Here is a 118,282-nt window from a genome sequence, read left to right as displayed (position 1 = left end):
AGTTTTTATGCCATACGTCTACACTATTTACACTGCGCCGTCAATCTGCAAGTAGTAATGGAGCACCTCATTTAGTGCATGATCTGCTAAAAGAAATACAAAGCTCTAACATAACCTGAAAATGTAAATGTGCCAAAATTGAGTAGAACCGTCTGCTAGAGTAATGCCATGACTTTCGTGTGTGTAGTAACTTTCTTGTGTTTGTAAATATCCTTTTGTGTGTGTGTGGGGGGGGGGTACCGCCACGACTTCATCTTAGAGGTCTGCAGGGACCGGAATTGTTAGTGAATTTATAATGTGACCCCCCACCCGAGTCCGAAATATATGTTAGCATTTAGGCCTGAGGTCGTGTGATAATCAAATAAGCCCAAATTACAGAAACTTAATAATTAACTTTGTGGTGGACAAACACCGTGTGCGTGGGTTTTCTCAGGGTTCTCCCGTTTCCTCCCACTGTCTTCATTCCACCATTTCATTCATTACTCATAATCACAATTTCCTTTAGCCTAACCGGCATAATCGTGGGACGTAAAACTGAAATATTTCATGTCATTTCATTTAATAATTAACGTAAATATGTATTTTTATTTACAGCAATTAGAGGTTTAATTATGCAGTTGTGCTTTAAAAGTTCTCCAGAAAGAACGGTCCAATAAATATCGTTGTAGAGCATATTTACAAAGTTAGGCCCGAGAACTATGGTTGTATATTCAAAAATTTACTACCCAGGACGGAAGTGATTTATGCTTTGTAAGCCCGAAACCGGCCTGCGGGCCCAGTCTGACCTCGTACAGACCTCTACTTCGTCTATCATGTTATATATTCAGAAGGAGGGGTTCTAGTTATTATTACTTTTACTTAATTATGCACCGAGTCAGACGGTGATGACAACAATGAGTGAACAGTGGAATGAAAAAGTGGGAGGAAACTGCAGAATACCGCGAAAACCCACGTATACGTTTTTGTTCGTCAACCACAAAACCCGCTTGTCGCAAGCTAAGCGAACTAGCACAGCTTTACCACTCAGCCACCGTGTCTCCTCATAAAATTAGACAGTACCACTTTAATCCTCTCCTACAATAAATATGCTATACTATTAATTTATTTTGCCATTCAGAATATAAGTACAATATGGTATAATTAAGGACATGCTACTCGAAACTATTGGCAGAATAAATTTTCTCTTTTTTATTTCCCTAATATAACTTATGCGCTTGAGGCTAAAGATGACGGATGATTAATTAAATTATTGTGAAATTAATTTTATGCACTTTAACGTCGGGAATCGAACTCGGAACCACGTGCACCAATGGCACGCGCTAGCCATTAGAACAACGGGGACGGCTTTATCCGCATGCACAAACTGTCCTATGAACGAGAACATGACAAGACGGTGTTCTCGCTGCTGGTAGCAGACAACGCTAGAAGCAGACGATGCAAGCGACTTACGACTCCTACCAGTAGAGGCGCTAGAGTCAGTTTTGTGGCATTCTGGGAGAAATTTGAATTTCCATTCGTTGTATAGGAAGTGGTGCCTCTTACAATAATCACTCTACGTTCACCTGTGCATTGCTCAACTCACACTGACAGAGCCCGCACTAAGATCTGAACCAATGGTGTGCGCGTCACGTGGCACGGTTCCATGCATACATTCACTTGTAATTGTATCCACTCATCCGGGCCACTTTTATTTGCCCCACTCTGTACAAAAAATCCAAGGATGTTACAAAATAGAGGATCTGCCCATACCTATCTTCATCATATGAACTCAATGAAGCCAAAAAACAACTGAGCATCGTCTGAGCCGGCACGTCTGATTGTCTACTCTTGTGTATGTCATAATTGTTGGCTCGAGACATTGCGATCTTAGTGGCGCGGAGTGGGCAGAGTAGGTGTGGCGGAGCTGTGACGTATTGCTTCACGATTTTCTTGTATGGGCAGATCCTCTATTTTATAACATCCTTGAAAAAATCATATTTTTCGTATGGCCCTATTAATTCGATTGATACTTCTCTTGTCCTGGTAGCCATGTTTTGAATGACGGCGAGAAATAAAGTTGAATGTCGTCAGGCGCTGCTCTTTTCATATTGGTAGTTGTATGCAAGTCCAGGAGAAAATAGAAACTGCTTCTATTTCTTCCAAGTCAGGATCCAAATAAGGACAGCAGAAAATTTCAACCTGGAGTAAGGACAAGTCACTTCTCACACGATCGTTAACAAGTTGACTGCCATGAGCATCATATGTGGTGCTCACCTTATTTTTCTGTGGGGCCATGAGCACCATAGATGATGTTCATGTTTGATATCACAAATAACTAACCTATCCAGGTTCTTGAGCATCATATATGATGATCATTGTCACAAATTACTGTGAGGCCATGAGTATCACATATGGCCTCATGGGACCAGTACCTTCGAATCACCTTGGCAAGGGTCGTGAGTTAAAGACCGTGAATCGCTCGCATCCTTACTGCAGACCCGTCTGAGACAGGCTTTACAATGACAAACAGTGTAGTTTAGTGTCATAGAGTTATAAAATAATCACTAGAGGCACAATTGTCACTGCAATCACATTGCCCTTTCAACCTCCAACTTGCATTACATTGTTTGCTACGAATGACGTTTGTTTGGAAGAAGAAAATTTCAATTTCTTGTGCGGCTTATCGCTGTATAGAGAAATTTAAAATCGAAAACGATACACCATTTCACGCTTAAGTTACACATATCCAGAAGCGGAGTTTTGGGGTGGCAAATGGGACAACCGCCCCAGGACCCGCGCTTAGAGTGATCTCGCGTTCTGAGCATGTTTCATCCAAGAAGTAGATACTAAAGCACATCGCACACACATAGGAATTAAAGTCAAGCATCTGGGGAAGTTGCTTATTGCTTTATCGGCTTTAGAAGTAGCATGTCGGCGCTCGGCGATTTTTACCAGTACTCTGGCCCCGCATGGTCATTTTTGGCACTAGGCCCCACTCTAAACTAACGCCGCCTCTGCACATATCTTTATAGATATCGAAAATTATTTTTCTGCAAAAGTATTTTAATGTGTAAAATCAAGGAAATTATCGTAACCCACCTTCTGGTTCCTCGAACTTTGCTCAATTGCCTTAAAAGCTTAAGTTCGTGTTATTATAATTATGTATGAGGGGAGGTTTACAATATTGTCTAGAAAATTTCAAAGCAATTCATAATTTATCTACTGAAAATTGGGGACAGTCAGGGACGTATGCACGAAGTGGATCCTGGGATTTTGATTCCCAAATTCCTACTTTTCTGTAAATGTAGTCTAATTTCAGGGGTAATTTGAGAAATTTTAATATAATCTAGCCTCATTTTGAGTTTGGATATCCAAAAAGCTTTGAACTTCCCGAAATAAATTCCTATGCGCATCCTTGATGACAGTGGTCACATTAAGCTAACAGGAAGTGTAAGGAAGGCCACAAGTTGAATGTACGATTAAAGAAAACAATAAATATGTTTAATACAGCGACCCTTCTTTATTATCAATTAATACATTTAGTGCATTTTTTTAAAAATATTCGCACATAACAAAGTGATAGAAACCATAGTAGGACGCATCGAGGTGCTACAGTTTAATATTTTCTGTCATTTTCTATTTTATTCCAGTTGATTTACATAAACCCAGAAGCGACACAAGGTTTTATTAAAGTGTAATGTGTAAGTAAAATATGTCTATGCATTGATCATGCTGCATAAAATAATATGCACTAAAATTATGCATCAGAGGCTTTTATATGTGCATTTTCAATTGATTGATTGGATTTTAACTCATTTTCAGCTCAGAGGCTATATGAGACGGGACCACTTGCTAAAGTGGAATCCGAACCAGCAGTCTATCATGGATCAAAGTCGTAACCAAAGGCACAGTTCCCTTCTGGCTATGTGGGCTTTGGTATCTTTGTGTCTTTGATGCGGGAAACTTGGGTTTGATTTCTGATGAGAGCTCATATCGTTCGGATCCCACGTTAAACTGTAGGTCCACTTCTCATATAGCTTGCTACTGATATGGACGCTAAACTCAAATTCAATCGTAACCAAATGCCTTCGTCACTTGACCCCAAAGTTGAATATATCCAAGTGGCATAAGTGCTTTAACGCAATATTGTATCTTGTCAAGCTTTTCAGTGTATTAACTCTTGATTATATTAAAGTAACATGTCACTGGAGTAAAAAATGTATTTATAGATTGGCTTGATGTTAGCAATTATGATCTCGACACTAACTTCTTTCAAGTGAAAATGTAACCTTGGAATCTAATGTACAGTTCGCAGCAAAAAAACCTGCAACATGAGCATGTAAGTTTATTGTGAAACGACAAATTATTTTGCCCCAAAGTAAGTGTGCAGGGCAGGACGCCAAGGTTTCTCCTGGAGTGATTCGTCCCACTTAGACGTTATGCTGATTCCTTGTTCTGTTAGGCGTAGTTTGACATTAAACTTAGATGCTCATGTTGCAAGTTTTTTTTTTCAGACTGTACAATTACGAGTATCTCATTTATTTAAACTGTCAAGGAATAATCCTAAACAATGATATTTCAGCTGGTGGCCCTGAGGGAAATTTTGCCCTCGAAGTAAAGAAGAAATCCCCGTGATATTTCTCAGCTTGGACTCAATCAGGGTCACCAATATTTTCGCAGTACTATTTTCGTCCACTGTTTATTTCAAGCTTCCCTCCAATTGAAACTTTCTGAAATCATCATCGATTCTGTGTGTTAAAGAAGGAAAGAGTAAACAAGCAAATTATATCATGATTCTCCTCTGGTAAAGAATTTGAACACAAAATTCTAATTAATGTTTTAAGAAATATGAGGAGTTCCATTTTTATATTCTAAATAACCATGCACTCAGTGGCGTAATTAACGGGCGGAGAGGCCCAGAGCAAAAGGGACCTCAATTAAGTTTCGAAGATTAACTTTATGTTAGAACATTAAAATTATGTGACATTAAAAAATGTGGGGTTGCAATTATACCTCATCTTTTGCCTGTAATGACGACAACATCTCAGCGACTATTAAGTAAATGAAAAGCCAACGAAACATACACTGACCAACCAATATATTATGATCGCCCGCTACTTTTTGAATGAATAGCACCGCGTCTTTTTTCCGAGGAAGTAGGGATCCAGCGATTAGATTCCCAGCTTTGTAATATTCTGACTCCGGCTTGGGAAACTTTAATGTGGCACAATTTTGGACATAATTACCGGATAATCTATACGAACAATAACTGTACCATGTTTTCTAACTTCCGCCTGCGAGAATAGATATGGAACAAACTTATCAACGACTTTAATGTTGGTGTTCTCAGGATACGTTCCTCCTGCATCTCCATTTCACAGTGGATAATAGTGAGGATGAATAAAACCATTGCTTGTATCAATATCAAATTCAATGATCTCATTTGGTTCATTCAGATTATTGAATGCACCGATTGGGTGGAAACGACTGCAATTTGTATTGACGGATAGCTCAATGGCTTTTATATTGACAGATACAACTCCTAGTAGCTTCACTATTATACTGGTCGCTATTTATATCATATCTCCACTACTTTTAACCATCAATATCACGCTTGTTATTACACCTCAAAATTTAACTCGCTCATGCCTTTCATTCCTCACTTTCATTTCAATTTCATGTATATGACTGTCTTGAAAGGGAAAAGTGGCTCGTAGACAATGGGTGATATGCATAAACGTAAGATCTTACACAGCAAAAAATGAGGTGTTGAAATAACACAAAATGACTACCACTTTAGCGTGTTACTTGTGTATCAATTCAACACCAAGTTTTTTTTTTGTCCGTCGTCCAGTTTAAAGGGTTTTGCCCTTTATTCGGGTAAGAGCTTCATATATAGAAAAGTTGATTGCACTTTAATGTGGTTGGTCTAAGAGGTGTACATATTTAATATTTATTCAATTATTGAGTACACATACATACAGAGAGATGATTGAAGTGTGAAAAATAACATATAATGAGGATCAAACATAATATGATGGGAGGGCAAGTGTGCGACAATAATATTGTAGAAATTAATACATTTATTAGCATGTCGTGCTGAGCTATGGCAAATGCAAAACTGAATTATTGTAGTGCAGTGGGCAGAGAAGTAGATGAAGATGGAATGCAGTGCTCTGGACGCCACATCACAGTGTTCTGTTAGTACTGACGAATACAAGTCATCTTCTGTTCCTGGGGCGATTCAGGAACTGATGAAGACCAAGGAAGCCCATGTTAATAGGTAGTTACGGTGCATATGATGGGTAGATGAATGATGAAAGCTCACGTGGTTCGTAGATGTGAAAGATTTCGGGATCCACTACAGCGTCATCTATTTGTAAGTGATCGAAGGTCATGAAGTACTGGAGAGGAGTATCGACGTAAGTTGTATGTGCATCGTGATCCCGGTCGTACCGTAGGATATCAAGTGACATGGGATGCTGCTGGTCAATTAGCTTGCAAACGTACCGAGTACGAAGCTGTTCGAGATGATGCAATAAAGGTGGAAAATCAATCAGCTCGAAAAGTAACCGTGTCGGATGCGGTAAGCTGATGCGATTTGCTAAGCGTAGAGCATGACGCTCTAGGATAGCCAATTTCTGATAGAATTTTGGTGATGCGGATGTCCAGTGGCAGTGTGTCCATATGTTAATGTACTGCGCATAAAGGCCTTGTAAGTATTAAGTACTGTTAATGTTTTTAGCTCCTAGGTTGTACCGACTAAGCGCTTGAGTAGGTTGAGCCGATTTTGTGTTTGGCGTACGATCTCGGTGAGGTATGGATTCCAGTTAAGTTTGGAGTCAAATATGACACCAAGGTAAGTCAGAGTATGTAACGCCAGGACAGGTGCATGATCTACTTGAAGGTTTAATCGACTTGGATTCCTGTATATTCGTGAACGGCGTCTACGTGCCAGGAAAACAATAGCCTGAGTTTTCGTAGAATTAATACTTAACCGCCATATATTACACAGTGAACGAATGCTCAATTGCCGTTTGCACGTTTTTACTGATTGATTGCACTGTGCGGGCCGTCGTGAAAAAGGCGGTGTCGTCAGCAAACTGAAATATGCTTATGTTGTGTGGGACAACAAGGTCAGCAACATACAATAAGTATAATAGAGGAGACAGTGACGAACCTTGAAGAACGCCAGATTGTAGGAAGATCGGATGAGAGAGTGTTCCGTTAACAGAGATATATGCTAGCCTCCCTAATAAGAAGAATGTATGAACCTGGTATATGAAGATAGTAGTAGATAGTTATGGAGTTTGTAAAGTGAACCAGGGTGCCAGGCTTTGTCGGAAGCTTCCTCTAGATCAAAGGCTACCAGACAAGTAGGAAAACCTGTGTTGTATTGATTATAAATAGCTGTGGATAGTCGTAATAGTTGATCCAGCGTACTAAAATGAGGTCAGAAACCGGCTTGGTGAATAGGAAGTAGGTTATGTGTTGCAAGGTGAGCGTGCATGCGGCGGATTAGAATTTGTTCCAAAATTTCACAGAGACAACTAGTGAGGTGAATAGGGCGATAAGACTGAACGTCAGACGGAGGTTTCTTAGGTTTCGGGAAGAGAAGAACTTTTGAGTATTTCCAGTCGATTGGAAAAAATCAGTTCGGAGGATGAAAGTATATATGGTGCTGAGAAAAAGAAGAAAAGAAGATGGAGCTTGCCTGATGACAACATACGAAACAGAATCAAATCCTGGGGCAGTGTTGGGTTTACGGAATAATGTTTGGCGAATATCGTCTGGTTGGATCGGAGTGGTAAATTAATTATTGGGTTCCAAAGAGTGGTTGATAGATGAGAGCAGAAAAACAGAAGATGGATCTGTAAGTCGGTTTATTGAGTTTTGTAGGCGTTGCGGTGTATGCCAACCTCGGAGAGGTGTAAAAATATCTTAAAAAATGAAGCAAACGTATTAGCTTTATCCATATCAGTGATGACTGCCTGATTATTTTGAACAAAGGGGTATGGTGTGCGGGAAACTGTCCCTGTGAGTTGATGGAATTTGCGCCAATATTTACTAGGGTGTGATTCACTTGCAAGTGTGTTACAAGTTTGAATCCAATGGCGTTTCTTATATGCAACAATATAATTATGCGTAATCCTAAGGTATTGGCGATGAAGTCGAAGCGCTTCAAGATTACCTGTAGCGAGATACTCGCGATGTGCGCGACGAGAAGCGGATATGAAAGGTAAATAATGAGGAGGCAATTTTGGTTTATGCAATTGTATTTCTGTTGTTGGAATAGAACGTTGTGCTGCTTCTTGAATAGATTCAGTAAAATTAGCAATTGTGTGATCAAGATCGTTTTGTGTAGTAGGAATGAGCAATTTATTAACAGCAGTGTCCAGATCGAAGCGATATTGTTCCCAATTGGCTCGTTTATAGTAGTATATTTTCTGAGGAGGTAGTTTAGATTGAGAGCGAGGAGAACAGTGAAGTGTAAGTTTGATAGGTATATGATCAATACCTATTGAATCAAGTACATCAATATGAATACTCTGCGAAAGAGATTTTGATGTGATGACAACATCAGGAGTAGTATTACTGACGGGGCGTGTAGGCGTCGGTAGGACATGGAACTCATCAACTTTTTCAATATGCAGAAAGTCGAGAAAGTTATTTTTGTCACGCTGTGACCGGCTATGAATATTTAGATCTGCCATGATAATATAGTGCCTAAAGGTAGAATCGATGTATCGAAAGAAGTCGTGGTTGAGTGCTGTACCGGGACGAAAATATATGGTGACAAAGGTGACAGTGCGGCCTCGAAAACAGTCGTGACATTATGCTCAGGTAGGTGGAGTGTGAGCGTTAATGGAACCGTGACTGCTCGATAAGGAAGGCGTTGGCTAACACCTATAGCTGTTCCTCCATAGACTCGTGGACCAGATGGAACATCATGTCGGAGTAAGTGATATTTCGGAAAGTAACAGTTGAGATGTAGTGTGAGGTACGTTTCGTTAAGTGCAAAGACTGCAATTTGTTCTTCTTGAAGAAGCTGTGTAAAGAGCACGTGATGTGTTAAGACTGATCGAATGTTAAGAGAAAGTAAGATATAAGCCATAATTATATATAGTATACAAGTGTATGTAGAAGTACCCATGTTAAACGTAGACTTCTATTGGTTGAATTTGAAAGTGAACTGTAGGTCCGGAATAGGTGGCATGAAGTTGTAAGTTAAACAGTAATTTGGCTGTATATATGATCTGGTTCAGGATGTGGTTGCGATCAGAAGGGTGAATGTTTTGTAAAGAAATAGTAAGGAAGCGTAAGAGTCTTCAACGGTTATTGGATGGCGTAACGAATTGGCTGGCGGGGTTGGAGTGTCAACCGAACGTATCGGTACAACAAGCTCTGGCTTAGCTGGGTCGGGATTAGGCTTAGTTTTACACTTATAGCTATAAGTAGGATGTCTTTCAGAACATCCGTCACAATGTGGTGGTTTCTTAAGATTTGGACAGTTTTTTATAGAATATTCAAGTGAACAGTAACCATATTTGATGATATTTGGACACTCAGATGTCGGATGAGAATTGTATTGTTGATATTTCTCGCATCTAACAGGTAGAGGTGCTGGTGTGAGAGATGGTTCAACCTTGTAACGACGCCGGTATAGATATGCATCGTTGAGAAGAAGGTCGATCAAACTGTTGTTGATCAGTAAGAACGCGGACTAAGTATGTTGGCCCCTGGTTGTTCTTAATGCGAATACAACGTTTGATAGATAGTCCTTCTTGATGCAATTCAGAGTAAATTTCTTCATCGGTGAAGTCGGGTTCTACGCCATGAATGACAACAGATAACATTGGAAGACGCCGTGGTGGAGGTGGTGTTTTCCGTCCGCTCGAACTTAAAGTTGATATTTTTGCTTTCAACCCCAAAATTTCGTAAACAGCTTTGTTCCGGACGTGTGTTGCGAAGTTTTGGATTGGTCGATTTCAGGATTATGCCCCAACGTATCTTGATGGTTTCTCGTATTTCTGGATGAGGAACGTTCTTTACTAGTTGTTGAAATACAGCACGTACTGAGTCGTATTTTAGATCATAATCGGTTAACAAGAAGTTATAAACGTTACTTGGTGTGACATTGATTGATATTCAGAAGAAGTAGATGCCCAATCCATATTAGTGCTGACACTATTAGCAGCAATAAGATCTGTGATTGGTGTAAGGCGTTGTTTCTTCGGATCTAAAGTTTGCTCACCATCGGAAAGAGATCTCAAAGGAATTCGTTGTCCGTTACTTAAACATGATGCATAACTTGTAGGAACAGTTGTGGTAGCTTGTACTAGATGTGTAGTACCGGTAACAATTCGCGTTGCGTTTTTTGCCGACCATGTGGGCCAATATTTAACGGAGATGTGTGAACAAGATTCGATTGTCCATGAGCATTGCCTGAGTCCGCCATAAGGATGAGGAGAACTAGGGCCGCAGCCCAAACGAATATGAAAGAAGATGAAAAGATAATTAGATGTAATTCAAAAAACAAGGAACCCTTCGAAAGTGATAACTTCCGTCAATCCTCTAAGTGTAGTATTTGTGTTATGTTCAAAGGTACGAGTTACAATACCTGGTCCTCGCTGACACAATAATAGACACAAGAGAGGCTAGGTTTCTTGGTAAGTATCTACTGTCAACACCAAGCACATCGCCTTAGAGCATATCAGAAATATCTCGTTCCTGACTGAGTATTTGCATTGTTTCTTATTGAGTTGATTTTGAGTTTAACGTCCCGTTCAGCAGCGACACTATATGAGACGTGGACCTACTTATTTACGTGGAATCCTAACCACATGAGCTCCCACCGGGAATCGAACCCGGGCCTCCCACGCCAAAGTCGCGTACGCCAACCGCTTAGCCACGAAGGGGCTCTTGTTTTTTATTGTTTGGTATGAGCAAAGCTTTGCGAAACATATTTCGCATTTATGGCAAGTAACTTACCATTCTATGTTTTCTGTAATCGGTCACAATAATATTGTTGTAAACCTGTGAATCATCTGACAATAGATATAAAGATAATAGTGCTTCCATCTGTTTTCTTTATCTGTTAGTCTTATGTCTTAGCATGCATGAATGGAAGATGGCAGAACTGTTACCTATGGAACTGTTGTCAGACGATTCACAGGTTTACAACATTATTGTGACCGATTACACAAAACATAGAAGATTATTCGTTACTTGGCGTAAGTGCCAAATATATTTCGCAAAGCTTTGCTCATATTAAACGATAACTACCAATATAAATTCTCTCAGGTAGTAACGAGTTATTTTTGATATGCCCGGAAAGCAATGTACTTGGTGCTGGAACACAAGTAACACTACCACTACACAAGTAAAGTGGTAGTCATTTTGTGTTGTTTCAACACCTCATTTTTTACAGTGTACTCTTTGCTCAAGATTAATCTCAAGGTTGTATGCATAAAATGCGAGACGACGTTAAATCATTTGAGTTTAATTTCAGTCACCTGAGCAAATGCTCGAAACATAAGAATCACACGCAGTGGTGACTTTAGCGGGTAGACCAGGTTTCACGGTCCTACCCAACAATTTTGAAAAATATATAAACTCTAAAAGGTACAATAAAGAGTAAATATGCTATGCTTCCATCTGTTTTCTTAATATGTTATTCTTGTGTCTTAGCATATATGAACATAAGATGGCAGAACTGTTGCCTGTGTAACTGTTGTCAGACGATTCACAGGTTTACAACAATATTATTGTGACCGATTTCAGAAAACATAGAAGATTATTCGTTACTTGGCATAACTGCCAAAGATATTTCGCAAAGCTTTGCTCATATTAAACGATAAATACCAATGCATATTCTTTCAGGTAGTAACGAGTTATTTCTGATATGCTCGGAAGGCGATGTCTTTGTGCTGACCCCCTTGGGAGCGACCATGTCCCGGCAAAACTTACCATCCCTCTGCGGCAATCCCGTTCTAATACCCAGTCTTTTCCAGTTCGTACCACTCTTCGTTTCGATAAAGCTGACTGGATTCGTTACCACTCCTACATCTCTGAAAACCTCTCTGAGGTTTTGCCTCCAACTACAGAAATAGAACTCTATACGACTCTTGACACTGTTACCAACACCATTCACTCAGCGTCGCAGAAATACATCCCACAATCTGTAATCAGACTACATCAACCGCCACTCCCACCCCACTATCTCTCGCTCATCACACGCTCCCGCCAACTATATCGAGATTTTTCCCGTACAGGAAGTCCTAAATCCATTCGCTTCCACCGCCAGTACCAACGTACAGTCCATAATTATCTCGTGGCTTACAAGCGCCGCAGCTGGATTAAAACGTGCAACACTTGCTGACACCTCTCACCCCATCAAGTTCTGGAAGCGTTCCATCAACTCACCGGCAAAATTACCCGTACCCCCTACCCACTTCTCGATGGCGATCATCCTCTTTCAGACGATATTACCAAAGCCAAAGCCTTTGCAACACACCTTCAAGGTATTTTCACCCCAACTGCGCCTGATACACCTATTTGCCACCATCCTACTGATCATCTAAACCTTTCCTCACCGAACTTAGAACCTCACCCCGATCATGAGCTTCCTCTAAACAATCCACTCACTGTCCCCATCACTGTCCCGGAAATCTGTCAAACCGTCTCTCGAAAAAAGAACACTGCCCCCGGCATAGATAAAATCACATATCGTCATATCAAGGAAGGTCCTTATATCTTACATTACCTCCTTTCCGTTATTTTTACTTTCATCCTTCGAACTGGCTTTTATCCCATACCCTGGAAAACCTCTACCATATTAATGTTTCTTAAACCCAACAAACCAGCGCACTCAATTTCCTCTTATCGCCCCATCCAACTCACAATAGTATTTAGCAAAATTCTTGAACGTATCCTTGTCACCCGTCTCCACACCCATCTCACTGCTTATAATTTACTCCCTCTCCATCAAGCTGGTTTCCGCCCTTCCTTTAGCATCTCAGATCAACTTCTTCGCCTCACTACTTTCATCACCAACCAGTTCAACACTTCCAAACTATCCTGTCTTCTGTTATTTGATCTCGAAAAAGCTTTCGACAAGGTATGTCATCTGGGCCTTCTCTATAAACTCTTTCACTTCAATCTACCCTATTGTTACATTCGTCTTATCTATCACTTTCTAACCTGTCGCCTTAGCTACGTATACATTAACAATCATCTATCTCATCCCATTTTCCTTCACTCTGGTGTTCCACAAGGCTCGGCTCTCTCACCCCTTCTCTATCTTCTTTATGTCGCAGATTTTCCTACTCTACCCGCCAATGTCACCCTTTTTGAATATGCCGATGACACTGCCTTTCTTCCGCCATTGATTCCTTTCTTTCTTGGTGCCACACGTGGCGACTTACCATCAATGCCACAAAAACTCAGGCGATCATCTTCTTACCACCTGGCCAACGGTCCCGTGTCTATCGTAACCCCGCCAACCTCCATCTTCCCATTTCACACACTCCTATTACCATCAGTAAAACAGTCACCTACTTAGGCGTTACTTTTGATCAACACCTCAAATGGACTCCCTACATCAAGTATATCTGTCAGAAGGCCTATTCTCGCCTTAATCTTCTTCGTCGCCTGACCGGTACTACGTGGGGTCTTTCTGCTACCACACTTCTGAATACCTATAAAGCTTTCCTCCGACCAGTCCTCACTTATGGCTTTACAGCTTGGGTCGATGCTACTCCCTCCTACAAATGCCTTCAAATTCTGGAACGTCATGCACTCCGGCTTGCTTTCCGAATCCGTCTTCCTAGCCCTACCCGTGATTTATATGCCCGTACACCATTACCTCATATTCTCTATCACCTTGAAACTCTCCGCTTACGATACATCTCTCAGCGCTTCCAGAAATACCATCCGCTTCTCTTCGACACTATGCACTTCGACGCCACCTTCCGTCAAACGACATTACTTCGCCATACTCCCTTATCTTTACTCTTTACTCTCTACTACTACTCCCTACCGCCAGATAGTTTTCACCTTCCTCTCGTAGCCGATTTCATCACGCATCTTGATTCATCTTTCATTTTTTCATCTACTGCACAGTAGTCCTACTGTTTCACTAGACCTCCCACTGTCTACATCACGATCCAGAGTAGCCCTGGATCAGAAGATAACATGCATGCGTCTACTCTAACCATCTCCCTGTTGTTGTGATGTCTACTGCACCTCATTCTCATGTCATCCCACCCTAATTGAATGATTATGGTCAAAGGCCATAATGTCCTTGCAGCTCAGAGACAGTCCCGCTGCTGCGAATTGATGCTTCCCTCCACATTGTTTTTTGATTTTATATGGAAATAAAGAAATAAATAAAAACTGGTTTCTAACCATCCACCATTTACCTATCTCCGTTCAGTTTTCCTTTCCTCCCTCATTCCTCAATAAAGGGTGTGACCCTTTGGGTGGGTGCTAGTCGTAAGCGGCGAGCAAAGAAAAATAAAATAAAAAAAATAAAAATCTTTGTGCTAAATTAACACACAAGTAACACACTAAACTGGTAGTCATTTTGTGTTGTTTCAACACCTCATTTTTTACATTGTAGCCTGCGTTAGTTTTATTGCATAAGTGTAATATATTTCTGTGATGTGGTGATTGCCACCTAAGCCTAAAAGTAAGATTAGTTTTGTCTCATCACATCACATTTTGTAACAAAATCGAGATAATCGTTTTATATATTCATTCATATACGTCTCAAGCCAGGAGGACTAAACATTCTGATTGGCTGAAATGCTATTATTCTCATGGCGTAAAATGTAACGGTAGCTAAACAACAGCTTATCATGTCCGCCTAGCAACATTGTTTTGTTCACTATATTGCTTTTTCTGCGAATGATTCATATAGTTTCGTTGTAAACTACCTTATTGTATTCACTTGCTCAGTATTTTGAAGCCCCTAATATTGTTGAATGTGCTTAGTATTTAGTGACGAAATTGAAGTGCTTGTTCGCAGACTTTTAGGAATGCAGCGTCGAGGCTGTAAGAATAATCCAGATATATTCTGTTATATATGTGGGACATTTGTGCCCATGAAACAACGGCGCAATATAACTTCCTTTGTGCGAAAGGATTATCTTGTGTATTTTGGTATAGCATTGGGAGATCAGGACAAGTCGTGGGCATTACATAAGGTTTGTTGAACATGCATCGAACACTGCGGCAATGGATGAAAGGTGAAAGACGAGCATTGCCGTTTGGAATCCCCCCCTGTGTGGCGCGAGCCTACTGACCACAGCACCAATTGCTACTTTTGTTCTGTGAATGTGAAAGGTTTCAACAGTAGGAACGGAGTTAAAATTGCTTACCCAACTTTACAATTCCATCCGTCAGTTTACCAGTATCCCATGGTCCTGAAATACCTGTCCCACAGCCACCAGACCAATTAAACGAAGCCTCTTCCGAATCTCTTAGTGACAACAATGATGATTCGGACTTTGATCCACAAGAATGAACAGAGCCCATACTTTTCGAACAGAGAGGTTTAAATGATTTAGTTCGTGACCTTGGTCTCACAAAGGAATCTGCCGAACTACTGGGATCTCGACTAAAGGAGAGAAACCTGTTGATGATGCCTGAGACGAAGTACTATTGGTACAGGCATCGTGAACAAGAATTTATTGTTTTCTTTTCTGCAGAAGATAATATAGTATTTTGCAACAACATTCCGGAGTTAATACTAGAATTAGGATCGCCTGACTATGATCGATCCCAATGGAAACTTTTCATCGATGCTTCCAAGCGGAGTTTGAAGTGTACTCCTACACAACGGAAACAAGCTAGCATCCATTCCAGTTGATTATTCTGTTGTCATGAGGGAAAGCTACGAAAACCTTGATTTGATGTTAAACAAGATAAAGTACCACGAACATCAATGGCAAATATGTGGGGATTTTAAGGTCATCGGTCTTCTGTTCGGTCAGCAGTCAGGCTATACCAAATTCCCATGCTTTCTGTGTGAGTGGGACAGTCGGGCAAGTGCAGTCCACTAAACTCAAAAGGAATGGCCAGATAGGCAGTGAAATGTTGGTTCGAAAAACTTAGAAAGCGCAATTCTTGTTAATGCACATGATATACTGTTACCTCCCCTTCACATTAAGCTGGGCTTAATGGAGCAATTTGTAAAGTCTCTACACTGAGAAAAAATTGTAGGTGGTGTACTTAAAAAGATAGGTTGCATGCATAATTCCTGTAGTTTTTGGACTTAACGTACAGCAGACGTATAACTGAAAACGCATGTTTTATAATACTTTCTGTATAAGTGTTTCATCTATACGTACTTGCCGTATGAAACAATATAGGCGGTCAGGATCTCACATACAAATGGACGTATATAACATACAGCTGACGAAGATAACATAAGTATATGCATGTGATATACGGAAAACTGTTAGATGTCAGACATCCTGCAACAGCATGATGTAATACCTAAGGGCAGTGCCTATGTAGCACACGAATAACGTATGCTCCGTACTGATTTCTATAGTAAGCAAGAGGATGCCGTATATTTGTACAATGTACAGCTGTCCGGAGAACGGATTTTTCTGTGTAGATACTGAAGGTGAATGCTTCAAATATCTGTCAAAAATTTCCTGGCGTCGTCAGTAATGCAAAAATTAAAGAGGGCATCTTCAATGGGCCAGATATTAGGAAACTTTTTGGTGACGCAAATTTTGAAAATGTCATGAACCAGAACGAGCGTTCAGCATGGCAGGCTTTCCGAGATGTAGCCAAAAACTTTCTTGGCAACGGAAAGGATCCAAACTATAAAGACATTGTGGAAAGAATGCTACTGTGTGTTAAAGAATTGGGTTGTAACATGAGTTTGAAAGTGCATTTGCTGTTTTCCCATTTGGACTATTTTCCAGACAATCTTGGAGTCGTGAGAATGGAACAAGAAATCTCATCAGGACCTCAAGGAACTCGAACGTCGTTATCAAGAAAGTGACATTGCAAAATGCTTGCAGACTACTGCTGGTTGCTGCAGAGAGAAGATTCTGCCACTAGTCACAAGCCGGCCACGACAGGATGCAGTTTCTCACGGAAGAGGCTTAAAACCCACTAGTGTGGATTTTTTATGCGACATGGTGCGTTATTTCCTCCTTTAAAATGGCGCAGATGAGAGAACAAATTCAAAAACACTATGGAGTTTACTTTTGCTTGCTTTAAGAGTCTTACTGTTTTATAGTAAATGCTTATCCATAAACATTGCTTCTTTTTTTCCCGTTTCCTGGACTTGTTTGTTTCTAATATCGTGATTACGAGTTAACTTACTGTTGCATACAGCACTAGAAATACAAACATAAGATGTTAATATTGTTATATTAGTAAGTGTACCAGTAGTCATAGCAGTGTTATGAATAACAATAAACCATTCGATACATTGATATTAGCAATGTTAATGAGCAATTTGCAAGAAAACCTGATGTGCAATAATTAAACCAATTTTTGTTCTGAATTCGGTACACCCGAAATGTGAAACGTGGCATACTATACTTCATGCAATGATCCAAAAGTTAAAAATTCGCAGGCTATGTCGAGATATACAATGAACGTGTAACGTTGTCCTTAATCATTAAATTCACTACCTAAATACTGCATGGCGAATATTGCATTGAGTAATATCATGTCAAATAATATCACCTGATTCAATTTCGTGTTAATATTTGTCATTAGTTCTAGGTACATGTAAGTCCGGGTGGATGCCCATTCAGGGATATGACCAGTATTATTTGCAGAGCAGTAGCGCGATTTGCGTGTAACTCAGTAGATGGAAAGCTTTTGATATGCAGTCAATTATTGTGAATCAGCGGAACTTTCTATTTAAAATATGCAAAATTTTCTGCGTTGTTCTTTCCAGAGTAGACAATTGTTATGTAACTGCGACGCTTTTGCGAGGCAGCTATTGCAAATCCGTTGTTTGAGTAAAGAGACCTTATTTTGTTTTGTACGAACTATGTAACTTTTCTTAACTTTCTCCTGCTATTTGTCACATATTTATGATAACGTGACCAGTGGCGGATCTAGGCCAGGGCCGGGGGTCGTAAGCTCCCCCAGTTTTTTTGTGACAAATATTTTAAGCTATTATTTATATATATTTAAAAGTTTATGGTAAAATCATGATATACTTATCATAGTCTGGGTTCTAGCTGGCCTCTCCAGTTTTTACTTTCCAGATCCGCCTCTGAACGTAACCTTTGCGTTTCAGAGAGATGGCCCATAATTTTCCGGGAGATTTGGCCAATGCCTTCTCAAGTGTATTTTGATAATACACTTTAATTATCTTTTGTAGTAAACTTTGTACAAGGTGCTCCACAATATACTCAGCAAAATTAAAAGAAAATAAATCCACAACGGATCTGTAGAATGTAATCATGGTGTTGTTTAATATACTTGTAGAAATTTCATTTGTAGTTGTCTTTGAAGGAGTCTTTCTTCATAAGAAATACTTTGATTTCGATAAATTAAACAACTTCTTGTAAACTGCTAGGATTAAATAGAACCTGTAATGAAAAAATAATAATTTCAAATAAAAAATCTTAGGATTTTATTATTTAGATTTCTGGACTTTCGATATCTATGGCCATTTAGCCCGTTACGTATGACGGACGACGTCCCTCGGCGAACACACTATCCCCGGAAAGGGAAGGAAGGAAGCAGCCTAAGACCTATAAGTTAGGTACAACCCCAGCATTTACCTGGTGGGAATGAGGAAAATCCAGGAAAATCTCATTCAGGATGGCTAGCCTGAAAAAACTTTTTATACTTTTTCGAGCGACTGCCCCACTGGGAATCGAACCCGGGACCGCTCGCACCGAAGGCGAGAGCGTTAGCGACTATGCTACGCGGGTCCACGGAAAAAAATCTTGTAACATCAAATTGTTAGTGAGAAGTTAAGACTATTAAGTTCCAGAAATAGTTCAAAGCTCTTTCAGTAGTGGCTTCTTCGGGAAATAGAGGGAAGGACGATGCCTCAGTGGTAGAACACTTACCTCTGGTGTGTGGTCTCTGGTTCGAACCTCGCCCAAATAAGTTTGCGGTCTACAACATCGTGTCCGCGAGTTTTCTCGGGGGTACTCCCGTTTCCTTACACATTCTCATTCCACCAATCCCTTCATCATCATTCACTCATCTCAGCAGTTCTTCTTTCTTAGTCTAAAGAGCATAACCGTGGAAAATTAAACTGAATATATATATATATATATATATATATATATATATATATATATATATATATATATATATATATATATATATATATATTTTAAAGGGAAAATTATAATAGTCGTTGTATGCTACAATGTACCAAGAATGTTTCTTTCACCAGTCTCCATCACGAAAAACAGAAAGAAAAAACAAGTATCCGAGGATAGGGTGCCTCCTGAAACAGTTGTCTATATGTCTGAGAAGTGAACATAGAGGGTATATCAATAGAACTGTATTATCTGAATGAGTGAGAACGTATATTGCTCCTCAAAAGCCAGAAGGAAAAGTAATTCTTATATTAGATGAGTATACACAGCACTACAACACAGAATATACGCTGGAATTTCCAGAGATGAATGATATCATAATGATTTGCCTGCTGAGCCACACGACACAACATCTTCAGACTTTGGACAATACAGTTTTCAAGTCATTGAAGAGTTACTTGTACAGTGCTGTAGCACTGTGGATGAAGAATCAGTCTGTTCGCAGAGTAATACCAAGGTCGTAGTTTGGAGAATTACTGAATGAGTTTTGGGACAAATCAATCATACCAGAAAATGTCATTTCTGAATTTAGATATACGGTTATATACCTCTACAACCCTAACATCATTCCAGACTATGCTTTTCTGTCTGCAAATCCAAAGTGCAGAAACTGTGTTGATAGCTTAATCGACCTAAAGACGAGCACGAGAACCCCATTTAAAATTCCAATGCTGTTGGTCCAAGAAATCCCGAACCACATCCGAGTACATCAGAATTTAACATTCAATAGACTTTTACAAAACTTATGAAGGCGATTTCACCGGTATCATCTTTAGCCTGACTTTCTGGAAGCAAAAGAAGACCAAAGTTTCATGCTATAGTTTTATGTCCAACATCGAGTAAAGGGTTGTATTTTATTATGAATTCACATATTTTACTAACGAATATGCTGAAATAGTGAACAGTATGAAAACACAAAGAAAGGAATGGGATTCCTTGTTTTGGCGGTAAATGGCTGTTTCATGAAACCTGCACTACATTCATTAATGTAGTTTGCCTTGTGGGAGAGTAATAACAAGGAAAGTTAAAGGATTGCTTTGCTGATAGGAGAATTTGTCTTTAACCCTTTAACTGGCAAGCATTGATAGCATTACCATTAAAATATTTAGTTGGTTTGTGTGGTTGAACTATGTCTTCCTGATCATAATTTCGTAATTTTACAAATATTTTTCTACTTTGGTTACAAAATACAGGATGTTTATTTCAAAGACATTGCCATAAAATAGGTCTTATGTGTTGCTACTAAGCAGCATTGCCCTATTATGGTCAAATATCATAAGATATTTTCAGTAATTAGCAGCAGCTTCGTTAAAATATTTTCCTATAGAGCAAGAAATCACAAATAAATAAATAAATAATAACTTTCACGAAACGTAGGAGTTAAAGCTTCTACAATACTAAATTTGACTGTCCCCTGTTGACAAAAATTAGAAATATCTAAACAAGCGACCCGCAAATCATGTATATGAATATTGTATGAAAGCAATAATTCCAATTAAATGATCACTGAAGTTAAAATTCGTGCGGATTAAGCAATAGAATGCGATGTTGCTTGTAAGCAACAGTGCCAAATAAAGGGTTAAACTTTATTTGCAGTGCTAGAGTTAGGAGGAGCGGGGTCAAATTGGGAACAATGTTGTGAGGCCCCAGGTTTCCAGTCAACTTGCACGATTACGTGAGGTTTGTCACTATGATTTTTACCACAACTCGATTTTAGTACTGTTTGCCACGATATTGTTATTGCAGATTTATCTTATTTCGTAATCGCGCCGGTTACAAAATCGATTTATAAGCTAAGGGTTATCAGTTGAGTATTATAACAATCAAATCCATTATATTTGTAAATGGAATACATACAAACAGCGTCAATGAAATTACTGCGCTATGACTATTAACGCCACAGTTAAGTTTCTCCAATTGAGTTCAAGAACCCGAGGTAATCATTTATGTGTTTAGAAAACCTTTAAATGCGTCTCGAAATTAATATTACGCACAGTTTCTGTGTTTGTGTGTGTAGCCAACATTGAATCTAGACATATAAGAGGACACCACAAAAGGAAAAAGGGGCAATTCCGACAAATGTCGGAAGACCAGAACTTTGTGTGGGAGGCATGATAATAATTGCTTTTTCTTTTAATTTTTTTTTTAACTTTTCTAAAGTTTCAATTAAAGAAAAGTAGATTTAAATATATTGATTTAACAATCTTTTAAAGACACTTTGGTAACAAGCAGTGGCGTATTTAGGGGGGTGGCTTCCGGGCTTAAGCCCCCCCCCCCGAAATCTTACTTAGTATAGTAAAGTAAATGAAACATCTTGCAGAATTTTCACATTTCCAGGCAAAGCCCCCCCCCCGAAAGTTAGCAAAGCCCCTCCCGAAACAAAATCGTAAATACGCCACTGGTAACAAGAATAAATTTAATCCATTGATAATACAAGAATTTAGTGACCTTTTTATTGTTACTTGGCTATTTTCAAGCCCACATATATTGTTAAACTACACAATTAGGCGACTTCTTCAGAGCATTTCTGAAACAAGATGGAGTATGCATGAATTGAAGCCGAGAAGCATATACCAGAAATAACGCTGTACAATAAATATGAGGTCATGTTCTGTTATTTAACTGAGAACAGGTGATTTTAACTAAGTTAGAGCTGCTAAATCGATATGAGAAGTCCTTTTATCCTAACGTGTACTATTTTTATTGTACAGTAGGGGTGTATTTTTATTGTACTAAATGTATGAAAAGTCCCATATATGCCGCTGATTTCTACGAAAATTCCCTTTACCCCTATTGGAGAAATTAGTCAAAAAATCCCTCAAAATGGAATTTTCCCCACCGTTTGGCATCACTGATCTCAATTCAATTTGACGAATGTTGTCACCGTAAAAAAGATGCTGCCATCTGGCGTTTAGATGCTTCTTTACAGTTACATTATATTTACGTATAATATTATGTTTTAGCTAACTTCTATCTGAAGTTTCTTTTCACTTCCATTTGTTAACGGAACGCTCCCATATAACAGATCCTGTTTTAGATTGTATGAGGACTTAAAGAAAGAAAAACATTGAAAACTGTTAGAAAATTCCAATTTTACGATGCTGAGTGCCTACACCATCTTTATTTATTTATTTATTTATTTATTTTACTCCATATAAATTATATGGAGAATAAATTTTCTCCTTTGAAATGAACTAGAATTTTGTGATGTTACTGATTTCTTATTCAAGTCTAGTTAAATCTTCTTTACATTTTCAAAACAAATTCGCATTATATACGAGAAAGAGACATAAATTTAAATTTATTTAAATTAAATGTTATTTATTTAAACAAAGAATGGATTATTGTAACAAAGTTTAATTTTCACGAAGCAGGAGACATTTAAATAGATTTGAAGGGGAAAAGAAACATTGAAATCAAGCCATTAAAATTCAATTTTATTTAAAAGAAAACAAAACTAATTCTCCATTTAAATCCATGGGTTAAAAATTTCAAATATTGCTCATGTATTTGACTGATGTATGGACCAGAAACATGACCAATATACAAAGTACATTAAAATGGAGTTGAAATGGGAATGCTAAACTTTATGTGAGGGATAACAAGAAGAGACGAAATGAGAAATGAGAAAGTAAGGGGAGCAACCAAGGTTCTAGAGATATCTAAGAAGATCCAAAGAAGACTGCAGTGGTATGCCTATCTGATGACAAGAACAAACGACTAAGTGGTCAAAACAATGATGGCAATGGAAGAAGACGAGAAGATAGGTGGAGGGAGACCAAGAAGGAAATGGATCGACGTAGATAAGAATGACTTCAGGGAGAATTCTGACAGAAAAATAATTCCGAGACAGGGTTTTATGGAGAAGACTCACCAGAAAAGTCAACCAAACATAAATTTGAAAAGACGGTGAGAAAGGAAAAAGAATTGATTATGTATTCAATACAGTTAAAATTAGAATCTAATGATATTTACCTTGAGTCATAATGTTTTTACTCAACCATTCCTTTCCATTTTAGGATTAAAATTTTATGAATATTATCTTTCTGAAATATTTCACACTATCCATATACTGTGTTGTACAACTTAACTATTTTTTATCATCTGTGAAAACAGTACGAGCAGTTCACCTGGCCGTTCACTTTTCAATTCATCTTGCATAGTTGCTCAGTAATTCTTGTGTAGTCAAGTAGACCTATAGTTTTCTCATCAGCGGTAAAAGTGTCAAAAGGAACATATATTGCTAATGAGCCGAATGACGCCACCATCACAGAGTTAGTATCTTTTGCTATTGTTACCAGAAGGTACAATGAGCGATCTGACCTTTCTTACAATTACGTTATCCTGCGCTATGATGTAAATATTGTGAACTCAATAGCTTAATTACGTACAAAATATTACGATACATTGTTTAATATATATTTTTCTTCCGCATACAACGATAGCTACATATAAGATCTAAAGTTCAGGAAAACGCGAAACATCCATTCTTCTCCACTTCCTCTAAATGGAGAAGCACCAAAGGTTAGTTCTAGATTTAGATTCACAAACATCAAATAATTACCAGCCAATAAGGTTGACCAGCAAGCAATGAGATGAGACAAGTAGTTATGCATTTGGCAACATGAATCCAATCATAATTTACGAATATTTGTGGTCTCCTGCAAGTATTTTCCAAAAGAAAATGCTGTGAATACATAAACAAAACGAAGATAACCCATAGCTCAATACATCCATATGGATTAGTACCAAACATCTTGAAATCGTAAAGAATGGCGTCGAACTCTTTATAACGTTTGACGACAATAGACATAAAAAGTAATGAACAGTGCTGTATCATTCACTGTACTTTCTTACAAGTCACTTTCCATAGGCATCATTCGTCTTTCTCTCTTGGGTTTACTGACTTTCTGAAACAACAATAGAAAAAGATTTAGTGAAAGGTTTACGGGGAAAAGTGAAAAGTCGAATGTTTAGTTTAGCACTGTAAGTGTCATACACAGAAACAGCAATGGAAGAAAGTTGTTGTAATGCGGCCAAGTTCCAGGACAGAGTAATGTACGTCTTGTGCAAAACTCTGGTCTTCAAAAGCAGCTGGACAAACTAGAGAGTTGGACAAGCTAACAAGTTTCAGTGTGCGTACATATGGAACTCTTGTCCATCCACTTTTCCTAACACAATGCATCTGGCTTTCTCACGAACTACACTTCATCTCGTGTACATTTTGGTCTGTGCAGGTATTCCTGTGATAAATATATTCTAATATGACTTGATCACATGATTAGGCTAATAAGTAAGCCAAAGTTTTTAGGTGCTTGGATACCTGAAAGTTTGTCAATGAATAAGCAAATAACAGAACTAAGAATATTTTATTTCGTAAATTCAACTAAATATTATCAAATAACTAAACTCAGACTTGTGTATAATGTTTTTTATCATTCGCTGTTAACATATAGAATTATATTTTGAGAGAATTATGCATTAGCTAGAAGTATTATTCCAAGTAGCATAGAAGTTGGTCCAACCTTGACCCAACAATTTTTCAACGCATTCACTGTTCCCTAAAGTTGGGCCAATGATCTGTACCACTTCGAAGAAAAAAGTTTCAAAGAAAATGTCTTCTATGTCTCTTATTACGCCTAGTAGATCTTTATTTCATAGCCTGAACATATTATCCCTATCATCTATGTGTATTTTGGAAAGTTTCATATAAAGAATTTTCCATACGATACCAGAAATACACTTTTACATTTGCAAAAAGTTCGTCTAACAAAGTTCAATCACGTAATTCTATTCCAGGGAATAAAACTGCACAGAAAACTTCTGAAAAATGAATACTAACACTTTTAAATACAGAGTATAGAAATTTCTGCATAAGCACCTATTTTACATTTTATAATATTCACGAATATTCAAATAAAGGTTTAAAGTAATTTCTTCAATTAAGAATTACCCTAATGTAAAATTCTGCTGTATCTTAGAATTTATGTACAAGGTACATGTATTTTATTTATGTATCTTTACTGTTTATTGTTGTACTTTAAAGTATAAAGAAACTATTGCGTATAATACGTATTAAGGTAAGTAACAAAACAACTGTTTGTACCGTTTCATTGTAAAATTTTCAATTCCGCTGCCATTAGCCACTTTAAAGTTTAAAATCCCACTATCATTAATTTGCTTTTCCCATTTTAATTATTGTTAAACTTTGGGTTTGTCAAATACTTGTTGCTTTGGAATTATTTTAAATAATGAGTTAAAACTTGATACTTAAAATGTTTCGTATTCCCTTGCCTTCTGCTAATCGTACATATTTATAATTTCTGACAAATCCATTCTGACAAGGCCTGAGATTAAAATCGTTCCACGAAAAGTTTATGCAGAGTAACTTGAAAAGAACCTTAGTTAGTTTGTGCGCCGATAATTTTTATATCATAAACTACCAAAAATCTTGCGTATTAATATCATAACCTAAAACTGTGAATGGCGTTAGCTGGCAAATTAATTCTAAAAACCACATTAAAATAATTGGAAAACGCGAGAGAAATCTCTATAAGCGACTATTGCAAAATTTCGCACGACACAAAACATTTATGCAGGTAATTCAACGTACAAAGAAAGTTGCCTTCCACTTGTGAGAAGGTTTGTTAGCTAAAAGCGTCGTTCTTCCTTTTTTTTTTTTTAAAAAAAAAGTCAACGAAGCCTGTCGGACCACATTCAGAAAATGGTATAGTGACAATGGAACCCATTTTAACCAAACCTTTCTAACCAACCAACTGGGATGCTTGAAAAATAAGTACAGTTGTTGGAAAAGATAATAAAATTTAAGTTGACTTGTCATTGTAATTTTATACATTGTGATTTCTGTTCGTAAATTAGCCTCTGAGAAGCTTCAACTTACTGTATTTGTTTTACATCTGACTTTTTAAAAAGAAAAATGAAACATCGAAATAATAATTGTTTAGGAACATTGCATATACGTAAAACAGCACCCCTTATTTGAAAATTATGAACGAGCCAATGCCTTGATAAATTTTTAAGGCGGACAAATAAAAGCGTGTAGCCTTTTGATTTAGTAAGTTCATTTGTTTTTTCGTTTTTAGCAATTTAGTAAGTGTGTACACTCAGATTCCACTTTTTTTTTTCTGGAAATATACGATTGGTTAAAAAACAAATTAAATCCAAATATTGTTTTTTAAAAAAGTGTTTATTATAAAAGCTTTCTCATTCCCCAACTTACAAAAAAGATACAGATTTATTAAAATCTATTTTTTGCTTTATCAACTTAAATAATTATAATAATCAACAAATTAAACTTCTCTACTTCTTAAAAACATACAACTAAGCTAACAGAGATGTGGTGCACAACTTGTAATGCAGTACCGACCGAACACCCTTTCTTAACCAAAACAATCTATATCTTGTTATAACGTACTATACAATCAGTCTTTCGCAGAGAAATCAACATTTACATTATTTTTAAGAAAATGAAAAAAATATTTCTAATTAAAAATCACATAGTTATTTACATAACTTTGGAAACAATGGTAGAAAACTCAGAATTCTTCCAGTGTTCCTCCGTTTTCAAGTACAGATCTACTTTTAAGTTATTGAAATAACACAGAATGCAGATGTTTCTATCACAATCAATGAAGTGAATGCATACAAATGTCGAGTACAGTTTTTGATTGCGACTACACACACATACATACCAAATAATAATATACCTTTAGGCATAATGAGATTGTTAAAGCAAATTAGAAAAATACCAATTTCATAATTGTCATGTAGATTTCAGCAAAGTTATTTTAAATCTTTAAAGTTATTACTTTACAAAGATACCGGGAAAATGTACAACGCAAGTCAGTGAGAACTAATTTCTGTGCAGATTGACAATGACTGCTAACATCAAATTCTCTGAAATCAAGACAAATTTTAAGTGTAATTTATTCTTCCAGGATTTTATCATTAGGTATATATGTTCTATAATTAGTCATTATGTGTGTTAATAAAACATTTGATTGAACTAATCATCAAATTACCAACAATATACACAAGCTTTTGTTTACATACAAAATTAACATTTGTTCTGAACAACTATATACTTTCAAAAGTATGATAATTACATAACGTTCGAGTAACAAGAACCGTATCGGCTACATATATTTGGTACTAAACTTACAACCTCAATATTTCTCAACGAAAATTGAACACGTCTTTTGATTGATATCTTCATTTCCATATTAAAATTCATACAAAGGATATCCACCACTTTACGGTACTCTTTTAAAAATTGTTTAACAGTCCATTATAATTTTCAAATTTCGTTGTGCTAAATGCATTTGCTCGTAATGGTTGTGAGATGTTGGTGAAATGGTCATTTCTCTTAACTAGATGTTAAATAAAGTTTAACAATTAAAGGTGTAACAGTCATTAAAGTTCATAACTAATGCACTTTACTGGTAATCTACATCAGCGATGAACATTCCGTTATTCATAATCTGATAAATAGATATTGTCATTTATTTCTTGTCTCCAAAGTTGCTGTTGGTAATAGCAATAATTTGCTTTACCATTCGTTCAAGATTTTCCATTCGTTGTTGCACCATGTATTTCAATGTTGCCAGTTCAGTTTTAATCTCTTCCTCCTCGGACTTCTGCTCTTTCTTTGTGAGAATACTCTTCGCTGATTGGATAATATCCTTATGCATCGTGCATTTGCCGCAACCTTTGCACGTCTTACAACACGAGGGTGAAATTCTTGCACTCTTATTTAAAAACACACTAACTTGGCCTTTGGGTAAAATATCCGGAAAGAGAAGAGTGCTTTTGCTGAATGTGATTTTTTGAATGAAAGTTTTCAGCCACCCACACCTTCCGAAACAGTCGCATAACGAGCAATTGGGGCAAGTGCGGACGGTTCTAAATGGAAGCCAGTTGCCAATAAACTCAAATGGATCGCCTAGAAGCATGGATTCAATGTACGATACGAGCTCAACTCGTGATATATAGCTTACAAGCTCAGCTTCATCTTTAATTGCTTGAGTGTCGCTTACAGCCAAACCATTAAGCAAGTTCATCAAAACGATCGTTATGAGAAACAAGAAAAGAAGGAATATGAGGTGACTGGTAATAGTGTAAGATTCAAAAGGCAAAGTTCCCAAATCAAATTCTCCAGTTAACATAACAAAGGTTTTAAGTATCGCGTTTCCTGGGTTAAGGAAGAAGTTCTCATCGCAGTCATCTCCTTCGCAGCTGTGGAATAGAATGTAGAAGCTTAGAGCAAAAGCGAAGATGAGAAGTGAATACCAAAGGAGGAAGAACATGAAATTACGTGAAACTGTTTGAAGCATGGTAATGTAAGTAGATAGTCTTGGATGACGACCAATAAGAAGTACAAGCTCTGTCCACACTAAGAGAATTACCACAGCTGCCAGGTGTTGCTTGACTTCTGATTCGACAGAACCGTACAAAATAAGGCAAGACATCGTTATTAGTCCCGCTTCAAGCAAGTTTTCCAAACTTAAAAGATATCTTTTAGGAGAAACTGCAAACTGAAATATTTCCCTGATTATCAAAAATGCCAAGAATATGGATACTATTATCCACGCAAAGTCTATCGCAGAATCTGTATAACTTGGTTTATCTGCCGGTTGTATATCTGTGCTGTTCTCAATATCACTTGCGTTAGATATAATGCTATCAGTAACGCCTTGAGGTTCATCGTTGTGCCTTTTACCATTTCCGAATTCAGCCAGTAGATAGAAAGTCAAGAAAGCTACAAATGTAATATAAAATAGCAGATTGCCGTAAAAGAACCAGCGTATTCTGTGCCACTTCAGGAACAAGAAGCTTGTAAGGATAGGATGTTTCAGCAAATGCTTGTGTTGCTTCGATTTACTTAAATACAGCAATGGTTCAGTTTCAGGAAGCAAAGGAGCATTGATTTTGTTTTCTGTTTCAAGCATTGTTTCAGTGCTTTCAGAGGCCGAAGTCTGTCTATCTACTCGTGGAGGAGTTAGGAAATCGTATTTGAAAATAATTTGGTACTTTTCCTCTCGCGTTGCTTCATTGTTCGTGTAGAGACAGTCATCCAAATATTCCTCGAGCACGGTTGGATCTATAAAGGTGATGGCAGGTTCACTGAAGACATTTTTCATACCAACGTAGGCACCATGGTGTAATAAAGTTGCAATTACATCATTATCTCCGTTCTTAGCCGCGTAGTGCAATGGCGTATTACCAAGGGCATCTTGGGCATTAATGTTTATTTTGTGTCTCACGTCGATGTTAGTTTCTTCTAAAAGAACGTGCAAACAATATCTATAGTTGCTTTTCCCTTCATTAAGGTCCGACTTTGATTCCATTTTGACAACCTTATGTAAGATAGTTTCTCTTCTCGCATCACTGTCAATAGCTCCAAAGTCAGTCTTCTCTTCCCGCAGAAAGAGTCGTAGAATTTCATGGTAGCCATGGTACGCTGCAAGAAGAATTGGTTTCCAACCATTGGCACTGCATACTCCGTTAGGGTCTACGTCCTTATCTAAAAGCTCTTGTACGAAGTCCTCCAGACCATTATCACAAGCATACTGTAGAAGAGTATATTGCCCATCATTATCATTAATATTTACATCTTTCTCAATCGCCTTCTTAAGCAGCATTGTAAACTTGTTGTAATCTCTCTTGTATAGAGACTGGAAGAGCAATGTTTTAATATCTTCTACTGGAACTTCAGGATCAACATTTTCGACTTCTGAAGGAAATTCCGTGAGTAGTTCAGGCATGTCCTCTTCTATAATTTCTCTCGCAGTTTTCCCATTTACATCAAAGTCAATTTTAGCCTTTTTCTGCAGTAATAGGCGAACAGCCTCTTTCCCTCCTCGAATAGCTGCAAGATGAATTGGAGTGGCACTTTGGCGATCCATTTCGTTCATTTTGATATCAGGACTGTTGAGGAGCGCTTCCATACTCTTGATGTACATTTCTCGGGTCTCTTTCCTTCGTTCTTCATCAACATCTTCCTTCTTCAACCAAGCCAGAGCCGAGCGCTCAGCAGCTACGTGTAGTGGTGTACGACCAAAATCATTTTTAATGTTAACATCAGCGTTGTGCTCCAGAAGACATTGTATTACTTCATAGTGACCACCTTCGGCAGCAAAGTGAAGCGGAGCCTTCTTTCGCACTGTGTTAATCTTGTTCGGGTCCGCTTTGTGCTGGAGAAGGACTGACACAAAACTAGTTAGTCCCTCAGCACATGCAAAGTCGAGACAAGTTTTGTATTCTGGGTGTTCGTAGTACTTGTTGGCGTCGATAGATGAGTCCCCTTCACCTCCATTTAAGATGTCGGAAAAGGCAGTCAGATTCTTGTTCTTCAGAGCTTCTAGTAGATCTACGTATGGATCTGTAGAACAAAGGCTGGACGTTGGACACAGCTTCAAATGAGGTGAATCGGTCATTTTGAGAAGTTGTTTCTGAAAAGAGAAAACATAAAAAATATAATTAATATATGTATATATATATATTTGGTTTCAAATTATTAATTATGTGTAATATGATGCGTTCAGTGTACAAGAGAATCAAGACCACTTTAAAAAAATTGGACACATTTCATATTTAAGATCTCTGTCTGAAGTTCCTTTCAGAACTTGAAAGATTACTCTCCAGATATTGTAAATAACTTTTATGATGTAAAAAACTATAAACTTTTCCATGTAAACGTTCCGCACAAACCCTGTCTCTCGTTCTCTCAACTTTGAAAATAAACTTGATTCCTTTGTGCTCTGAATGCGCAATATATAGAATCAATATTTTATTATTTGATACCAAATATATTTTTATTACAGATTTATTACTGTAGTTAATCTGCAAATTTCTGACAATAGTATTACTTGATTCATTCTCAGGGAGGAGAATTTATTCCATAAATATTAAGCGGAGGAAATTCTTATTATCCACCAGGATTTCGTACCGTGACTTGGATAACATTGCTGTGGAACTCTGTAGCATTTTCACATTAAATTTAATTCAACAGACGAGTTGTCAGCAAAATTGTAACCATTATCTCAAATAACTGTTAACCATGCAGTAACGTAAGGGTATCAAGTAACAACAGTATCAATTTTTACAGTAACGCCAAAATACTTGCAATAAATAAATAAATAAAAATTACAGCAACGAGGCCTTTTTTTCTTAATTTCAGTAACAACACTTTCCGGACGACCGACGGGCTATGGCCGTCGTGGAACTGAAAAAAAGTCCAGTAGGACGAAGGATAGGCGCAGCACGTGTTCTGCATTTTTATTGCGAATGAACTACAAGTTGTTTACGTGTACATACACATTTTACAATGAAACGATGAGCTAGAGAGAAAATTATGTGACAATGTTGTACTGCAATCGTATTTATGCATCTATGCAAAAGTTTCAGGCCTCGAGTTAGTATGGAAGTCCGTTCAATTTAAGTTGCAAAATTTGACTGTAACAAACAAACAAACAAAGCAACCTAATTAAAGAATTATATAAAATTAAGAGACTGTAAAATACTAGAACTCTTTCCAAAGGAACTCTGTGTCGGTAATATAAAGTAAAATGGTGAAGGTGTAACTGAGTCAGACTCGAAACTCAGGCCAAAAAAAATTTCGAGAAGTATGATATTTAGAATTTGATTTTCGTACTATGTCTACCTTTCAAGCAACATTAATGAAAATGCCTATGCTAGATGGGAAGAAAAGAAAAGGAAAAGAAAAGAAAAGAAAAGAAAAGAAAAGAAAAGAAAAGAAAAGAAAAGAAAAGAAAAGAAAAGAAAAGAAAAGAAAAGAAAAGAAAAGAAAAGAAATGAAATGAAATGAAATCCTTGAGTGTTACGTCCCACGATTATGCCGGTTAGGCTAAAAGAGACAGAGATGAAACGAATCAGGGTTTTTGACTCCGTCCTTTCCTACACTAGTACAGTGGTGTACTGTATTATCCTTCTTGCTGGTCTAGTGGCTAGCGCGTGTGACTTTAGTACATGAGATCTCGGATTCGATTCCCAGTAGGAGAGCACTGAATGCACCTGTTCTGGACAATGATTCAGATTCCACTTTAAAATGAGGCTCTTGACTTATATAGCTTCAAGGCTGACCAAGAGAGCAAATATCAATAAATAAATCAGTGGTGTGCAGTAGGTTTACACTGTGTGATCCCAGCGAAAATGGGTTGGGTTCGGTATACTTATCCTCATGAACGTAGATCCTGGGGAGCCGAGAGGACCTGAGCCCTGTAAAGTTTGCTCAGCTCCCTAGAATCTGAATATATTTGCTTGAATCTTTGAATATATGACAATTTAACATATACACTTGAACAGGAGCGGATTCAGGGAGGGGGGCGATCGGAGCGAACTTTCTTATTTTGTATATAAATAAAACCCATTCCAGAGCTTGGAGGTCTTAGAAGTAGCACTAAGTAGCAGTATTACAGCCCCCCCCCTCAGAAGTTCATCCTGGATACGTCACTGTACCTTAATGCTCCCCCTCCTCAAAGTTGCACAGAAATCGGAACCACTGTCTATTCTAAACGCATGTTGTTTTGTCAATAACTTCCAAATGAGTCATCAGTCTCTAGATCGATTTTACTTTGATTGAAGAGGGCGTAATCTTCTGTACATTACTGAAAACTGTACTGGAATGGTTTGATTTATACGGAAGTAGGTCAGAACAGGACACACAGGGTGTGCATGCATGCTTATCGTTTATTGCTAGGGTTTGGATAGAAACAGAAGTCTGAATGTTGAACAGCAACGCCATCTCATAGTGGGGAACGTGAACTACGGAAACAACTTTCTGAAACAACTTATTTCCAGATGTCTTTCCTGGACTGGAAGAAAGCAAATTACACATGTTTCGGAATCGCTGAGGCTAATTCATTCATTCCATTTGAAGCTACTTTTTCATCTGAATAAAGCTATTTAAAGTGAAAAAATCTAGATTACATCTTGAGAACGTCCTTGCTGCTTTAACATTGTGTCGTAACGTGTTTTTAATTATAATTTTATATTAGCCGGCTCTGTGATTATAACCGTACCGTAGTCCAAGGGCTCCGGTAGTTTCAGACAAGAGTCTAAGAAAGCATATATCAGGATTTTAAGACAAATTGAATTCAAATTATGCCAAATACTGTATATTCATTTAAAAATGCATATAACAATATAAATGCACATAAAAATTCACATAACAATACACACAACAATAACAAATACATATTCATAAAAATACATGAGGTAGTCCACACGAGCTTTAGGGGCCCGGGCCCCTCAAGATCGGTGCCCTTGTCGTAGTCGCCCAAGAAATAACTCTTTTTAACAATGTTGAAAGTATCTACACTAACTTTATAGTTTCGCAGTTGGTTTATGAGAGAATTTGTTTAAGTTTTCTTCTAAATTAAGTGGAATTATAGTGATGCGATTTTACTGATTTCTTCTCCAAGCCTAGTGTAATGAAACCATGAACTAAGAATTTAAAAAATCATCATTTTTATTCATAAAAATCATAATCGCAATATGGTAGGTGAAAATTGAACGAAGTTTGTTGTAATATCTTAACTTTTGGATACGTGCATAACATTCGTTTTAAAAATCACAAGGACAGTATTTGTAATCAAGAAATCGTTGGAAGCAGAAGCAAAATAGTCAAAAATCACCTGCAGTCAAAAAACAATGCTTTTCAGTAGTAATTAACTATTCGGATAAAATCACAAAAAAGATGAAAGCAAACCTCAGGGTTAATTAAAGTTCAAAAATACTTATTTTTACATCACTAGATAAAAACTGTATTTCTCAGAAAATATAATTAGCACTTTCCTAAGATTTTGTAAATTTTTATATTGGCTTTTGGCAAAGTAAAAAGGAAAAATAATTAAGGCAAACAAGGACAATAGTCCATATAAAATTATAAAGTTCGCAACTAAAAGAGCATTCTGGATTCTGTATCCTGCATCAAGCATCAAAATGGAAAATTCTTTAATAAACTACAAATATAGAAAGTGACCACTGTATGGTCAAACCTAAGCAGGATCTGCAATAAGGTAAAATATGACTACAGTACAGAGAATATTAAGTGTCTATTTGCATGTAACATGATATTAGGTCGTCTCTGAAAGTGACAGGCAAAAATTTGAATGTTTAAGTACTTTTCTGTTATAATTGGCTTATCATTGAGTGAATCTAAAAATTATCTGTTATACAGTTAAGCTAACATACTATGTCTGATTTCGAACTCAATACTCTTGGATGTTTACAGTTAAATAATTATATTGTTACAAAAACTATACACTATACTACCATTGTAAGCTAATTGGGTCATCAATAAAATATTGTCATTAGTGACAATACGAGATTGGTGGATGAAGAACAGCTTGGCATCGCGGTGTCCGTCGTGTGGACTTGAGGTGAGCTAAAGCTGCGGCGATTGGTTATTCAAGTTCTGGTATCGAACCCTGGACCTTCATGATGATGAGACAGCTGTGGCTCTTGAACATTTTGGCAACAACTGGAGTCGGGAGCTGTCATGCAGCACAGGTTGCTCTTAAGTGTAAAACAAGTGAACTTTAAAAGTTTATAGCTTCACTACTATGGAACCTATATCAGTCGGGTCAAGACATCACTGAGGAACTGGTATGTGAACTATCCATATTATCTTTGAGAACCTCCGGTACTTGCACAATCATTTTTAGAGAGACTGTTTGGGAGTACTTCATCATTCTCCACCTATCTCTCTAAAAATTGGTATGCAAGTACTGCAGCATTCTTAAACATGGACATTTGGATAGTCCACATACCAGTTTTCCGTGATGTCTTGACCTGACTGCGATAGGTTCCATAGTAATGGAGCTATGAACTGTTAAAGTTCACTTGTTTCACGTTTTCGGTAACCTATAAATCCAAAACTATCCACTTTTGAGCACAGGTCTATATGAACTATTTTTCTTATTTTAATGTGAGGAAGCTGTTCCCAAATTATTGTGACACTTTTTGTAACACCCTGTACATTATATATATATATATATATATATATATATATATATATATATATATATATATATATATATATATATATATATATATATATATTGTTGTTCGCCTTCTTCAAACAGTGATACCCTCTACTACTTTTATTTATAACGTAAGTTTTCATTTGCGTAGTGCTAATCTTTGCAGTCGTTCACTGCGTGGAAGTCTTACGCGAGGTGGAAGGAAGGAAGCATATAATGTGTTAACAATCCCAGTCGCGTGTCAGCTATTAGTTCCATCACTCGAAGTTGAGTAAGGGTCAGACAGGATTTCCGCTTCGCTGAATAAATGTTAAGATTATAATTCTGTCGTTACTTTCGGGGTCCTTAACACAACAATTGGTGATCTCGAAACCAGCTTGTATGTTCAAAGCCAAGCACAGTATATTGGTCTGTAGGTTAATGTAGATGGATGAACAGTGGCGGATAGTGACGAAGGTAATAACCTCTTTGATACACATTGGACCTTATGCAGAGTCGTTTTGAAGTCTGATTAACGCCATACTACGAGGTTGACTAACGGATGGTTATCAAAATTGTATTCAGAGTCTCTGATTAGGACGTAGTATTTGACGAAGTTAATCAAATGTGACTAATTAATCTAGAGCAGAGGCTAATCTTTTACCCACGGTTTAGCGTGCGACAACATTTTGTATTTCGTATTTCATATATTTTCATTTTTACAGATTACGCATGCGCTCATCTACTTTTCCGCAGTTGCCACATTTATTTTTCTCACCCGATGCATTGGGGTTATATAAGTTAATCATACCCAAATCATCATTTTAGTTGTACTCAACGTAGACTCTGAATACCATAACGTGCACCTTCCTTAGTAAAGATTTAGTGTGCTTACTAACTAGTCTGAGACTAAACCTCGATTAACGAATTCTCTCTGAATACCGCCCATTATGTTTTGTTTAGCCACGATGAAGCTGAAGTTATTGATGATGCATCATGGATTAAGATCTTATTGTATCTGTCACATAATTGTTTTATCTACACAACCTAACACACCCAATATATAATTAAATTTTTTTGAAACAGAGTTCTCCAATTAGAGACTGAAAAAATTAGGATGCAATTAGATGCATATTTCTACATGAGGAAAGTGTTTTATGGTAGTTTATGAAATGTTCAACACCCTTAACTACAAAATTCTGGATAAACACTGAACAGTACACCAATTACTAAATGCTCATTTGTGGCCGAATGGCTAATAGTGTTGCTTACAAGATGAGAAATGAGATTTTATCGTCTCATCTCGTAACTTTGATAGAAGTCTCGTCAGTGACGGATCTCGCCCGGAGCCAGAAGGCCTAGCCCCCGGTTTTTTTGAGTCAAAAAAATAATTTAAGCTATTATTTTTACTGCCATCTCTTGCTAGTGCCACAATGAAAAGCTCAATTGGGTATGTCTTAGTACAAGTTTCATCTCAATATGTTGAGTGGGTATCACACAGGATCAATTATTAAATTTACAAAAAAAAAAATCTCGAAAACTACTCATGAAGATTCACAATCACACATATCATATTGTTCAGCACAATGAAATTTATCGATTTTTTTTTGACACCGTCTTATCTTTATTTTTTTTATTTTTTTTTATTTTTTGTTAAATGCTAGTGATATTGCAGCTAAATCATTTATTTTGATTGTTATTTCATTTGTGTCCCTATATTGGAAAAAAATAATATTGAAAAAATACATCGCTCAAGCATTAGAACAGCGTTTCTCAACCGGTGTCGCGACGCATTGGTGTGTCGCGAATACATGTCAGGTATATCGCAAGATTCTTAATGTTTTCTAAGATCTTCCGCAAAGGAATTACCTTTAGAGAAAAAAAAATATATCGCCAATCGACTTGATTTCACACTTGTCTTCCAAGTTTAAAGCTGGAAAGTTTTCTTTTAACGCTGTTTTTTTTTTTTTTTTTTTTTTTTTTTTTTTTTTTTTTTTTGAAAGCAACACTGAACGTGAGAGTGTGTCTGTCAAGAGTTTGTCCACGCATAGATATAGTTTTTGCAAAAATCGCCATGACAAATAGTCTTCTTACATTTCTGAAGGTGATATTTCTTTCTCATATTCCTGCTTAAGAGTCATAAGTTTCTTTTGTGTTAATATGTTTCTATTCAAGAATCTTACGTAACTTGTTTCAGATTTGTATCTTATAGTCGTTCCATATTTTTTTTAAATGTATTGTATCTATTTGCTTTTTTGCGACTAGGAAAAGAAATCACATATAGGGGTGTCGCGAGGTTTGAAATGTACTTGGGTGTGCCCCAAATAAAGAAAAAAAGGTTGAGAAACGCTGCATTAGAATACACAATTATAAGTATATTAACTCTATACTTCTAGTTTTTCTGTCAATCATTCATTTGACAAAAGCTTAATGATAGGGCCTATCTGTTGATACTATCCATTATAATAAATATATAAAATGTTTTCAGCAAACTTAAATGCTGTTATTGAATTTATGATCTAAAGCGCTTTTTCTTTCTTGTTTAAAATCAAATATCCGAGAGAAAGGTAATGGGAAAAAGTACTGCGGTTTCATCTAAAAGCGATCTTACGAAATAGTACAAACGTTGATTCAAAAAAATTTAATTAACCCGCTTTATGAATGAATTTAATATCGTCGTGTACGATCGGCGCCAGTTTCATTGTGTTCCTGGTCTGGCCTATATATATATGTATATGTATGTCTGCAAAATGCATTCCAGAAGAATGGTCTTTGTTTTCCAGTAATAATGAATGAGGACGCTTCATTAGCTTTTGTACTCATTCAAGAATGCTGCGTGTAACTATAGGATGCATGTGAGACAAGATTCTTGTTCTGGATCAACAAAAAAGTTTAAAAAATAAAGGGGAAAAAATGGATAAATATTTCAACTATCAAGGTCATCTCTTTGCCTTCTGGAAGTTAGTAAACTGGTTCGATAGAGTGGGGTCATAGAACTCTTAGCAACTAACAGGTGTTCCTTAACACAGCAAACGAAAACGTAAATTATTAGATATGTTTCAACTTGTGTTTTTATATAGTTAATGGTTTTTGTGCTGATTTTAAAATCTGTTTTTCGGAGCATTACTACGACATGTTTCGGAGATTAACTAGCAGCTCTAAAATCCCGCAAGTCTTGATTTGAATTAAAATGGCTGCCCTTTATCAAAAGGAATATGCAATTATCATTAAACATCCGGTTGCCTTCCAATATACTCTTCTTCCAGGCATGCCAACGGCGTAAATTATATGTGGCTGAGGCAGAGTATAGAGCACGTACGACGGATGGTCGTGAGGTGACTCCATATGGGTTGGGCTTCAGATTGAAAGAAAATACTATATACTTTACTGGGAGCCAAGAAAATTAATGGTTTTTAAACCAACAGCGAGGAGGGATGACTGCTTGCCTGTAACTTCTTGATATTCATCTGCCCACTTGTCAACGTCAGTGAATAAGCAACTGTTTATAAGACTTGTAGCTCCCTCTTTTTAATTTGAAAGGGAAAAAATGTAAAATACTTCTTTTTTTTTTAATATGGGAGGTTAAAATGTGCATTTCCATTACTTAGAAAAATACGAAGAAATTAGTCAGAGCTATTATAAGCAGCGATTAACACTAAACTTGAATTTTCGCAAAAGATTTGGCAAGAGTAGGAAAATATGAAACATGTACAGAAAGATAAAGACAATCAATGGAAATAGGGGTAGGAAGAACAATATGGAGTAATAACTGTAAGAATGGAAAGACTATAATATAAGGGACACAGTTCTAAGTTTATGTATTTCTAAGGGACACATTGAAGACTTGAGGAAAGTAATAATGGATTGAAAAGTCTATGTGCTGAAGAGAAACAAGGAAAGTGAACAAGAACTTCCAATAGTCACTAATAAGTAGAGACCGGATGTTTAGGCACTAAAAACCTAAAAAATAGGCAGGCAAATAGGCACTTAAAATGTAAAAAATAGGCAGTAAAATAGGCACTAAAATGTTTTCGATATAATGGAGATAAATAGTCAATACGATTAAAAAAATAGATTCAAGTCACAGATAATGTTCAATCAATATAGAAACATACCTGTTTGTTAATGTCTTCTTTTACTTTACGGTGTATACAGTATACTGTATTGTACCCTGTGTTTGTGTGTTTGTGTTTACAAATACCTAATATATATATATATATATATATATATATATATATATATATATATATATATATATATATATATATATATATGTGTGTGTGTGTGTGTGTGTGTGTGTGTTATTGATATTATATAAGTTATATATCTTCCTAATGAAGGCTTATTTTGAAGAAAATGCATAGAATAGGCAATATTAGGCACTAAAACAATTATTTAGGCAGTAACGGAGGAAATAGGCATAATAGGCAAAATAAAATGGGCTTAAATCGTAACTATAACCCCCCATATAAACTTTAAAACGTTATTTTTGATTATATCTTTAATATTCAAGAATAGGCATTTTGCCTAACATCCGGTCTCTACTAATAAGCTTTCAGAAAGCTCTATGTATGATGAAGAATGGAAAGACAGTTGGGACAGATAATATACAAATTAAGTTTATTAAAATCATAAGGAAATAAAGGAAGAAAGAAATAGTTTATTATTAAAATCATGAGGAAATAAAGGGAAGAAAGATATGTTCCTGATTTGCAATCAAATATATGAAATAGAAATGTGGGTAAAAGGTCCATTGTCTAAAACATTAGCCTGAAAATCACAAGACTTATTTGTTGTGACGTTACATCGGGACCATATAAACAAGAGGCTATGTACAATTGCAGACTAAAAAATATATTATGGGTGCACAAAATAAATTACAATGATGCCACACTGTGTCAAAAAGTTTTCGGCACAAAAGCAACATCCACCCCTCTTTAAGACAAAATATTGTATTATCCCATATGTACTGTCTCTCGTAAACTGTAAATTGAATAATTAATGCACGTCATTTTTATTAAGGAAAGCGGATGCAATTTAACTAAGATTAACATATTCGACAAAGGGTGTTCCACGCATGGTACTAGCTGAACACAGGCTTCGTGAATTTCGTACAAGAAGAGAAGACATAACTCGGGGGTAAGTTAGCATATTTCGTTTCACGCCTTTGCTTTCATATTATTGCCGAATACTTTTAAAAATGTTAACAACTGTGCTCCATTAATGCACACGGTAATCATTTCCAAATTGAACAGCAATGATAATTGTGAATAAATAAAACTCAAGACTCGTAGAAATTTGCTACACAAACTAACCTAAATATTTTCCATTGGCACATCTTATATTCTTTGCAGAACATATATTGAAGTGTAGCCAGTGATGCTTTGTTTCTTTTTGTCTTTTTTTTTTTTTGTAGGTCCATACCCCTTTTGGGATTTTCACTTTTTTAGATAAATTTTAGACTTTCACTCAAACAGCTACTGTTTCTTTACTATTTATGGTAGGGTCATGATTCATACTATATATATATATATATATATACTTAGAATAGAGCATTCTTTCCAACGGTATCACTCTCTTGTCCGTTGTCCGTATTATATACCAGAAACGGGGAAAACTGGGAGTTTTAAAAAAAATCAAAATTTTTGCACCTCTTTGGGCCGGGCCCGTTCACGTAGGAATCTGAAAATCTCTTGAAAAATATGTAGTTATGATAACAATGCGTGTGCAAAATTTCAATCTATCGTGAAAACTAAGGGCGGGATTTAAAAAAAAAATCCTTAAGAAAAAAATAATGTCACGCCCTTCCGCCCCCGCTTGGCGCCGCCAAGTAACCATCCGGTTCAAAAACACATCTGCGATGTTCTTTGATCCATGTTTGACTTGACCAATAAAAAACAAAAGGTTCAATACCTGTTATATGAGTTTAATAAACGTTGAAACACAACACTACTGTATGGTACAGATTCGTAGCATAAATCCCCAAAGGGATACTTTTCTTCCCTCCCTCCGTCTTTTTTCACTTATGTGGAATCGATGTTTCTGATGAATCTTCTTCATAAATCCCTGTCTCGAAATCCTTTCCTTGTTAGACCTTTCTCCCTGAACTCATTTTGAAACATGTATATCCACTCCTATTGCACTTATATTCACTCTTCTCACCACTTAGTCGTTTGTCCTTCTCATTCCCCTTACCCTTTCATTCCTCAGTCTGTCTCTCCTTGTTATCCCGCACATCCAGCGCAACATTCTCATTTCAGTAACATTCAATGTTTCTTTGTGTGTTTTCTTTATTGACAATGTTTCTGCTTCGTAAAACATTCTTGGCCTAATTAATGTTTTGTCAATCATCCCTTTCTGCTTTATCATGATTCTGTGGTCATACAGAACATTACATACTTTCATCCATTCTTCTTGCATTCTGTTTGTTATTTCCACGTTCAAATCATCATTCTTGGCAACAGATGAGCCTAAATATTTATAATTTTTCACTTACTTCAATTGGTCTTCTTGTATCCTTACTTCCCCATTCCCTTCTGCGTTGAACTCGAGATATTCCGCTTCCTTTTTAATACAGGGTGCGGCACGTAAAACCAGCCCGTAAAGTAAGGAAGTTATCCGGTACGGTTTTAACTTCAGTCCCCTTAAAACACGTCTGCAACTTCTCTCACTCGCATGAACCTGTTGACTCAATCTCCTGGTTGACTTTCGAGGAATTCTTGTCATTATCTCCTCCACCTGCATCTTTAATTCAGGTGTGCAGACAGATTCAGTCGTCTGTTCCTGGGAGCATTTTGAACCGATCCTGTACGCCGCCATTTTTCAATCAATTCCTGAATGGTGCTTTTTGCTGGCACAGAACGTCCTGGAAATTTCTCCCGAAACAAATTCTTTGTTTTCACAAAAGATCCAGTGAGAATGAAACCTTCAACAATGGCAACACGCTCGGGTATCGAATACGGCATTATCACACACTGACACTCACCCGGCTTAACACAACGAGGCCTTTTTCTCAACTGGTTTCGACAAGTTTCACTGGCTGCGGCTGCACGTGACTGCTGCAGGTCACGTAAGTCGACCCGACCTCGACATGCCATCTCTTGGTAGGAAGGTAGATTATTTAAGTGTTGCCAAAAACACAATATACCAGAATATTACGACGGGCCGGTTTTACGTACCGCACCCTGTAATTTTGTGGCTTCTATCCTCCAAAGTCTTCCTACTTTCCTTTCAACTTCTCTATTTGTATTTCATAATACAATATCTTTGGGCAAGTATCATACACCAAGAGGCTTCATCCCTAACATAATGAGTTACGATATACATGAAAGTGTTGAAAAGGTACAGGGTGAGCCTTGGTGTAATCTAACCCTAACAGAAATTTGCTGTGCTAACCCCACACTACTCCTTACTTGGACCATAGCTCCTGTATACATATCTTGGATTTATCTTTACGTATTTCTCTAGCACTACTTTCTTTCACACCCATCTTCAAACTTCCTGAATCTCAAATGAAGACAGACCGGGGATATAAAATTAATATGTAATAAAATCAGTGTTCGAAGTGGGGAAAAAAGCAGAGGCGGTATGTTTTATTACGATTTTGACTCAACATACCGGCTATCTAAGGTTGAAATTAAGTAGGGTACGTTGCCTAAAAGATTGTATTTCTATTTCCATAAAGACTGAAAACCATTGGTGAGCTTCTCTTTAGTTAGGGGGAGGGGAAGGGGGCATGGATTCACTTTGATCCCCGCCAACAACTTTCTGAAAAAATCCCCGTATGTTGTATTATAGTGAATTATACACGAAAATGTTCTAAAACGGAGTTTTTTATTAATAGTTTTCTGCGGGAAAAGTCCCGGATTCCACTCGACTGAGGGGTATTCCAAACCCCCGGAGGTCAGTCCACCACAGCAGAAAACCCCTAAATCCGTCCATGCTTAAAACACGACATACATGTGCATTAAGACAAGAATACACGCACACATAAAGAAATAATTCAATATGGCACATCAAAATATAAACTAGATGAACTTCTTTGAAGATATTTTAAAAACAAAAGGTAGGAAAAAGATAAAAAATGTCGGTGTTGTCAACTTAGAAATTATTTCTACATAAGAAATAAAACCTTTTTACGTGCAAAGCTATTCGTTAATTACAGTGCATAACAATGGATTTATTAAAGGTATTTAGCATCTAGTCTCCAGTGACGGTATGTCTCGATCACTAAAAAACCAGAGGCGGTATGGCATACCACTGCATACCGTCTCACTTCGACCACTGAATAAAATTAAATCTGTTTCATTTTTTTAAAAATATATATTTGTCATTTTATGCAGCAAAAAAGTATTTTCTATATTTGTGAAAATTCCAAAATGTGGGCAACGCACCACTGGCTGTTGTGTGCTCGTGACAGGAACGCACCCACGAGAGAGCCACTGAGTCTGGAACTCCCAAACTTCCTAACCCATCAATCAACATACATTATTGTACAGTTTCTTAATAAAACTATACTTGTTAAATAGGGAAATGATTGAAGTAGCATGAAAATTTGATGTGTACTCTTTCTCCCACAAAAACAATGTAGTTCTATCATTTTTTCTGAAAATATAGATGAAAGCATTTTACAATTATCTGCGTTTTTTCGGATGCAGAATAATACCCATTCAATACTACATAGATAATGGCTTGTAGTACTGGACCCCCCAAGCTGGGACCCCTCCCAACGAAAATTCTGGGTGAGGCCTGGCTCGTGACATATCTTATATATCATCAGCATCTAGTTTCACCTCTTTGTGTGCTAGTGGATTGCACTCGTTTGTCACGGATTGAATCCTGTTCATGGCAGCAATAACTAACTAACTAACTAACTCTATGGCCTATGGAACAGGAGGTTCAATGTCGCGTTCACAAAAGCTCTCCACTGACTTCTATCCTTAGCTAACTGGATCCAGTTTCTACTTTGTATTCCTATCACTGCGAGATCCATCTTAATATTGTCCTCACATTTGCGCCTAGATCTTCCTAATAGTCGTTTTCCGATTGGTCTTCCAGTCAAGACTTTGAAAACGTTTCTACTTTCTTCCATTCTGGCTACATGACCCGCCCACTTAAGCCTCCTAGACTTGATGACCCTAACAATGTTGGGTAAACCGTATAAATTATGTAGTTCCTCGTGATGAAGTTTCCGCCTTCCCCATTCCTGTTTCTCTTGGATCCGAATATTCGTCTCAGGATCTTGTTCTCAAATATTTCCAGTCTATGTTCTTCCCTCAGAGTAAGCGAACATGTTTCGCAACCATACAGAACAACAGGCATGATTGTCGTTTTATATATTTTAAGCTTCAAATTCCTCGACAGAATTCGCGACGACAAGAGATTTTGAACCAAATAGTAACACGAATTCCCTGCTTTTAGTCGACATTTAATTTCTTCGCGAATATGACTTTCGTTGTTAACATTGATCCTATATATTTGAAAGTATCCACTTACCAAAAGTATTATTTAATATTTTAACGCATTCATAATTTGCCGTATTACCGTCCCGACGCACTTCCATGTGTTTAGTTTTCTCTGCATGTAAACCCATGTCCCTGCAAGCGTTTAATAAGATCTCTGCATTTCTTTCTATTGTTCTCCTGTCATCCCCTATTAAATTTACATCATCAGCATATGCTATAACCTGGTGAATACCGTTCAACTCTAGGCCCTGGTTGTTATCTTTGATTTTCCTTGTAGCGTATTCCAGAACAAAGTTGAATAGCAGTGGCAACAACGCATCTCCTTGTTTGAGGCCATTTTTGACGTGAAAGCTGGTGGACAAAAATTTTCCTACCCGGACTTTACTTTGAGATTCATTTAACATATCTTAATTCATGGCATCAATGTTATATATTATTCTTTCAGGAGTCATTTCATTATTATTATTTATTTTGCATAGTCTCCTTTAGTCTCCATAAAAGATAGAAATGAAATACGTAAAATTTAAAAATGAAATTAACGATGAGAGACATATTAACCGATAGATCCCAATGGGCTCAACAAAATGACACGCATGAATGTACATTTTCATGCATAGTTTTTGAAAAAAGAAATCCAGACAAAAATGAAATGAAATCTTTCAATTAAACATTCTATGATTATGCCCTTTAGGCTAAGAGAGACGATGATTTAAGTAAGTGAACGATGATTGAAGAAATTGGTGGAATGAGAAAGTGGGAGGAAACGGGAAACACGCGGACACGATGTTGTCCACCGCAAACTTATTTGGCCAGAGATCGAATCAGGGACCCCGATAAAATCGAGAAATAGAACTGTTTTGAGAACCTAAAAACTGTTGCAGTATTAGTCAAGCAATAAGTGTATTCCATGTTTTTACCAAACATGGCCAATTTTGTAGCAAAAATAGTTGCTGATTCAATAGAAAACTATTGCTTGTTTATTTAAAAATACTGCCATAATTTGAAGCATTTAGCATTCATTGTGATACTTCCTTTTCTTAGAAACCCACTTTGTATTGTACTTTTCATTTGAAAGGGTAAAGTGAATTGTTCACCTTCTCATGACACCTCAGTATTTACAAGGAAAGAATGATGACGGTCACTTTTTTTTCTTCGCTTTTTTTAAAGTAAGGAATGGTACTTGGCTTTGAAATGGTAATTCTAAACATTATTAAGAGAGTTGGCCACACCTCTTCTTGTTAGCGTTCTATTTAACTACCTTATTAGGGTAACAATAATGATTTTGAATAGGAATACATTGGAAACAGATCTTTTAAAAGATGGTTATATTCTAAAAGAAAAACTTTTTATCTCAGTGCCATCAACAACGCCATCTATACTAAATGGTTCACTTCTCTAGCAGTATCAACAATAGACCCAACGGAGGGAAACGGTGGGCCAATCAACTGCCAACGTTGGCCCTACGTTGTAATTGACCGCTTTGCCGATAATTTGTCAACCAGTTCAATTGCCGATGTAATCCCTACTAAAGAAGTAAAACTGTGATTAGGAGGGGGAGGAAGAAACTGTTGCATAAATGACACACATTTTTTGGTTGGCCAACACACACTTAATGTTAGGCCAATGTAGTTTTCAACTCTATTTTAATAATTCACAATTGCCAATCATGTTGACCATTAGCCTAAGGAAAGCCTCCCAAGCGTACTGCTAGAGATATTGCTAGTAAATATTATGCAATTAGAAATCCATTGTATTTAGGGAAAAACGTGGTCAGATTAAATTTGGACACCAATAACACATTAATCTACATGAAATCAAGAAACTATATCTATAGTCGGTACGTTTCCGTAGACTGAAAGGATCTCAGTAATGTAAGAAAATTAAGGTATAGCCCCCTAGCTGATCGATTTGCCTTGCCTAATTAATATTTAATTTGCCTTTGTGAGTCTTGGTACAATGTACGGTCCTGAAGTCCAATAGCAACCAGTGAAAATATGACAAATATCTGTCTTTACGTAGATGCACAAGAGTAGAATTTTTTGTTGGAGGTGCTCGAAGTTTGGGGAAGGAGTCCAATACTACAGGACACTGTCTATGTAGTATTAAATCGGCGTTGTTTTACGCTGGAATAAAACTAGATGTGTTTCTTATGTACTTCCACCTACACAGTATTCTCAATGACTGAAGAAATGCCGTCTATCTATTCAAGAAATCATAAACTAGATTGTTTTCATAAGGAAAAATAAAAAGGAATAGAAATGAAGTATGAAGTGTAAGATCAAATATTTATGCTACATCAATCATTCCTCTGCTAATCAAGTATAGTTTTATTAAGAAACTGTACAAATGTACAGGTATGTCGAGATACGAAGTATTGTGCAGACCAGACTCTGTGAACCATCGTTTAGGTGCGACCCTGCCTTTGCCTGTCTTCATTGATTTAGAAATTAATTAACTAATTGAACGTGCAATCGGATGAATTTAACGTTCCTTTATAGCATCAAGGCATGTTTTTACAATATTCCTTATCCCTATGTAACAACACTTCTACTGAACAAAAAAAAAAAAAAAAAGAAAAAAAAAGAAAAGAAAAGAAAAGAAAGAAAGAAAGAAAGAAAAGAAGAAAACAGGAATTATATCTCTCGACCAATTTAGTACTGATGATATCGACTCTATACAATACAACTCTATACTTTCTTATATTTACTAACAACAGTAGTGACACCACGCGGTGCAGTGGCAAAGTCTTTTGATTCCAGCGAAGTCGACAGTGACATTCTCGTTATTGAGCCGATTGGTGTAAAAATTTGAAAATAAAAATTATAATGTTTAATTTGAGCTTGAGATTTAGTGTTTTACGTCCTAAATGTAACACCAAGGTTATGATGGGCAGAAGCTCCGATTCACGTGGGTTCTAAATCACGAATGATGTTGAAATTCGAGTGCAATTTGCGGAAGAACAAATCATTATGGAAGATCGACCTCACAATATATATGGACGTTTCCCACCACACTATTTTGCCTCCAAAAGACCCACTGGTTCTGAAATTTAAAACTTAAAATACAGAAAAGCATTCTCTTTACTTTAGGTGCCTTGCAGTCGGATAAATAGAGACTATTCTGTGGTTATGTTGAATTGTAAGAAATTCGGTTAAGCTGAATCTAATCAAGCAATTGTATTCATAGCTGATACTCTCGCGCCATGTGGCCTGCCCTCTGTTGGCTGAAATGTTACGCAGTTTAGTTTATATCCATTTCTGTGGAAGTTTCCGAAGCAGTATGATGTGTAAAACGATCTTTTAGTTTTTTTTTTTTCAAACGATTTATTTATTTTGCAAACTTCCATATGGACGCATATGTGGCTCAAGCAGATTTTCAGTTTGCGAAAAGTCCGTTCTGTTGTTACACTCATACGAAATTTATCATATGAGGATTTTTTTTTTAAATACAGTAATCCACGCTCACAACGGAAAGAGACCGAAAAACTTAAACGCAAAATAATCATGTTCGCATTATTATTGAGTCAATTCTGTTTGAGAACAGTTCTAAACGCAAGTGTGCTTATTTAAATAAGCAAATAAATTCTTCGTTTTATCCAGACTAACGTGTCATTGGAATTAAACCTGTACTTCGATGATGGACTGTAAAAAAAAAAAAAAAAAAAAAAAAAAAAAAAGTATTATTTCCATATGTAATCTCATCTCGGCTTTCCATGCGTAACTGCCGAGAAAAACGAATTTTTATCGAAAGGTATGTCATTCGATGCCAATATCACTGAAATTTGTTGAAATTCTTTCCCATCATGAATTGAATTTGAGAATCCGCGCATCAAAGACACACGCGCTAGTTGGTATACGGAGCAGGGAGAAAGAGCTCTTTCGCGGCTATGTAGATAACGTACGCGCCTTTGGGTCGGGAGATCTGAGTTCGATTTTCAGCGGGAGCTTATGTGACTCGTATCCCACGTTAAGATGTAGATTCACATCTCATGTAGCTTCACTGCGGAAAGGGGCACTAAATTAAACTCAAACCAACAAACAAAACAGAGCAGAGAGATAATTAAGATGTATAACTTACTGTGTACATTCATATATTGCTGTATTGTTTCTTTTGAATTTAACATAACTGTTCAATATCTAGATTATATGAAATCTGTACCACTAGTCAATGAATTCCAGAGATCGAACCCCGAGCCTCTCGCACCTAAGGCAAGAATACTGACTGGGTTAGTTATGTAACTACAAGGAAGCTCTTTCTAATAGCTCCCCACCATCACCGAGTGACAGGTAGCAACTAGTAGCTTATTGCTTTGTTGAACGAGTTGGTTCTCAACTCATCAAAAGAATGTTTTCTGAAAATAACGCACAAATAGGGTATTAAATAGTACTAAATTGTAATGCACAATACGAATCAGATAACTATCTTGATCTTCATCATGTCAAGAGTTTATTTACACGCTTTTCTTTGAGTCACGAAAATGATAATAAATTGATATCAGAGATATCTAGCAGACACAGCAAGAGAATACCAAATAATATAATAAATGAGATCTTCAAAAGAGGAAGAAGAAAAAGTCTTTTAGGAAATGCAGACCTTGTCAAATGTTTTATTGTACGTTTAGAAGACATAGGTCAAATTGCAAGACAAATAAATGACTGTGGGAACAATGACTCCGGTGCTTATCCAAGCCAAACCATACAATGTAGCTTTTTTTGATAATAGCTACGTGGCGATAGCTTGGAGGATTGTTGTCACGTTTTGTTTGGGGGCGAGGCTTGCCTTTTTTGTCTTGAGTGAAGTTCTGTTGTCGCCCACTTCTCAGCTTGGTTTATTCTGTTGTGGCCTTGCCTTACAGCAGATTCTTTGGTTAAGTTCGCGTTGGTGTCATGGCAGAAGTGTACAATGAAACAGGAAGGTTACGTTGTTGAACGCTCATCTGCCAAAATCGTGTACAACAGTTCCAAACCCTATTTGACAATGAAATTTTTCATTTTTTTTTTCTTGAACCAAGCACTATACACACAAAATTAATGGATTTTATCCTACATTAAAGTGAGAAGTTCTTGAGATGAATTTTGTACATTTCATCTTAAAATCAAAATGGAGTTGAGTTGACTTGATTTTGAGTTTAACGTCCCTTTTCAGCAACGAGGCTATATGAGACGTGGACCTACTGATTAACGTGGAATCCGAACCACATGAGCTCCCGCCGGGAATCGAACCCGGGTCTCCCAGGCCAAAGGCGCGTACGCTCACCGCTTAGCCACGGACGAGCTCTTTCACAAAATGGAAAAATCTGTCCATTTTGGATACGAGAAATATCCTTAGGTAAGTATAAAAAAATGAAATGAAATCTTTAAGTTTTACGTCCCACGGCTATGCTGGTTAGGCTAAAGGAGACGGTGATGATGAGAAATGAATGAAATGGTGGAATGAAGAAAGTGGGAGGAAACGGGACAACCCTGATAAAACCCACGAGCACGGTGTTTGTCCACCACAAAGTCCACACGGCGCAAATTAGGTAAGTATAAGCTTACGTCAAGAGGAAAGGTTGGCAAGCGATCTCCCAGTAGTGGCAGAATGCTACGATGATGATGACAAGTACGGGAGAACACATTTAGAGGAGCTAGCTTTTTTTTCTAATTTTTATTTAAGGTAATGGAGTATCAGCTCCCCTCATAGGCTCGCTTTTACGAACGGGTACCTCGGCACGCACTCAAGAGTCTTGAGGCTCAATTTCAGTGCAAATGGAAAACTAGAAAATCTATATTCCAGCTGTCACTATGTGTATTATTATTATTATTATTATTATTATTATTATTATTATTATACAAAGAAGGGTGAGTGTGAGGAAACAAAACGATGGAAATGGCGGAAGGATCTTAGAAATAATAATAATAATAATAATAATAATAATAATAATAATAATAATAATAATAATAATAATAATAATAATAATAATAATAATAATAATAAAACACATACACATCTTGTAGGTCACTGAATTTCGAAAGGGACTCAAACAGATTTTCCTGTGAGACAAGGGTTGAGACTGTTTCGTCTTGAAAATTTGTTATGTAAATTATAATTTCATTTTATGTTTAGCGTATCAGCAGCATAGCTATATGATATGTGGATCTACAACTTAACGTAGGATCCGAACCAAACGAGCTCCCACAAGGATTCGAACCCAGGTCTCTCACTCCAAGGGCGCGTACGCTAACCGTTTAGCTACGAAGGAGCTCGTTATGTAAGTTATGTCTCAACTCGGAAAATAGATGTTTCGTTGGAAGAGTTCTGTCTCGCCTCGTACCTCGTCACGAAAATTCCATACTGTATCTTTGGCAACCGTAGACTCAACAAAGTGCTTAAATTTTATAATAAAGTAGAAGAAAATGACTGGAAGACCATGGAGCCTGGAATTTCTTTAATTCTCCCCTGTTGTTCTGAATCCTCTTATAGCCTTTCGCATGGGAGACCCGGGTTCGATTCCCGGCGGGAACTCATGTGGTTCGGATTCCACGTTAATCAGTAGGTTCGGTCTCATATAGCCTCGCTACTGAAAGGGACGCTAAACTCAAAATCAACTGCACTCAACTTAATCCTGTTAGTATTAGATAAATTTAAGAGATTTTAAATTCCGGTTTTAAAAATTTTCCAGCATCGGTTACACTTTATTATTTGTTTATGTCGATTTCCATTAATATATTTGTTTGCGAATTGGCTGAATAAAATTTTCCAGGAATTTCCTGATAAAATAAACAATTGGTATAACTTTCTCCTTTTTTCCAGCTAGCTAATCTATCTTCCATGTCAACAGCAAACAGAGCATGTAAAATAAAGATGCATATCGGTAGCGTATATGCATACATATAGTTGTCCATGTATGTATGAGCAAATAATGTATCGATATTTGATTTTCAAGACAGTTTCCCAGTTAAAATTGATTCTAAAGAATTGAAGAGTTTAATTCATTCCTACTGATAGATAGGCCTATATCAGTAATTTGCACAACAATATTATTTCAGTTTGATCTTACGAGGAGGCAAAACAGCAATTTGTCGGCATGTTAGATTAGTTACAATGGCGAGATGTGGCATTTTGGCCTAGTCATTACAAAGATGATCAAATGACAGGGTCTGTCTTTCAATAATATCGCTTAATCAAATTCGTTTCCATTTCTTAGCTTCTGTTTTTGTAGAAAACTTTTTTTTTTTAAATTTTTATTAGGTGTTTTGGGCGCAATTACTCTCCATCAAGCTAGCAGCACCTACAGTAGGCCCAACAGTGCGAAATAGTAGGCAGGCAAACCAACTGCCAATGTTGGGTCGATGTTACAACTGGCAACTTTGCAGAGCATTTGCCAACGTAACCCTTACGAAAGAAGAAAAATTGAGAGTACGATATTGAAACTATTGGATAAGTAACGGCAAATAAATGGTTGGCCAACATAGCCAACGCATTTTTAAGGAGTGTGTTTTACCCAAACCCCTTTATATATTTACTCTGTCCGTGTGTCCGTCTGGAAGACAAAATAATCTCTAGAACTAGTTGATGGTTCAGGATGAATTTTAACCAGGATGTTGAGGATTAAAACTTAGGAATCGAGTTCGCTTATGGAGATGGTATCTAAACCGGAAGTAGCATACATACCTTTCAGTTAACGTTCCTGGATTATGCCCTTTAGGCTAAGGGAGACGGATGATTAAGGCAAGTAAAGGATATGAAAGAATTGGTGGAGTGAGAGGATGAGCCACTCTAGCTCTTGAGTGTCGAGCACGTGGGCTTTTATTTATTTATTTATTTATTTATTTTTGACCATTGATTTATACTGATTTATACTGGGAATAATTTTTCTATTCCCTTTGAAATGAATTGAAATTATAACGATTTCATTTCACTGTTTTCTTCTTCAGTTCTATTTAAATGCCTCTTACGTCCTTTACAAAATTAAATTGTATACATAATTTTAACATGTAATAATCAAATTTGATGCATGTAATATCAAATTTTTATATAACGCATTTTTTTTAAAAAAAAGGCATTTAATTAGATTTCAAAAAGAAATAAGTAATATCACATCACGAAAATTTCAACTTAATTTAAAGAAAATTGAAAAAAAAATCTCAGTATGGATCAATGGGTTAAAAAAGAAGAAGATGTATGTACTCACATGAAGTTTCAATCCTTCAAATATGCACAAGACAGGCATTTCCACATTTTTTTTTCAAGGAAGGGGGAGGAGGGAAGGACCGACACATAATCGCAGTAGCCAATATACGTAGGTATATACACCTTGATGCACGCATGTACAGTACATAAACCAAAGAGAATATATTATATTTACATATATAACATAATTTTATTACCTAGACCCTATAGTAAATACTATAGTGATGAGTAAGCAAATCTAATATATTTCGACATGTATTTTAAACAACAGAAGCCTTTGGTGTGTGAGGTAGGGGATCGATTCCCGTCAAGAACTCATGTGTTTCGGATCCCACGTTAAGCTGTAGGTCCGTCTCATAACCTGAAGGGGACGCTAAACCCAACACCAAATCAAATCAAATCGAAGAACAGAAATTCTTTCGAAAATTCAGAGAAGGGGGTAACTGCTCCCCGCTGCGGGCGACCATAACAAAAGATGTTTTGAAAAATCATCAAATTACATGAGTTTTAAAAAATATATTGTTCAACTTTTTAAAAATTAATCAATCAAATTCGCTATTTATATAATCGAAATACGAGTATATAAATGGTAAAACAATGTTTTGGTAGAGTTAGTAGTTATTAAAACAAAAATCCTTGCTGTTTATGTATTACAACAGTCTGCTAACATTGAAGCATATCAAAATTTTCACGGAAAAAGTACTTTGTGCATCCACTGTTACATTATGATTATCTGATACAATGAGCAAGGATGACGAGGAAGTGTTGGTAAAAAAAATTATGAAGAAGCCACTTTCTCCGCATTCTTTGCACTTTTCTTTCCTTGAAAAAACTTAAAATATTATTGCTCAATGCACAAAAATTATACTATAGTACTTTAGATTCGTTTTACTTCTTTGACTTAGAACAACTGAATGTTGAAGGAGTCATTCACAAGATGAACTGTTTTTAAACACGATGATTCATTGACCTTTTAGAGTTAAGTATTGCATGAATGGAGATCTCTTAATTGCTATAGCCGTTTTTTTTTTTTTCTTGCAACATAGTAATCATGTGTATAATAATGACGCATGCACAGTAATGTACGCGTTGATTTAGTTGTTCGTAGCAGTGGCTGTACCACAACGAACTCTTCTTACTTGTCTTCGTATCTTAATCTCAGTACTTTAGGTGAATACGTGAATTGCGCAATGTTGCCTCAAGGATATGGACGAAAAAGGTTCTGTAGAAAAACACGGCCCTTCAGGGGATTTAATGATATTCTTCGCCTCTGAGCTTCGTACAAAAAACAGTAGCTTGGACGACCTATATAGCCCCTTATTAATTTTGTTATGCGTCTTCCTTCCGTCCGAGGCACGAAGTTTTGTTGTGCTTATTGTTGTATTAGACTGTACGTGATTTCAGAGTTATTCTTCACTTTCTTCTATTGGTCAGCCACAGATGATCTGTTCCTTCAACAAAAATTTTGATAGACACATGTTAACGGTCTTACACCTAACAAATTGTATTTTTCTTTTTTTAACATTATTTTTGCAACAAAACTGGATTTGGTTGTTTGGTTGGTGTCCTTTTTTCAGCACCAAGACTATGTGAGAAGTGAACCTACACTTTAAGATGTAGGCCTAATTCGAACCACAGCAATGCATTCAGATTTCAAGGCTTTCCCAGCAGGAATCCGGACCCCGTGTAATAAGGCTCGCACGCGAGCCACTAGGCTAGTGAAAAACTGGAAAATAAAGAGTTAAATTCAAGGCTTAAATTTGTTAACGTCTGTTTACCTAGTTTATGCTTAGAAAAGCAATGAAAGAATTACCGTTGGGTCGGAGAATTAATTGATTTGGAGTTTTTCCCTCTCACTGTCAGCATCGAATGAGACGTGGAACTACAGTATCGAATGAGACGTGGGACTAAAAGCACAAAAGAATCAAACTCAGGTCTATTGCTTAATATTTACCAGTCTACTTTCAGTGGCACGGCTAAATTTCTCAATAGGCTTATGCTATTAATTTCCTCAGATCTCAATTAACCAGAGAGCAAGGCAATTTACTATGTTGTCTTGGAAATTTATATATATACCAAATTATTTGTTTCTTCAACAAAAATTCTGATTCTGTTAACAACCTTACATTCAATGAACTAGATGTTATTTTTTAAAAAATATTATTATAATAAAAATGGAAAATAGAGCTATAAATTCTATAAAGTTTGAAAAGAAACATGAAGAAATTACTCTTCGTTCACGGAATTGATTTATTAGGATCATGCAAGTGGAAGTTAGTTATAAGACTATATAGTGTTAGTACGTTAGTTACTTCTAGCGATAACTCTTTCACGAAAGTGAATTGCCAAATTCTGTTTCCTATAATAAGAAGCTAAATCAAATTATCTGGGTCTAGTTCGTTACTAGGCCAATCAATTAATGTATTCACAGCTAACGATGGCTATCCATAACCCATTCATTCATGATTAACGTGTCATGTGATCCTCTTTATTGTCTTCAGCTGAGCTTGCTTAGAGTTTTACTTCCTTTTGCGATACTAAAATTATAAGAGACGTCGATCTACAGTTTAACGTGAGTTCCGAACTACAAAAAGCGTCTATAGCTTGATGTTCCACTCAGTGGCACAGTTCCTAACCAGGTTTATGTCACCAAATTTTCAGATCTCAATTGATCAGATAGCATAAACTGCCAATTATATATATATATATATATATATATATATATATATATATATATATATATATATATATATAAAAGAGAACGCACAAATCCTTTGTGAACTCATCACGCTAATACGGCTGAACCAATTTCTTTCATTTTTGGGGGGTTATTAGGATTTGGACCCTAGATGGTTTTTATCATATCACTTTAATTTTTAATTACCAGTGTCTTTAGATAATTGACCATTCAAGTGTCCATACGTACAAATCCTTTGTTATTAGTTCATCATAGGTAAAAATAAACGTATTTATATGCAACCTTATGACCATGTGACTCGGCGGGTTAACATAAATGACAGGCGCTATAATTTTAACATTTACTGCAATTTGAAAGCGAAAAAGTAAAAATTATCTAAGTAACAAAGTTTATTGCGTTCCGGGGTGACCGCAGCGAAGCGGGGTGAACGCTGCTAGTATATATATATATATATATATATATATATATATATATATATATATATATATATATATATATATATATATATATATATACATGGGGGTTCAACTTGTAAAGTTAGCAATAATATTTTCCAATATTGCTAGCAATTGCTCATTGGTTTTTCTTTCTACCAGTTAATTTTCTTCTTTCTTATTTTCAGCTTTGGTTACATGGTTATTAGTATATGTGTCTTTAGAGTGGGAGGCCAGAACTTGATCTAGATGGTTAATACTCCACGTTTCAATTAGATGTGGTGATGAAACTAATGGATCATTCTTCTCAATACTAACGTTTCGGAAAGTTTTGAACGTTTTTCCATCGTTCTTTTACAATCTTCACATTTGTATCTTGTACATTAAATAAATAGCGGCTATACAGGGAGACACAACGGTAAAAATTGCAACGTTATCACTACAAGTTAATGGAGGAAAATTACCTAATATTAAAAAGAATTGCATGAATTATCAAGAAAATGCATCAAAAGATTGCGATCTTGGATAATAATAATTAGTTTTTGGATCAGAGGCCGCGAAATTTTTGAATGGTCCCTAAATCGAGTTTTCGTTTTTTCTTTTTTTTTAACGGAATAAGCACGTCATATTGAATTAAGTGATAGTTTGGGTTTGGCTACACTATATGTAGTTCTCCAGATATAAAGAGTACAAGAATTTTTTTTTTTTTTTTTTTGAATGAAATATATTGGATCTCTTGATGCACTTTTGGATCAGGGGCCACGAAATTTTTGAACGACCCTTAAATCGAGTTTTCGTATTTTTTACGGAATAAGCACATCATACTGGGTTAAGTGATAGTTTAGGTCTAGCTATATTTTATGTAGTTCTTCAGATATAAGGCCTGCAAGAAAAATTTTGACTGAAATATATTGATCTTTTGATCCAAAAAGAAATAGACCCCCTATCTATATTCCAGCTAAAATTTTGAAACAAAGAAAAAATAATTGTATTTTACAGAAAATCTTATTTTTCATCGTGTATGAAACCCAAAAGCAGTTTAGAAATTTGCTAAGCTTCTTAAACTATTTTTTTCTTTTCTCGAAAAGATCTTTGCGAATAATAATTATCCTGGAATTTAGCTCAGCGTTCTTTGCAATGTTAGTCTTTTGTATCCTGATGCACAGAAATATGTAACCATTGATCAACATTCTAAAAGCAGACGAAAGTCATAATTACGCGGTTAAGAAACGTGCGTCTGACATGCTTGCCTCTAGGACTGCATACATTATCTTTTTCGTTGCCTCTTTGTTTATTCCGTTTGTACCCTGCCGGTTGAAATGATCAAATATATTCACAGCTGTTTTTGTACGTACGTGTTTAGTGATGACAATGTATTGTGGTTTAAAGTGTTGGCTGTCACTTAAAAGTGGTAGTTGATGTTGCTATTGTGTTACATTCTTTCCAGGATATTTAGTAGATGGTTCATAGTTCAGAAGATCATAAAGATGTAACAAAAGTGTACATGAATTGAGGGATTTTTTTTTAAAAAAAAGAAGAAACTAAATTATTTTCAACAAATTGAGAAAAAAATGTTAACATCAAGGATGGTATAAATAGAGAATCTGCCCATATGTATCTTCATCCTATTAAATCGGTGAAGCCAAAAAGTAACCGAGGATCGGCACGTCTGATTGGCTACTCTCGTTTCTGCCATCGTCTGATTGGCTACTTTCGTTTCCATTTCCACCATGATTGTTGGCTCAAAATATTGCGATCCGATTGGGCGTAGTGGGCAGAGTAAGGGTGGCGAAACTGTGACGTATGGCTTCAAGACTTTGTTGTAAGGGCAGATCCTCTATTTTATAAGATCCTTGGTTAAAACAATATCTTTAAATATAACAATGTTTATATATATTCATTTATTTCCCTAATACAAGTGAGCATTATATCTTAGAAAGGGTGTATAGCTAGATAGTTAGATATAGATATAGACACAGATATAAAATGTAATAAAATGAAATCTTTCAGTTTAACGTCCCACGTTTATGCCCTTTCGGCTAAGGGAGACGGATGATTAAAGCAAATAAATGGTGATGAAAGCATTGATGGAACATGAGTGCCCCGAGAAAACCCACGGACACGATATTGTCCACCACAAATTTACTTGGGCGGGGATCGAACCAGAGACCCACGTACCAGAAGTAAACGCTCTACTACTGAGCCACCGAGGAGTATGCGTGAAAATGTACAGTACATAAATAACCAACAATTTCTACCATCAAAATTATTGCAAGGAATCATATACTTTTTAGCACCACAAAAGTGTTTTTTTTTTTTCTCGTAAACTACACATGGGAATTTACCATCAAGCAAATTGTTTTGTTAAGCTCGATTGACTGATGTATGTCTTGTCTTATATTCGGATAATATTTCAGTCCAACAGAAATTAAAATTTACAACATAATGATATATTTTTAGCCTCTTGTATGACATTAACTTAATGTATACATACTGTCGCCTTGTTTGTGTCATAATAAAAAGTTTAATATGAAGGTATATTTCAAAATCAGTTTCACTTCGGTAAGCGACAAGAGTTCTGGTATAGCAACAAATTTTTAGGGTAACACATTTTAATTGTGTTTTCTCAATTTTCTCGAAAACAAGGCACTTACCCATTTCATTTCGCTCAGCTCTATAAGATCTATCATTTTTTATATATGTCTCATCTCCGGACAATTTTCTCGTTAGATGCTTATAATATAGTCCAATTTTTAACAAAATATTTGTCTCATACTTTAAAAAGTTACCAAACTTTATGCATTTGGAACAAGTCTATCTTGTTTATTTTTCCAGCTACGAAACGAGTAATTAATGTTATTATCACTGCTATTGTTGTTATTACTAATTTTTATACATATACAGAAAACATAAGGAGAACAGGACGAAAATCTGAGTCACCGATTAAATACATTTTGTTGGATAAATCATGGCTTCAACATTAAAACGAATAAATACCATAATAACCAAAAATAATGCATGCAATATATCAATAACAAGCGACATATTATTGCATTAATCAACAAAAATGGAACACATCTGAAACAAAATCAATAAAGCGCGTCGTTTAACATTTCCGATTTTGGACGTGTTATTTCGGTGCACTTCTAGCTGCTAAGACTGTACGTAGGTCATAATGGAAACGTGAAAAACTGTTCAGTCATATCTTGTGGTTTGTTTTGACCTTCAACGTATATAATTCTTCTGGATACACATTAACCAGCGTCAGAAAGTACTTTTCTCTGCACAATAAGTTAAACAATGAAACTTATTTGCAGCCCACAAGCAAAATATTCGGATGTAGTTTCACAAAGATAATATATTCTAGAGAAATAGTTCATTTCTCTCGTTATTAATTAAAAAAAATGGATGGGTGATCAATAGATGCCTTATATTGGTGATTCATATCTGTAATTTAATATTTATATGTGATACAGCACAATGCAAAAACGATTGAAAACGAAGCGTCCGAAATGAGGATATTGCGAACAGTGGAGAAAATTTGCTAGCTGGAACGAAAAAGCATGGATATACTAGGAATAAAGGGGAAGCGAGATGAATATGTACGTAACTAAAGTAGAAAAGATACATTGGTTATACACTTGTCTGATTGAATACACGCTGTATTTTAAGGAAGATGATTTATAAAATGAAAAAATGAAAAGAGAAAGAAGCATAGGAACAAAATATTTTACGTGAACGATTTTAAAGACATGAATTCTTACTTAAGAAGGGAAAGGTTAGCGGAAATCTTCGAGCAAAGGAATTTCTCAATTCGAGGAGCAAGTGACACTTAGTAATCATAACATGTATATAAAGATGATGATGATCATAGATGTGGACAGTATATTTACAAATCCATTAATCTTAAACTCAGGTCCTTTTGCATCAAAAGATCCAATATATTTCAATCAAAAATTTTCTTGTAGGCCTTATATCTGAAGAACTACATCTAATGTAGCCAAACCCAAACTATTACCTAACTCAGTATGATGTGCTTATTACGTACAAAATACGAAAACTCGATTTAGGGGCCGTTCAAAAATTTTGTGGCCCCTGGTCCAAGATCCAATATATTTCAATCAAAAATTTTCGTGTAGACCTTATATCTGAAGAACTACATACCTAGGTATAGTGTAGCCAAACCCAAACTATCACTTAACTCAGTATGATGTGCTTATTCCATAGAAAATACTAAAACTCGATTTAGGGTTCGTTCCAAAATTTTGTGGCCCCCTAATCCAAAAATTAATATTGGTCAATATCGCAAACTTTTGATGTATTTTTTTGATCATTCCTAAAATTTTTGGCCACGATCGCAGTCTTTCATTCCTAAAATTCTTGTTTTTATTTATTTATTTATTTGTTATCTCAATCGAAGAATAGACGAAGAATCACATTTATGCTTGGAAATGGCCGATTCATTGTGTAAGCAATAAAGAAAGAATTTAATTTAAAGACGAATGAAGTCGGGTTGTGAATGAATAAAGAAAAGACGAAATTGATGTTCAATAACTTATCAACAAGGAAGTTAACTACTGAAGTTGAAAATACGGAATTAAAAGGAAATAATTACGTCGACCTTGAGACAGAAAATATTCATCGATTGCAACACTAAAGAAGAAATTACTACACTTGTTAAGCTAGGCTTAAGTGCATTTAAAAAAATTCATAGAAAGTAAAATGCCAATGTGTTTAAAGCGTAAAATTTTTCTGCCTGTTTTAATATATGAATCGGCTAAGTAAGGAAGGATGTACGTTACGTATAATTCGCAAAGATAGGAAAGCAAATCACATTGGTCAGAAAGATGAGAGGAGTGATATGAAAATAAAGACATTGAAGTGGTGGTGGCCTGAACATATTGCAAGAAGAAATGATGATAGATAGACAAAAGCCATTCTTCACTGGATACCAAGAGATAAGGAGTGACTTAGAAAACGTCCTCATAGAAGGTTGGTGTCACAAATTCCAGAAGCGCTGTGAAATTACGTGGAATAGAGTTGTTCAAGATAAGTGGCTGTGAAGAAGAATTAGGGAGACAATCATCCGATAGTGGATTGACAATGTTTCACTTGTGTAAGAACTTGGTTTGGACATTGTCTACACTGTCTGGAGATAATTGGATAACATACGTAAATTGAATTTTTTTAAGTTTTACGTCCCACGATTATGCCGGCTAGGCTACAAGAGACGGTGATGATGAGAAATGAATGTAATGATGGAATGAATAAAGTGGGAGGAAACGGAAGAACCCCGAGAAAACCCACGAACACGGTGTTTGTCCACCACAAAGTCCACTTGGCGCGAGCTGGGATCGAACCAGGGACTTCATGCGCCATAGGTGAACTCTCTAATAGTGATGGATAACATATGTAATTGGTGGACAATGTCATCAGATATTGTGAATGTAGCATGTTCATATGTCCAAACCAAGTGCAAGTTAATGGGTAATTGAAACCAATACTCTTAATTTAGAACAGAACAAAAACTGAATTCCATTGATGATAATAAACAGTATTTCCCTTTACAGGAAGCAGGGTAGCTAAGTATGTGTAAGTATTGTATACATTTAACCAGCGTCATCACTCTGTCTCTTGATAACAGGCATTAGAAGCTCTCGCCTCATGTTTCCTGATGAGTCAACAGTAAAACAATCCAGACTCGTTCTTGGACAGCGTTGTGTATTCAGCAGCAACGGTTCCAAGAGGGGAAAAAATAATGTAACAGAAGCTGAAACTGATGACATTCAGACTCCAGTGAACATCTTCAAATATTCTGTCGTAAACATAACCAACCTTGTAGCACAAGGAACAAGCAACACAAAGTTGTAGTTAAGCAAAAAAAACAATCATTTCACTTACTGCACGTACAAGTGAGAAACATTACGTACAAGCATGTTGCAACACACTTCAAGTTATTTCTGATTTTCTTTTTTTCCTTCAAAACAGTGGAAATTCTACAAAAAAAACTTAAAACAAAGAAAAGGAAAACAGTAAGGACACTAAAATTAGTGGTCAGAGAATGCGAGGTCCTTTAATAATACAAACTTCAAAACAACATTACGAAGTCCTTTATATACTATAATAATACACAACATGCAAACCAGGACTTTCGGTTAGTGTGTGGAATGCGTAACTAATACTTTATTGCCGGTTATCTGAAACACTCACAAATCAGACAGTTGGCGGCAAAAGAGGAGACATATTTTGCGTTAGCAGACCACGATGACTTAAGGTTGACATCTCATCTCTGGATTGTTTCCGAACCTTTATTGCATAAGTAAGTTCAAAATTATTATGTCTCACTATTATTCCAGCTAAGCTAAAGGAGACAGTGATGATGAGAAATGAATAAAAGGGTGGAATGAGGGAGTGGGAGGAAACAGGAGAACCACGAGAAAACCCACGCACACGGTGTTTGTCCACCACAAAGCTTACTTTGCGATAAGTAGGTTTAATTCCATCTTTTCAAGAAAGACTTGAGTTCTACTCCCAATGCAAGTTCACGTTCGAATCCCACTTTGAATTGTACTTCCACATTTCCCAATTGAGAAAATGAACTTGCATTGGGAGTAGAACTCAAGTCTTTCTTGAAAAGATGGAATTAAACCTACTTATCGCAAAGTAAGTAATCTCTAGTTTTGTGTCCCATGATTATGCCCTTTAGGCTAAAGGAGACGACCGATTAACACTTCAAGCGCCAATCCCCAAAATCATATGTTTTATTCTGAGACCAGTAGGGTGCACTGGCTTCCTGAAGAATACAAAAGTGTGCATAACATATATGCACGAAGTTCCTAAAGCCTGTGACAAACATCTTGGCATTTCAGCTAAACGAATAAAACGCAAGCTCTGGCGCGATGTTGCCAAGTGGTAAAGGGGTGTGGCTATAGCTAAGTGGACAAACTACAGCACGATCAGGTGGCAGGGATAGACGTGGATGTGTACAATATAAACGTGGCAATACCACTGGCCTCTCATTTGCTAGCAGCATTTAAAGGGAACTTGGAGCGCCGCCTTCAAATGCCAAGATGTTTGTCACGCCGTTTAGTAATGAACCCACGTGTATATATACACACTATGTGCACATGGTACTTACTAATTAGTGTTATTGGAAGTAAATTATTATGAAATACTGGACAGAATGACAATGTAGGAGGAAACGAAAGAATGGCGAGAGACACAGATACAACGTTGTTTACTACAATCTCACATGCCTGAGATCAAACCAGAAATCCCTCACAACAGGGTACTCTACCACTGAGCCACCATGCAGCATGTACCCTACTCCCATCGAGTTTACATGTCCAAGGATAAAACCAACTATACTTCGTATCAAACTAAACTCTAGACCAGAGGTATGCCTTCTATTATTGAACCGGAAACTACGCATAAATCAGTACTTTGATTATGAAACCAGAACTTGTAACAATGAACACAATTAAAATGTATGTATCAGACAAAGTACTCCAATATCTTCCATATAAAGAAAATCTCTATTACTGATAAGCCTAATTTGTCATTCTGTTATGGTAATTGCGATAAACTGAGATGGAGACACGGTTCTTTAATCTATCCCTCCCCCACGCACGTGCTTCTACAAGATACATCCGGTGAAAATCTTGTCAGATTTCCTTTGCAAGTCGCTTGCTGACCTTTGTTTCAGGCACCGTGACTGCGTTCATTTCTACTCTACCACACAAATCTTTTGGTGTCCGCCTGAACCCTGCACTTTTATACTGTATAACTAAAATCATGATTCCTGGATAGAGTGATTGCGTTCACTTGAGTAGCAGGAGTGATTCGTAAAAAGAACAGCCTGGAGGAACAAAAATGACAAGCAGAACGATTTCTACATTGTGTGTGTGATCACTATCTTTGACAATTGAAGAGCGAAACAAAAGAGTAACTGCCCACAACGATCAATGATCACAGTTTAACACTTGATGCATATTAGCTGGAAAACGCTGATATTTCATGTAAATATATGCTTCCTTAGCTGTTCGTTTGAAGTGTTAGAGAATCGGCATGAAAATTGAGAAGAAAGAATGCTTGAACGTTGAATTCTCCATTATTTGATCTGCAGTAATTGATCTGTACGGTCGAACAACTTGTTCTGAATCCTTGGATCTATAAAGGAGATCTCTTCGATATATGTAATAAACAGATATCAGAAAGTTCAAGATGATTCAAGTTGTACTAGCATATAAGGTCCAGAAAATCTGTTCAGCAAGAACGTTTGTTTTCTACGAGATTCCTTTTTATCACCCACAGAAGGAATGTTCTAATACTTTAACGCAATAAAGATCTCAATGACCTGGCTTAAAATGAAAAGAAGTGTTATATACTATTTTACTTTCTTCCATTAGACAGAGTTGTTCAAGTATTCGTAATCACGTTTTTAGTCATTTTATTAGACCTTCCTCCCTAGTTAAGCAGACGTAAGCAGATGATTTACCCCCTCCCCTGGTAAGCATTTTTTTTTTTTAATTTCTCAGGATCTGTTATATTTCCTGGCTTTCAGAATCTGTTTTATAGTTATTATATACCTAATCCTGTGAAAAAAGCAAACTATAATATTCCCTTCCTTTCTAATTCGCTAAAATCCGGGACATTTAAGCGTCCCGAGAAATATTTTCGGGACACAGCGCAGATCTCGATTCCGTGATGGTTCCTGATTTTCCCGGACGAATGGCAACGATGTCCTCAACTAATATTGTTGGTAAAAATAGTTGTCGCGTGTTTAAAATAAATGAACTTACATGAATACACAAGGTAAAAAGTTATTATTATTATTTACAATAAAGACATTTTAAATTAACAATGGCAAATCCTTTCTTTAAAAATCTAACAATCAAACAGCTGCTAAGAAATAGTTATTTTTATTTGTGCGGTGCGGTCAAAAACAGTGTGGTCGGGCGTTTCGGTAAGTACTCGTATTTTTATTTCCCCATTTTTTTTTTCTAGTTGCGTTGAGGCTAAAAACGTAACTAGGAATAGGAGTATAACACATATATAAGAGCCAGCATGAATTTTCGTAATATGCTAGTTTGTAACTTGGCTGTTAAGATTACTTAGAGGCAACAGAGGGAAGGGGAACAGCGCCCTGGAAGAAAACCCTCTATGAAAAGGAAGCTTTGGCGGTTGTTTACCTTAATGGTATCTTCCTCAGGTTCCTTTCCTCTTTGTAATTTGCAGGCCATGGGCGCTGAGGGCTTATATACAATCAATTGGCATCTTCTCAGGCCCGGCAAATTCCCGAAAGATGCCTAGATTATATTAGTAATAATAATAATAATAATAATAATAATAATAATAATAATAATAATAATAATAATAATAATAATAATAATGTTTTAGGGTGAGCCAGGTATATTATAATACTAACATTATATCACCTACAGCTAAGAACAACGGTATTATGAGGGACGTTTTAGTGGGTATGGTGGCAGGAAAGAGAGGGAAGGGGTGAAGGAGACTACAGTTAGTAGACGATGTCAAAACCGAGAAATCGTACGTAAAGACGAAGAGGTTAACGGAAGACCGTGGAGCATGGAAGCTTCTCAGTTGCAGCAAATGACCTGCCAATAATGGCATTAGGAGCGGATCAAGGGCAGGGCTATAGGGGCTATAGCTTCCCCCCCCCCCTTGACGCTCAAGTATACACTGGATAAAATGGGCTTCAATCCTACTTTCTTTACACTGTGTAAAGCGGCAAACTATGGTTTAGCCCCTCCCTTATCATTTCCTGGATCCGCGGCTGCCTATGACGATGATGATAACACAACATCAATTTGTTTCTAGATCTGTATAATAGTTACAAAATTATTAAGAACGAAAAAATGATTACTTTAACAATAACGAAGAATCAATACAAAAATTTTATTTGATTTTGAAGTACGTACATCTCTAAAGATGCAATTGTATTTGCAGGCAATGCTGCATATGTATACAGTATCAAAAATGAGATTTCTTAGCTTCAATAATATACATTTGTTGGTACATTGACATTGGCTTGGAATGAAACAAGAATTTTATTGATACTTATTTTAAAATTAAAAAAAAAAAAATAGTTACGGAGAAAGTTTTATGAAAGAAAGAACCCAATATGCTTACTACAATGAATTGGTAACTTTCACATTTACATTACACAAAAATTGATAAATATCTACGAATTTGTGCAAAATAAGAAAAGAAATTCCTTTTCTCGGTAAGTTTGTTTTATGGCTTCAAGATACAAAAATAAGATTCATCAGTGTATAATGAACTATTTTTAAGACCATCTAGTTAAGAAAAGAAGAGAACTAAACGTATCAGCAAACATATCTTTTTAATATGCAATTTCTCTTGATATTTTTATGTAATAATATCTGTAAGATTATCACGTACTGTATTATTATATCATCATGATTTAATGATGGTTCGTTACATTTTGTAGATCGTTAGGTTTATATAGAGAAATTATACTGTACTGTTATGTGTTCAATGCTATACCGAGCTGCGGATCTAGGATATGATCAAGGGAGAGGCTAAACCATAGCTTAAAGTGTAAAGAAAGTAGGATTGAATCCCATTTTATCCAGTGTATACTTGAGCGTCATGGGGGAGCTTTACCTATATATATATATATATATATATATATATATATATATATATATATATATATATATATATATATATATATATATATATATATATATATATATATATATATATATATATATATATATATGTTTCATTTTCTTAAGTTAGTTACAGAATTAGATAAAATGATTTGAGCACCAAAATGTGTTTTCTATATCTAAACTGAACAAATAGAAAATTAAATTTCGTCTATATTAATGTTGCCCAGGACGTATCAGCATACATATCTAACTAAGACGAGAAATTTCTTCTAGATGAAATTAAAAAAAAAAAAAAAATCAGAGCATACATTTTGAATATATATATATATCTGCCCTATGAAACCCGAGGGTTCCAGCCCACAACTCTCCAATGGCTTCTATCCTTAGGCAACTGGATTCAGTTTCTACTTTGTATTCTTATTTCAAATCCATCCATCTTAATATTGTCTTCCCATCTGCGCCTAGGTCTTCCTAATGGTCGTTTTCTGATTGGTCTACTAGTTAAAACTTTGAAAGCATTCCTACTTTCTTTCATTCTGGCAACATAATCTTCCACCTGAGCCTCCTAGATTTTTTTGACCCTAACAATGCTAACGCATATTGAACATAGGTTTACGAAACGAGACAAGAGACTAGAGAATATTTTTTTTTCGAAACTCGAGACGAGACAACCTTGTTTCTCGTCCCTTGGGCAACACTAGTCTTTATAAAAAAAAAAAAAAAAAAAAAAAAAAAAAACTTGTGAAAAGAAGATATCAAATATAATGCGTTCAAAGGCACTGAATAATTATGGTTTAAGCTTCGCTTAATTACTCGTATTATTTTGTAACTAAATGCAAAGCAATATTTTGTTTTCCTATCTCTTATTTAGATTTTCACTTATTTGTACTTAACATTGCAAATAGTGTCCATCATTTTGAACAAAAATGGGGTAATAATTGTCAGAAAAAATCAAAATGCTTAGTTCAGTTTCCTGACCTTTGCAAAAAATGTTATATTGTTAAGTTTTCCTGGCTGTAACATACATCCTATAACACAACAAATGTGTCCTACTTGGTGATACTTGAAGTTTAAAAACTCACAAAAAGAGTTTGAGAGATCTTGTTAACACATTGTTCATTGATTATAATGCGAAATAGAATCCCCTAACTTAATTAGTTCATTTAATCGTTAAGAAATTATGTGAAAATGCGGAACCTGAATCGTCTTAAAAAAAAAAAAAAAAAACTGCCACAATGATTGTCCCTGATTCGCGCATATTAATCAAATTGAACAAATTATGTTAAATGTTTAAGGAAGCTCATATATACTGTTGATGCAAACATGATGGACGTTGTTTGTTAAGTTGATGTACTGTTGCTTAGTATCCTTCTGATTGCAAAAGTTTACTAGCAGCACACTTGGTGGGTCCTTGTGTTGGCTAATTGTCGATATATTTGGACAATTGGTAATTGCAAAGATAAAGTTGTAAAATGCATTGGCCCAACATTGCAAAGATAAAGTTGTAAAATGCATTGGCCCAACATATTTTAAAGTGAATGCTGGCCAACTAACAATTTGTCATCATTTATCCAATAGTTTAGACCTCGCCACTCCCAACCGCAATTTTTCTTCTTTCGTGGATACTACGTCGGCAATTGAATTGGTTGACAAATGATTATAAGTAGTAGCCAATTATAAGATAGGACCAACGTTGGCAATTGGCAAACCTATCTTTTCCCACTGTTGGGCATATTATTTGTGCTACTAGGATTGTATTAACCAATTATCTTCCAACATTAATGTGCACGATCCATAGTCTAAATTTATTTGTTTGCTAATGCTTGTCACACAAAAATATCAAGAACACGAACGAAATTAAACAAGTATGTTTACAGGTAGCAGAAGAGTCAGTTTGCTATTCGCCAACAGAAGGCATTGCTTTGTCATCTGACAAAATGGCAGGCAAGCTGAAGTGTGATTTCTGGTTTTGCTTGGGGAAGAGGTGATGGAGATTCTTTAACGATAGAAATAGTTTTCAGTTTTACATTGGTAGATTACTAAACGATTGATTAATACATAAGGTTACTCCTTGTCTCACATAAATAACATCTCTATAGGCAGGTCTTTATATACATATCACATACGTAAGTAGACAAAATTCAAGACATTTTTTGTACTTCTGTACGCGAAAGCCGAATTGACTCTTAGCATGAATCAATGACAACGTGGTGAGCTATTGCCAAATCTCCGTGAGAAACTCTGGGAGAAGCACATTGTGATATTCAGAAAAGATTGTCTGAATTAAAAAGGCACATGCCTGCCGAAAGCAGTTCCATTATACAGCATTAGGAACATTGCTATAAGGGGATTGATCGACGTGAAATCAGGTTCCAAGGTCAAATGCCAATTCGGGTGCCGCACACGATAATGATAGATTTGTCGATGTAATGTGGCATTAGAAAACTTAAGAAAAACTGTGGAGCTTATAGCATTAAAACGAGCGTTAGAAAAACAGTAGTGATGTAAATACATATAAATCCCGAATTACATATATTAATCTGTAAAGTTGATATCGCTTAACGTAAGATATCCTCTGGTTGAAGCCTTCCAAAATAGACTAACGACAAGACCGACAAACTTACTGCGACATCACTGATCTTACCCTAAAAGAGTTATTCAAAATTTGAAATAACGTAATTTCAGTTCTTCAGTATAACAGAAAATGAAACCGTATAAAAGAATCAACTTCAAGTATTTCTTTAAGGAAACAATTAATTCATGTTCCACTTTTCAAGATTTAATCCATACGACGCTGTATAATAAATCATATTCTGGAAAGAGAATAATTATTAATAAAATTTTTGGATTCACTTTTCTTAACAGGTACTACCCGGGCTTAAGAACCATCTATTCACTGTACATAATGAAACATCAGTATATTTAACCTTTCACTTGTCCTCTCGTAGTCTGGTATTGCATTGTGTTGAAACAAATTGAAATGTACACGTTACTGTCAGTGTTGTACTGTTTAAAGAACAATTATTTTACGGTTCCACAATTCCGCCTCCTATTTTCCTTATCTCCACAGATGACATTTACTCAACATAGGTTAGAAAACGACATTGTTAATTTTAAATTTATTGTCAACATTTCTTCCTTATGGACTGTGGAGTTGTATTTGTATGAGGCAATGCAAAATTCAGAATTGTCTCTGGAATTTAATAACGAGGAAGTGCTCTGTATTCTTCGAGGAAAATTATGCTATGAACAAAGAGTAAAACTATGTACGTACACAACATCATAATGAACTTTTCCCTTGATGTAAATGCTATTTATAGCAATTTTGTCATTTGTCAAACTGAGCCAGCATAAATGAGCGATTATCGTTTCTGTTTCACAAACAAGAGGTACCAAGTTGGATCTTTCAAGCTTCCAAGTTCATAAATTTGATAGTTTACGTAATATTTATAATTGGATTTAAATTATTATTATAAGGAGATATGTCAATTTTCAGCCACGGCCGACCACCGAGACTAAATTTCTACAGTTTTCCCACAAGCAACATCAAGCAAATGGAAGGATTTTATTTGTAAATATAACCCAACCTTTTTGGGACATTTGTTTTGGTTCTAGCATAAAATTTTCCCATTGTTATGTAAGGATTGTCCATAGATAAGAGTGGAGTAAAAACAAATTCATAAAAAAATATGAATTATAGTATTATGCATATTTCTTTTATAATGTAAGCACACGACACTATTTTAACATTATTCTAATTATCCTAAACTACGTGAACTGACATAAAAATAACGGGTACTTCTGGTTGACGTTGAAGGTTGAAATTTGACATGATTGTAGCTCGTTGGGACTAACCCACAAGAAGATTGCCAAAAGTTAATATTTTTAACTTTTAGAGGCTCTAAAGAGGTAATGAAGAAATTCCCCATGTTATTTAAATGGGCCTTTTTTGACCTATAATCTCATGTTTTAGGTACTTGGAATTGAAATAAAAACTTGAAATACGGTATATTTGTGCGTTTTCCATAGGATTATTTAACAAATTTACTAAACATAAAAATTTCCAACTGCAGAGTGGTTTTATGGGCAACAAAAAATCCCCATGTTATTTACATGGGACATCTTCTGTATCCCAAAGTTATTGGATACTTCCAGAAGGGCTACAATGATTAAATTTGGCATGATTGTAGCTTTTCGGGAGTAACCCACAGGAAAATTACCAAAACTGAATATTTTTAGTTTTAGGGGATTTAAAACGGAAATGAAAAATCTCCATATTATTTAAATGAGCGTTTTCTTGGGACACAAAATCTTATCTCTTAGGTAGTTAAAATAGGAAAAGAAACTTGAAATTCGGTAGAATTTTGGGTTTAAAAGGTGCGAGGCTGTGGGCCAAGCAAACCCTTGGATCTGGGGACGGAGCCTCAGCTAGCCAAAAGTTAGCATTATACTAAAATGCTACGTTTATATGTTTGTGGTTAATTCCTTTCGACAATGAGATCTCGGAAACCACAATTTCTAGGAACGTGCTGCTTTTGCTGATCGTTTTCAAATTTTGCGTAACTTTGCCAGTCCTTATTAAAAATTTCAAGAAGTACTGTTACTTTTGTATTCAACGTTTTAGAGGTCATTTTGAGTTCATAAGACTAACTCTCTCGCTAAGGCTGATCTCCTTGTGTTAGGCAACCGGTAGAAGAGCTACGTATAGCGGGTTGACGGACATTAAGGGAGCTTTGCTTTAAATTGAATTGCAAACCCTAATGAATGTTGGTAACTTCAAAGATTTTCAGAGTTGCAATAAGGCGTATTCAGATATGGATTTATAAGAAAAAATATACTGTTAAACTAACTAACTAACTAACTATATATATAGGGTTTTTCAAAACAACACCAACAACATTTGGGAGTGATTCCTGACACCAAGATAAGACGAAAAGTATAGACCAACTTGGGTGCACAAATGCCTCCTTTCGAAGTCATATGCTGCTGAAAACATGAAGAAATAAATTTTGAAGGTATGGGATCTACCGTGGTCGGGTCAATACTTTATTTAGGAACTAATATGTGCCCTATCCAAATATCCATGTTTCAGAATCCTGCGATACTCCCGCAACGATTTTTATAGAGGCAGTTTGGTTACGCGCATAAAATTTGAAGTACTCAAACACTACCTCTATAAAAATTATTGCGTGAGTACCTTAGGATTCTGAAATATGTATTTTTGGATAGCGCACATATTAGTTCCTAAGTGAAGTCTTGACCCGACTACGGTAGGTCCCATAGTTTTGGAACTATAGACCTTTAAACTCATTGTTTTCATGTTTTCTGCAGCCTATAACTCCGAAAGGAACCATTTGTACACCCAGGTTGGTCTATACTTTTCGTCTTATCTTGGTGTCAGGAATCACCTCCCAAACATTGTCGCTGTTGTTTTGAAACACCTTATATATATATATATTTCTCCATAACAATTCACTTCCTACGTGAGTCCTCCCATCCTTCCTTCGGTTGTGTCTGTCAAAGTGATTTATACTGAGAAGCTGATTCATACTCATAGTAGAATGGTGTGCTATATATAGACAGCGCAGGCTCAGCTAGTAATTAATTAACAATGCAATATCAGATAGGATGCAAACATATTTATATCATCACCATCATATTTCTCGTATTTCATTTTTGGTGTTGAGGACTTCAACAGTATTCACACTGCAGAACACACGTGATTTGTGTATTAGTTTTATTTTTCAGTATCTTATAGAAGGGCTGTTTAAAATTTAAACCCGTCAATCCTCTATTTGCGTACCAGTGGCGGCGTAAGGGCGGGGCGAGCGGTGCCCTCGCCCCGGGCCCCACTTTCTGGGGGCCCCCGACGGTAGGTAAAAAATAATTAATAAGGAATTTTGTTAGCATGAGCCGTACAACGGCTGTCAAGGTTTATAATCCACACCTTCCCTAAATGTAAACGCAATTAATTGTCAAATAATATTACACCAAATGGATGAAACAACAGAAATATCTGTCTAATAAAGCTAATCAGTACCGGGTTTCCGTATAAGCTATACAAGCTATAATCTTAGGGCCTCACTCTCTTGGAGACCCGAAAAAAATTAAAGAAAAAAACTCAATGTACTTGTAGATTAAAAATAAATAAAATAAAAGTTTCATTATCTTGGAGGCTCCCAAAGAAATTTAAAGGAAAAAACTCTGAATATAGGTGAAAAATAAAGTAAACATTTCACTTTCTTGGGACCCCCAAGAAAATCAAAGAAAAAAGTTGAATGTAGGTGAAAAATAAATAAAATAAAAGTTTTACTCTCTTGGGGCTCCAAAGAAATTTAAGGGAAAAAATGTATGTGGATTAAAATATGAATAAAATAAAAGTTTCACTTTGTTCAATAACCTCAGAGAAATTTAAAGGAAAAAGCTGTGTAGATTAAAATATAATAAAAGAAAGTTATAGTATATTGTGTTGTTTACATTCTAAGGTCTTATGATGCAAGTAATGGGGCCCCATCTGCTAGCCTGCTTCCTAAAACATCACTGTTTATTTATTTATTCACATATCAGTTCAAGAGAAAGATAGATAGAAGGGATGAACGTAATGCTTTATTAGGGTACTAGCATTCTGTTGCTAACTAAAAGCTCTTAGGTGCAGACGCTATAGTCGCAGATTCACTTGTTTTTCTTCTGTCTTTTCTTTTGTCCTTTACAAGTCGAATTTTCAGCGAGCGAAACCCTTTTGCTTAGCTGGTTTCCCCATTTCTGCTCTTGTTTTTTGGTATATGAATTTACATTTCAGCCCACAAATTTAGAATGAAGAAAATGTTCAATAAGAAAACAAGTGTTCAAATATTCAAAATACTTCAGCATTATATTTAATTCAATTCCTGATTGTTCTCATGTGGAACAGTTGTCACAAATCTTTCTATTTGTTGACATACAACGTGATTCTGTTCAAGTTCGGGAAGCATTTATTGATTTTATCTCTGTCAAAGGAAAAACTGCTGATAGTATTTCTGTTGAAATACTGAAGTAACTACAACGCTTGATATTAAGATTGCAGAGGCCAATCTTGTGATAAAATCAGTCTACAATGACCGGGCAATATTCTGGAGTTCAAACTTTGATACGGAATATAAGTCTTTTGGCCATTTACGTTCCTTGTGACAATAATTCATTGAATATTGTGGCTTACATGCTGCGCACGTTAACGTTCTGGGAACACTTTGGAGCAATGGAACGTTTCTGGTATTCTTCTCTAGATCTACTCACCGATGGAATGTGCTGCAAAATCACGTAAAGATTGGTCTGAAACGTAAAACTGACACTAGATGGAGTTCAAAAACAGAAGCTTTGAAGGCACTTTCTAGTCAATTGGATGAAGTAATTGACCTGTTGGAAGATCTGCGTGACACTTCGACTGAAACACTTGATACTAGAGGAGATGCTGGTTTTCTTCTTGCAAGCATCCAGTCATTTAACTTCATCGCTTTACTATATGGTCTGCAGATCTCATATATATTGATCGGATCCAAAAATTCCTTCAATCTCAGGATGTGAGTTTCAACCAAACATTATTCAGTTACAGAGCCTGGTTGACACCATTGATACCTGGAGACTTGAGCTGGGCAAGGAAATCATATCTGCAGCTGAAGGAAGTTGCAGGGCATGGAACATAACTGTGGATACACACAGGAGAAAGAGATGCATGCCTGGAGAAGCAAAGAATGAACCACTGACTGCACAGGCCGAAGTGAAGCGCTCTATCAATGAAATTCTAGATGAGATGAGACAACAAGTGTATAATCATTTTACTCAGATGCATGACCTGAACGACAGATTTGGATTCCTGTGTTCTATGGTCAACTTTGTGCAGCAGCTAGATGATGAGAGCAAGGAAAGGCAAAAAGCATGTTGCTCTGATTTGGCTTTGTTCTACCCGAATGACCTGGATAGCTTAGAATTATTTCAGGATTGTAACAATATAACCCGTTCACTAAGGTGTACTCAGAAAGCTAAAGAACAGCTTTACTTTCCCCCACAAGGCATCCTGAAATATGTATCTTCAATGGAGCTTGAAATTTACTAAAGTTTGCCAACCCCTCTCCAGATTTTGATAACACTGCACGTATCTGTCGCATCGTGTGAAAGGTCTTTCAGCAAAATGAAATTGATAAAACCATACTTGCGTTCCACAATGAGTCAAGAAAGATTCACGAATCTGGACATTCTTTCTATCGAAAATGAACTAGCATCCACTTTGGATTTTGATAATATAGTTGAGACTTTCGCTGCTACCAAAGCAAGGAAGGTATCATTCTGAATGTTGGTGGAAGACAGGCTAATATGGTAGTGGAACTACTGTCGAAAGTAGTTTCATGTTTCAAGTAAAGGCAATAAAAACACAAAAGTACCAAAAGAGTAATATAAAAAAAAGCCGTTAAGATCTGTCAATTGACTGGTGATAGCTGGTAATGAAAAGTAGGATGGTTTAACCCGTAGTAGAATTCTATGCTTACATATTTAATCTATAATATATCCCTAATTATTCAATACATTCAGGATTTTTTTGTTATAATATATTCTAATACTATGTTAGTAAAAGGTAATGGAAATAGTCATAAGTGACAGAATATAAACATGACTGAATTATTAAATACAAAAGAATATGCTATTAAAACAAGTGTGAAATCTGGAAACAATAGTAAAATAGACAAGGAGGAGAAAAATATTCTAGAGCTTAACTATTCATTGATACTTCGGCAAAAGTAGTGGGACTAAATAGATCGTACATTATCACTGGAGATAAACCTGGTGAAAGATAAATGAAGATGACACGCAGGAGAGAAATCTATTCTAGCCATTATTTACTGATAGTTCGGTAAAAAAAAAAAAAAAAATGTTTAAGTATTGTGCATGATAACTGAAGAGGAACCTAATGTTAAAGTTAATGGGGCTAATTGTAGAAGAAAAATCTAATCAAATAAAACACATGTAGCGCAAAATCAGACAGGGAGAAACTATGAATAAACTGACTCATGAGAAATTTCACAGGAGAAACACCAAAGACGAGAACGGAACAAAGAATTCTAGAAAACATAGAGCTTACATTTAGAAATCGCATCGGTTATATTATTATTTACAATGTTTGCAATATCAGCTGATTGTTACATTTTGTAGGTAAATTTGTCTCTAAATGTATTAGGAGCATTACTTCCACTATTCCATCTAATTACAGTACGCGTTGATACTAGAATAGTATAGGTGTAGGATAAATTCTAAATTCTTAATTGTTAAGTTTTGTTTGTTCTTAAGATTATGTTATTTCTTTCGTGGGTTGTAGTTTCCGTTACACTTGTACCCCTAATCCTTTTTCTACCGTGTCCTTTGTTTAGGAATGAATAAAAAAAAAGAAAACAATATTCAATGATAGTCCTGGTCCAGTTTTATTTTTAGATACCAGTCTGAAGGTGGTTCTAAATATTAAACAAAATAGACAGGAATGCTGAATGTTACCCCATTTGTTATATATCAGATTAAAATGATCTAAACACACACACGAACGGGAAAGGGGAAGGAGTAAACAGAAAAAAATGATTATGTAAATGAATGTCAAAAATAGAAGTGTATAAATCACGATTGTTCGAAAAGGGGCCCCGATCTACTTCACTGGCCCCGGGCCCCAGTTTGCCTTACGCCGCCACTGTTGCGTACGCTACTAGTTGCTATACAAAATTAGGTCTCTGTTAATGAAATATGTTCTATAGTATGATTGGGATACTAAAGTAGGAGATTCTTATATGATTCATGAATTTATTTTGTTGAAGACCGTCCCATCGATGTGAGGGTCTTAGGCCAAAAAGTAAATTGCATTGCGAGTGAGAACTATAGATTCAACATGAATAAATTATTTTGTGCCAATTTTGAGTTTCTACATTAATAAACAGTTACGATTTTAGAACTTTTTCCGGGAAGAAATTTTAATACACTGGAGGATGAAAAGTAGTATTCAAAAAGTACTGAGAATCTGCAATGAGCACGATAAGATATATGGCCCCACCCCCTGACATCATCACTGTCAATAACAGCAATAACCCTCTATAAGAGTACTTCAAGGCATTAATAGTAAACAGTCATAAAAAAATATCTTAGAAAAAGAATAGTTCCAGTACCTCTAAAATATTCTTAATCTGAAAATTGAATAAGAATTAGAAAATTTGTTAATTTTCGTAAACAGCCCAATTCTTTCCTGTTGTGGCGCACAATTGTCCTAACTACCCTACCAATGGCATAGTCCTGCTCTCAAAATATGATTTATCACTTGTATATTAGAAGTACATTCAATCCCTAATTTCGAATTCTACCATTTAACGGCATAAGGTTGAATATTATGATATACAAATTACTCTTAAACATTTTGTGGGAAGTTTGGATCGAATTCCATAAAATCCGTGCAGATTATAAGTTGTTAAATAAAGTTGGCGACATCCAAAATATTTTGACTGTTTGTTTCATTATCTCGGTAAATTTGTCTTAATCACTAAGTCACGCTAAGTAACGTATCTTGTTGTTCACTTCTTGAAATGTTGAAAGAATTTTTCCTGTCATGAATACATGTACATTTCCTCCATAATTCGTATTATGTTTATCCTGTGTACTTTATATTACATAATAATAATAAAATATATTTTTTTGTGTGTTAACGTAAATATAGTACATCTTTTAGCAAAAGAGAAAACTGAGGAAAATAGGTATCATCTTGAGAGCGAAAGTGAGGCAAGCATTTAATACGTAACAAGACGTTTGAGATACATCCACTGACACGCCGCACCGCACCGCTTTTGTCTTAATGACGTCACCTCTTGTTTGACCTTCACTCTTCCCACTGCACCGTCATCCGCTATTGCCCATGTGCTGAAATTGTTCTTTATGAAGTACGGAACGGAGGGTGTTTCAGTTTCTCTTAACAACATATGTTGGCCTATTTAAACCCAAGCTTTAAGAAGATAACCTCATGTCTGGTATAAATCAGGTGCAAGAGCTGTATACAGCGTATTTTAATAACTGTTGAATGATGCAAAACAATGATGACATCTATCAATGTAGATTAATGTTACCAATAAGAATAACAAGAAAAAAAGCTGTCATACAACTATGTGTCAGAATATTAATCTAAGATATTTTTATACTCTTACGCACTGTCCATTAATTTGTTGGCTGCTGCACAAAAAAAAAAAAAAAAAAAGTTAATACAGGTAGCCTATATTGAATGGTGAATACTTCATTAACAATTCTGTCAAATTAACATTTAATCCGTAAAGTAGAGACCTGCACGGGCCAAATTTTTCGGCCCGAGTCCAATCCAGCCCGAATGTACCTAGACCCGGCCCAGCCCGGCCCGATAAATTTTAAAAGTTTCATTTTATAACATTTTTAACGGACATACTTCTTCAACGTTTGCCTTTATTCTAAGTATCGTTTAATGAAAGTCAATAATTATTAAATAATTGCAATTAATCGGTACTAGCCCGGCCCGATTTGAAGAGAAATCAGTCTCGGCCCGCCCAAGCCCAGCCCGGCCCAAAGAAATAACAGAGTCGGCCCGCCGAAGCCCAGCCCGTGCAGGTCTCTACCGTAAAGTCCAATGTTTCCCGTAATTCCTGCTTGTGTAACTGTTAAAATTATTCAAATGTTGGAACAGTCAGAGCTGGCCCTAAGCAATTTGCCGCCCCGTTCTCGAAAAAGAACAAATCTTAAATGCCACGATTTTAAGTATGCTCCCCGATCATAAATAACGAAGGGGAGTGAAAGTGCACTCGCTCTCAGAAAGACCTTAACACTATAAAAACAATCTCATTTTTTTTTCTTTAAATAATAATCTATTATGTTATTGAAAGATCAAGTAAACACACCTGCAGAGGAAAGATGGTAATCTTTTTTTTATTTTTTTTTTTTTTTAATATAATTCAATATCCAGCTTCAATCTCAATATATTAGTTTGCAATTCCAGTGCAACTAGTTCTTTTATCTTTATTTCTTGATTTTCCTTCTACATATGTTAACAAATTAAAAAAATAATACTTGTTTCCACCTTCAATGATAAGGTACTTGTTTGTGACAAAGGCAAGACTAATTTTCATATCAAAAATGTAATAACTAACTGAATGGAATAGGTGTTCGCTACTGTTCGAGAATTGAGTTCTTATATTTGACCACAATCAAGGAATTCATGCTGGGATTTGTTTGATCATTTGCTTTAGCACTGTTCATGTTACCTTTTAAACTAATGCGACCTGATTTATGAATGTAGTACTCAAATAGAAGGTCAGCTCAGTAAATTTAACTACCATCATCACGAAGTATGTTTTCAACAAGAAATATTTATTTTAAATAATATATTTCGCAGATTTGGCCACCCCTCGGAACTTGTCACCCCGTGCAAATGCACGTGTTGCACATACGGTAGAGTCGGTCATGGTTGTACAGTTTTTTCTCATTACTCGGATTTAAAACTCTTCAATATTGCGGACATTTAACGAAAAATGAAAGTTCAAACATGAGACAGATCTAATCGATAAACCTGATTAAGCTGAACAAAACGATATGGGTAAGTGTAAAATCTCATGCGTAGTTTTCGACAAAATCAAGAGAAACAAATGTGTTTGTAAAACGCAAAAATTGATGCTATACCAAAATCACGCTTCCTATTAAGGGGAAATTGGTAAAATGAAATGAAATTTTTAAGTTTTACGTTCCACAGTTATGCCCGCTAGGCTAAAGGAGACGGCGATGATGAAAAATGAAGGAAATAGTGGAATGAAGAAAGTGAGAAGGAACGAAAGAACCGCAGAAAACCCATGCACACAGTGTTTGTCCACCACGAAGTTTAACTTGACACGAGCTGGGATCGAACCAGGAACCCTATGTACCAGAAGTGAACGCTCTACCACTGAGCCACCGCGGCCCAAAAGGTGAAATTGTTACTGAAGTATAACCTCATCTAGGTCTTTACTATGACATAAGCAAGATTACATTACATTGTATGGTTAATGAGATATAGTCCAAAAATATCATAAAGTCTTGAATTTTAATTTCGGTTTAATTGAAATAACGTTCAAAGTTGATCCATATATCAGTCTATAAATGCTGAAGAAAAGTTTATACGTTTAAAATTAAATTGTCATAATTTTCGGGAAATCGAGAAGAAATCATTTTATGGCGCCAAAAAAGTAGTGATGCTTACGGATCGAGAAATTTTTCGTCTCGTCTCGATTCTCGCCTCAAAAAACGAGACGAAAAGCACCTTTTCTAAAATTTGGGCTGAGACGAGACGAAACGAAAATTTTCTCCACTGTCGTAAGCAACAATATTTCACTAAAGTTTTAGATCTCAAACGCCATTTTAGTGATACATGATCCCTATTATAAATGACTACAAATTCATAAAGTGATTTTACTAAATAATTAGCATCTATGGAAGTTTATAGATGCGGAAGGCATTACACAATATACTCCAATAATAAATATGGTTTAAATACTGTTCTATAACTCCCTTTGACAACATCTCGTGTCGTAGAAGGATTCTGATAACTTGTAAATTAAATTAAAAGGAAAACCAGGACGTTAATTTTGTACATGAATTTACAGAACTAAACGAGACTACGAAATACTTTCCGTAAATCGAGACAAGATAACAAAGAATTATTCTAGAGTTGAGAGGAGATGAGATTTTTTTACAAAGTTTACGAGAACAAGACGAGAAAAGCTTATTTATAGTCTCATGAGCATTCCCGGAGGGGACATAGTTGAAAAAAAGTGTAAAACCTTTTGCTGGCCAGCCAATTTGAATGTAGTTTTCTTGGATTTTCCTCAATCACACGAACAAAGGCCGGGATAGTACGTAACAATGGTTCCAGACTGCTTTTTTCCTTTCCAATTTTCCGGCTAGTGTGATCTCCGAGGGACATCATCCCGAGTAATGCTAGGTCCTCAAGTTAAAATTTCCCTTAGGAATGCTCAAAAATTCCCTTATTAAGAAAAAAGGTCCCTAATTTTCGTATATATATATATATATATATATATATATATATATATATATATATATATATATATATATATATATATATATATATATATATATATATATATATATATATATATATCATTGTTTAAAGAGAGCACTATTGCAAATCTATCGATTATCATACTGTGCTCATATCTCCATAACATATATTTGTGCTTTTGATCTATTAGCACTACCCGACATGTAATTTGAAACAACTCGAAGGTCTCGGCAATTTTGAACATGCCTTGCTCGCAGCTAATGCTGCAGAATGGCAAATACATTTCATTAACAAAACCTTCTGAACTTCTTCTGGAAGCTTAGTGAAAATATAATTTTTTTGTCCTTATCATTATACTAACTCCATCACTTGTAACGTCTAATATATTATTCAGAGGAATGTTTTTGGATCTTAGGTGTTCTTTGAAGGCGTTGTATGAAACTTCTACAGAAAAATCAGCTGTGCATAAAGGGATCAATTCAATTCTAAAAGTATTGTTCTGACCTGTCCATTAAAGGGAGAAGGGATTAGGATTTTAGGATTTAGATTTCTGGTCTTTCGGCATCTAAGGCCATTTAGCCCGTCACGATTTGAGGGATGACGTCCCTCGGCGAGCACACAATCCGCGGAAAGGAAAGGCCTGGGACCTATAAGTTAGGTACCACCCCGGCATTTGCCTGGTGTGAATGAGGAAAACCCAGGAAAACCTCATTCAGGGTGGCTGGCCTGAAACAGCGTGTTACACTTTCTCGACCAAGTGACTCCACCGGGAATCGAACCCGGGACCGAAGGCGAGAGCGTTAGTGACTACGCTACGCGGGGCCCTCATTAAAGGGAGAAATGTATCTCACCAAAACACACATATTTTTCTGAACATACGTCCGTATTCTCGTCGACAAGAATAGAAAATTTAGTGTTTTTAAGAATTTGATACTGTTTCGTTTACTTCTACGTTGGCTAGAAAATTTAGTGTTTTTAAGAATTTGATACTGTTTCGTTTACCTCTACGTTGGCAATAATATTATTCAATAACGTGACACGATTCTGCCCCCAAAATAAGTTTATCACTTTGTGTGTGGGATTCTGAAAAGAATGCCACCGTCTTTGGTGATACTGCCGCTATGCTTAGTAACAAAACATTTATTGAAAAGCTAAATTTCCCTACATTTTATCTCATGTTCGTAAAATCTCCCTTTTCCCTCCTTAAAAATAATTTTTTGGTCTAAATCTCCCTACGCCCGGAAAATTTTCCTCAATCTAGCATCACTGATCATCCCTCATATACAGTATGTCATGAAGATTAGGAGGCTTGGGCAGGTCAGGTTAGCCAGAATGGAAAAAAGCAGAAACGCTTTCAAAATTTTAACTGAAAATTCAATCGGAAAACGTCAATTAGGATGACCTAGGCGCAGATGGAAGAATAATATTAAGGTGGATCTGGATCCAATCTGGATTCATCAATCTGTTGAATCTGGATTAAGAAACTGGATTCAGTTGGCTAAGGATAGAAGTCAATGGAGAGCTTTTATAAACGCGGCATTGAATTTCCAGGTTCCATAGGCCATAAAGTTAATTAGTACAGTACATAGAACACTTTATATGATTTAATATGCACTTTTTAAAGAACGTCCTTGTAATCTGGCGATTTCGGCAATTCGGCGCGATCTGGTCTCATTATCTACCGGCTTAGTGAGAGTTCCTTGATTCGCTTATCAATTGTATTTCTGGTGTTATACATGACTGTGATTTAACTGCGATACAACGACAACCTGTTTGCCATTTTAATTTAAAATCGTGTGTTGCATGTCTGTTGACTTCAAAAACTGTGCAGCACACATACTCTTAATGCGTACCAGGAACGCATTTATTATGTAGCTTTAGACATTAATTCTGTAGATACTTAGTTCATCAAAGATCATGAATGCCTTTTTTTTATTTTATGCTTATCCTACTTACAAAATAAAACTGCAACTTTTAAATTTATTTCAAAAGGTTATTTTTTCCATAACCTTTCCCCCAACCATAAACTGCATAATATATTATATCGTAAGTCATAAATTTGTAAAATATTAACGTATACTTTGCTTAAACAAGAAAATATCACCATTTTTGTTAAATATATGCTACCATTTCTATGCATTTAACACAATTTTGTATTACACTAATGATAATAATTTATTTATTTTTTTTAAAGCTAAGAATAACGTAAATATGTGTGTCACTACAATTTGTTAAAAGAAAAAGAAACGCTATTAAAAGTCCCGTGATAAAATAATCATGGTTACTGAATATTTTGAAACACTGTTATGTTTAGCGATATAAAATGACACAATAAAAAGTTAAAATTTGAATATGAACCAGTTTTATATAATGTATTTTTTTTATTAATGAATATGTAGATCAGTAATTGATTTGAATACATTAACCTTGTTAAACGCTTATGTTAGTAAGCAGTTCGTACTCTAGATGCTTTTATTATTATTTTACACAGCGTTCAAAATGTAATAATTTAATTTATAACACGTAAGATAAATCCAAACTTCATTTGTAATGGGCTTTACACAGAGTTACCAGTTGCATCATGAGGGTTCAATAATAGGGTGCTTATCTCTTATTTGATCCAGCTCATGTGGGTTTGTGATGGGCAAATCGCGTCCGTGTTTTTTTTCTCGTGGTCCTCCCGTTTCTTCCACATTCTCGTCCCACAAATCATTTCAAAATCATTAATCTCACTTAATCACCCGTCTTTTCAACGATTTTTAAAAAATGACTACTGGACTCTCTATGTCTGTGTGTGTGTGTGTCTGTTATTTGCGAATTTTTCAATTTTGAGTCTTCCATTCCACAGAACAGTGGTTCTCAAATTTTCCGATAATGCGGACTCCCTGTTCATTCGAAAAGTAATCTGCGGACCCCCTTGCAATGCTATCTGAAATTCCACATGGTATTAAAAAAATATATACTAATTAGAATTACCACTGACAAGAAAAAGTTCAAGAAAAATAATGTAATAAGTAATTTATTCTAAAATTACATAATTGTTTTCTAAGGAACGAAATTTCAATTGAAAATACAGTAACTTTCAAGACAGTGGATATATATAAAGGAATCCACTTGATAATCAATGTCCTCAAATGTGGAGTCACTAATGTGAGGAATATTTTTTGTATTTTTCCATAATTGTTTTGAAATCTAGCATAAGTTTTATCACCATCAATCTTAGGTCCGATTCCACATTAAGACGATTTCGGTTTAAGGTTTTAATACTGCAAAGAGCAGAAAAGGTCTTCTCACATAAGTAAGTGGTAGGGAAAGGCATCAAATGTTGCAATACCTTTTTAGACAACTCTTCATATTCAACGCACACACGCAACCAAAAGCTACAGAGTACATTTTCTTTGAAAACTTTTTTCCATGAAGTATCGCAGGATAGTTCAGTTCCAATAGCTGTTCTTGTTCGTGTTAGAGAGATTCATACCTTGTATGTCATGGATTTCTACATTAGTGAAAGGATTTTCAATCCAACCATTACCAGGTTGTGGGACAGGAAAATATTCTCGAAAACTTGCAGCTAATGCTCTCAAGTGTCCTACAAGTGTTTTGTGCATTTTAGCAGAGACTTTTTCACCTGAAGAACCAATGAAATCTTTGAGCACTGGAAATGATGAGTAGTTATTCTCTTGTATTCGTACTGCCCACAGCTGCAGTTTCTTAATCTTAAAAATACTTCTTGCATAACAGCTGTGAGTTCCATTTTATTACAACACATTTCAATTTTTAGGCCTCGCGTCACTCTCACCGTTCCCGAGATATTGACCAAGAAGTTCCGATTTCGGGATATTTAAGGAGCCATATCTCGGGAATCGTAAGTCATAGAGAGATCACATTGGTGTTCATCAATACCTAAGAGGATGGTGGACATTTTCGTACCAAAAAGCAACCGGTGGCCACTGGCCAATTAGCCACCGTTCCCCAGATATTGGCTCCAAAAAAGTTCGAATTTCGGGAGATTTAAGTAGTCATATCTCGGGAACCATAAGTCATAGAGAGGTGATATTTTGCGAATTTTTTAATTTTGAACCCTCCATTTCGTAAAACAACATATCGTAGAACGTTTTAACAGAACTTTTAAATAATACATGTGGAAAAAATGTAGTACTCAAGGAAATTATAAGGGAAGATATATTACAAGAATTTGCTTAATAAATATAGTAATAAAGTACATAGAACAATTGGTATAAAGCCTGTAGAAGTTAATAAGAAAAAATAATTCTTTTTAAGTTCGTTCTGGCAATGCAATTGGAGTATTCTCAACTGGTTTATTCTGCGAATACGCGACAAAACGTACTAGCGACAAAACGTACCACCGACAAAACGTACCACTTACCCTGAGGGCTGCTTGTGAAGGGTTTTCTAAAAACACTTTAAATAATGACAAGCGACAAAACGTACCACTTGCCTGGAGGGCTACTTGCGAAGAGTCTTCCAATCAGTCATCAAATGATGTCAGGCGACAAAACGTACCACTTGATAGGACGGTATATAAGTATATATATATCGGCCAAAATAAGGTTAAAAGTTGAACAGATTGGTGGTGAGAAAAGTACCGATGCAAGACCAAGACTAAGACTAAGGCTAAGACTAAGACCATGCCTGCAATATTCTCCCAACACCAAGACCATACCTGCAAGATTCTCGCCAGACCAAGACCAGCAAGAATTATGCATATGCAATATTTGAATATTTGCTTATTTCCATCACACTTCATCCAGGCTTTGGACCAGAGATGGATAGGCATTATTAGAGGGGTGCGGGCGCTTTCTCCCACAAGGGCCACCAGGATCTCAATGTCACAAATCAATTGCACAGTTTTCTTTCTACAGTAAGTCAATAGTATAAACAATTGACAATTAAAACATGATATTCTTTCATCAGTATATTATTCTGAATTGTTCAAAATATTATATGAAGTTCAAGGAGAACGTGTACTATATTACAAAATTAGCAGATGTTTTAGTGTACTAGTTTTTGATGCTACTGTATCTATCACTTTTGCATTCGAAATATTTTTTTTATTAATCTTTTTCAATAGACATCAACCAAATGTTTTCAAATGTTCCTGAGACATGGTACTCGTTAACCTATTTTTAATGTATTTCAGTTTATTTCAATTTTGGAACATTTCTTTCACATGTTACCTGAGTTACGGGCAAAGTCAATAAAAATTTGTATGCTGGAAACCTGGATAAGTATTACTGCACAAATTACAATTCTGCAAAATTAAAAAGCAGCACATTGGACAATTTTGCAACACGTTTTGCGTTCGCTTTCCTTGTAAACAAATGTATTTTATCCTAATTCTGGATCACTTGCACCATCAGCACAGTCATTTTTCCTCGGTTGTGCTTGTCATCAAGACTGACTTTCAAGGATATCCACGTCCTTCAAAAGTCCAAGAGAATACATTTATAGTGTCCTTGGAAACTTCTTAACTGAAGTTTTTCAGAAAATATGTAAGTTTATCGCAAGGCACGTCTGGAAGTTCTGTTACTTGGTTGAAGTGGCTAGGGTCCAAATAATCCATAAAGTACATTCCTTCTTGTATCTTGAAGAAATACTCAAAACTACCATGTCCAATATTGTGTCGAATGCTTCGATGCAGTACCTGGTCATTGGATAGAAGCAGCTTCACCTTCATATTCACAGGAAAAATCTGTCCCTCTCTGAAGGCGAATTGTAGACAGATCATTAGGAAAAAAGAAATCACGTTCTAAGTCTTCAAATTTTTATTGGCCCATTCTGCAAAGCTTAATGGTGCATTCTTAACGGATTCAAAATCATTTCTCTAGTCTTTCAGTTGGAACAGAGTAGTCTGCACCATCCGATAGGACTACACTAGCAGCACCCTCTATTTGGAGATAGTTTGACAGAGAGGTCGTCATTTGAAATATATTAAGGAACATTTCTGCTGTCCGAATTGTTTTGAACTTGAGATCTTTTATATATCCTTTCGATTTACACCTAGCTTTTGGTTTGATATTTTCTGTAGAAGCAATTTTCTTAATTGTTATGGTCAACTCTATATACAAAGCACTTTTTTGGTTCGAAAAATGACCAAACTCTTTCTGAAAAACGGTGTGTTTTCTACCATCTTGTTTCCGCAATAACTGTAAGAAAAATTTGTTAACATTTGATCTTCCAAATGTACATTCGCTGATAAGACTCACGCATAAATATCGCACAGTCATTCAGCAGAACAATGACAGAATCAATGCAATTTTTTGTCAGATCACATATGACATGATTGAGTATATGAGCATAACACCACACGCGTAACTGAGTTTCTTAGTAGTTAAACGGTTAGCGTATGCGCCTTTGTCGTGGGAGACTTGGGTTCGATTCCCGGCGGGAGCTCATGTGCTTCGGATTTCCCGTAAATCAGTATGTCCCGTCTCATATAGCCTCGCTGCTAAAAGGGCCATTAAACTCAAAATCAACTGAATCACACGTGTAACTGATCATAAGTGAATTGAAAAAATCCGAATATTGTCCTTGCATGTTACTTGAGCCATCGGTTGAATTTCAAATACACTTCTTAATATCAAGGTTCAACTTCTGCAGAAACCGCAAATACACTGGCCTGTGGTAGATATGCATTTTACAATGACAACAATACTTTGTTTAACAACCATTTTAACAACATACCGTAAAGCAACAGAGCACTGGCCTGAAACTACTATATCTTGAGTAGTATCTAATAGAACAGAAAATATTGAAGCTTGAGAGACTTCTTTCGAAATATCTTCTCTGATAAGTGTGCTGATAGCATTCAAAACATAATTTACCGTGTTTAGTAAAAGTTATGCGACCACTATCCTGCTTACTTCCTCGTATATGACTCTTCTCGGTGACCTTATCTAAATTACTTTTAAGCGGAAGATCAAATTTGCTTAAGAAAGGAATAATATTCAAAAAGTTTCCATGATCTATAGCTGTGTCTTTCAGTTTATAGGCTGCTACATTTCCTCTGTAAATGAGCCCTCTTCTACCAATGAGTTTCTGCATTTGAAACTCGATACATTACCTGTCTGTTCTTCTCAACCTTATACTGCCGTTGTTTTACCTGTTCATGAAGAAGTAGTTTCTTAACATGAAGTAGTACGTTTTGTCGCGGATTAAATATCCGAAATGTTTTAATTAGTCCATGACAGGTTGTAATTTATATAAGTGGTACGTTTTGTCGTGGAATAAATATCAGAAATGCTTTAATTAATCCATGATAGGTTGTCATTTATGACAGGTCGTCAAAAGTGGTACGTTTTGTCGCGAAAATTCAAGTGGTACGTTTTGTCGCTGGTACGTTTTGTCGGGACACCTATTCTGCAAGGCATATTCCATTTTCTATCCTCGGGCGTGTACACTCGTCTTACAAAGTGATTATTCTTCATGCCATTCATTAAAGTTTTTCTATCTCTGATTACTCAGAACTGAGTTAAGGTTCCTTCATTGACTCATAGCTAAAGTGTAATTTCTGATGCTCATGAAATGAAGTTTGGGGTTTTACGTTCCACGATTATGACCTGCTGTCTAAACGAGGTGGATATTTAATGAAATTGAACTATAATTGAAGTTTTGGTGGAATGAGAATGCGGAAGAAAAGGGGAGTATCTCAAGAAAACTTACGAACAAGATGTTGTTTACTACAAACTTCCGTGTCCGGGCATCGAGCCAGAGACCCCCCACTCCAGAGGTGAAGGCTCTCCAACACTCATCTACACAAATTCAAATTTTGCTGGAAGTATAGAACTTAACAAAAGTCCTAAGTGGTAGAAGTTTGGATGTGTTAAATCCTGTTCTTCAAAATATCTCGATTCAGTGATGATGACAGCTTTAATTTTTTTGGGGGAAGAGGAGAATTTTTGAAGTGGGCAGCATTTTGTATACCGAAGAGTATAATTGTATATTACTTGATCTACATTAAAATACAACATGTCTGAAGGTCAGCCAGGTGGAAGGCTTAGCCCCTTGGGGATGTTCGCCTACTTCGTCCCCTTGCCCCTCTAGCGTCATCACTGTCTAAATCCCCTTCTCTCTCTCTCTGTCACCCTTTTGCACAAGGACGGTATTGATAATTAAACAAGCATGTTTTGCAATTAGATGTAAAGTAAGTGTGAATTTAGTAATAAAACTCTATGATAAGAAAACATTGTCTTTAACTTGATACTTCGTGTTTTCTAAAGCACATTTTGTAATAAGCATGATACAGGGAATATACTTCGATTACGTATCCAATTTTCGAAATGCATTGGTTGACTGGATTCGAATTTAGTGTCCATTTGAGCATCGACATTATGTGAGACGTTGACCTACAGTTTGAGATAGAATCCATCCGAACCACTAATATGTCCAAATCTCAAGGGCACCGTGAATCGAACCCGAAACACCATGCACCAAATTGAACTAGAGGGGCAGGAAGGACTGGCAAGGTATTTTGTACAGCTTGGTGCGAATTCTTATATTTCAAGTCTTGCAATCTACTTTTTGAGCAGTTGTTTCGTAGAATCAACCCTATATTATAAGCCATTTAAACTATTTTTCATTGACACTTCACCATAACTTAGCAACGATTTCATCTTTTCCAGTATTATGAATTTACTGATTTTTTTTTCATATATATGAAGGTAGCATCAAGCTAACATGAATCTTTCGGTATTATAACATCAAAATTCTACAGAATTACTAGTTTTAAAAAGATGTCCAAAGATGAGACACATCTCAATCGATAGATTTCATCGAACTAATCAAAATGGCATGCTTGAGGGTAAATTTTGATGCGTATTTTTTGAGAAAACAAAGAAAAATTATTTTTATAAAGCCAAACATTGATTCTGCACGATAACCACGCTTCATATTAAGATTAAACTAATACTACAGTCTGTACAGTAACCAAGCTTTACATTATGAACCAGCAAAAGGGCACAATATACAGCAGAGCTAATGCGATACATTAAGATATACAGAGTGTTTCAAAACAACACCGACAACGTTTGGGAGGTGATTCCTGACGCCAAGATAAGACAAAAAGCATAGACTACCCTGGGTGCACAAATGCTTCCTTTCGGAGTTACAGGCTGCCGAAAACATGAAAAAAAAAAGAACTTTAAAGGTCCATAGCACAAAAACTATGGGACCTACCGTAGTCGGGTGAAAACTTCACTTAGGAACTATTAGCCTATGTACCTTATCCAAAAATACATGTTTCAGAACCCTGAGGTACTCATGCATGAATTTTTATAGAGTGAGTTTGGCTACGGGCATATAATTTGAAGTACTCACCAACTACCTCTATAAAAATTGGTGCGGAAGTACCGCAGGATTCCGAAACATTGATATTTGGATAGGGCATATACTAGTTCCTAAGTGAAGTCTTGTCCCAACTACCATAGATCTCATAGTATTGGAGCTATGGACCTTTAAAGTTCATTTTTTCATGTTTTCGGCAGCCTATAACTCGGAAAGGAAGCATTTGTACACCCAGGTTGATCTATACTTTTTGTCTTATCTTGGCGTCAGGAATCGTCTCCCAAACGTTGTCGGTGTTGTTTTAAAACACCCTACATATATATATGTTTTGAAACAAAAAATATGTTTAACTCTTAAATTTTAAGTTTTGTTTAATGTATAACACTGGCCAAAGCTAAAACATATATCAATCGACAAATCAAATTGAGTTGTACAGTTGTACAAAATGACATGCTTGAGGACAAATTCTTATGCGTGGTTTTCGAAAAATTGAGAAAACAATTTTTATAGCGTTAAAAAGTGCGTCGTTCGTTGTCAATGTGATGCAGTTGATACATTTTATTCTGCTGGAAAAGTTTATTTATTTATTTATTTATTTATTTATTGTAGATGAAAACATACACTGAAAAGCGGCAGATTATGATTTTCCCTAAGAGTGACATACATACTTCTATGCCGCACTTACAATAATAATAATAATAATAATAATAATAATAATAATAATAATAATAATAATAATAATAATAATAATAATAATAATAATAATAATAATAATAATAATAATAATAATAATAATAAGGTAGCGTTAAGAACCATATACAATTCCTGACTAGCAAAATAGTGACATCTTATTCATTTTAAGTAGACTAAGTTTATTATATGAGAGCTTAACTCATATACTGGTTAGAATATATATAACTAAAATAAAAACTAGGTTATCAGCCTTATAATACCATTAACGTATTTACACCCAGTGGATGTCCTGTTTATAGCTTTTGAGAACGACATTGGATATACAATGAATCCGTTATCTCTTGGAATTTTATTACCTCTGGCATCTGATTACCATTGTTTATTAAGGTCTTCAACAGAATAAACATACCATAGTGTTATTATACAAACATTAAGGAATTTATTTGTCACTACGGAAAATCAGTGTTCTATGAAGGGATTCTTAGCCAACCGGCATAGCATGGGATGACACATAAGTACTACAAGATTATAAAACTACAGGACAAATTTACAGAATAGTTCTTCTACATTCTAACATTTTCCATAGTGACATAGAAAACTTCTTAAAAATTGATATTCCTGTGCTAGACCTTTAGTATTACAAATAAGAAAGAATTGGTATTGAATATAGTTTCTTCTTATATTCTTAATATTCTCTTACTTTTTATATTCTTTATAGACTGTGAAGGTGCGGAATGTCAGCTTGAATAAAGATTTAATAAAAAATTTAAGATCATTAAAATTTGACAATACCTTTTTAAATCTCGCACTTCACAGTATTTCCTAATACACGAATGGTAAGTTTCATAAAGATTGAAGTAATATTCCATTATTAATTTCACCAGAGACGTATGCACAAATGTATTTCCGATGGGAGGGTCCAAATTCAATAGAAGGATAAATATTAAAATTTGTAAAATTACACTTATAATTAGACTGAATTTACAGAAAAGTTGGGATTTAGGAGGGAGTTCGGAACCCCGGTACCCACCTCCTATGTACGTCCCTGACATTCATGTCTTTTCATGCTTAAAAAAAATAGATAAATTCACACAACTTGTAAAAAGACCATCAGCACCATCTATAATGCACAGGTCTATATCTACGCACGGGTCTAAGAAACCAAGGTACAGAGTAGCAAATTTCCAGGGGTGACATATTAAAAACAAATATATATAGAGAGAAATTAAAGTAGGATATACGTGAAAAAAGAGCAAGTCCAGGTATTATTGAACTCATTAACTGTAGTTTAAAACATATTGAAATATTGTGTTCTATTTCTTCTATATTGTTCTATACTTGTATTTCTTCTATATTTCTTCTATACTGTAGTTTAAAACACATTGAAATATTGTGTTCATTTATCATACTATGAATTGTCATCTTCCTAGTATAATAATGCATAACGTGATGATGCACTTGCTTCAGTATCAGTTTTATCTTAATGTTTTTGTTTACATATTATTTTTTAAAAGTAACAAGGCGCAATTTCATTGCAAATGACTTTAAACTGAATGCAGTAGCAACTTACAGGATAGTAAGTATAAAATAGAAGGTTCAAGAATATTAAAAATTTTTCGAGGTTATGTGGCAGTGGTAGCTGTTTCCTTCAAAATCAGAACATTTCATCTTCCAACTCTTGCCTCTGCGTAAGACTCTATGCGTAGGCCCAGAGATGTTACATCAGAGTTGAAGAAATTTGTGAATGATAAATGTGGCCAAATCACGGAATCATGAGTTATTGTGGAGGCAGTGTAAAAAGTAGGTAAGATTGAACTTGAAACCGACAGAGCTTCGTGAGAATTCAAAGTGTGGATATCACGATCGGAAGTGAAATGAAACCGATTTATGGACTTTATTGGCAGTTTGGCCTACGCCCGTCACGACATGGAGACGCCCTGATCAACTTACATTTATTTCCATAATAATAATAAAAGCGCATAACTTAAAAAAAGTTAAATGCACAGTGACTGACTAGTAACTGAGGCTATTGACTCTTCATTCGAGAATAAGGAGACACATTGAGTTCGAATCCTACTCACACTAAAATATCGACATTCGCTAATATACTTAATTCTATTCAACCAGGAATTCTTTGACCCTTTAACCTCGAAACATATAGAGATATTGCTGTAGTTTTGTTTCCCTAGCCTGATTATGATACATTCTATCATTATGTTCCTTTATCTACCTACCTACAGACCATCATTCACAGCTTATCTATTTGCCTGATCTAATTATGACAAGATTCTATCACTGTGGCCCTTTATCTATTTATGTACAGACCATCATCCACAGCTTCTCTATTTGTCTGATCTAATTATGACAAGATTCTATCACTGTGGCCCTTTATCTATTTATGTACAGACCATCATCCACAGCTTCTCTATTTGTCTGATCTAATTATGACAAGATTCTATCACTGTGGCCTTTTACCTACTTACGAACACACCATTATCCACAGTTTGTCTATTTGCCTGATCTAATTATGACAAGATTCTATCACTGTGGCCTTTTACCTACCTACGAACACACCATTATCCACAGTTTGTCTATTTGCCTGATCTAATTATGACAAGATTCTATCACTGTGGCCTTTTACCTACCTACGAACACACCATTATCCACAGTTTGTCTATTTGCCTGATCTAATTATGACAAGATTCTATCACTGTGGCCTTTTACCTACCTACGAACACACCATTATCCACAGTTTGTCTATTTGCCTGATCTAATTATGACAAGATTCTATCACTGTGGCCCTTTATCTGCCTACGTACAGACCATCATTAACAGCTTGTCAATTTGCCGGATCTAATTATGACAAGATTCTATCGCTGTGGCCCTTTATGTGCCTACGTACAGACCATCATTAACAGCTTGTCTATTTGCCTGAGGTAATTATGACAAGGTTCTATCACTGTGGCCTTTTACCTACTTACGAACACACCATTATCCACAGTTTGTCTATTTGCCTGATCTAATTATGATAAGATTATATCATTGTGGCCCTTTACCTACCTACGTACAGACCATCCTACAGCTTATCTACTTGGCTGATCTAATTATGACAACATTCTATCACTGTGACCCTTTATCTACCTACGTACAGACTATCACCACAATTTACCTATTTTACTCTTAAGGGATTTGGTTTATCAAAAACGATTTATATATTTATTATATCTGTCTGTCCGTTCGTCCGGGAGACAGAAAATCTCAAGAACACCATGATAAATCACCATCAATTTTGGATCGGATTTAGAGGATCAAAAGTTAGGAACTGAGTTGATTGGTGGACGTTATATTCAAACCAACCATTTTCGGCGTTAATGTTGATCACCATAAAGCAAGAACGGTAATGGATAGCGAAAATCGGTATTCTGCAAGAACATATTTTATCTCCACCTTTAACTCTCTACTAAAACCGGAAGTGATAGAAATACAATATAACTTCCGTTAATTTATATTGATTTACATAGAGCAAGAGCTATAAGCGATAGGGAGAAGCGAATTTTTTAAAAATCGATTTAGTGTTCAAAAGTAGGTAATTTCTTGTCTTTTATAAGTCTCTATTCAAACCGGAAGTGGCAGCAATTAACCACTTCCTGTTTTAACGTTATTCGCTATAGAGTAAAAACGGTAATTGGGAGCGAAAGGTGGTTTTCTCCAATCAATTAAGCGTCCCAAGAATATATTCCATATCTATTCTAATTTCTCTACGAAAACCGAAAATAATAGAAATCTACTACCACTTCCGGTTTCAATATTAATTGTGAAAATATCACGTCACACAAACCAAGCTCCTACATTTTGTACACATGACACCGCTGCTTGTTACTTTCAATATTTCGATAGATACAAACCTAGACGTTTGACGATATTGACCCGTTAAAACTGAAACTAAACAAGTGACTTTATTACGATCAGTCTTACCAGACATTAGATTCAAGGTCGATAATTTGAATAGTAAATAGTGGTAAGTAAATTATAATGGCTGCTAAGAAATCCGATGCTTCGATATTTTGATATTCGATATCTCGATACCTTTAGATATTTTGGTATTGTTCTTTATTTGGATATGCGACAATTCAATATTTCGACTTTCTCGATATAAAGTATTTTTAATTTTTCGGTCGATCAAGTTTATCGCTACCGATTTTCGATATAATGACATTGCACAGTTCTATCAACAAATATATTTTGTGCACTATTTGACTTGATACCAAACGGAGAATTTTTGAGAGAATAAGATCTAAACTGCATCAGAAATGAGAGCCGGGAAATATGATCTAAATTACTCTTGCCTTCCCTCTGTGAGTACGAAAGAGACAATGCAGAGTGCAAGGCATGCAACGGTTGCCAAAATGACAGGAGAGGGAGTAATTGTAATCAATTAAAAGCAATAGTTATCAACCGGTTAAAACGGAGTGGTGTGACTCCATGGCTTCGTTTCGAGGGACGGATGAGGAACTGCACAATTTCAGTTTGAGATATACAATGGTGCGCAAAGGCATATCTAAATTTCACCAGGTAATTTTCTTAAGGACAGGCAATGAAAAAGTTTATATCAAGGTACACATGACAACTGCACCGTCCTAGAGATATATAGGGTGTTCGAGAATATGCTTAATTAGATACCATAGATACCAGGACGCTCATCGTGCAGGAAACATGACGGAAATAGACGCTTACGGTACGTGGCTGTTTCCAGTTTCTAGTAAATCAATGTATCTCTCAGTGATGGCCTGTCCACAGGCTTAGCAAAGTAATTCACCTGTTACGCTTTTTACGTAAATTACACGTAATTTAGTAGTAATTTACGTCACGTAGGAAACCTATTTTTTACGCAAATGTAAAAAAAAATCTTTTCTTTGAAAAGAACTAGAACCATTCAAAAAGAGGAACAGTAAAAATTAGAACACAAAATACAATATATTCAAACTTATTAGTTGTTTTACTTGAAGCGACGTTTCGTAGTTTATATTAATAACAGAGACTGTGTAAAGAGAATACATGTGTAGCATGTAGCTAATATTTCTTATTGTTTTACATTCATTGCAGACTGAAGAGTGGACAAAGCGTTGAAAAATGAAATCGACAAAGCAGCCGACAGCAAGTGTGAAGTGGAGTGTTTTTTTGTGAGCGCAGAAAGCAGTCAGACGCAGTGACCTCGAAGCATTGCGCATGAATATTAAAAATAAGCATTGTTGTTGAAATATATAATCGTCCCTCATTTCACTATGGCTTCTCTGCCTTAAAACTTACCGACCACAAAGGACTTAAAACGTAAAACATTATAAAACGTGTTTAAAACCTAATCATACTTACAAATAGTAATACCGGTACTTAATTTGTTAATTATATATGCAAAGCTCTTTCACGAAATCAATATGAAGTCGAAGTCGGGTTTCCTACTCCAAAGGCGCGTACGCTAACCGCTTAGCCACGAAGGAGCTCAAAAAGAGAAAGAATAATGATAATTCGAAAGCTAGTCTTAACAATTTTTCTTCGGTGAACGATATCTAGTATTTGTAGCTTCTTTTTAATGTAAATATAATGATCCATTACAACACAGTCATTCTATGTAGAGTATACTGATTTTTTCTTACTCTTATCTTTCATATTCCAGTTATGTTGCTGATATAGAAACATTATGTCATTCTCAGCGGCGATAAGACCCCTCTAGAACTCCTGGAAGATCGGGAAGTTGTTTACATTCCGTGCATAGCAATGCAATGAATGCGAGAAAAGTACTAATACGCAAAACAACTACGTGAAATTCATAACAACTGTTGTGTTGATTCAACTGAACAAACCGCAAATCAATTTGATTGTAAGTGGTGAATTTGGAATGACATGAATTATTATGCATGAACCGCCACCCTTGAACGAGACTAATCATCACATAAATTGCCTTAACCTTTGATGATTCAAATTTTTCAATGCATTAAAAATCTGTGCAATGAAGTCTATGAAATTACACAATGTGTAATATTTATGTATGCAGTGGATACACTCAGAAACACTTCGGCTTCGTGTCTCGTTATCTCAAAACATTTTCATTATTTGGATAAACTGGATGCGTACAAGGGGCCGCGGTGGCTCAGTGGTAGAGCGTTAACCTCTGGTGCTTGGGGTACCGAGTTCGATCCCAGCCCCGCCAAGCGAACTTTGTGGTGGACAAACACCGTGTGCGTGGGTTTCCTCGGGGTTTTCCCGTTTCCTCCCACTTTCTTCATTCCACCATTTCATTCATTACTCATCATCACCGTCTCCTTTAGCCTAACAGGCATAACCGTAGGACGTGTAAAACTTAAAGATTTCATTTCATTTTGGATGCGTACAGCGTGTAACAGAAAAACAAGATACAGGAGCGTTTGACACTATTCGTCGTGAGGTAATTGGAGGGACCTGACTTGAGAGAACGAATTCCGTATTATAAACTGGTTTGGATACCGACCTATACCCTAGCATCACCCTTAGTACTAAGGTTGCCAACTAACCGGTATTTTACCGGCTGATCGGTATTTTTCCCAGGCTCAACTGTATGTTTCAAGGTTTAAAATACAATTGTGAAGATCATTTCCAAAACCTGCCGGATCCATTTTGAGCAAAAATGGTGAAAGCAGGTTTGTTCCAAGTTCTTCGTACTTCCCGGTATCTGTAACGAGATAAAACACGTGGAAGGACTTTCAAAATTGTTCTTCGTCTGTTTTGAGAATTATGAGCTGGTGTCGGTAATTTTTATTTTTCAGATTTGGTAATACTAGATAGGCTAATGGTCAGCATGGTTATAAGTTGATAATTGAGAAGTACGTTGACCCAATGTAGTTATGTGTACGTAGACCAGCCAATAAATTGCCGATATTTATCCAACAGTTTGGATCTCGTACTCCCAATCGCAATCGTACTTCTTTCGTAGGTACTGCGTTGGCAAATGATCGGCAAAGGTCTAATTACAACGTAGGACCATGTCGACAGTTAGATAATCTATGCTGTCGGGCCTACAGACTGTACTGTGTAAAATTGAAAGATTACTTCTCATTCTTCCCTTACTTTAATAGCTTAGTATGCAACATTTCACGCAAAAAAAACTGAATATTTTGCATATAAGCTTGAACCAGGATTTTTGCTGTAAAGGAGATATGCTTACCAACTTTAATATCTCAAAAAATCTTCTATATTTTGTATTATCTCTCTGTAATGAAAGAACTCGACAACCTAAACTGGGATCAAATTCGAATATGAGTCCTCATAATTTGACGCCGAACTGAGATACCAAGTAGACTATAGGCTAGCTCTCCTCACTATTCTAGTGGATAGCACGCCTCTTTGATGCACAGGGTCCAGGATTCGATTCCTGAGTAGGAGAGGATTGAAATTTGAAAGAATTACACTAGTTCGGATTTCAGTTTAAACTCTTGGCCCATGTCTGATATAACCAGGTTGCTGAAACAGACGCTAATCCAACTACAACCCAACCAATCCTAATAGGCTATAAAACGACTATAGTTGTTTTGTTATTATAAAAGTGACTCAAATGTATGGTTTTCATTCATTCTTCTCCGGAAAGTCCTGCACATATACAATGGGGGAAAAAATCCTTCCAGACGATGCAGCTCACGAAAGGCTTAGCTGACTAGATGACGTACGCTGGATTAACTAGGTGATACGTGCTTAGCACATTGACCTCTGGCTTTCGACCCAGCGCCATTATTTCTGGCTTTCTAAACCAGATATTTTAGTTCAATTGCCAAACCAATACTCCCTGATCAGTGCCGGCCTTCAGCCGACTGCTTCCAATTGGGCTCCGCCCCAGAGTGTATTACGCTCTCAGTCAGTGCTGTAAATCTAGAAAGTTTGGTAGGTATATAGTAGACCGTTTCCAAAAATATAGCGTATACCCATCCCATACACGTTCGTACTTTTGTAAATTTAAGATAAGAATACGCTGAATTATAAAAAATGAAATCTGTGAGTTTAACGTCCCACGATTATGCATTTTCGGCTAAGGGAGGGGAATGATTGAGGCAAGTGATCATGGAAGAATTGGTAGAGTGAAAATGTGGAAGGAAACGGGAGTACATGGAGAAAACCCACGGACACGATGTTATTCACCACAAACTTATTTGGTCGGGGATTGAACCAGGGGCTTCACGCACCAGAGGTCAACGCTTTACCACTGAGACACCGTGCTCCCATAAATTATAAAAGTATACAGTGGGTATACATGGTATACTCCGGTACAAATAACACATAGGGGCGACCAAAATTGTTCTCGATTGGGCCCCGCACCTCCTAAAGTCAGCCCTGTCCTCGATGGTTGGTCAAAACTGAAAAAATATGTCTAAACTGGAAATGCTCGAATTCACAAACCCGGCTCTCGGGTTCGATCGAGATCGAGCTCATTAGTTGAGCGAAAGCAAGCCTTAATGAGATTAATGAGAGCGAGCACGAGCCACTGCGAACTCCATTTTCAGCTATAGCAGAACATGCCGCGATCTGCTATGTAATCGCAGAAAATTTGCAGCGACTGTACAGAAAAATTGTCAGAGAGAGAGAAAAAAATTATATAGCCAATAGAAAAATGTAAAAACATGCCTTCTACGTGTAGATGTCTTAAATGCACGAACGACTCCCATAAATATAGTTTGAACTGTTTTTATACGTCGCGTAAAGTGTATTTTTTAACAATCACAAGTGTTTCTTCTGCAGAAATTTTTTTTACAGAATTCCTGCAGAAAATTTATGCATAATTCCTGCAGAAAAATTTTGACTTACAAAAGTTCATCGCAGAAAGACAAAGAAAGTTCTGCCATTGGGGTGAGTGCGAACCCAATGAAGTTAGTGGGCACAAAGTTGGCAAGCGTCTTTGGTCTTATTGAGGATTTCGAGCCACAGCTAGTGCAAATGTGAGCATAAGATATCGTCACGAGTCCCATTGACGATAGTGACCCTGAGTCCGAGTAAGCCTCGACTTTAAAATGGTCATCTCTAGTCTCCACTGAATATCGAAGGCAAGTTCACGAGCACGGAAAGACACGCGGTAAATACTCGAGCACGAGCGAAATAAATTAGTGTTGTTATCATAAATTTATCAGAATGAGTTTTGGAATAATGGAAGAATATGAGATAAAAATAAATCTTAGAAAGGCGAAAACGATGAAAATTGAAATTGAAGGAGTTAGGATTAGGATTTGGCTAAACGAGGAATTGGGGAGGAAGGGGCCTGAGATCATTTTGTTAGGTATCATCCCAGCATTTACCTGGTGTGAATAAGGAAAATCCAGGAAATCTTCAATAGAATGGCTGGTCTGAAAAAGCGTGTACACTTTTTCGACCAAGCGTCCTCACTGGAAATCAAATCCTGGAAAGCTCTCTCCAGAAACGAAAGAAATCTTTCCGTTTAAAGTTCCATAAATATGTCTTTTAAGCTAAAGGAGACGATGATTAAAGCAAGTGAATAATGGTGGATGAATTGGTTGAATGAAAATATACAAGGAAATGGGAATACCCCCGAGAAAACCCACGAACACGATGTTGTCCGCTGGGAATCAAACCAGGGACACCACTCACCAAAGGTAAAGCGCTCTACCACTGAGCCACCGAAATGTGCCCTCTCCCAAAATGGCGAAAGATTAGCTAAGATACAACGGTACTCGAGGCCACGTGGAAAGTGTTGTCACAACTATAGAAGTTGAAGTGGGAAAAGTAGGACAGGTTACTCATTTTTGGCAATTGGATAGTGTTCTTAGTGAACATTTGAAATGTAACAAGTAGCAGGACAATGTGAAAATAGAAGTGAAAATATATATCTATATAACGAGGAACTACATAATTTATACGGTTTACCCAACATTGTTAGGGTCGTCAAGTCTAGAAGGCTTAGGTGGGCTGGTCATGTAGCTAGAATGGAAGAAAGTAGAAACGCTTTCAAAGTCTCGACTGGAAGACCAATCGGAAAACGATCATTAGGAACACCTAGGCGCAGATGGGAGGACAATGTTAAGATGGATCTCGCAGAGTTAGCTAAGGATAGAAGTCAGTGGAGAGCTTTTGTGAACGCGGCATTGAACCTCCGGGTTCCATAGGCCATAGAGTTAGTTAGTTAGTTAGTTACATAATGTGAAAATAGAAGTTTGATTTTTTATATCCCCTTACCCTCCATTCAAAATTCAAAAACTTTTGTAAGATGAATTGTCCTGTATATAACAGTAGAAAATATGTAGGACTTTAGATTTGTCAGGTAGAAAACCATTTAGTTTCATTTTAGCAATCTTTATTTCAAGGGCAGATTAGTATTTTGCATCCTGAGCATTATACTAACCCGCTAATCTCAGCAGCGTTGAGGGTAAACTATCAATCAAGGATGATATTCATATTTACTGCCATAGGAATGCAAGGGGAATAGATTTTTCATTGTCCCTATCTTAACAAACTGGATGAATCACTTCCATCACGAACTGCAATCCCAACTTTGGATCCTACTTAAAATTCATGGTGATTCATCAAAGTAGTTCAATCGAATCACTATTCGGTTTTGTATTCGAGAAAGCAACCCCCGAGTCACAAGCACAGAAAACAAGCAAGTTTGGCACTTGGGCATAAGGGAGTGGGTTAAAATATTCAAGAAATAAATTATTGGGATATTCAAATATGGATTGATTTGAATGTTAATAGCACCAAATGGAATAAGTAAACTTTCTTTGCCTCTCAAAGAGTTTTGACTAACAAGAGAAATGAAGCGAGATTTTTAAAATTCATCAGATAGAACGAAAATGCAGCTATGCTTGGACCTTATTCCGTAATGGTGTGCGTCAAGGCAACGCAAATCTGTATTTTACTTTGCGATAATAGGCATAACAAGTTATAATTGATATTTGCTTGTTTTGCGTTGCGCTACGCTGTGGAATGTTAGCAATAGCTCGTACAGAATTAGCCCCCTTGTCTGTTTGTCTGTTCCATAATAACTTCCGTAAAAACATATTTGTGATAGATGAAACACCGCATAAGTTTACCTATTGATTCGGATTGATCAAGGATGACAACGTGAATGCATTTTAATACTACTACTACTAATACTACTACTACTACTACTACTACTACTACTACTACTACTACTACTACTACTACTACTACTACTACTACTACTACTACTACTACTACTACTACTACTAATAATAATAATAATAATAATAATAATAATAATAATAATAATATGTTTTGCTTTCTTCTACTATACTCAAGGGATCATTAAACTTAAAGAAATGCAAAACCCTGCCTCTGGTTGCGAATATATATATTTATTTAATACTATATATAATAAAAACAAAGGCGGTTATTACATTTTGAACACGGTTGTACAACAAATACAGTGGTATAAGAAATGCGTGTCTTGGTATCAGTGAAGTTTTGTGATATCACTCCCTGTTCATGCTTTCTGATCGTTCCTGAGGTATTTGGTTTACAGGAATTAAAGTAGAGTGTAAAACCGGTAATTAAATGAGCACTTACGCGGTGTATTATTTATGCCGTCATGCACAGGTAGGTAGGTCTGTAGATTTATCGTCATATGTGAAATCACATACTGAGGCAAATATATATATATTCACTAAAAAAGAAAGTAGATCTTGATTATCCACTTAAACAGTTTTGTCGTGGAATAATTGTTTCATCTATAAACGGATTAGTCATGGTAAAATATACTTGTTTTATGAATCTTTAATATAATAATCATATTTTTAATATAATACAATATTTTTGATATACATCGGATGATCAACATATAATTTTATGTCAAGTGCGTACAGTATTAAAATATGCATGCTTTACTATTATAATACACAGGCGTACAGTATTATAATATACTCGGAGGCCGCAGGGGTATGCGGCAAATTCAAAATGTGAGGGGCTTCACTTAGACACTATTGCTAAAGAATTTACACAGCCGAAGAGTGATGTAATTGCAATTTAATTTATCATAGATACGGGGAGAGGATGAGGTTGGCGAACTCCCGGGAACCCTGGAAGAAACGCTAATTATATTTATGAGCTTATCTTGTCTTTAAGCAACAAGTATTTACTCATAGGGCCGGATATATAGATTTGACAGACATCCTTATTTTGTACGGACAGTTTGTATTTTAAGACTTGTGTTCGTGTCCATATCGTGCTTGTTAAAAAAGTGACAAAATGTTCGTATTTTTGTTTGCACTTGTAAAAAGATAATACGTTACTATTGCTATTTCCTTATCATTTTTTTACTCCTTACCTTCCTATTACACACTCATCAAGAAAAAATAAGGGACATTTTGTAATTTTTCATTTGAAAATTCATGAAAGAGACTATGGTCTCTGTGAGAAGACCGCAGTGGCTATGAAGTGAGTTTACGAACGGTGCAAAGAATTTTGAGCGAGGAGAAAAGCTTCTTACATTGTTAGTGAAACTGGAATATGTTATTTCGATCCTCAGACAAGAAGCCTACCTTTGAATATCCAATCAAAGATACACTTAGTTTCCGTGAATGTTGCGTTGCTTAACACATTTGAAAACACAACATGTAATGAATCAAATATCATGTAAGTTTACAAAAACGAAACAAAAGGAAAAAGAGATTTCAGTGTCATGTGCGTTTAAATAATATACTAACTTTATGACAGTAGAGTAGTAATTTCAGTGTTAACTTTATTATGTATAGATATAATGTAGTTTATCTTTAATTAAATGATTTTAGCAATTTTCAGTAAAGTCGAAAAAGTATCTAGAAAATCTGGCAGCCATGCAGATTGATCCCAGAAATATTCTAACGAATATATTAAATAAATATTCTCATTTTGTTTGTAAACGTTCATGCAATAATCAGATAATACTCTTAATATATTATGACAAAATACTCTAAAGTTGTTTAGTAATATACGCGTACATGATTTACCAAGTTATGTTTACGCTACGCAACATTGTTTGAAGAAAGTATTTCTAGCACCAGTGTTCCGTTGGACATAAAAGACGTCCGGCATGCCTATTTATTGTTTATATCTTATGCATAGAGCATTTAATGCTCTAAACATTCCTAATTCATGCCAATGTCAATAGATATGGATGTTTTGTAGAATATTAGTAGCGACGGTAATAATTAAGCTTCGTGAATACAACTACTAGCCATGCAGTTCCATGAGTTTCCAGGTAAATGGATTTGAATTTAGCGTCCCGTTCAGCAATAGGGCCATAGGACAGCTTAACGCAAGATCCGAACCACAGGAGCTCCTGCCGGGAATCGGCCCTGGGGCTCCCGCGCCAAGAACACGTACGTTAACCATATAGCCGCGAGGAGCTTGTTTAAAGTTAAATAGAAATGAAAATGAAATGAAATCTTTCGGTTTCACGTCCCACGGTTATGCCGGTTAAGCTAAAGGAGACGGTGATGATCAGAAATTAATAAAATGGTGGAATGAAGAAAGTGGAAAGAAACGGGAGAACCCCAGGAAAACCCACAAGCATGGTGTTTATCCACTACAAAGTCCACACGGCGCGAACTGGGCTCGAATCAGGGACCCCAAACACCGGAGGTGAACGCTCTACTACTGAGCCACAGCGCTCCCTAAGATTAAATAGAGTAATTGTTTTAGTTTTATGCACGGTAAATGACTAGCAAAACAAAAATGTTCATTTTTAATTCGCACGATAGAAGATTAAAAAAAAAAAAACATAAAATATTTGAAAACTATCCAAACTTTTGGTTTCCGACTTGCGTACTTCGAGTTTACGGGGATTTTAAACCTTCAAAGTTTGTTCGTAAATTACTTTTCCTAACACAGAGACCTTTACAAATTTCTTTCTCGCATCCGAAAATGGAATATTTAAGGGAAATCATTAGCTTTCCGAAACAGATTATCGATTTTACACCTAAACGAACGACTTTTTTCAAAACAGATCTATTTAAATCGCCTTCTCAAGGCTTACAACAACATTATTGTGACTGATTACAGAAAACATAGAATATTATTCATTACTTGGCGTAAGTGCCAAATATATTTCGCAAAGCTTTGCTCATATTAAACGATAAATACCAATGCAAATTCTCTCAGGTAGTAACTAGTTATTTCTGGTATGCTCGGAAGGCGATGTGCTTGGTGCTGAACTACCATCTCGAAACTCTCCGTTTAAAATTCATTACTCAACGCTACACACATCACCATCCCCTATTGTTTGAAACTATGCATCATCTTGCGCTTCACTCATCTCCTGCACGATACTATCATACTCCACTTCACCTTCTCTTTACTTTATATTGTTACACAGTCCCTCCAGACCATCTCGATCAACAGATTCTCCAAGATTATCGTTTGCATATTCATCTACCACATATCTTCCCATCATACGCACAGTGACTTCATTTCATTAACAGGGTTCATCACGTCTCCATTGGGCTAGAGCAGCCCCTAGGCAGAAGATAACTGCATTCGTCTTTCTAACAATTCTTCTGTCGTGTTGTGGCGTCAAGTGCACTTCATCTCATCTATCATTTTCATCATGCCTTTCAAACACCGCTTATCTATAATTTCACTTTACATTTGTTGTCTGATTTCTCAAACTTGCTCTAATCTGTGTATTCTTTATCATTTTTTCTATATTATAAATTATATGTAGTATTCTACACGTATGTGTCGTATATTATATGTAGTATTTTATTATCATGTCTAAACCATGATTAATGTTCCAGTTTGCCTACAAGTATGTTTATGATCGCAAAGATCATAATGTCCTTCCAACAATATGTTAAATAATAAAGTTTAATAAATAAATAACAGCCCATAGACCAACCACCAATACCTTATTCCTATAATGCTTCTCTCAACTCCCTTCCCGAAAAGAGGGTGTAGCCCTCTTAAAGGATGCTAGCCTCTGGCTAGCCTTAAAAAGAAACACTTGGTGCTGAATAAACACACAAGTAACACGCTAAAGTGGTAGCCATTTTGTGTTGTTTCAATACCTAATTTTTTACAGTGTACTGTAACAGAAATTTGTAGTGGATTTCTATCACTTATTATTTTTAGTACAGAGCAAAGGATGCAGATGGAGTGTATTCTTGAGATGCTTACTCTCGATTGCAGGAAATCGCTTCTTGCTATATAAATTACCTTTCTGCTCTATAGTAATCAACGTTAACACCGGAAATGGTTAATTTCTACCACTTTTGGTGTGAGTATCACTTAAATCAACGGACTCGATTCGTAACTTTTGAACCTCTGAATGTTGGCCAAAAATTGATGATCCAACAAATAGTTTTGAGATTTTTTTTCCTCCCGGACGGATAGGCACACAAACGGGGTAAATGTATAAACGAGTTTTGCTAAACTTAACTCCTTAAAAATTACTAACTAACTAACTTTATGGCCTATGAAACCCAGAGGTTCAATGTCGCGTTCACAAAAGCTCTCTATTGTCTTCTATCCTTAGCCAATTGGATCCAGTTTCTACTTTGTACTACTATTTCCGCGGGATCCATCTTAATATTGTCATCCCTAGACTTCCTAATGGACATTTTACGATTGAATTTCCAGTAATGACTCTGAAAGCATTACTACTTTCTTCCATTCTGGCTACATGGCCTGCTCATTTGAGCCTCCTAGATTTGATGACCCTAACAATGTTTGGTAAGCGGTATGAATTACGCAGTTCCTCGTTATGAAGTTTCTGACACTCTCCATTCCCGTTCCTCTTGGATCCGAATATTCGTCTCAGGATTTTATTCTCAAATACTTTCAGTCTGCGATTAACATGTAGTACAAGCGACTGTGTAATGAAGTCATCATTACACAGTTTTTGTATACGTAGTATCTCTAGTCCTAATTTTCAACCCGTTCTTCTAATCCACGCAATAGTGGATACAGAAGGGAACGCCTTCTCTAAAGGGAAAACTAACTCTTTTTATTATTTCAAGAGATGAGACGACAAGTTTTTTTTTGTCAATATATTACCGAAATTTATTCTCAATTTATTGTCACTACAAACTAGCTAATATCCATTAGTGTCACTGTGCCTAATTTTTCGCTCCCTTCAAACCTTCCATCAGTTTTCGCAAACATTAAGAGATAGGGACCTATATATTTTAAACCCTCCGTTGCCCAGTAGCGGATCCAGGAGGGGTCGAACACTCTTCTCAAGAGAAAATATAACTTTTTTTTAATCAATATATTAGACGAATTATCTACTCTCAGCCTATTGACAGTACAAACTACTAAATATCACAAGTATTACAGCGGATATTTTGTAGCCTTCCATCCTTTCGTGCAAGAATGAAGAAATATAAACCTTCCGAGGTTGAAGCATTAATCAGTGATAGAGCGTTCATCTCTGATACGTGGGGTCTCTGGTTCGATTCCAGCTCGCTCCAAGTGGACTTCGTGGTGGATAAACACAGTGTTCGTGGGTTTTCTCTGGGTTCTCCCGTTCCTCCCACTCAGTCGCTCTTTCAGGAAAAATGTTTCGGGGAGCACTGCTGGTACTATTCTATTTACTACTATTCTATTCTTATATTATAGACGTATTATTTTGGTGTACTTCGGGGGGGGGGGCAGTGACCTCCCAAAAAAAACATGTCTGGAAGAAACATTGCTAACACTTTCTCCATTCCATCACTTCATTCATTTCTCATCATCACTGTTTCTTTTAGCCTAGCTGGCATAATCGTTGGACGTAAAACTGAAAGATTTCATTTCTCTAACTTATTGAATATATATAAGAATTATTCGAGAAGGCTCTTGTGATGATGTGCCCCGGAACGAAAATTGATATAAACTTTTCCATACTACACAGAGAAAACAGAGATAAACATTTGAAAATATAGAGTCAGCTATTTCAAACTGAATCGCACAGAGGTTTTAAACAAGCTGTTGAACAGAAGTTACCGTATATTGTGAAAAAACGAGCATTTTTTTTCAGTTACCGCCATTCAAAATTTTTGGTGCCGGTCCTATTTCAGCAAGAACACATCTAAAAAATATTCTATGAACAGACTTTCTTCAAAAGAACTTCTGCGGGTGAGCAAAAATCAAAGTGCGAGGGGACTGCACTGGGGCACTTATTTGGTACAAGACGTACCGGTATCCTGCACAAGATTCACATGCATTTGACATTACAGCTTATTTACCTTAGCTCCGAGGAGGGGGGAGGGGTACGGGGAAGTTAGTCAACTCCATAGAACCCCAAGTTGTATGCCTGGAAGAAACACTGCAGCTGAATAATTTGATGTTTGTTCCTTCTTTTTTTTTTTTTTTCGAAGAACTGTGCCCACATGAAACCATAATCTGCATACTTGCCTGCCTGTTTACTAAAGAACCCCTATAATAACTGCTGAATCTAAGTAGCCACGATGAACTACTGAAATTGAGTCATGGCGATTTCCGGCGGGAAATAGCTAGTAAATGAAAGATCTTGGTCTGATTGTTCATTATCTAATACATGATTAAAAGCTGACACAGCATAGGCTCAGCCAACAAAGGAATATAGGAAGGGGAAACTAATGCTATATAAGCTTCAGATATCACAATTGTTTTCTTTCTCAATGGAAGCATTTTATAACACAGAGACAGAGCTAATATTTAGTGTGTCCTGTCAATCCAACGTTGTATATTAAATAAATTAATTAATAAAACCGGAGATGTCTTTAAGAAGAAGAAAAAATAAGAGCTCTTATTAGATAAATTTGAAACAAGCTTAAAATGTCATGTATCCAGTGAAAACTTTAACATTTCGAGGTGGTTCTTATCTCATTATACCCTTGTTTACGGCCTTGGTCAAGTTCTTTTAACTCTTTTTCAAAACTTGGAGTCTAATTTTGACATAAATGGTATAGTAATACAACATACATTGAAATACTTTCCTAAACTTCAGACTTTCGGTAGGAGAAATCAGGGGCGGATCCAGGACGGACTTCTGGGGGGGGGCGGTGGGTTGTAATACTGCTACTTAGAGCTACTTTTAAGAGCTCCAAACTCTGTTTTATTTACATATAAAATATGAAAGTTTCCTCTTCTGGGAAGGGGGAGATTGCCCCGATCACCCCCTCCTGGATCCACCACTGGGATAAATCTAAGGTGGATTCCAAATTAAATGAAAGACATTAAGTTTTCCAAGTGCTGAAAACCAGGATTGCCTATGAAAAAAAAATGAGGCATCTTTGTCTGGAAAATGTCCCATGAAAGTATTGTATCGGAAAGTATACGTTTCTATTGGGTCTCGTCTCGTATTTTGATATGAAAATCCTATCTCGTCTCGTCTCGTGGGGAACCCTTACTACAGGTAAATTTTAATAAATTAACTAAAATTTAAGACAACATATTTTAAATTGCGTCCAGCTACCATCATGATTACAAAAACTTTTGCGTATTGAGACGACCATCTGTATAGTTCTCGCCTCAAGTGTGAGTGGTGCCGGGTTCGTTCCCAAATCATGTAAATTTATAGTGGACAACGTAATGCGCGTATGTTTTCTCTTGGTTCTTTCCTTCCTTCCCAGTATTTCCATTTTCACTAATTCTTTCATTTTATGAACTCAGACTAATTATATGCCAAGTTAGCTCACAGGGTGCAACAGAGTAAAGTTTATAAAGATTTCTTTTCAACTTCCATGTATTAAAAGAAAATGAAGAAATACATCAAAGCTACGGATATAATACAAGGTTTGCACGGTAATATTGTTATCTATAGTAAAATTAAATTAAGTTTCCCGTGTAAATTATGAAATGAAATCTTTAATGTTTACGTCCCATGATTATGCCGGCTAGGTTAAAGGAGACGGTGATGATGAGAAATGAATGAAATGGTGGAATGAAGGAAGTGGAAGGAAAGGGAGAACCCCGAGAAAATCCACGCATACGGTGTTTCTCCACCACAAGGTTAACTTATTGCGAGTTGGGTTCGAACCAGGGACCCCATGCATAAGAGGTGAACGCTCTACCACTGAGCCACTGCGCCCCTCCTCTCCGTGTAAATTATGATTGATTAGTAGGTTGGTTGGTGTTAAGTATAGCGTCCGTTTTCAGCCCCGAGAGTATATCAGACCTGAACCTACAGTTTACGGCGGAATCCGAATCACTGTAATGCCTTCAAATTTCAAGGTCCTCCTACCGGGAATCGAACCCGGGGCCTCCTTGCATCAAAGGCGTGCGCTAGCCACTAGATCAGTGTGAGTGGCTCTTTTAGATTACATGGTGCTCAGTGGTAGAGTGCCTACCACTGATTCGACCCCAGGTCATGTGAGTTAGTGATGAACAACATCGGGTTCATAGATTTTGTGGCGATTCTCTCGTTTTCTCCCACATTCTTAACCCGCCACATCTTTCATTGTGATTCACTTTTCATTAGTCATCCGCCTCTTTTAGCCTAGAGAGCATAATTGACAAACATAAAACTGACAGATTCCGTTTAAATTGCAATATTCACTCCTCAGTTACGAAGACAAGAATGTCAAAGTGATTCTATTAAAAATAAACAGCTTGATTTACCTACATTGTAAATGACACATAAAAGTAAAGAGTGACCAGAATACACTAACCACATTTGCTATTGCGTGCAACATTTGGGTACATGCCTTGGTGTTTTTTTTTTTTTTTTTTCTTTCTTCCATAAAGGTGAAAGCAAGTTTTGGGCGAACACAACGCACGACAATTTGTAATGGACGATTGTATTTCTTGGAAACAAACTTTAGTATTTAGTCATGTCTCGATAGTAAATAATATAGGGCCTAATTACAAAAAGTGGAATTAAATATACAAAGTTATTTAGTCAAGACATATATATGCATGATCAAAACCAAATACACGAAGTTTTCGCTAATCATTGTAAGGTGATTGTAAGGCAAATGGCTCTATCTAAGACACTTGTTATAAAATGAAAGAATTAAAATCAACTTCCGTTTGAAACGAAATTAAAAGGGAATCTGGTAGTGTAGGCGACAGTAGATGTTCTCGCTTGTAGGATCATTTTAAGTAGCTAAAAAGCCCCGAAGACAGGAAGTGTTTCGTCACTACTCACATTTGTTCGTAAAGGCGTGATCGCTTAGAGCTAAAAGGCAACCCAAATTTGGACTACGGTTTACTCATCGAAGAAAACACTTGTCTTCTGATGTTAATTAAAACAAAACAGAAAAGAAGTTAGCACAGCCACTTTTGTTTTTTTGAAAAATCTATTTCTTGTTTCATTTGGTGTAAAGTATTAGCCTAAAGATCACCGCGCACAAGTTGTCATCACAATTGGAGAATTTCTTGAAGAAACAAACATCTCATCTCGTACCGCATCAATCAAAGAAATACCACAAATTTCTTTTTCTATCAAAACGTTGTTCAGATGATTAACACACTAAATTAGACGTATTGTAATGACCTACCTTAATTATCGTATGCTAAAATCCTTTGAGTGTAATGTAATAATTGTCTTCTGTTTATAATCCAACACAGCAACAAGTGTCCATCCGGTCTGACGGACGGCTTCGAACTGCGATGAAACTCTCCACTGGCTTTCTACGTAAACCTTCTCGCGCCGTTCCCTTCACTAAACAGCGAACCATCCAGTTGCTGGTGCTAGCTTTTGCCAAGCGCCTTCTGCTTGCTGTAGCATGTAGATAATAACGCATTCACATATCCATCATAGACAGAATTTAGTACAAGCACGTGAAGAATTAAAACATTATGTTTTGAGGTAAATAAGAATTTCGTGATGCTTCTATCAACCATTTTGTAGTTTTATTTTTTCACATATAATGATTATTTTGAGGCAAAACAAAGCAAAGAAATACAGAAGAAAAAGTAGGAGACATGTGATAACAACATGTCTTTTGGTCGTAAAACAAGTTGTAGCTTGATATGCAAAATAGGAAGGAAGCTTTATTAGTAATTACATTTTTTTTGTAGGTAATTGGAACAATTACCTCATGTTATAGAAATCATTGTTGGTTTTCAGGAATGTAGGAAGATGACAGTGTTATCGTTTATTGACATTCGTTTTCCTTGTAGTGACTTGAAAGTAATATTGTAGAATATATTTAGCCGATTCCAAAAGTGAATAACTGAGAATTTCTCTTATTAATATTTTCTAACGAGATGGCGAATTAGAGTAATGGCTTTTGCTGGTCTTAAATTACGTGAAGGAGTATTTTCAATTTGACCATGAGGTCAATGACAGAGACAAATAATTTCACCTTTTCCGGAGACAAGGAAAGCACAAGGATCCCAAAGTTGCATATTCGGTTAACGATGGAAACAGGTGCCGACTACATAGGTGCTCTGGGGCAGAGCAGCGCATCCACACTGAAAAGGGGGGGGGGGGCGGGTCCACCGGGCCCAGACCCCCAGCAAACTTCCTAACTCAACATACATTTGTACAATTTCTCAATAAAACTATACTTGTTTAACAGGGAAATGATTGATGTAGCTTGAACATTTGATCATACACTACAAATGTACTCACTCTGTTCCATAAAAATCTAATTCTATCATTTTTCTCTTATATATATATATAGGTGGAAGTATTTTACAATTACTTGTTGTCCTTTCGGGTGCAGAACAATACCCACTCAACACTACATACACACAGTGGTTTGTAGTATTGAGCCCTTCCAGAAAGAGGGGGGGGGGACGGTGGCTCAGTAGTAGAATACTTACCTCTGGCGCGTGGGGTCCCTGGTTCGATCCCCGTCCAAGTAAGTTTGTGTCGGACAACATCGTGTCAGTGGATTTTCTCGGGGTACTCCCGTTTCCTTCCACTTTCTCATTCCACCAATTTTTCCATCAGAATTCACTTGGTTTAATCATCGTTAGGGATGCGCACGAGACAAGATTTGAGGCTGTCTCGTCTCGAAAATGTGCTGTAAAAATGATGTGTCGACTCGAAAAACGTATATTTTTCTATTGGAAGAGCTGTGTCTCGACTCGAATTTTTCCCGTTTCCTCCCACTTTCTTCATTCCACCATTTCATTCATTACTCATCATCACCGTCTCCTTTAGCCTAACCGGCATAACCGTGGGACGTAAAACTCAAAGATTTCATTTTTTCATTTTTTCGACTCAAATTTTCTCAGGAAAATTCTGCCTCGACTCGATTCGTGCGCATCCCTAATCATCGTCTCCGTTAGCCTAAAGGGCATAACGTAGGACGTTCAACTCCCTCAAAGTTTGAACTCCTCTCAACAAAAAATTCTGGGTGCGCTATTGTTCTGAGACTGGAGTCCCTATTGGATATTCTTAATGAGTGCTCAGCAGGCAGTTGATTTTTTGTTGGAATTAATTTCAAAATTACGTTCCTGTATATATATATATATATATATATATATATATATATATATATATATATATATATATATATATATATATATATATATATATATATAAGGTGTTTCAAAACAACACCGACAAAGTTTGGGAGGTGATTCCTGATTCCTGACACCAAAATAAGACAAAAAGTATAGACCAACCTGGGTGGACAAATGTTTCCTTTCGGAGTTATAGGCTACCGAAAACAAGAAAAAAAAATGAACTTTAAAGGTCCATAGCTCGAATATTATGGGACCTACTGTAATCAGGTCAAGACCTCACTTAGGAACTCTCCCTTAGTATGTGCCCTATCCAAATATCCTGCTGACTTCCGCAACCATTTTTATATAGAGGTAGTTGTTGAGTACTTCAAATTATAATATATACCACTAGCCAAACTCCTATAAAAATTGTTGCGTGAGTAACGCAGTATTCTGAAACATGTAAACTCTATTTTTGGATAGCACACATATTAGTTCCTAAGTGAAGTCTTGACCCGAGTAGGGTAAGTTCCATAGTATTGGAGGTATGGACCTTTAAAGTTCGTTTCTTCATGTTTTTGGCAGCCTATAACTCCGAAATGACGGATTTCTGCACCCAGGTTGCTCTATACTTTTCGTCTTATCCTGGTATCAGAAACACCTCGCAAACGTCGTCGGTGTTGTTTTGAAACATCGTGTGTATAAGTAATGTGAACTTTATCACTGGTTATAAATCTGTTTAAGTACACAATCCAGTCTTCAAACTGACAAAACAATCAATCGATCTAGTTTTTTTCAGTTATATATGTTATTAATTTTATTGTAATATTTTACGCGGTGACTTAAATATGCATTATTATTATTATTTTAATATTTTTGTCTCTTTCTTATGACCAATATTAGTAAACACATTTGAAATGCAAAAACAAAATCTTAAAGTTTAGTTTTAAGGTTTTTCAGCATAAAATTTAGATAATTGTTGTATACACTATAATATTTAGAAGAATAACGTTTGTGTTTGTGTGTGTGTGTGTGTCTGTGTTTGCAGCTGTCGGTCTGTCATCAGCTTTTCAGGTAGGAAGGAGACACGTTAGAAACGCCAAAATTTCTACTCAGATTGATCTTCACCAGATTTAATCGTGTACGAAACTTTCTTTAATTTTCGGCCCTGAGACGGGAGAATTTTGTTGGGGGATCAAAATATATACAGGATTCTGACTAGTGCTGTCTAAATCGGTTTTTGAAGAAACCAAAAACCGGTTTTTGAACAAATTGAAATTTCATAAAACCGAAATGTCGGTTTTGAAAACTGCTTTTGCGGTTTCGGTTTCGAAAACCGGCGGTTTTCAGAAAACCGGTTTTCTCAAAAACCGAAAACTGCAAATGTCACAAAAATTCGACAGCACTAATTCTATTTCTACGAACACGGCAAGTATGTAACCAGCATTACATGTTGATTTCGCGGGTTACATAACATCATAGGATACATACCCAGGCAATGTAATGGTTGTGGAAACATGCTGCTTAGAGGACACTCTTCTTCCTTTCTTTCTATCCACGTTCTGATTTAAAACCCAGCAAAGATGGGTGCTTTCAGATAGTAAATAAACAAATATGTCTGCCTCTTTGAGCAGTTTAAAAAAAATTTTACAGTTCATTTCATATCGGTTTCCTGTGTCTCCTTGATGGTCTTTCACACCGTTCGCAGACAGCGTTCAAGTTTGGGAACCATTCGTATATTGGATTCGTTAAAAAAAAAAATATCAGAATTCGAGACGATGTGACTCATATGCACCGAAACGTGAGCACTCATTGAAACAAGTAGGAATGTCACAGTGTACACCACGTAAAGGAGTTTGGTTTGGTGTTAGGCAAAGCAACCTTCTTAAGAAGCTACAATTTTACCAAGCTTAACCTTAAATATAGCATTTTACCTCAAACTAAATGAAATAAACTTAAAGATGAATCAATACATGAAAATAGAAAATAGTTTTAAGTTTTTACATTTGTTGCGTAGAAAGTCATTTAGCTTTATTTTAGCGTCGTATTCCACAGACAAATTAGTACTTTGCACTTTACTGAGCACTTTACTAGCCCTCTAATCTAAACAGCACTGCGGGTAGTCTATTAAATAATGATAACATTTATAAAATCACTCCCATAGGAATGCATGTGTAACCCATTTTTCATTGTTCATGTCTTGGGATCAACTGGATAGACACCGAATCCATCAACGAATTCGATCAATGAATTTTTGATCTCTATGCTCTGGCCAAAATTGATGATAATCTATCAAGTAATTCTTTAGATTTTTTATCTTCCGAACACACATACAGAGTAAATATATAATATTTAAATATCAAACGTTTTCTTATCTCCCATACTTTTGATCTGCACTGGTCAAAAAAAAAAAAAAAAAAGCAAGACAAAACTTCAAAACGACGGAAGGAAATCGAAATTTCCGATGTATTTGATTGTAGGATTAATTATCGCGGTCACTGTACAGTGCACATGTGCTGGGTGGCCAACAAAAATGAAGTTTAGGAGTAATTTATGTACTTGAATGAAAATCACACGCAAGAAAACACCATAGGAACATTAGAGTAGCATAACAGAAAAGGATATTTGCATAATAAAACATATCTCCAATAAAGTGTATGGTCTCCCGAATGACTACAACTGCAGCCATCTGTTTAGTTCTAATTGGATCAAGTTGTTGGGAGTTTTCCCACTCCTCCAGTAGAGCCATTTCCAACTGTTGGAGAGTTGTAGGTGGTTCAAGTTTAGCAACAATACGTTTGCCGAGTATGCTTCAAGTCCTCAATGGGATTTAGGTCCTGAGAGGACGCTGGCCATACCATCCGTTGGATATCCTCTGCCTCCAGCACCGTATCGAACCACAGGTGATCGGTGAAGTCTGAAATTATTATTCATAAAATGAAACGATTCCAATTGTTGCAGCTAGAGGAACAATGCGAAGCCTGAGGATCCTATCTTTGTACTGCTGAGATATTAAAGTACCGTTCCTGATTATTTAAGGGCTGCACGTTGTCCGGTACTGATTCCTGTCTACACCACCTCCACATTGTTATATTTTCTGCACATGGGATGGACACGAGATCCCCGTTCCCTCTCAATGAGAATGAGTCTATTATCTAATGGTAAGCTGAAATGCGACTCGTCCGAGAACAAGACAGTGCATTACTAAACATCTCCTTACTCACTATGTTCAGTATCCCAGTTTGTGCGTGCTCTATGTTGTTGGGTAGTTAAAGGGACATATACCATCGGCCGTCGTGTATAAAAACTTGCTTCCCGCAGCCGAATGTGCATGGCTTCGGTTACAACCTGAGTTCTTTTGCCAGAACAAGCCCACGTTGAAAATAAGTAGCATTTTACCGGCTGTTCGTTGAAGCTGATAACACTAAGATCTTCCCTAGCTGACGTTATCTGTGGGCTACCTTGTTCTGGTCTCCGTCTGTTGAAAGCGTTTCAAAAAATTGGAAATTATACTGTGAGATACGCCAAGGACCTCATCTACCACAGTTGTGTCTGCCCAGCTCTTTATATCACAAATTTTGCTAAATCATGCAGTGGGTGTCGTTGACCTATTCAACACTTCACCTCCAATTATTGCCCGTCAAAGCGACACTACTAGCGTTCCCAAATGACCTGATTATCTCACATCTTATCACAAGTAGTGATATCAGATGTGGGTTTGTTCATGCTGAACATCCAGCACAAATGCAATGCAGTGATTAAGGCAACAGCTCCCATAACCAAGTACATCGAAAATTTCGATGTCAGTCGGCCATTTTTGCGTTTTCTGGCTTGTTCCCCTAATTGTTTTGACCAGTGTATTTATACTATAAAATTTCTTGTTTAGGAACTCTCTTTCATTATAGTGCTTAGTGGTTAAAGCAATAAATAACCATTGTAAGTTTCTTATGTAACACATTTCGTTGAAACATATCGAAACAAGTGATATTGGAAGTATTTGAAAAAAGTACATGATGCTAGACCTATTAATTGTCATCGACAAACAAATCGTATAAGAGAAATGCGTAGAAACCTGGTAAGAAAAGTATTCTTGTGGTCTATTATATAGTCTTGAGACATTCTTAAAAGAAAATGGATAAATTGCTATTAAAATGTTTTTAACACTTCTTAGCTAAAAATTATAGGTAGGTATTAAAATCCATGACGCATCTTCAAATTCCTGACTTCTTACAGAAAAGGTATGACTACTTACAACTTTAACAATGGCTTTGAACATGAGCGTTTCTGCTATGTTAAAATTTAGGGAGACAATAAGAACAGAATGATTTTATATATAAATAAATGCTACTAAAGACAATAAAGGGAATCACGTGAAACTCACATGTATGGAGTATGTTAAAATTGTTAAGGACACTGTTACCTTTGGAGATGTTAACGGTTTAACTCCACGCTTTAACTAGCTGGGCAGAGAAAATCGATCTGGCTATCTATTGCAAAAGCGGATTTAAAAAATCTCTTTCATTCAAGAGTTATCGTGTAAAGTAACGGATGCCGTTATCAGTTAGGGTGTTAACAGATTGATTTCATTGTGTGTACTTACATGAATGGGAAATGAGATACGGAAAACCAGCGTTATAGTTACCGTTTCAGGTTTGAGGTGTTAATGGAACGACTCCATTAACAAATTCGACCAAGATATACTCCCTAGTTTTCTATTCAAGAATTCACTTCTGTTGAGGAGATACCATATGGAGTAACGGATGTAAGTACAGCCTTATAAGATTGTAATTAGTACGTCCTCCATATTAACATTACGATCTTATGAGACCCTCTAGCGTGATAATAATGAAATTAGCGTATGAAAATATCTAGATCATTGGGAAGTTATTATATTTGAATTAAGAGGTAGAGGGTTCTGGTTTCTACTTCTAGCAGTGGAATTCATAATCAGAATTTCCTCTCATCACTAGTAGGCTACTTGCAACAAATTTAGAATTCCATGCTGTACCATCCTCGCCTCGCCTTTACCTACGAATTGTCATAATTGAAAAAAAAAATATATATAAAATTTAAGGGATTAAAATTCAAAATTAAGGTAAAGAAAGAAAAATAACAGTATGTCACAAAAGTTTTATTTGTAAGATGAAAA

At 36.2% G+C, this 118,282-nt stretch overlaps 1 protein-coding gene across 1 annotated transcript; it reads right to left on the bottom strand.

Moving 5' to 3' along the window:
* Positions 1-26,495: 26,495 nt before the first annotated feature.
* LOC145669726 (transient receptor potential cation channel protein painless-like) lies at positions 26,496-111,411 on the bottom strand. Its single transcript, XM_081738048.1, has 2 exons — positions 111,231-111,411; positions 26,496-30,778 (listed from the first exon to the last, which is right to left on the bottom strand). Exon 2 carries the CDS (start codon positions 30,761-30,763, stop codon positions 27,830-27,832), a length of 2,934 nt encoding a protein of 977 aa, XP_081594174.1. The 5' UTR covers positions 30,764-30,778; positions 111,231-111,411; the 3' UTR covers positions 26,496-27,829.
* Between the last annotated feature and the right edge of the window lie 6,871 nt (positions 111,412-118,282).

The sequence above is a fragment of the Thermobia domestica genome, chromosome 14 (genome assembly GCF_964235325.1).
Source record: "Thermobia domestica chromosome 14, izTheDome1.hap1.1, whole genome shotgun sequence".
In the NCBI taxonomy this organism is placed as follows: Eukaryota; Metazoa; Arthropoda; class Insecta; order Zygentoma; family Lepismatidae; genus Thermobia; species Thermobia domestica.
This window is presented reverse-complemented; position numbering and strand designations above follow the sequence as displayed.

Excerpts from the sequence above, each read along its gene's own strand:
- LOC145669726 (XM_081738048.1), bottom strand. The coding sequence starts at position 30,763 with ATGACCGATTCACCTCATTTGAAGCTGTGTCCAACGTCCAGCCTTTGT.